Source organism: Spermophilus citellus (genome assembly GCF_964194105.1).
Source record: "Spermophilus citellus genome assembly, chromosome: X".
Classification (NCBI taxonomy): Eukaryota; Metazoa; Chordata; class Mammalia; order Rodentia; family Sciuridae; genus Spermophilus; species Spermophilus citellus.
Genome location: NC_138190.1, coordinates 45,024,074 through 45,147,826, shown reverse-complemented (window position 1 = coordinate 45,147,826; position 123,753 = coordinate 45,024,074). Strand labels below are relative to the sequence as shown.

At 44.4% G+C, this 123,753-nt stretch overlaps 1 protein-coding gene across 7 annotated transcripts; it reads left to right on the top strand.

The window, feature by feature from the left end:
* The first annotated feature begins 39,129 nt into the window (after window positions 1-39,129).
* Window positions 39,130-122,467, top strand: IQSEC2 (IQ motif and Sec7 domain ArfGEF 2). 7 transcript variants are annotated; one of them, XM_081276953.1, is made up of 16 exons: window positions 39,130-40,094; window positions 67,057-67,086; window positions 80,334-80,429; window positions 101,765-102,026; window positions 102,850-103,251; window positions 106,006-106,901; window positions 108,316-108,477; window positions 108,995-109,117; window positions 110,360-110,526; window positions 113,436-113,575; window positions 114,334-114,459; window positions 116,262-116,361; window positions 117,057-117,218; window positions 118,852-119,025; window positions 119,516-119,565; window positions 120,165-122,467. In XM_081276953.1, exons 1-16 carry the CDS (start codon window positions 39,388-39,390, stop codon window positions 121,128-121,130), a joined length of 4,563 nt encoding a protein of 1,520 aa, XP_081133079.1. In that variant the 5' UTR covers window positions 39,130-39,387; the 3' UTR covers window positions 121,131-122,467. The 7 variants fall into 7 exon arrangements, with proteins under 7 accessions (XP_081133079.1, XP_081133080.1, XP_081133083.1 ...); XM_081276954.1 differs by lacking the exon at window positions 80,334-80,429; XM_081276957.1 differs by lacking the exon at window positions 119,516-119,565 and having other exon boundaries at window positions 39,131-40,094; window positions 120,165-120,269.
* Window positions 122,468-123,753: the final 1,286 nt, after the last annotated feature.

Genomic DNA, 123,753 nt, shown 5'->3' with positions numbered 1-123,753 from the left:
CACTACAAAGCTAAGGAATATGCTATTATTACCTGGATTATTTTTTGAATTCTCTTTTGTTTTCCTGAATTTAATAATTGCCTGATTTTTTTTTACTTATGCCATGCCCAACCACAATTATTCCATTTGTTTCATCAGTTCATAAATATTTCCACATTTTTCATATTTTCACAAATATTCAAGCCTATCAACTCATTGATTAAAGAAATCAATAAAAAGCTGATTGATTTGGAACCCTATATAAGAAAACAGGGCTTTATCAAGTCCACTGTTATTCTTCCCTTTGTGGTAACTGGTGGAGACCTGAGCAATCTATTGGAGGACCTGTAAGTCAGAAAGTGGAGGACTTTGCTTTGAAACTGATTTCTTTGGAGAACACTCATATTTTGCTGGAGTATAGGTGCTTGGTTCTTGTAATTTCTACCCATGAATATGGGGAAGGCAAAGGAAAGGTGGGAAAGGTCAATGATTCCAATGTGCTTGTTTTCTCTCTCTCTCTCTCTCTCTGGTACTAGAGATGTACCCACCAAAATACATCCCAGACCTTTTTATTTTGAGACAGTCTTACTAAATTGTTGAGACTGGCCTCAAATTAGCGAACCTCCTGCCTTAGCCTCCCAAGTAAGTTGGTTTACAGGTGTGTGCCACTGCTTCTGGCTCCAACATGGACTTTAAATTAGCCCCTGCTTGGTGCTCCATGTCTTAATTCTACCATCAAGGTGCCTTTTCTGTACCTCTCCAGGGTTTGCAGGGTGGATCAGCTGCTGGGTGGCCCCCAGGTGTGGACTATGCCTTTTACTGCCCTGCTTTCTCAGTCACTGCCCCTCCAGCCCCTTTCTGCTGACCAGATCATTATCAAAATCTCTCCCATGGATGGGAACTCTTTGGAATTAGTTTATGCCCTTGATTCCTTTGCTCTTAATTTATGGAGTCTCAGGAATTAGAGGAGATAAATACATTCCACCTTCTTTTTCTTTCTTTTTTTTTTTTTTTTGTACCAGATATTGAACCCAGGGACACTTCACCACTGAGCTAAATCCCCAGTATTTTTATTTTGACTTATTTTGAGACAGGGTCTTACTAAATTGCTTAGGGCCTCACTAAATTGCTCAAACTTGTGAGTCTCCTGCCTTAACCTCCTGAGTCACTGGGATTACAGGCATGTGCCACCACACCTGGCTCTACCTTCTTGAATGGCAATTAGAATCTGAATTTTTAACTGCCTCCAGATTATTTGGATATACCAAATATGTAGACCAACATCTGTGAGCCATCAGCAATGGAAAAAGCATGGGTTTGGGAATCTTAGATTTGAGTTTGAATTCTGAGTCCCTGACATCCTCACATCCATGCACCTCAGTTTCCTCTCCATAACATAATGTCCTGGGTAGAATACAGTTCCAGATAGAATAATACAGTCTACCTGATAGAGTTTGGGGTAAAATTTCCTTAGGTACTATACATAAAGCATCCAGCACAGGGCTTGGCAGACAGTGGGTGTCAAAAAATAGGAGTGATCACTTTTTAATGGGAGCAAGTGAGAAATGTGATTGGAAAGAATTGAATCAGGTTTTAAGAGGGCCTGGAATGCCAGGACTTATTCTTGTAACACGGAGGAATCTTGGCAAGCTTGTCAGCAGGGGAGCAAATGGATCCTAAAGGATTTGGATTGTTTCCTCAGTCTGGTCAGGGGAGGGAGCAAGAAGCCCTTGGCCCAGCAGTTCTTGGGTTAAAATCTTCGTCTGCATCTGAGTTATTTGTAACCCGTTGTCATGGCAACAAGTTTGGCAAGAGAGCCAGTGCTGCAAGCTCCTGACAGTGGGGAGGGGAGGGCAGTGGGAGAAGACGGAAGATTTGGAAGGGGGTTCGTCTGTGACCAGCGCCTCACTTTCCTCTGATTTGCCTGAAGCTTTCAGCTGGAGATGAGGGTGAGCGTCCTCTAGGGAGAATCATTGGATGTTGGAGACTCTCCTTCCCAATCTCCTGACACTTCAGATGTGAAAATAGGCCAAGAGAGGTCCAGCAGCTGGCTCAAGGCCCCACAATAAGTCAGGGACTGAGACAGGACTAGACTTTTTGTTTTTGTTCTTTTTTATTCATTTTCTTTGGGAGGTGGGGAGTCTCACTACCCATGTTACTCAGGCTGGCCTTGAACTCCTGAGCTCAAGCAATCCTTCTGCCTAACCCTCATAAATAGCTGGGACTACAGGCACATGTCACTGTGCCTGGCAGCACTAGACTTTTTTTAAAAAAGGATTCAGGGTCATAGAATTGAAGCATAACACACTAGAGGAAGCCTCTGAAAACATTTAATCCATCTTCCCATGAACATGCATGCGTATGTCTTTTTGTTGTTCTTGTTCTTATAGGAAACCTGGGACCCAGAGTGGTTTAGAACTGACTTAGCGTCACATGGCATTTTTTAAATAGAAAGATCCTTATTATTTTAATTTTTTCATATTTTTAATGGGTGCATTATAGTTGTATTCACACAACAATTTTGATGCTGCCTTGAAATCAGAACCCAGAGGCCTCTGGCTTCCCAGGCCTGAGTACTTCCTGAGGAAAAAGCAGTCTGAGATTCACAGTTCAGAGAAGTCCCTCTCTGTTGACTGCAAGACGTGGCATCTTTGAGTAAGATTGATTTCACTGCATCGGCCTCTGACATCCCCAAATCCAACACACATGTGTTTGGGTCACATTTTCCCTGCATACAGACACACACTCCCTTCATCTTGCATGTGTATCCTCCTGCCTGTGGCAACACTATTGCACAAGTCGCAGCCCAGAGCCACCCCTATCATGTCCCAAGCACACCTGCCACTTGCCTTCTTCTCTAAATCACCCATAGGGCTGAGCATTCTCTTATGTAAGTCAATTCTCACAATTATCATTTTCTTTCTCCCAATTTAGCATATGGAAACCTAAAGGACCAGGGAAAGATAACATGACTGGCCCAAAGTCACATAGTATTAGCCTGAATCCCTCCTTCTCCCAAAAGATGTTTCTGCCCATTCTATCCCACACTGATTTCTCAGTCCTCAGAGTTCCTCTGGCACTTGTCTTTGTCTTACTCACCCCCTTAAACTTGTGCAATACACTTCCTCTGTGTTCTCTGTCTTATGTGCAAAATGAACTCCTGCCTCCTTATAGCCAATCTCTCACCAAGTTCATTTGATTTTCTTCTTTCTGTCAAATCTATCTTCCTTCCTCATCCTCCGTTACCACCCTGCTCCAGCCTCAACCTCCATTGATGATGAATGACCCCAAATCACACTCCTTATCTTCTAAACCAGCCATCTTCAAATATGTTGCACACCTGCAGTGAGAGGGCATCAACCCCAAAGCCAACACATTCTTCCCTCTTATGACACTAAAGGTTTAACTCCTTCTTTGGCCCCTGCCTAACTTTTCTTTTCTTTTTTTTTTTCCCCAAGACCTAATTATTTCAAGATACTTTATTTTCAAAACAGGTCACAACTTTAAGCTTTTGGCCGATTCTGCCACTGTACAAGCTACAAATGCTTGCTGGGCAGCTGAGGGGGCACTCTTTAGTAGCTTGTTTGAAAAGTGAATAAAAATCCATATAAAACAAATATTCAAATAGTTTCCATAGGAACACAGATAAGTGTGACCCCATCTTCTAGTCGTCCATATTGCTGCATCTGTGCCAACCCTACTCTTACAAAGACATTTCAAAACTAGCAGTAATTAAGTTAAATGGTCCCCCCAGATCCCTTAACTTAAGCTAAATCTGTAGTGAACAGCTACAGAGCGGCATCTACACGTTGATACTAGTGGAGGCGCATGCCCTGCCTAACTTTTCAAACCTCAGCTCTTGCCACTCGACCTCACACAATATACTCTGACCACTGAACCAACTATAAGTGCTTCCTAGAATGGCTGGGGTTTTCACTTTTCTGGGTATTTCTGCAATGTCTTCTGAATAAAAGTATCTTAACACTGGCTCCCCCAACCCAATGAACTCAGCTGTTCAACCTCGACTTCATCCTTGCAGCCCACCTTGATTCCCAAGTTAGACCTAATTCTGTCCTCTGGGCACCCACACCTCCTAAAGTTTGCCTTTGTCCCTGCACCATGTGGACCTGATGCCTGGGGTACTCTGTCCTATCAGATTGGAAGCTCCTTAAGGGCAGGGACTTTGTCTCTAGCAAAACCCAGCAGCATAGCCCATCCCAGATGAAAGGTTCGTAAAAATTCATTGAATAAATCTAGGTGCATGAGTAGGTGATTAATGAATGAAATTGGGGTTCAGGCCCATGCCTCTAACCCCAACAACTCGGGAAGCTGAGACAGGAAAATAGCAAGTTTGAGGAAATTTAGCAAGACCCTGTATCAAACTGAAAATTCAAAAGGGCTGGGGGGATGTAGCTCAGTGGTAGAGCACCCCTGTACAGAGAGGGGAGAGGGGGCAAAAAGAAATTTGGGTTGCGTTCTGTGATTGAACATTCTTGCCCCAAAAAGGCATGAAAGACATCACTTGTTGCCTGACATCTCCCCTCTGCCCAGAGGCATGGTTTATAGGGAGGAGTCATGACTTGAATCAGCTGATGCAGGGTATGGCTGCCCAGCAGTCCAAATCAGCCAGGTTGTGACCAATGATGCTGCGAGGTGGGGAGGGATGGAAAATAAAGGGATGTACTGTGTTATGTGCTATTATTTTGCCTCCTCTTGTAGGTAAGGAAACAGGCACAGGATGACTTGCCAAAACCATACAGGTGTGGTGAAACTCCAACACTGATCCCAGTGACTCAAGAGGCTAAGACAGGAGGATCTCAAGTTTGAGGCCAGCTTGAGCAACTTAGCAATACTGTCTCAAAATAAAAAATAAAATTAAGGTCTGTGGATGTAGCTCAATGTTAAAGCACCCCTGGCTTCCATCCTCGATATTGCAAAGAAAAAAAAAAAAACAGGGAAAACGGAAACTTGAATGAGCTAACGATGATATGTCTGAGCCATGGAGCATGAATAACTTCACCCTCTGCCCAGAAATCCCAAAATGACTAAATAACCCCCCATCTCCCCCAAATTAATACATGTTCATTGATGAAAACATCCTGCCATTCAAACACAACCACTGTTAGCATCTTGGTGTATTTAGCCTGTATTGTAATCTTAAAAAATATTTCTGATCATGCTGTATGTTCTTTTTTAAAAAAATATTTTTTAGTTGTTGATAAACCTTTATTTTATTTATTTATATGTGGTGCTTAGAATCAAACCCAGTGCCTCACACATGCCAGGCAAGTGTCCTACCACTGAGCCTCAGCCCCAGCCCCCATCATGCTGTATATTATACTGTATACTGCCATTTTCACATAGACATTTCCCATTAAAATTATTTGTAACCACCATTTAAATGGCTGCAAAATATTCCATTGAGTAGATATGCCATTTTGGCATTTTTGTTTTGGTAATTCTTTTCTCTATAATTTTTTTTGGAGGGGCCAGGTTTTGGGTTGGATATTCTGTGTCTTATTTTGGGTACCAGCATAAAGAAAGAGAGATTGTTTGAAAGAAATTAAGAAAAGCAAGGTAGGCTTTTGGAAAGCAGTAGTATTTGAGGGGAACTTGGAATACAGAATACATATGCAGGATAAAACCTTCAAATGATACAAAAAGATATGCAGTGAAGAATAAGTGTTGTATCCCTTACCCTTGGTTCCCTAGTTCTCCAGTGGCCTTTGTGTGGATTTTCTGAGCCTGTATGTGCCTGGGTATTCTAGGGGAACTGTTTTCAGGACTCCCCATTGGATACCAAAACTCACAGACACACAATTCCTTATATAAAATGGTATACTATTTCATATAACCTACACACATCCTCCTGTTTACTTTAAATCATCTCTAGATTACTTACAATACTTAATACAATGTAAATACTATGTAAATAGCTATTATATTGTATCATTTAGGGAATAATGTCAAGGAAAAAAAGTCTGCACATATTCAGTAAAGACACAATTTTTAACTTTTTTTCCCCAATTCTCAATTGTCCAAATCTGCAGATGTGGAAACCACAGATGTGAGGGACAATTGTAATTACAGATTATGTGAATTAGGATGTGGACTAGTGTGGGGAGTGTGTAGCTGTGATTTTTGTTCTTTTAAATATGTTTATTGAGATATAATTCATCCGCTTGTAAAATATAATAGCTTTTGGTATATCCATAGAGTTGTGCAATCATTACCACCATCAATTTTAGAATATTTTCTTTTACCCCAAAGAAAGCTTACACCCCTTAGCTGTTGCCCATCAGTGTCCCCACTCCATACCCAGACACCTAATCTACTTTCTGTATCTATAGATTTGCAAATTCTTAACATTTCACATGAATGGAATCATAAAAATGTGTCCTCTGTGACTGACTTCTTACTTACCATAATGTTTTCAACAAACATCCATGTTGCAACATATAGCAGTACTTTATGCCTTTTTAGAAATGCATATAGAGCTTTTGCTACTATGGTCATTTTGATAATGTTAATTCTGCCTATGCAAGAGCAAGACAGATCTTTCTATCTTCTAAGGTCTTCTTTGATTTTTCTCTTTAGGGTTCTGTAGTTTTCATTGTATAGATCTTTCACCTCTTTCGCTAAGTTGATTCCCCATTTTTTTTAAGGCTATTGTAAATGGGGTAGTTTTCCTCATTTCCCTCTCAGAGGATTTGTCATTGATATACAGAAATGCCTTTGATTTATGGGTGTTGATTTTATATCCTGCTACTTTGCTAAATTCATTTACTAGTTCTAGAAGTTTTCTGGTGGAGCTTTTTGGGTCTTCTAGGTATAGAATCATATCGTCAGCAAATAGTGCTAGTTTAAGTCCTTCTTTTCCTATATGTATCCCTTTAAATTCTTTTGTCTGTCTAATTTCTCTGGCCAGTGTTTCAAGAACAATGTTAAATAGAAGTGGTGAAAGAGGGCATCCCTGTCTTGTTCCAGTTTTTAGAGGGAATGCCTTTGATTTTTCTCCATTTAGAATGATGTTGGCCTGGGGCCTTTACAATGTTGAGATATGTTCCTGTTATCCCTAGTTTTTCTAGAGTTTTGAACATGAAGTTGTGCTGTATTTTTTAAAATGCTTTTTCTGCATATATTGAGATGATCATATGGAAATTCCTTGGAAAACTGGGAATGGAACCACCATTTGATCCAGCTATCCCTCTCCTCGGTCTATACCCAAAGGACTTTAAAACAGCATATTACAGGAACACAGCCACATCAATATTTATAGCAGCACAATTCACAATAGCTAAACTGTGGAACCAAGCTAGATGCCCTTCAGTAGATGAATGAATTTTAAAGATGTGGTATATATACACAATGGAATATTACTCAACAATAAAAGAGAATAAAATCATGACATTGCAGGTAAATGGATGGAGTTGGAGAAGATAATGCTAAGTAAAGTTAGCCAATCCCCCCAAAACAAATGTCGAATGTTTTCTCTGATATAAGGTGACTGACCCATAATGGGGTAGGGAGGGCAAGCATGGGAGGAATAGACAACCCTAGATAGGGCAGAGGGGTGGGAGAGGAGGGAGGGGGTAGAGGGTTAGCAATGATGGTGGAATATGATGAACATCACTATCCAAAGTATAGTGATGTATGAAGACATGAATTGGTGTGAACATACTTTATATTCAGAGATGAAAAATTGTGCTCTATATGAGTAATAAGAATTGTAATGCATTCCACTTTAATGTATTTAAAAAATAAAATCAATTAAAAAATGACACCAAGGGGCTGGGGATGTGGCTCAAGCGGTAGCGCGCTCGCCTCGCATGCGTGCGGCCCGGGTTCGATCCTCAGCACCACATACCAACAAAGATGTTGTGTCCGCCGAGAACTAAAAAATAAATATTAAAAAAAAATTCTCTCTCACTCTCCTCTCTCACTCTCTCTTAAAAAAAATGACACCAAAAAAAGAAATACGTATAGACCTATTAACAATTTTAGATTTACCAAAAAAAATTGGGTGGAACGTATAGAGAGGTCCCATATACTCCTGACCCTATGCTACTTCCCTCTATTATTAACATCTTACATTAGTGAAGTACACTTATTATAGCAGATTGGTGTGTTTGCATTCTTTTGCTATGACAAAATACCTGAGAAAATAAAATTAGAAGGGGAAAGATTTATTTTGGCTCATAGTTTTTTAGAGGTTTCAATCCATGGTCATTTGGCCCCATCACTCTGAGCTTTTGGTGAGGCAGAACATCATGGTGGGGAGTGGGTGGTGGAGCAGGGTAGCTCAACTCACAGTGGCCAGGAAACTTAATGGGAAGGGGTGAGCTACAAGATATAGTTTTCAAGGACCAGTTGAGGACCAAACTTTCAACATGTAAGCCTTTGGGAGAACATTTCAGATCCAAACTTAACATTGAACCAGTATTAATTCATTGTTATTAACTAAAGTCCATAACTTGCATTAGGGTTTGTTCTTACTATGGTACATTCTATGAGTTGCTTTTCTTTTTCTTTTTTTTTCTTTTTGTTTTTCTGAGACAGAGTCTCACTATCTATGTTGCCCAGGCTGGTCTCAAACTTCTGGGCTCAAATGATCTTTCCACCTCAGGCTCCCAAGTAGCTAGGATTATAGGCACAAACCACCACACATGGCTTATTCTATAGTTTTTTTTTTCTTTTTTCTTTTTTGGTACCATGGATTGAACCCAGGAGTGCTTAACCACTGAGACACATGCCCAGACCTTTATATATTTTATTTAGAGACAGAGTCTCTATAAGTTGCTTAGGGCCTTGCTAAGTTGCCAAGGCTGGCTTTAAACTCACAATCCTCCTGCCTCAGCCTCCCTATAGAATGACATTGAACCATTCTATACTTTTTGACAAGTGTATAATTATGTATTTGCCATTATAGAATCAAACACAGTAGTTTCACTGCCCTAAAAAAAATCTTCTGTACTCCACTCAAGCCCCTGGTAACCACTGATCTTTTCCATCTTCATAGATCTGCCTTTTCTAGAATGTCATAAAGTTGGAACCATATGTTACTTAGGCTTCCTTCACTTAGCAATACATATTTAAGGTTTGTCCATGGCTTAATCACTTATTGCTTTTCATTGCGGAGTAATATTTCATCGTATAGATATACCATAGTATGTTTATTCACTCATCCACTAAAGGACATCTTGGTTTTCTCGAAGTCTTGGAAATCATGAAAAAAAAAAATAATCTGCTCTAAACAGTTGTGTGCAGGTTTTTGTATGGAAATTAGTTTTCAACTCATTTGGATACATATCAAGTACAACTTCTGGATCATATGGTAAGAGGATGTTTATATTTTAAGAAACTGCCAAATGGTATTCCAACATGGTTGTTCCATTTTGCATTCCCATGAGCAGTGAGTAAGAATTCCTGTTGTTCCACATTCTCATCAGCATTTGCTGTTGTCAATATCTTGGAATTTAGTCATTCTAATAGGTGTTTAGTGGTATCTCATTGTTGTTTTAATTTAAAATGCCCTAGTGACGCCTGACATTGAACAACTTTTTCTATGCTTCTTTACTATGGATATTCTTTGGTGAGGTTCCTGTTCAGATCTTTTACCCATTTTTAAATTGGATTGTTTGCTTTCTTATTGTTGAGTTTTAAGAGTGTTTTGTTGGCTGGGTATGTAGCTCTGTGGTAGAGTGCATGCTGAGCATGCATAAGGCCCTAGTTTCAGTTCAAAGTGAGAGAGAGAGAGAGAGAGAGAGAGAGAGAGAGAGAGAGAGAGAGAGATTGATTTTCATATGTTTTGAATGCCAGTCCTGTATGAATATGTTTTGCAAATATTTTCCCCCATTGTGTAGCTTGTATTTTTATTCTCTTAAAAATATCTTCAGCAGAACAGTTTTTAATTTTAATGAAACCCAACTTATTTTTTTCTTCCATCAATTGTGCTTTTGGTATTGTATCTTAAAAGTCATTGCCAAAGCCAGGGTCACCTGGAATTTTTGCTGTTATCTTTTAGGAGTTTTATAGTTTTCATTTTAGGCTTATGATCCATTTTGAATTAATATTTGTGAATAATATAAGGTCTGTGTATAGATGAATGTTTTTGCATATGGATGTCCAGTTGTTCCAGCAACATTTGGTAAAAAAAAAAAAAAAAACAACACCAACTATCCTTTCTCCATTTAATTGCCTTTGCTCCTTTGTCAAAGATCAGTTGGTTGTATTTTGTATCTATTTCTGGGTTTTCCATTCTGTTCCATTGATATATTTGTTTATTCTTTTTTATACCTTTATTTTATTTATTTATTTTTATGTGGTGCTGAGGATCAGACCCAGGACCTCTCACATGTCAGACAAGCACTCTTACCGCTGAGCCATAACCCCAGCCCCTTTTTTATTCTTGATTATTATAGTTTTATAGTAAGTCTTAGTGTCAGGCAGTGCCAGTCCTCTGACTTTATCTCCTTCAATATTATGTTGGTTATTCTAGGTCCTTTATCTTTACAGGTAAACTTCAGAACAAATTTGTTGATGTCCAAGAAATAACTTACTGAGGTTTTCTTTGGGATTGAGTTGAGTCTCTAGATCAAGCTGGGAAGAACTGATGTCCTGATATTATTGATTGTTCCTAGGCATATACATGGAATATTTCTTCATTTATTTATATTTTCCTTGATTTCTTTCATCAAAGATTTGTTGTTTTCCTTGTATAGATCTTGTACATATTTTGTTAGATTTGAACCAAGTATATAATTTTTTGATGCTAATTTACATGATAGTGTATTTTTTTTAAAGAGAGAGTGAGAGAGGGGAGAGAGAGAGAGAGAGAGAATTTTTAATATTTATTTTTTAGTTCTCGGCGGACACAACATCATTGTTGGTATGTGGTGCTGAGGATCGAACCCGGGCCGCACGCATGCGAGGCGAGCGCGCTACCGCTTGAGCCACATCCCCAGCCCGATAGTGTATTTTTTATTTCAAACCCAGCTATTCATTCCTGGCAGATAAGAAAGAAGTTGGATTTTATATATTAACCTTGTATAATGTAAACTTGCCATAATTGCTTATTAGTTAAATTCTTTGGAATTTTCAACATAGACAATCCTGTCATCTGCAAACAGAGATATTTGATTCCTTCCATTTCAATATGTATACCTTTTATTTCCTTTTCTTGTTTTACTGCATTAGCTATGGGTTCCAGTATGTTGTTAAATAGGAGTGATGAGAGTGGACATCCTTGCTTTTTTTCCTGATCTTGGTGGAGTAATTCTAGTTTCTCACCAATAAATATGATGGTAGCTGTACGGTTTTTGTAGATGTTATTTAGCTGTGTTCTTTTAATTAGGATTTTTCTTTAAAAATCTTTGTTTTGACAATTTCAGACTTACAGAAAATTTCCAAGAATAGTACAAAGAATTGCTATATACTGTTCACCTCAATTCCTCAAATGTTAACATTTTACCATATTTGTTTACCCTACTCTATTTCTTCTTCTGTCTGAATTGATAGTTGTAGACATGATGTCTTTTATTACTAAATACTCCTTAAACAAGGAGTTGTCTTACATAAACACAAAGCAATTATCAAAAATTGTGAAATTTGGGATGAGGTTGTGGCTCAGTGGTAGTGTGCTTGCCTAGCATGCATGAGGCACTGGGTTCGATTCTCAGTAACACATACAAACAAATAAAATAAAGGTCCATCAACAACTAATTTTTTTTTAATTGTGAAATTCACATTGATGCAATACTATTATATATGTAATCTACAGATCTTACTAACAACTTACTAATTTTTCCTCAATGATGTCCTTTATAGCAAAATAATTCTATGAGCCAGTGCATGGTGGCACACACCTGTAATTCCAGTGACTCAGGAGACTGAGGCAGGAGGATCAAGAGTTCAAAGCCATCCTCAGCAACTTAGTGAGGCCCTAAACAACTTAGCAAGACCCTGACTCAAAATAAAACATGAAAAGGGCTGGGAATGTGGCTCAGTGTTTGAGCGTCCCTGGGTTCAATCCCTGTTACTAATACTACTACTACTAATAATAACTTTTATCTGAATAATATGCATTTGGTTGTTATGTCTTTTTAGTATCCTTCAGTATAGAAGAGTTCCTCAGTCTTTCTTTGCTTTTCAAAACACTGACATTTTTTTAAATAATATTTTTTTAAAGAGAGAGTGAGAGAGGAGAGAGAGTGAGAGAGAGAGAGAGAGAGAATTTTTAATATTTATTTTTTAGTTCTCGGCGGACACAACATCTTTGTTGGTATGTGGTGCTGAGGATCCAACCCGGGCCGCACGCATGCGAGGCGAGCACGCTACCACTTGAGCCACATCCCCAGCCCAAAACACTGACATTTTTGAAGAGTGCAGGCTAGTTATTTTTAGACTGTCCCTCAATTTGAGTCTAGTGTTTCCTCATAATTAGATTTGGGTTATGCATTTTGGTAAACATCACAGAAGTGGTGCTGTGTCCTTTTTGATACATGATATCAGGATGCATATAATGTCTGTTTGTCCCATTAATGATCATGCTAGCTTTGATTATTTGGTTAAGGTAGTGTCCACCAGGTTACTCCTCTGTAAATTACCATAACTAATAAATATCTTATGGAAAGATGCATTATGCTTATGTAAATATACTGTTATTCAAACTTGAACCCACCAATTTTTTCATGTAGAAAGAAAGAATCTACATGTATTAGTTGGTTTTCTAGTGTAAAGGAGAATTTTCTCTTGCACTTATTTATATCTTCATGGACTCGTGGTTGTCTCTTTTTATTGTGGGGTATAACATATTAATATAGTTCCTTATTTTATTTGACCAGTAGAAAGCCTTCTGTATTAGTTGGAGTTATCAGATAAACAAAGTGTGTGTGTGTGTGTGTGTGTGTGTGTGTGTGTGTATCTAGATAGATAAATAGATTGATTGATGGATTTATGATTTATTAGATTGGCTCACATGACACACAGTGACTAAAATGCTTCACAATGACCATCTGCAAGCTAGAGAGCTGGAAGCCTCAAAACTAGAGGCCAATGATGTAGTTCTCCACCCCCAGCCCAAGGCTAGAGACCCAAGAGACAACCAGAGGGCTGCTGGTGCAAGTGTCAGAGTCCAAAAGCCTGGAGTCCAAAGAACCTGGAGTCTGATGTACAAGGGCTGCAGCAACAGAAAACACACCCACTCCAGAAGGAAAATCTAGAACAGTATCTGGTCACATTCATTGTGATTCTTCCCCAATAGGTTTACTGACCTACATGCCAATCTTTTCTGGAAACACCCTCACAGACACATCAAGAAGTAATGATTTGGGGTTGGGGCTGTGGCTCAGTGGTAGAGTGCTCACCTAGCATGTGTGAGGCTCTGGGTTTGATCCTTAGCACCATATGAGATAAATAAATAAAATAAAGGTATTGTGTCCAATTACAACTAAAAAATAAACATTTATAAAAAGAAGTAATGATTTATTAATTCTTTAAGCATCTCTCAATCCAGTCAGGTTGACAACCATATTTAACCATAATTCCCTCTAAACTGGCTTCTTTGTCCTTGTGGCCATTGTGACTCCATTTTTCTTTAACTTCCTTGTTTTCTGACAATACAAGATGCTTCGGCCCTCTTGTCTTTTCCCTGCCCTAGCCCAGGTTATTTTTAGTAAACAATAGTATTTAGAAACCAAAATTTGAGTACTAGTGTTATTGTTGAATTTTAATAGTTTGCTTTTTTTAATTCAGAAAGAAAGCTGAACCTATACTACTGACAATCAAATGTTCTTTATTGGAAGTGTTTGCAGATGGGCAATGGCTGCCTGTAAAAGTTATTAACTTTATTTTTTAGTATTGGGGATGGAAACCAGGGCCTCACACGTGCTAGGCAAATGCTGTACCATTGGAGCCACATCCCCAACCTGAAATTTATTAGGGGTTAATGTGTTCTGAAAGCAAGTTGCACCTTGGGATGTGGTAACACAGAGGTTAGAGGAAAGAAGCAGAATTGGAGGTGATTGGCAGTGAGGTTGGGCTAGACCTGTTGAAAGGCTAATAACAGCTAATACTTTGCATTTACTGACAACTTACTGTGTGCCAGACAGTGTGTTGGGAGCTTTACAAACCTTTTCCCTGATCCCTACAATAATTCTGAAATATGGAATGAGGTTTACTGACCGGCTAGTAATAGGTGAGAAAAGGTAAGAACCCAGAGAGTGGGGAAGATGGTGGGGGAGACCATTGAACAGGAAAAACATATCTCTGAGTTTTAGAGCAGGTACTCTGCTGTATTAGCTAGGACTATGAAGATTGCAGCTCTCATCCTATCTCTGACGCCCACAAGTTGTGAGATCTGGTGTGGCCATTGTAGCCTCTTTGAAACTTAATTTCATTGCCTGGCTACCTTAAAGGGTTGTTAAGAGAAGCAAATTAAATATGACTCCAAAATTCTGAATTGCTACACAAACAGAAGTGGTTACTATTTACCTGGCCTTAAGAGCCTGAAGTCTCCTCTTCTGCCAGAGACATAATTCTCTTGGAAATACAATTGATTTAGGTTATAGAAAAAGAGCTGTACCCTTTCTTTTGCCCATATGCCATGGGATTTCTAGGATATTCCTTTGGCAAATTTTGATGCCACAAAACCTACCATAACTTACATTTCTTGGTAATGTGGCAGGCAGCCTTTAGGATGACTCCCAGTGATGTTTGGTAGTCACACCCTTGTATAATGCCTTCTCCTTCAGTGTCAGCTAACCTAGAGACTTGTTTCCTCCTGCTAGAATGTGACTTCTTTCTTGCTAAACTACATTTTTTTTCTCTTGTTGGGTGTGTGTGTGTGTGTGTGTGTGTGTGTGTGTGTGTTACTAAAGATTAAACCCAGGGCCTTTTACATGCTAGGCAACTGTTCTACCACTGAGCTACACCCCTATCCCCTTGTTGGCTTTGACAATGTGAGTCTTCATGTTTGTTAAGTCCATGTGTCAAAGAACTAAAGACCAACATCCAACAACCAACTGAGTTTCTCAGTCCAACAGTCTTTGAAAAACTGAAAGTCTGACCTTGGAAGTGGGCCCTGTCAAACTCTTGAAGCCTTTTTATGAGACCCCACCCCTGACTAACATTCCTGACCCATAGAAACTATAAGATAAATGTTTTAAGCCACTAAATTTGTGGTCATTTGTAACTAAAAAATAAATAACCAATATAGTAACCATATTTTTGTGGGGGCACAGGGGATTGAAACCAGGTATGCTTTGCCACTGAGCTATATCCCTGGTCATTTTTTTTTTATTTTTTTATTTTGAGACAGGATCTTACTAAGTTGCTGAGAGTCTTGCTAAGTTGCCAAGGATGACCTTGAATTTGCATTCCTCCTGCCTCAGCCTCCAGAGTCCCTGGAATTATAGGCATATGCCACCATGTCTAGCTCAAATAATTTTTAATTGAAATTACATTTAAATTGTATCCCTTTATAATAATAAGAATCCATAAATAACCAGGAAAATTATGAAAATGAGTTATGAGTAATAACCAGTCTTAACACTTACTGAAGGACATTGTGAGGCTATAGGAATTAAAACACCATGGTACTGGTTCAAAACTAATAACTAGATCAATGGAACACAGTAGAATGTTCAGCAAAAAAATTAGGTCCATAGAGAATAAAGGGTATCGAAGATGATATTTCAATTTATTGGTGAAAAGATTGTGCAATAAATGGCACTTGGATAATTGTCTTGTAGTTTGGCAAAAATAAAGTTGCATCATTTTTTCATTGCTCACACTAAATTGAATTATAGGTGTTTCAAAAAATATATTTAAAAAACAGTCATACTTTATAATCACCAAAACAATGGAAAACCCAAATGTCCTTCAGCAGGTAAATGGGTAAACTATGGTACAGCCCCACACTGGAGGACTACTCAGCAATAAACGTAATGGACTCTTGATACAGGCAACAACTGGGACAAATCTCAGAATCATTATGCTGAGTAAATGAGGCCACACAAAAAAGAGCACATAATGTATGATTCCATTTTTATATTGTTCAAGAGAAGATAAAACTAAATGAAACTCTAAAACTGATAGAAGTCAGAACAATGGCACTTTTTGGAGCAGCTGATGTTGAAGGGTCATTAGAATGATGGAAATGTTCTATATCTTGATAGAGATGTGGGTGACATGGGTTCATGCTTTTGTCAAAACTGATTGAACTTTTCACTTAAGATCTGAGCATTTCATTGTATGTAAATTATACCCCAATAAAAACTATTATTACTATTATTAGTTAAAATATCACTCAAAGTTTTAGAAGAAAGTGTGAATACATATTTTTGTAGAGGAAGACCTTTTCTGTATGACTCAAAACCCAGAAACTATGAAGGAAAGGATGATGTTTTCATCTTATTTCATTTTGTTGTTTATTTTATTTTATTTTGGTACTAGGGATTGAACCCAGGGGCACTTTACTACTGAGCTACAGTCCCAGCCCTTTTTATGTTTTGAAACAGGGTCTTGCTAAGTTGCTCAGGGCCTCACTAAGTTGTTGAGGCTGACCTCAAACTTGTGATCCTCTGCCTCAACCTCTTGAGTCACTGGGATTACAGATGTGTGCCACCATGTCCAACTTTGTTTTATTATTTTAATTTATTGAATAGGTAATGTATTTATATGTTATAGTAGGCTAAATAATGATCTCCCAAAGATGTCTGCATCCTAAACCCCTGACCTGCAGTTATTACCTTAAATGGTGTTTTAGTTTGTTCAACTGCTGTAACAAAATACCTCAGACTGAATAATTTATAAACAACAGAATTTATTGCTCACAAGTCTGGAGGAGGAGTCTAAGATCAAGGCACTGGCAAATTCAGTGTCTGGTGAGGGACTGTTCCTCATAGCTGGCACATTCTTGCTGCATCTTCATATGATTGATGGACAAAAAGGGGCTAACAAGCTCCCTTAGGCCTCTTTTATAAGGGCACTAATCCCATTCATGAGGGTGGAGGCTCCCCAAGGCCCTATCTCTTAATACCATCATCTTGAGGGTTATTTTTCAACACATAAATTTTGGTGCAACATGTACATAACACATGGCAAAACACATGAACTTTCAGATCATAACATATGGCAAAAGGAACTTTGTGGATGTGATCAAGTTAAGGACCTTGAGATAGGGATGTTAATTTGGATCATTTGGGTGGGATTAATCTAATCACAAGGGTCCTTGAAAGTGAAAAGAAGGAGGAGAGTCAGAAAAGGAGGTGTGACAATAGATGCAGAGATGAGAGAGCAAGAGTGTGTGTGTGTGTGTGTGTGTGTGTGTGAGAGAGAGAGAGAGAGAGAGAGAGAGAGAGAGAGAGAGAGAGAGAGAGAAAGAGAGATTTGAAGATGGGATCATAAACCAAGGAATGCAGGTGGCCTCTAAAAGCAGGAAAAGGTAAAGAAATGAATTCTCCCCTAGAGCTTACAGATGGAACATGCCCTTTGCTTTTAGCCTTATAAGACCCATTTTAGACTCCTGACCTCTTAGAACTGTAAGATAGAAATTTGTATGTATGGGGGTGTTGTGGTACTGGGGATTAAACCTGGGACCTTGTACATGCAAAGTAAGTGACATCCCACTGAACTATATGCCCAACCTAACTTATATTATTATTATTTTTTAATTTTTAGTATTGGTTGTTCAAAACATTACATAATTATTGACATATCATATTTCATACATTTGATTCAAGTGGGTTATGAACTCCCATTTTTTTTTAAGAGAGAGTGAGAGAGGGAGAGAGAGAGAGAATTTTTTAATATTTATTTTTTAGTTATCGGCAGACACAACATCTTTGTTTTGTATGCGGTGCTGAGGATCGAACCCAGGCCGCAGGCATGCCAGGCGAGCGCGCTACCGCTTGAGCCACATCCCCAGCCCATGAACTCCCATTTTTACCCCATATACAGATTGCAGAATCACATCGGTTACACATCCACTGTTTTACTTATTGCCATACTAGTGTCTGATGTGTTCTTCTGCCTTTCCTATTCTCTAACTTATATTATTTTAATCCTGTTTTTTGGTCATTTGTTTTAGCAGCAATGGGAAACTAATGCAAAAAGTTCAAAGATCAAAACCATAAGAAATGTATACTTAGAATTAAAAAGTGTATCCTGAGAATTATTGTCTGCACATTGTCCCCATCTGTTCCCCTTAACTCTTATAGAGATAAGCATTTTATTTACTTTTTGCCTGTTTTTCCATTGTTTATTTATGCAAATATGAATATTCCCATTCTCTTTTTCTTAAGCAAAGAGTATTACTGTTTTCTGTTCTTCATTTTTTTCCCAATTAATAATATAAAGCAGATGCATTCATCTGTATAAATTTTAAGCTTCTGTTGGTGAATAATATTATAAATAAAGTCAAAGTATACAATTGGAAAAATATTTGTATGCAACCCACAGTAAAAATGAAAATCTGATTGTTCATTGATAGGGACTTTCTCAAGTAAATTAAATGTCACATTCATGAAATAATGTCAAATATATAATATTAAGTGAAGAAGGCATTGGCAAAACAGTATGAATAATATGAGCCTTTTGTTTATGAAAAACTACTACTATTAACCTAGAAAAATATATAAAGACTATATCGTAAACTATTAATAATAGTTATATTGGGGTGTGGGATTATGAAGGACTTTTCATTTTCTTCATTAATGTTTATGCAATGTTCAAATTTTTGACATATATCACTTTCACTATCAGAAAAAATTGAAGATATATATTCTAAAATATCTTCATCCCCATATCCCTTATTAGTCACAGTTCTTGATTGCAAATAGTGCATTGTGTCAGCAATGACTCTGGTTAATTGTATCGGAAAATGAAATCATTGTAATTAGAAGGTATGGCAGAATCATTTACAATTTACTGAATTTCCCAATAGTAGAATTAGGTGAACCCATGTAACTAGCTCTAGCCAGTGGACTGGTGTTCCATCCTCCCATTCTCTTTCTCTACTGTGGCAATCATGGAGACTAGATGACACAGCCACAAGATGGTATGTTCTATCAGCCTGGATTCCTGAGTTACCACTTGGAAGGAATATTTTCTGAAAAGCTGCTATACCTACAGTAGATTTTGCATAAAGTAGGAAATAAAACTTATATGAGTCAAGTAGTTGATATTCTTTAAGTTGTCAAAGAAATCCAATCTATCCTAATAGAAAAGGATGTAAGGTCATTCATGGGATCCATGAGAGATCTGGAGAACCAGGCAGGGTCATAAATCAGGGGTGGCATGACAGCTCAGGTTTTGCTACAGGAATGGTCTGATAGGATAATCCTTTTGCTCTCACTGTTAACTGAACACTTGCCTGTACATCCCTGGACCCTACTCTCCCTTAACACTATTACTTACTATTTGATTCTTGATTGTGCAGTAACTACCTTGAAAAATCACTAAATAAACCTGCACACTTTTGTGTCATTCCCTCAATATCAAAGTTCCATGCAGGATCATGTGAGTCCCAATGCCAATGAATCATCTACCAGGGGAGAGTGAGAAGAAATATGTGTCCTTCTCCCAGGTTTCAGTAGTGCATGGTAGGGTCCTGTCTCTAAACCTGTCTTGTATGTCTCCCAAATAGAGTGTTTGAATGCTGAACAGCCAAATTACTAATGTTCACTCTAGTGTCTCCTTCACTGACCAATATTTTACCCCTTGACTTAAATGAAACTTACCTCTCCCCTGAAAAGAGTAAATCTAAGCTGACATTCTCTAGCCAATAATATCCTCAATTCACGGGCCTTGTTCCTCCATCACAGCCCCAAACCTAGATGAATACAACTCTTCACCCTTCCCTGTGTCAATCCTGAACTCATACAATTGCTCAGATGGGAGCCACTAAAAATTCATAGTAACCTCTGCTTGGTTCTTCAAATTGCCATGACAGCTTTGCTAAGTCCCCATTTCCTCAGCCTGTTACATCTCCCTTTGATTTTCCCCCTCACCTCATATCCTGCTGCAAGTAGAAGACCTCAGACGGCAGTATCTTCACTTTCTTATACTGTGAAGTGCACACAAACTCATAAGCATCCAACTTGTCCTCTCCTCACTCTTCTCTCCTAAGCCAGTAGAAGAGGTGTCCTTTTTCCTGATGACTAATCCTTCCACTGGTGCTCTGTATCCCATTCCCCCCTACCTCCTCAGTGACATTGGTCTAAAAGTTTCCTCTCACCCTCATTTATCTCCAGTCTCTCCCCCTTTACTGACCCAGGCTTTAATGTTTGAGTCTCTTGCATCTTTAAAAAAAACCCACATTTCCCTGTTTATGACGTCAAAAATAATGTATTATTGGTGGGCTGGGGATGTGGCTCAAGCGGTAGCGCGCTCGCCTGGCATGCATGCGGCCCGGGTTCGATCCTCAGCACCACATACCAACAAAGATGTTGTGTCCGCCGAGAACTAACTAAATAAATAAATATTAAAAATTCTCTCTCTCCTCTCTCACTCTCTCTTAAAAAAATAATGTATTAGTTAAAAATAATTTTACCAAGGAGATTCAAGACTTATACACTGAAAAATATAAAACATTACAGAAAGAAATTAAAGAAGACCTAAGTAAATGAAAAGACATCCCACATTCATGGATTGGAAGATTTAACATTATTAAGATGGTAATACTACTCAGAAGGATCTACAGATTGAGTGCAATCCATATCAAAATCCCAATGGCCTTTTTTTTCAGTAATGGAAAAGCTAAACTAAAGTAAATATGGAATTGCAAGAGACACCAAGTGGTCAAAACAATCTTGAAAAGGAAAACAAACAAACAAAAAATAGTTGGAGGATTCACACTTCCCAGATTCAAATTTACTGCAAAGCAACAGTAATGAAAAAAAAAAAGGTGTGGAATTGGCACATGTATAGACCTATAAATCAATGCAATGTAACTGAGAGTCCAGAAATAAACCAATACATCTTGATTTTCAGCAGGTTTGCCAACACCATTCAATAGAGAAAGAATAGTCTCTTTAATAATAGTACTAGGACAAGTAGATAACATGTAAAAGAATGCAGTTGAGCTTGGTGCATTGGTGCATGCCTATAATACCATCTACACAGAAAGCTGATACAAGATTGCAAGTTTGCAGCCTGGGCAGCTTAGCAAGATCCTGTCACAAAATAAAAAATAAAATGGAATTGGGATGTAGTTAAGTAATGAAGCACCCCTGGGTTCAATCCCTAGTGCTGATAAAAAAAGAAGATTTCTATTTCATACCATATTCAAGATTAACCTGAAATAGATCAAAAGACTAAATACAAGAGCTAAAACAATAAAAGTCTTAGAAGAAGAAAACATAGGGGTAAATTTTTATGACTGTGGATTTGGCAGTGGATTCTTACATATGACATCAAAAGCACAATCAACAAAAAGAAAAAAGAAAGAAATTGGATTTGGCGTCTAGGGATGTGACACAGTGGTACAATATCTGTCTAGCATGTGCAAGACCCTGTTTTTAATCCCTAGCACTGCCAAGAAAGAGAAATTGTATCTCATCAAAAATTTTTAAAACTTTTGCATATATAAGGACACCATCAAGAAAGTGAAATGACAACCTATATAGTAAGGGAAAACATTTGCAAATCATATATCTAATGAGAGACTTATATCCAGAATAGATAAAGAACTCTTACAACTCAGCAACAAAAAGACAAACAACTCCACTGAAAAATGGGCAAAAGGCATGAATAGGAAAGAAAGATATAGAAATGGCCATGAAACACATAAAAAGATATTAAGAATCTTTAGCCATTAGGTACATGCAGATCAAAATCACTTCACATTCACTTGGGTGGCTATAGTTCTTGTTTAAAAAAACTACTTTTTAGTTGTAGGTGGTCACAATATATTTATATCAGTTTTATGTGGTGCTGAGGATTGAACCCAAGGCCTCACATGTGCTAGGCAAGCACTCTACCACTGAGCTACAACTCCAGCTCTATAATGCATTTTTTAAAGGAAAAGTAATGAGTGTTAGCAATTGGAACTTTGTAACATTGCTGGTGTGAGTGTAAAATGGTGAAGCCACTGTGGAAAACAGTTTGGCATTTCTTTGAAAAAGGTAAACATAGAATTACTATATGACCCAGCAATTACACATATAGGAATATACTTAAAAAATGGAGACAAGTATTCAAATATATGCACACAGTGTTCATAACAGTACTATTCACAATAACCAAAATTAGAGGAACTCAAATGTTTGTCAACTAATAAATGGATAAATAAAATGTGGTATATTCATACAATGGAATAGTATTCAGCCATAAAAGGGAATGAACTCCTGATACATACTGTATTGTAGATGGACCTTGAAAGTATAATGCTAAGTGAAAGAAGCCAGACATAACAAGCCACATGATTGCACTTATATGAAATATCCAGAAAAGGTAAATGGATATAGACAGAAAGCAGATTAGTGGCTGCTAAAGGCTGGGATTATGTAGGGAAGAGAAGTGACTACTTAATGGGCATGGGGTTTCCTTTTAGTGTAATGACAATATTTTGGAACTAGATAGAGATGATGGTTGCACATTATATGTGTACTATATGCCACTGAATTGTACAGTTTAATTTTTCATGAATTTTATCTCAGCTATAAAAACCATGGTCTCCATTTCTTGACAAGTTAAACATAAATTTACCATGTGACCCAGTAATTCCACTCAATATCTATCCAAAAGAGATGAATACATATGTATGTACAAAAAAATGTACTCAGATGTTCATAGATAGCAGTATTACTCATAATAGCCAAAAGGTGTAAAAAACCCAAATGTCCACCAACTGGTGAACACAAACAAAACATGGCATATGCATACTATTTGGCAATAAAAAGCAACAATACATGCTATAGTATATAAGAACCTCAAAAACATTTTGCTTAAAGATGCCAGGCATGTGCGCTCAAAGGTGTGCATGCAACACACACATATGCATCACATTCTATGATTTCATTTATATGAATTTTTCTAAAAATACAAATCTATAGAGACAAAATGTAGATTACTGGTTGCCTGGGGGTAAGCATGGGGCTAGGGAGTAACTACACATGGACATGAGTGATTTTGGGGGCAGATGTAAATGTTCTAAAAGTGGCTTGGGGCTGGGTGTTGTGGTGTGCACCTGAAGTCCAAGCTATTAGCAAGGCGGAGGCAAGGGGAACAATTGAACCTAAGGATTTTAGGGCCAACTTGGGTAACAAAATGAAACCCTGTGTCTTTAAAAAAAACAACAACAACAACAACAGTGGGGAGGTTGTCGTGATGATTGTACAACTCTGTAAATATGTTAAAATTCATTGAATCGTACACTTAAAATGACTGAAGTTTATGCTATATAATTATACATTGGTAAAGCTAATTTTATAAAAACAACAACAAAAACATTGCCTCATGGCTCATTGCTCTCTAGCTTTTGCTTGATTTCTCTCTTTTCTGTCACAAAGAGCTTGACAATGTTGTTTGCACTTCTGTCCATGCTTCCTCACCTCTCCTTCACTTTTTCATCTTCTCCTGTCACCCCCTTAACCCATCATATTTCGACTTCCACTCCTTACTTTCTAACCCATTGTAATTTACCATCCACTCCTGCTACTCCATGGAAACTGCTTTCTGCAATAGTACAAGTGGTCTTGTTGCTAAATCTGGTGGATGGTTTTCAGGCCTTGTTTTGTGTCATGTTTGGCACTGTGGACCACTTTCTCCACTTGGTACATAATTTGCCCTTGGCAATTATATTCACACTCTTAGATTTACTCTTTGCTCATTGATCCTTACTTCTCAGATACTTTTATGGGATGCTCTTCCTCTGCCCTTTTCTTAAATGTTTTTGTTTATTAAGGCTATGTTCAAGCCCTTTTTGCTTCTCATACTCATGGAAATAAAGGCCAACCATATGAGCAAAGCCAAGCCTAATTTCTTTAAAGCTTGCTATAGCAAGGAAACCAGCCACCATCACTTGTATTTTGGCAGAGACTCAAAGGAGGCAGAGTGGTGGGAAAGCTTTAGTGGGACAGCTTCAGGTATGCCCTGTTTGGAGATTATTTGTCAGTTAAGTAGAAGAAGGGCATCTTGTGTAATTTGTGAGGAGGGCATATTTGTCTTTCTTGGTCCTAAGTTGGAAACAGGGGCAAAAGTTCCAGAAGCTGTTATTCATCAAGTCCTGGTCATTTGGGATTGATTGTTTCAGATGTTACTAATTAGCTTCTTGAGTCAGCACTAGAGGTAGCAATCTGACTTCCTGCAAGTCTCATGTATAATAGGCTGGTTTGCTGGCCTGCTTATCATGGATAAAGGGTAGAATTCCCGGACAGGTTGCTGCAAGTTGTGGGTCAGAATTCTATATATGGTGTGGCCATTTTTCTTTTGTATATTTAGTCTCTCACTCTCTACAGTTTGGATGGGCTATCTCATCCATTCTATGTATATAGTAACCGTCTAAATGCTGACAGCTCCCAACTCTACAGCTCCAGCATACATTTCTTTCCTGAGCACAAGATCCATGTATCCAACTGCTTCCTGTGTATTGCTCTCTAGCTTTTGCCTGATTTTTCCCACTGAACATCCCACAGATGCTTAAAGCTCAGCAGGTCCTTCAGTATTTTCCCCCCAGAAATTTATTTCTCTTTGGGTGTTCTTCTCAGTTAATGGTTCTGTCATTCACCCAGCAACCTTAGCCATAAACCAGGCTTCCTTTTGACTCACTGAATACAATCCATTTGCTGATCATGTTTATTTTTTTAAATTTCCTAAATATTATCTAATTCAGAGATTCTATACAGAGTTCATGGACCCTGGAAGCTTTCAGAGCATACAGAATATACTGAATTGTAGGCAAAATTGGGTATATGTGTATTAGCACTTTTCTGGGGAAATGAAAGCCAAGTCTTCATCACATTCTCAGACAGGTCTGTGACTCAACAAAAAGTTAAGAACCATTTCTCTAAATCCATCCATTTTTCTTCATCCACCCTCCCACACTGACCAGATGTAGTCACTACATGGACTATTTCTTCCTATAGCAGCCTCTCTGCTCTCTTAGAACTGCAATTCAGGAAGAAATTTGCTGAGGCCATGGACCAAAGCTAGCAGTGGTATGTGTATTCTGCCCCAGGGGGCTCTGCTGTGCCATTTTGTCCTGTTCCCTTCTCCATTTTCTACCAACAGATCATGTGTTCTATTTTCCTTTCCCTCTCCTCTCCCCCCTCTCTTCATCTTCTCTTCTCTTTCATTCATTTTCTTTCCTTTCCTCTTTCCCTTACTCAACATCTCTGTTATGCTTCATTTATGCACTAATTATAGGGTAATCAGATTGTTGATACACAAAGCTTGAAGCCTCTTAAAACCAAGACTTAAGGCAGCACTCATCCTACTAATTGGCTCTCATTTACAGTGTCCCCAACACCCTCCCTGTAGAAGATGAAAGGAGAGTGAGGGGCCTGAACTTGGAGGTGTGGTGTCAGTAAGTAGGGAGACCCAGTCTCAAGAAAGCTGTAGTAGGTTAGGACACATATATGGAGCAGGTCAAAGATCCACTAATCTTTGATTGAAACTTAAAGTTTGAAAGAAATTTCTAATTTTCTAGACTGATCTTCCTCCCATCTCTTACAGTCCTTTGTTGCTTTATTGTCCACAACTCATATTTCCAACAAGTTCTATTGTTTTTTTTCTCAAAATATATTCTATTCTGTCCTATCGACAATGTGAACATTCTTTAACATCACACTCCTTTATGTTTTGTGGCTTTATGGAACCATACTTGACTTGAAATCAGGTACCTTGAATCCTCCAATTTCGTTCTCCAGTGTTGTTTTGCTTGTTAGGTCTTTTGCCTTACGTATAAACTTTAGAATCATATTGTCTATGTCCAAAATATGGCTTTCTGAGAATTTGATTGAAATATGTTGAATCTATAAATTGGGAAGGATTGATATCCTAATAATATCAGGTTTTCTTCTATGAACATGGAATATCTCTCTATTTAGATCTTATTTGATTTTATCAGTTTTTTTTTGTTTTATACCCTCAGATATTATACATATTTTGTTATATTTGTAACTAAGTATTTCATTGCTGCTATTTAAAAGTCTTTCTTAAACTTTTAAGATTCTGTCTATTGCCAATATACAGGAAAACAAATTGATTTTTGTATGTTTACCTTATATTCTGTGACATTGCTGTACTTACCTATTAGTTCCAGGAGATTTGATTTTGTTTTGCTGTAGATTGTTTTGAATTTTCTTTTTTTAAATATTTTTTTTAGTTTTAGGTGGACACAATATCTTTATTTCATTTTTTATGTGGTGCTGAGAATCGAACCCAGTGCCTCACTCATGCTAGCTAGGTGAGTGTGCTACCACTTGAGCCACATCCCCAGCCCTTGAATTTTCTATAATTGCATTGTTCAGGTAAAAATATATTCCAAATTTGCCCACTTATCTTTCTCTGTCATCACTATTCTAGCCCAAGCTATCATGGTCTCCAATTTGGACTGCCTAACTAGTTTTTTACCTAGTCTCCTAGCTGCTCTCCCTGTCTCCAGTTTTGCTCCCACTGTAATCCATTTTCATACATCAGAGTAAGCTTTGAAGAACATAACTCAGATCATGTCACTCCCAGCTCAAAACTCTCAGATGGTTTTCATTGTACCTGAAATAAACATCTTTACAGCTTTACACAGTCTTATTCCAAAACTTCTTTCCTATCACATCTAGAACTAGTCTTTCCTTTTGCTTCTCCAGTTGGATTTCTTTCTGAAGTCCCTTGAATACACTCAGTTCCTTCCCACCCGACGGCCTTTGTCCTTGTGTCTCACTCTGCCTGGGATGCCATGCCTGTGGATCTTTATGAAATGATTGCCTTCTTATCATTAAAGCTTACCTCAACTTTCATAACTGTGAAGATTCCTTCCCTGACTAATGTATTTAATCTTGTTTCCAAGCTCACTTTGTACTATTAAATATTCATTCTCATAACACTTTTGACTTTTTGAAATTATTAATCATGTATTTGTATGATTGTTTGTGTTTGTCATCCTCCCTCGAAAATGTGAACTCCTTGGGGCTGGGGGTGTGGCTCAAGTGGTAGCGCGCTTGCCTAGCATGCATGAGGCACTAAGTTCGATTCTCAGCACCACATAAAAATAAAATAAAGATATTGTGTCCACCTAAAACTAAAAAAAAAAATATTTTTTTAAAAATGTGAACTCCAGAAGAGCAGGAACTCTCTTTTTTTTTTCCTTCAGAGGAAAAAAAGTAACATTTATTCCTAACCTCATCACTTAGAGACAACAGTTTGAACAACTCAAGGTTTATCTGTTATGTAGTTTCCACAAATTTAGACCAAACTGTAAACACTGTTTTTTAACCCATTTTTTCACCCATTTTTCATTTGCCCATATATCTAGATTTATTATCAGTCTTCTATAATATCGCTTCAGATGGTTACAAAGCATTACACCATATATAGAAACTACAAAGTATTTAACTGGTCCCTTATTGGTAAATAATCAATTGCCAAGCATAAATTTTCTTTACCACTAAATGGCCAGCACCTGGAACAGTGACTGGACCCTAAGTTTTTAATGAATGGCTGCATTTGGGCTTGAACATTCACAGTAACTTGGAGCTGACTACTTTGGTCCATGAGGAAGCCAATGGCTCTTTGGGTAGTTTTGTGTGATAGAAATTTTACCATTCTTTTGAGATAATGCTGAATTCTTGACCATATAAGCAGAAGGGGAAAATGTATAATCATTAGAAAAGATGATGAGGAAGCATTTGATGAAACTTAGCCAGTATTCACGATGAAGTTCTTAGCATACTAGGAGTAAGAGGAAACTTCCTTAACCTGATAAAGAATATCCTCCAAAATCCTACAACAAACACTATACATAGTGGTAAAATATTGCAATTCTTTCTCTTTTACCGAAACAAGATGCCCATGTCATCTCTTTTGTTTGGTATTGAACTGGAGATCCTGCACAGTAAGACAAGGAGATGAAATAACAGAAATAAACATTTGGAAAGAAGAAACAAAACTGTCATTTAAATCTACTTTCTTATCTTTCACTCACTCCTCCTCCTTCTGTTTTCTGGAGGCCCACAGAACAAAGCTGTCCCCTTTTCTGCATAATAGTCCCAGTTCTACTCCCCTCTTTGGGCCTTAATCACCTCCTCTGAAAAAGGAAATTTGTGGTTCTATCTTCTTGTGCTTCTTTGAGTTCATAGTCTCCTTCCTACAGGCTAAACATTTCCATTTTCCTCAATGGTTCCTAATAGGGATGATTTCCAGATCCTTCCTTTCCTAGCAACACTCTCAATTTTAGTTTTTTTTTTTTTTGTTGTTGTTGTTGTTGTTGATGTTGTTGTTTTTCAGTAATATGGTGCCCCGAACTGGGGCAGAAGGTGATGACAGGCAAGGGCTCAGAATGGTGGAAGTGGAGGGAATTCGACTGAAAATAGAACTTAAAAATAATGGAGAGAGGAGGCAGAGGAGGAGAGCTGGAATGAGGGAGAAGAAGCCGGGAACAACATCTGAGGAAAAAGTGGCCTGGCTGGTGAGCTTGTGAGAGGTGCCCCATCTCCCTGACTTATTTCCCTGGAAGGGAAGAAAGGTCTCCTGCATGGTTTGTGGGTACAGTGATGGGTACAGAAACTGTGGCAGGCCACAAGCATTTGGTGCTTTGCCAGTCCGCCCTTCCAGTTTTCTTGCCCCTGGTCTTCAGGACCCTCCCTCTCATAGGTGGAGTAGGGGTAGAGGCAGGGGACATTGACAAAAGTCAGATCAGGATGGGAAGCGAAGCTGAACAGATCCAGGTCCCTGTCCAGGAGGCAGGAGCAGCCGCCACAGTGGGAGGGAGCAGCAAGCCAACAGCTGAGTGAGACAAGGCCTGGGTTATTTTTTTTCCAGTTTGTTGGCATGTGGGTGGATTTTTCTCCTTTTTCTTCTCTCCTGCTCTCTGCCGTTTCCACAGAGATGTGGGAGTTTGCAAATTTGTCTCAGTGGAGGGGAGAGGCAAGAGCTGATTTGGGGGGTCCTTGTCAGGGACCAGGGGAGCAGAGAAGGACACTGCTATTTTGGCAGCAGGGAAACTAGGACCCATTTCCCTGGGGCAAGGAAGGCATTCATATTCTGCCTTTCCTCTAGCAGCTACAGGTTTGCCTTCTCACCTCCTCTGGCTCTTGGCTCTCAAATCCATCCCACCTGGTGATTGCATAGGCTTCACTTCACTTCTCTTCTCGCTCTGCAGTGCCAGATGCCCTTTTCTCAAGGCTCTGGACAAACTAGGGGCACACTTGAAACTCTCCTAAGCAAAGGCTGCTCTCCTTCCCAGTATCTCTGGTGATGGGGGTTGGGGAGGCCGGGGAGCATCTTTTTTTCCCCAATATACATTTTTTAAAAAAGTTTTGTAGTTGTAGATGGACAGCATGCCTTTATTTTATTTATTTATTTTTATGTGGTGCTGAGGATTGAATGCAGTGCTTCGCACGTGCAAGGCAAGCACTCTGCCACTGAGCTACAGCCCCAGCTCCCCCATACACATTTAAATGATTAAAAAAAAAAGGTACCTGGTCGGTTGTGGTGGCACACGTCTTCTTAGAAGGCTAAGGCAGGAAGATTGCAAGTTCGAAGGCAGCCTGGGCAACTTAGTGTGACCCTGTCTCAAAACAAACAAACAAACAAACAAACAAAAGGGTCTGGAATTGCAGCTCAGTGCTAGAGGAACTCAGGTTCAATCAATCCCTAGTACCCAAAAGAAACAAACAAAAACCAAAAGCAGTACCTGTAGCACATACTAAGTGCCAAATAAGTCTTTCAAGCTTTCAGAGGGGAAAGCTTTCCGAAAGGCTGAAGAGGTGTGTAGTTTAGGGACTGGCTTCTGGAGGATGTGAGACCTCAACAAACTGACAAAGGAGCTGAGAACATGCCAGGTAGGGGCAAGGATCACCAGCCTGTGGGTCCAGACACCTAGATGCTGATACTGGTTCTGCCATTCATTGGTAATTTGATGCTGAACAAGGAAGTTCTTTCCCTTCTCTTGAGGTTTGTTTCCTTGTCTGGAAAATGGGTCGGATCTCTAAAGCTCTATGGATCTATACAAATTTAATGCTGATTCCCAGTCTTGGGAGTTATGAGCCATCTAATGTGATGATGTTTATGCAGAATGCATTGCACACCATCAAGGGGGTAGGATGACCAACTGTCCCGGTTTGCCTAGGACTCAGAGGTTTTCTGGGATGTAAAAACAATGTACTAAAACAATCCTGGGCAAACTGGGACAGTTGGTCACCCTAACAAGGACTACATTCACTAATAATAATAATTATTATTATTATTATCATCATTATTATTATCATCATCTCTATTACCACTAGAGGGCAACACTCGCTCATGCCTGGGAGTAGGTCTTACCCCACCCAAAAGGTACAGAATGACGGGTGATTCCAGGACCAATGGATCCTCCCAGTCTTTCTCCTGGAGAGAGAATGCTGAGGAAGACAGAGATCTGAATCCCAGGAGCTTCCTTTCAGCTCTGCCAGCCCCCTGTGATCTGACTGCCAATTGTGCCTGAATCCCGACCGGCACACAGGTGCCGGGTCTGTCCCACTGTGGCAGAACAGCCTGCTTCTCAGGGAACTGGGGAAATAGAGAGATGCTGACAATTAGCTTTGGTTTGTCTGAACACAGGGACACTTTCACCTGGTTGTGAGTTCTCCCTATGCCTTGGCTGACTGGCAACATACACATTCCGCAAGAGCAGCTCCATTGATCCAAGAGCTGGCTTCCTCCTTCCGAAAGAATTGATTTCTGTATTACCTTCTACCTCTTATCCCACTGAATTGTAGTTATGATTTATCTATCTATATACCCCATTAAGTTGTTGATTCAGGCATTCAACAAACACAAATTGCTTATTGCTTACCTACCACGTATCAGGCTTTTTGCCAGACTTGTGTACAGTGGGGAACACAACAGACAGAATATCTGCCCTTGAAGAACTAACAGTCCAATGAGGGAGGCAGGAGGTAAACAAACAAAGAACTGCACGAATCAATATGTAATTACAAACTTGCTAAGTTCTGGGAAGGAGAGGACTTACTGAGCATGTGTCAGAGGGATCTGTGTAGTCTGGGAGTGAGAGAAGTTTCAGCTGATGAACTGACATTTGAACTGAGATCTGAAGGATAAACAGGCCAAGGCAGCAGGGCGAGCTTTCCCTGACAAAAGAACAGCAGGTGTGCAGAGTCTGAGCCTAGATGGGGTGTGGTGGGGGGGATGAATGTTTGCTCCTTGAGGGCAGGCGGCAGCCTCTTTCTTGTTCATCTATTGCTGTGGCTCCAGGCCTGTGACACAGAGTTGTGAAAAAAAATGTTTCTGTTATGGAAAGCATCATAGATTGGGTGTCAAAAGGCCTAGCTTCGGGCTGGGGATGTGGCTCAAGCGGTAGCGCGCCTGCCTGGCATGCGTGCAACCCGGTTCGATCCTCAGCACCACATACCAACAAAGATGTTGTGTCCGCCGAGAAGTAAAAAATAAATATTAAAAATTCTCTCTCTCTCTCTCTCTCTCTCTCTCTCTCTCTCTCTCTCTCTCTCTCTCTCTCTCCTCTCTCACTCTCTCTAAAAAAAAAAAATTAAAAAAAAAAAAAAGGCCTAGCTTCAAGTACCAACCCTTCTGGGCAATTTGATTCAATTCAGTTTCTTCTTACTATGTACCCCACTAGGTGCCAGGAGGCAGGGTCAAGCCCATTTAGGGAACTGAAAAGTAAACAAAATTGTCTCTGCCTTTAAGCAGCTCATGGTGAGGTAAAGTAGCCAACAGGTAGACTGGTCTCTCTGAACCTCTTTTTTTTTTCAGGCTCTAAAACGAGGGGTTTGGATTACATACTCTTTAAGGTCCCTTTCAGCTCTGATGGTCTTGACCTGTTCTTCTTTGAATAACAGCCAGTAAGATTGTGGTGGGGAGAAATAGAACAGACTTTTCGATTTCTCATGCCCTTATAGGAGTCACGTGGGATAGGGCTGGAGCAGTGCAGGCTTGGTTCTGTTTATGGACCAACCATTTTTCCATTTATGAGTGTCTCTGGAGTAGTCAAGGCTCACTGCTTTTGGCTGGAATGTTCCAGCATTTGATAAATCTTTTTCTTTCCTGTTCCCCCTCCACACTTCCCCGCTCCCATCCAGTTTTCTTTTCTACATCCAGGACTGTGTTTTCAATATATCGGTACTGAGAAGAGTCTTTAAAAATTAACCCCTCCAACCAGTTTTTCCATTCCCTATGCAACAGATCCTCCAAATGAAGCCACACAGCCACTATTTGGAGACCTCCACTGATATGCTCTGTTCACTAAACTTCGCCTATGATAGTTTTCTTCCCTGGGATCTGTCGCCCTGTAATTTTCACCCATTGCTTCTGGCTGTGCCCTTTGGAGCTAAGCAGAATAATTCCACTGCATTGCCCCCCCCCCCACAGCTTATTGGATATTTGAAGACAGTAATCATGTCCTCATAAGCCTGTCCTCCTCTAGGCCAAATATCATCTGTTCCTTCAAATGTTCTTCATTGTTTCAAATCCCTTTAGCATCTGTAAATATAGTTTAGTTTATGTAAGATTTATATCTCGCCTACTTTAAAGAGGATATTAGGCGACTCGTCAGTTTATAACACGAAAGACAGACAATTAGGGATAAAATGTGGAAGAAAACAGAACAGAGACCATGTAAAGGAAATACAAATAGATGTTGCCAGGTACCTAAAATGAACTGGATTATAATTGGACTCTGAATTTGGCTCAAAGTTTTATGGCAGCTAGGACAAAATTGGAAACACGTTGGGTTATGTGGTTTTGTGTTCTGACAGGATCAAGCTTACAAATCATCTTCAGAGAGAAAATTTCTCCTAAAACAAAACTCCAGATTAACCTATTAGGATTGCTTTCTGTGCAGCTGTTGGAGGCTGACAGGTACTTTGGTTACATCTCATACCATCCCCCACTAGGGGGAAGGGGCCTGGAAGGATAATTAATTAATTAGCCAAATGCTGTCTCAGTTTTAAGCACCGCTGTCTCTGCCGGAATCCCCGAGAGAAGTGTGTCTTCTTTTTTCCTTCTATGTTCCTCAAAGATAGTCACTTTTCTACCTTTCTGCCCTCTAAAATCTACAATCTTAAGGCTCTTTGGAACACCAGACTCCGGAAATAGCCCATGAGAAGACCTGTATCCTGGTGGTACTGACCATAGCAATTAAGTGCTGATCACTTCTCTCTGGCTCTCAGTGTTCTCAACTGGAAAATGAGTTTATCTCTGAGATCCCTTCGGCTCTGATATTATTTCTAAACCCTCTAGGGTAAAGACTGGTGGGATTTTTTTTTCCTTAGGGTGCTGAGAAGCAAACCCAGGGCCTCACACATTGCTAAGCACATGCTCTACTGAGATTCACCACCTGAGTTTTGTTTTTAATTTCAATTTTCCCATCTCGTGCTTGGCAGCTAACAAGTATAGGAGAAGGTCTGCTCATAGATAGAACTGTGAGAATCCAGTAGGCAAACCCAATTTGAACAGATGCCACCGTTGGATCTGAGGAAAATGTTTCATGGCTCTTGGTATCCTGACGAATTCTTGTTGACTGGATACTGGCAGTGGTGAGATGTGGATTTTAGGGCTCTTTCCTACTCTAGCTTCACATTCCTTGGCAGAACTGGTCCCAGGGTAAGGGGAATTTGAGCAATCACACTGAAGACTAAGGCTCTGGGAAATGACTATGGGAGGCAGCAGACAGGAAAGGAAGGTAGTGCTATAGTTTCTGCTGAGCAACCACAATGAACCAATACTAAAGTCATTCTGTGGTGTGAAATATTCAGTGCACACAATATACCTGTGGGCACCTCCCCACCTGCTATGTCACTCCTTTGCTTAAAAATCTTCTGTGACTTTTCATTGCCTATGAGAAAAGATTTCCCTTCAAGTTACAATAGGAACCCAGAACACAATCATATATGATATATGCTTGTGGCTCTCTGCTGGGAGACTGGGAGCTCCCTGAGGGGCTAGGCTATGTACTTGATTCACCCAGGGCTCTCCTTCATCGTTCACTTGTCTTTCTCTTTATCTATCTATCTCCCTCCCTCCCTCCCTCCCTTTCTCTCTCTCTCTCTCTCTCTCTCTCTCTCTCTCTCTCTCTCTCTCTCTTTTTTCTTCCTTTCTTCCTCTCTCTCTCCCTCTCTCTTTTTTTTCTTTTCTTTCCTTCTTTCTCTCTCTATTTCTTTCTTGGGATTGAACTCAGGGGCACTTGCCCACTGAACCACATCCCCAGCCCTATTTTGTATTTTTTTAGGGACAGGGTCTCACTGAGTTGCTTAGTGGCTTGCCATTGCTGAGGCTGGCTTTGAACTCACAATCCTCCTGCCTCAGCCTCTTGAGCCACTGGGATTACAGGTGAACCATGCCTGGCTACCTTGTCTTTCTTTTGAGCACTATCACCATCTGTATTAGTCTTCTAGGGCTGTCATAACAAAGTATCACAAACTGGGTGCTGCCAACAAAAATCAATTGCAGGTCATGGTGGCACATAACCCCCCAGAGGTTCTGGGGGCTGAGAAGGAAGATCACAAGTTGAAGGCCAGCCTCAGCAACTTAATGAAGCCCTAAGCAACTTAGCGAGATCCTGTCTCAAAAAATTTTTAAAAGAACTGAGGATGTGGCTCAGTGTTTAAGTGCCCCTGTGTTCAATCCTTGGTACCAAAGAAAAAAGGAAGGAAGGAAGGAAGGACAGAAGGAAGGAGGGAAGATAGATATGATTCTCTCATAGTCCTAAGGAATAGGAGTCTAAAATCAAGATGTCACCTGGGCCATGCTTCCTCTGCAGCCTCGAGGGAAGAATTCTTCTTTGCCTCATCCATCTTCTGGTGGCTGCTGTAATTCTTGGCGTTGCTTGTCTTATTACTCCACTTTCTGCCTCCATCTTCACATGGCATTCCTCTCACACATGTGTTTCCATGTCCAACATTCCCTCCTCTTTGAGGACAACAGTCATTGGATTAGGACCCACACTAATCCAGTATGACCTCAACTTGATTATATCTGCAAAGACTCTTATTTCCAAATAAGGTCATACTCTGAGGTTTTTTTTTTTTTTTTTTTTTTTTTTTTTAGTGGATACAGATTTTGGAGGGACACTGTTCCTTGTCTTTCTCCCCTTTAGAATGTCAGCCCTATAAGGCTAGGGATTGTTTGGTTTGTTGCTATACCCTCATTATTTAGAGAAATGCCTAACAGATAGTGGATACTCAATAAATATTTTGTGAATGAAGTTTAGTACCCATCTGCCTCCATTCCCAGAGGGAATCTGAATGATTAGAAGCAGGGATGAGGTCAAGAATGCAAGAACAGGAATAATGCTTTGCAAATGTTTGCTGGATGAATATAAATATTGACTGTCTATACTACTTTAACATTTACAGAGTACCTATTTTGTACAAGTTACCAGGAGAAGATACAAAGAAGTGAGAAAGAAGCAGACAAATATCCTGATTATACCTCCATGTGACAGTAGGCAACACCCTCAAACTAAGTGATTAAGTGATTTCATATATGTAAAATACTTAGCATAGGGCCTGGCACATGGTAACCACCATAGAAGTGCTAGCTATTATTATCATAGTAGTTGTTATGTGCTAGCTCTCTGCAAAGTGTTAAAAAAAACAGCTTTATTGAGATATACTTCATGTGCCACAAAATCCACCCTTTAGAGGATATGAGTCAGTAGTTTATAGTGTATTAGCATGGTTGTGCAACCACTACCATAGTCTAATCTTAGAACATTTTCACCCCTCTCCAAAAAAGCCCCATACCGATTAGCAGTCAGCCCCAGCCCCACTACTCATGCCCTAGCCCTTGACAACCATTACTCTAATCTCTATACCTATAATTTATTTATTCTGGAATTTCATATAAAAGGAATCATACAATATGTGGCCTTTTGTAACTAGCTTCTCTCCTTAACATGTTGTCAAGATTTATCATATTTTAGCATGTATTGGTACTTCATTCCTTTTTTAAATTTTTTTAGTTGTAGGTGAACACAATATATTTCATTTAATTATTTTTATGTGGTGCTGAGGATCTAACCAAGTGCCTCACAAATGCAAGGCAAGTGCTCTACCAATGAGCTACAACCCCAGCCCCTTCATTCCTTTTTAATGACTGGATAATATTCCATTGTGTGGCCATACCACATTTTGCATATCCATTCATCAGTTGAACATTGGTTGTTTCAACCTTTTGACTATCACTTTTATTATTATTCATAAAGTTGCTATGAACACTCATGTACAAATTTTTGTGTCGATGTATATTTTCATTTCTCTTGGAGAGATGCCTAGGAGTGGAATTGCTGGGTCATATGTGTAACTCTATGTTTAACATTTTGAGGAACTGCCAAACTGCTTTGCAAAGTGACTGTACCGTTTTTACATTCCTGCCTGTAACAAATGAGGATTCCTATTTCTCCACATGCTTGCTAACACTTCCCATTGTCTATCCTTTCAGTTTTAGCTATCACAGTCCATATGAAATGGAATCTCATTTTATGTGTTTAAGGAATTTATGTTTATTTTCCATTAACCTTGTGTCCATTTTCTGTTCAAGAGCCTGCAGAAGGACACCATTAGACCACTCAGTGGTTGTTCCTATCCAGTCAGGGGTCTGAGAAGTGGGAGCTGCAGCCCAGTCTTCCTTCAGTGGCAGGCTGAGCACACCAAGCTATTGGAGAGAACTACTGAATAGGCACAGAGGGACTTGCATGCCTTCAGACCAGTCTGCACCTTGGGTTGAATAGCAGGAAACTCAGCAGCTGGAGAAGTTCATTGACCCTGAACTTCCTGCCTTGGTCTTTGCCTTTTCAGCAGCAGCCTGCTTTTCTTTTTCAATTTCCTCATGATCTCTGTAGAAGTAGAGATCAGGCATGACCTCCTATGAGTATTCACAGGAGCTGGTGTCACACATGCACAGAACTTCCCAGGCCAATATCCACCACATTGGACCCACTGAGTGAGCCCCCTTGCAGTGCTGGGTGGCAAAGTCCATGTAGCACAGGGGAGAATCTGTGTTACATGGAGCCATGATAAGCAGGTTATCATAGGACTCTGTGAGAGGCTAGTAGTCAGCCCTGGGATCAGTGAGCACCAGCAGATGTGGCTCCCAGAAGGCTGCCTGAATCTGTTGAGTAAAAGTTCCAGAAGCCAAGTGCCCACCAATAGGAGTGGTGCCAATGGAAGTAGCAAGCTTCAATGCAGCCCATTGGCCAGTGTTTCTAGAGAAGAAAACACTGACATCAATTAAGTTTTCAGTAGTAACAATGGCAGAAGCTTCTCCCAGCTCCTTTTTTGATTTATGATGTAGATGTGGTCATTTTTCCTTTTGTAGATATATTGTTCCATGTGGAACGAAGTGAGTTACTGATGCAAGAAGCTCAAGGACATCCTCTTCCTCATGTGTAGGACATGAAGAGCTTTGGATATTGGGAAAGTTTCCCTTTAAGTTACAACAGGAACCCAGAACACTGCCTTATGGATATCATAGAAAGCTCATTGTGCTTTTGATTTGCATTTGCCTGATGAATAATAATGCTGAGCATCTTTTCATGTACTTATCGCCTATTTGTATATCTTCTTTGGAGAAATGTCTGTTCAAATTCTTTTGCCCATTTTTAAAAATTGGGTTGGCTTTTGTTGTAAGAGTTCTTTACATAGTTTACATACAAGTCCCTTATCAGATATATGATTTGCAAATAATTTCTCTCATTCTTTTCTGTGCAAGTTGTTTTTGAATGTGTTTTTTTTTTCTAAGACCACCTCTGCGAATTAAGTGTTTTGATAGGGAAATGGGAATTCAGAGAGGAAAAGATGGAATTTAAATCCAGTTTTGTCTAACTATAAAACTCATGTTTTCCCCTCTTATCTCAATGTCCTCACAAAGATAAATCAAGACATGTTTAAGGCTGTAAGGAGCTCAGTCTGGAAGAAGATATAAAGCCAAATTCCATTTGTCCCAAAAATGCCACAAGAGAGGGGCAGAGGAAGTGTAGTGGGAAGTCAAATGGTGGGGGGACTTCTTACTGGGGTAATAAGAGTTGGCTTCAGTAAAGTGGCATTTGAGTTAATTCTCGAAGGATGGGAGAATGGGATGGGTACAGTTTCATTGGATGGAGATGATGGAATGAATGAGGAGAGCATTTCCAAAGGAGAGCAGGAAAAGAGGGTTGAATGAATGGAGCTTTGATCCCAAGTTTAGCTTTGATGGGGAGTCCCAGGGCTTGTTGGAATGGAAAACCCTGGGACTTCCTTGGTTGAAGCCCCAGGGACTGGCTAAGATCTAGTTGGCTAGGACAGGGAATCTGGGCACTGGCTTAGATGGAATGTTTAGGGGCTGGCTGGAGTCAGGGGATGCCTGGGATGTGTGTGTGTATAGTTGGAGTTCCAGGTGTTTCCTGGGACTGAGGAAGCTTCATACTGACTGGGCTGGAGGGACATGGGCTGACTGGGATAGGAGGAGGGTCCAGACTAGGACTGGAGACCCAGAGACTATCCATGGTGGGGGCTGGACAGAGGTCTCCGGAGATAGGAGGTCCAGAGGTTGTCTAGGATGGGGTATCTGACATTGCTTCGGGCTGGCAGACCTACAGTACGGGAGAGAATCCCGTCGGTTGTCTGGACTTGGGGACTGCCTGGGATGGGTGTTTTCAGAATGGCTTGGATGAAGACCCTGGGCCTGGCGAACCCCAGAGAGATGTTGGAACCTGGTTATAAGGAGAGATTCTTTAGGCTGCATTTGTGAAGTGAGGACCCTGGGACTGGTGGGTGGAATGAAGAGCTCTCCTGCAGGATGTGATGGGGCTGGCCCCGGCCGGGCGCCGGTGCCTTGGGGCTGGTCCAGCTGCGGGTGCGGGTGGCGGCTGCAGGTGGGGCGCGCGGGGGCGGGCCGGGCGAGCAGGGTGGGGGCAGGGGCGGGGGGCGGGCCGGCGGCCGGGGCGGTCCCGCGCGGCCGCGCTGCGCAGTGACTCCGCAGCGGGCGGAGCGCCGTGGGCCGCGTCCTCCCGAGCCGTGGCGGTGGCGGTGGCGGCGGCGGTGGCGGCGGCGGCGGCGGCAGCGGCAGCCTCAGCTCCTGCTCCCCGTGCCGCCGGCCCCAGCGCTGTCTCCCGGGCCCCCCCGGGCCCCCGGGCCCTCAAGCCCGGTGCGCGCCCTCGCGTCCCGCCGGCCCCCTCCCCCGGCTGGGCCCGGGGGAGGGTGGCGCCGTGAGCGAGCGGGGACTGGGCTCTCCTGCCCCTTCCCCTGCCCCTGGGCCGCCAGGATGGAGGCGGGGTCGGGGCCCCCCGGCGGCCCGGGATCCGAGAGCCCCAATCGGGCGGTGGAGTACCTGCTGGAGCTGAACAACATCATAGAAAGCCAGCAGCAGCTGCTGGAGACCCAGCGGCGGCGCATCGAAGAGCTGGAGGGCCAGCTGGACCAGCTCACCCAGGAGAACCGCGACCTGAGGGAGGAGAGCCAGCTGCACCGCGGGGAGCTGCACCGGGACCCCCACAGCGCGCGGGACAGCCCCGGCCGAGAGAGCCAGTACCAGAACCTGCGCGAGACCCAGTTCCACCACCGCGAGCTGCGGGAGAGTCAGTTCCACCAGGCGGCTCGGGACGTGGGCTACCCGAACCGGGACGGCGCCTACCAGAACCGGGAGGCTGTGTATCGGGACAAGGAGCGGGACGCCTCCTATCCGCTCCAGGACACTACCGGTTACACAGCCCGTGAGCGCGACGTGGCCCAGTGCCACCTGCACCACGAGAACCCAGCCCTGGGTCGCGAGCGTGGCGGGCGGGAGGCCGGGCCAGCGCACCCGGGCCGCGAAAAGGAAGCCGGCTATTCCGCCACGGTGGGCGTGGGGCCGCGGCCACCGCGGGAGCGGGGCCAGCTGAGCCGTGGCGTATCAAGGAGCTCCAGCCCTGGCGCTGGCGGAGGCCACAGCACCAGTACCAGCACCAGCCCGGCTACAACCCTCCAGAGAAAGTAAGGAATGTGTTTGTACCCCCACTTCCCGCTCTTCCCCTGTTAGCTCCCTCTCCAACTTGTCCGGCTGATAAAGTAAGAAGCTGTGTCTGATTCCATGTCCTCTTCTCCTGTCCCAACCGGGTGAAGCCAGGTTCTCCTCGTCCAGCCAACACCCTTTCCCTGGCCAGGGCACATTGGGTTGGCCAGATGAGTGCAGGCATCTCTCTTCTCCCAGTACCGCTGCCAGTGAGGGACTAGAGCAGTCATCACCGCCCCCCCTCCACTTCTTCAACCCGTAGCTGCATCCTTGCCAGAGGATGGGTTTTCATTTATTTATTTATTTTGGCTGTGCTGCTTGGGGTTTTTATTGTCAGTGATGGTGTCAACTCAGAGCCTCGAGGGAGAGGAACCCCCTTCTTTTCTTTTTCTTTTTCTTTTTTCTTTTTTCTTTTTTTTTCCTTTTTTCGCCTGATCTTGTCTCCCCTGTTGGTCTCTGGCATCCGCTCCATCCTTTCCCAGAGAGGCAGGTGGGGACCAGAATGGCTGCTGGAAGCTGAGACATCCCTCTGAGGGGAACTGCAGCACATCCTGGCCAGGGGGGGAGCAAAGATGGGGGAGCAAAGATGGAGGCCAGGCCCTTGGCTAGTTCCTCAAAGTCCACCCCCTCTCCACCCTTCAAGAAAAACAACACCCATTTAAAGAGCCCTACCAGGAAGGGAAGCCTACAGATTTCCCCTCTGTTGGATCGGCTCCAGTTCCTGTGCTGGGGTCTGTGTGTCTATTTGGGACACCTTGGCAATATCTTCTGGGTTGGTGGGACATGGGCTGGGTCCACTTTTTCCATGTAGATCTCATCGTTTGCTGGTTGGGATAAACATATCAGGCTGAGAGTCAAGGGCATGCAGGCTCAGGGGGATGCCCTAAAGTCTCCCTTATTGCTTTTCTGCTGTATTGGAAAGAATACTGAATTGGGAGTTAGGAGACCTGAGTTACCCTTCCAGCTCTGCTATAGCTGTCTATAGATTGGCTTTGTGACCTTGACTGAGTCCCTTCTTCTCTCAGTTCATCAATTCCCCTATGTCTTTTTTAAAGGTGAGGTCTGCTGTGGATGCTTTTTAAGGACCCCTCCAGCTTAGATTCCATGGTTCTCTGACTAATCCAGCCACACTACAGAGCAAGCCTGAAGTCCTCTAGCGAATGGACAGGCTTCCCCCTCCTCTCACTGCTCAGCTGGTCCTACCATGTGCCACAACCAGTGGAGTGTCTCTTGGAGGCTGGGCTGGGGGTGGGGAAGCCTTCTGCCTCAGGAAATCTGCTGGGAGACAGCTCTCTGCAACTCCCCCGTGGTGAGGCAGCAGGCTGGGGTGCTGGGTTGAGATGGCTGGGCCCCAGGAGCAGCAGCTGCAGCGTGAGGGCTCGGCTGGGCTCCACTGCAGCGCACCCTCAGCTGAGTCTTGGTGTAGACTGCTCCAGGGTAGTCTGGGGGCCAGGGGAATAGGCTTGCCTGCCCAGGCAGAGCTACTGGGAGCCCAGTTGCAGAGGACTGACCATGTACACCATGGGGCACCACACTGGAAGAGAGATGCAGGGAGATCAGGGCCTGTTTAGGAGAGGGCTATGGTTGGGTGGGGGCATTGTGGTCCTGGAATCTGACTGCAGAAGACTTTTCTAGAGGGGGCAGGCTTGTGACAGAGGGAGCAGCTTCATTATGTATGGTTCCAGGGAGCAGAAGCAGGAACAGTGGGGACATTTGAGATAAAATCAGGAAGAACTTTACAACCTGGCCACTGGTGATGCAGTAGATTGCCTCAAGGCGTGGGGGTGGCAGCTGGCTGTACATGTCCAGCAGAGGCCTGGTGGGGATCCAGGAGAGCTGGAGAAAGTATAAGACCCAAATGGGGTATAAAGCCCAGTGAAATGATCTGGGTCTTCCTCAATTCCAGTATTCCATTGCCCTCACATTCTCTATCCTGCAGACACAGGTCTGAATCTCTTGGTTGGCTGGAAGCCCATTTGCTCTTGTGGCATCCTTGAGGGCTTGCCTCTTGTTCCATCTTTTTGTGTACCTTCCAGGTCACTCATTGCATATCCTTGTTTCACATTTCCTACTGGATTAATAAAGGGATTTAGATCATACTTTGAATTTCTCTCCTAACCACATATTAACTATTCACGCATCCTTGATTACCTCTTTTAGTCTTCACAACAAGTTTTGTGCAGTGATTATTAGCAATTCCATTTTAGAGATGGCAAAACTGAGGCTGCAATGTGAAGGAACCTTGTTCAAGGTTATGCTACTAGTTGCTAATGGAGCTGGGACTAGAACCCAAGTGTGTCTGTCTCCAAGGCACATTATTTGTTCATGAGTGTTCTCCAACCCCTGGGAGTGTCTTGGCCTTGGGTCCTGGACAGGTAGATACTGAACTGGGAGAGGCTAAAAGAGCCTTAGGTATCTGCAAGGTTTGAGTTGGAGGAGATGAGTCTGGGATGAGTGGGGGAGTTGACAGGGAGGAAGGAATATTGTTTCCCTCTTCTACTCTCCTCCCAGCAAGGCATTAGGAGTACCTGGCAGTGCAGTAGCCATTGGTGCCACTGCTGCTGCTGTTAAGTGACTCCCCTGCTAGGCCTTTTTGGGTTTGTAAGGAGTGGGTGAGAAGGCTGCTGCTGGAAGCGCGGGCAGGCAGGGTGGGAGTTCAGCAGCAGAGGCTGCAGCATTGGGGGAGGACAGGCAGAGCTGGGCGCTCCTGGTCCCCGGGCTCCCTCTGCTGGATGAAGAGGGGAGAACGGGGCCTTGGGCCAAGCTGCAGCTTGTTGGGGGCCACTCTGCCTAGGGATTTTCTTTAGCCCTCCCAATGACCCTGGGCATTTGTCACCGCAATCCACATGTTATAGCAGAAGAAACTGAGGGCTTCGAGAAGCAAAGCCCACTGAGGTCATGCTACTAATAAGACAGACTCCCGATCCTGTGGACTTTCATTTCCCTGCATTGGACATCAGCTGTCATTCCCGTCACCATCCATATCAGCCATCCAGGACTCCCACATCCTCCCACACTGTCACTTCTGGACAGGTTCCAGGATGCCAGTATCCCTTCTGCTGTGCTCTGGGTGTGGCCTTCCTAGTGCAGTATAGAGCTAGATGAGTCCCTGCATCCTTCTGGTCTCTGGTCCTCTGTTTGTGAGGGTTTTGTTGATTTGTCTAGTAGTTGTTGGTCTTAACTAATGCTCAGATCTTTTTACCTGGAATTGTCACCCCCACTCCACCATCCTGCCACTATCAGAGAAGAGCTCAGCTTTCCTTGTTGATCTGGCCTGGCCCCCTGCAGTTCTGGCACCTGGAATGATTTACAGGAATGCTCAGGGCCCCTTCTGAGGGGGCCACTGTGGAGTACCCCACGCTGAAGAGAGCTGTGTTTCCCACGCTTTTTGCATGGGCCCAGCTCTGGCTCTGCTGTAGGTGGCGGTAGGCTGTAGCTGGTATGGTGGTAACTCTCCATCCTCTTGTCCCCACCCACCTCACAAGCTGGCTCACATTTGGGGACAGCAGCCGGAGGGACCAACCTGGTGTTCTTGACAGCCAGGGCAATGCGTGGTCTACTGTTTGGCTGCCAGGCTGTCCTCCGCAGGCAGTGGGGTGCTGGTGTGCTCCCTGCAGGGACTGAGGCAACTGAGAGGAAGCAAGGGAGAGAGACAGCCCAAGGAGAGGCTCTGGAGAAGCCTGTCTCCTTTGGGGTCTTGGGTTCTTTTCTCAGGGGGGCTTCTCCCACCCCCTAACAGGGAAAACCATTTATATCCCCCCCACACACTGTGTTATGAGCATCATGCTCGTGTGGGAGGAAATGATAATGTTGAGTTTAATGAGAATTAGAGGAGTCTTGCTTTTCTGTCTAGATCTGGGGCAAGAATGGAGTTGTCATCCACAAATATTTCTTGGCTGTATGCACAGAACAGGAGGGGCCACCAGGCTGAGCAAAAACCACCATGCTTATGGCGCTTGAAGAGCCCCTCTCTCATTGGCCAGGGAAACAAGTCTGCAGGCCCAGTTCATGCCATAGAGATGGGGCTCAGGACCAAATGAGTAGCAAAGGTGGTGAGGAATGGAATTTCTCAAAGATGGAGGAATCAGGGAAGGCCAAGCCAAGGACCTAGGCAGTGGGGAAAGGGGCTCTGAAGAAGGGTGGGTGGTACCTGGTATCCGACGGGGGGGGGGGATTGTGAGGAAGACACCAGACTCAGGCTTGCCACCTGCTTTCTACCTTTTCTTCCTCTGTTATCCTGCCTACCATGGCCTCTGGGTTTGCTGGGAGCATAGTAAATGCCTGGAGCATGGCGAAGAGGCCACACAGGTACTGAATGAGTCTCAGCCTTCTGTATGACAGGTACTATACTATGTGGTTTTATATAATAATAGCTAACATTTTCTACTGTACTTACTGTGTGCCAGGTCCTGTTTGTTTTAAACACTTTCCATGTAGTAATTTATTTTGTCTTCATGTCAAACCTTTCATGTAGAAATTGTTATTAACTCCATTTTACAGATGAGAAAACTGAGGCTCAGAAAGGTTGGCTGGCATACCCAAGATCAGTTAATAAATAAGTGACAGAACTGTGAAGGAGCTAAATGGGAGCCTGAAGGAGCCCAGGTGGTGGGGATCCAGGGTTCATGGAGTTCTTACCCATAAGGCAGTACTACTTCTTGTCTTATTTTCACATAGAATCCCTGTCAGGTGGATGCTATCAGCCTCATTTTTCAGATGAGGAAGTGAGGATCAGATGGGGGCAGTGACCTGCCGGAGGTTGCACAGCTGGATAGGGCCTGGAACTGTCAGGTTCCCATTTCTGTAGAATACTTTTCCCCTCCTGCAGGTTGGGTTTAAGGACATCAGATCCACTCCAAATGAGGCTCTGGTTTTCCCCTACAGAGTACCCAGGACTACTGCTTGAAGCAAGGCAAGTTCCCACTCATAATCACCTCCTCATCTTTGCCATAGTGTTCCTCTCTCTCTCTCTCTCTCTCTCTCTCTCTCTCTCTCTCTCTCTCTCTCTCTCTCGTTGTCAATGTGTCTTTATTTTATTTATTTATATGTGGTGCTGAGAATTGAACCCAGTGCCTCACACATGCTAGGCAAGTGCTCTACCACTGAGCCACAACCCCAGCCCCTGCCATAATCTCTTAATAGATCTTGCTCTGGCTTCAATATTTCCACTCTCTGGCCTGCAAATTCCTTCACCTGTAGTCCATGGTCTTCTTAGGGATCTGACCCCAACTTCCATTTCTCATCTTTTTTGTAGTCTCTTTCTGACAGAATATGCTCCAGCCACCCTGGCTGGTGTGCCCTGTCATTAGCCCACCCAGGCCTTTTGATAGCCTTTGGATCTTGGATTATGCTATTCCCTTCTCTCAGACTGCTCTGTCTGGTTCCTGAACTGAACTTAGCTGTCACCTCTCCCATGTTTATTTGATAGTCCCTAAGGATGTTCAGTTTATCCCCAACAGTTTTAAGGAACAGTCTGCCCCTTTTTATACCTTAATGGTTGTTTACATCTTGTGTCTCCTCCAGTAGACTGAGAGCGTCCCAAAGGATTCATATTTAACTGACATATATTGAGTGTATATTGTGTGTCATATGTATGTTGTATGTATTAGGTACTGGGGGCATGAGTGAAGGAATGAAAAAGCTTGGAAATACACAGCACAGCATAGAACATAGTAGCTGTTCAATCAAAGCTGACTAGACAAATGAATGACTCATTAAGTCCTGGTGAACTAATGCCAAGGGTACCTCATTTTTTTCTCTCTTCTGGAACTCCCTTTGAGAGAAATGACAACTTCAGAATTATACTGGCTTTTTGGTGTTTTTTCCTCATGCACTCTGAAGTCATCTGGCCTTTGTTCTCTCTGCTTCTCATACCCACCAGTCTCCCAATTCATAGAGTGACAGAGAAGCAGAGTTGGATGAGCCTTTAGTGACATACAGGCCAATATGCTCATTGTTATCTCTCTCTACCATGCTATGGCTGTGTCTTGCCATGGTCTTGACTTTTGATGTAAAATCTTCTTTTCTGAATAGAGGATAGAGGCTCACCTAGGACCTGTGTGCAGTCACCCAGCCCAATGAGAAGTTGCTAATTTATACATCATATTTATTTTTCTTGCAGTGCTAGGGATTGAACCCAGGGCCTTACGCAAGCTAGGCAAGTGCTCTATCATTGAATTACCAGTGTGCCCCCCACCCCCATATCTGTTGAATCTTTTTAAAAATTTTATTTATTTTTTAGTACTGGGTATATTAAACCCAGGGGTGCTTAACCACTGAGCCACATCCCCAGCCCTTTTTACTTTTTAATTTAGAAACAGGATCTTGCTTAGTTGCTCAGGGCCTCGCTAAGTGGCTGAGGCTGGCTTTGAACTTGAGATCCTCCTGCTTCAGCCTCCTGAGTTGCTGAGATTACAGGCATGTGCTACCGTGCCTGGCTCCATTGAATCTTTACCAAGCTCAGGTCCTGGGCTAGCCACAGTGTCTTGGGGTGGGAATAAGACCTGAACCCTCTGGCTCATTTCCTGCTGTACTCCCTGGAAGGATAATAAACATTGGTCATGGGGAAGAGTGATGAATAAATGACTTATTTCCTCCCTTGGGGGAACTTTTTAGGGCAAGATGATTTGCTGGCAACCCTAACTTCACCGTGGTATTTAGTCTGTCTCCAAGCATCCAAGCTCCAAGCATCCAAGTTGAAAGCATTTACATGGGGCAATTCATTCCCAAGTGCTTAATACTTAAGCTCCCTGGAATCTTAGTGTTCAGATAAAGTGTGGTGCCCTGGAGGGAGGACTTCTTGTGACTCTAGGCATCACATCACTTTCGGAACCTCACTTTTTTCCAGTAGGAAACAAAGATTCTAGTGTATTTTTTTGATATGTAATATTAATGTTGCCCCTACCCACCACCATAAAAATGTATCAGAAACTTTCCTGGCTGCTTCTCATACTTGTCAGGGTCCTGATCAGTCTGGAAAGCTGAAGGCTGAGGATAGAAAAATATTAGATGGAGCTGCCCTGCCCCCTAGAGGCGGAGCATAGCAAATAAAACAACAACAAGAAGACCTCCGCATCACATCCTTTTCAAAACAAAGATGACAAGCCAGAGCTACACAGCCCATCACAATTGTTTGTGTAACATCTGAGCTGTAAATTTATCGCTCCTATCACATAAGAGGTACCATTTCACTAATACCACGTGCATTTCCTTGGAGCTATATGTTTTTTTTTTAAAAAACGGAACAGTTTATTATTAATTGACAGTAATTATATTGGAGCTATGGGTTTTTTTTTTTTCTTTTTTGGTACTGGGGATTGAACCCAGGGGTGCTCTATCACTGAACTACATCCACAGCCCTTTTATTTTATTTTATTTTGAGATAAATTATCTAGCCTGTCCTCAAACTTGTGATCTTTCTGCCTCAGCCTCCCAAGTCACTGGAATTACAGGTGTGCACCACCACGTCCAGTGGAGCTATGGGATTTTTATACCTTTTGAAAGGGGTAATATGACTACTTGTGTAGGCCTTATGATTTTTTAATGGATCCTAGGATACAGTGTACCATACTTATCTGGATCAAAGCAATGCTTTTCTCACTTTAGAATTATTGTCATTATATCTGTATGAAAAGTACTAACTTTTACTTACCCCAAATTTCCTTATAAAACAGGGAGGCATCTCACACAACTGCATGTCTGATATGCTAGCCACTTCACAAACAATCCATCTCATCATGGTTATTTTTTTCCCCTAGTACTGGGGATTGAACCCAGGGGTCCTTTATCACTGAACTACATCGCCAGCCCTTTTATTTTAATTCTTATTTTGAGACAGCATATATACTAAGTTATAGAGGCTGACATAAAACTTGTGATCCTCCTTCCTTAGCCTCCCAATTCCCTAAGATTACAGGTGTATGCTACTGTGCCTGGTTTCATCATTATTGTCAGAATTAAATAAGATGACATAGTTGAAGTGCTCAGCACATAGTATGTGTTTCCTCAGCATTAAGCATTATTATTAATGGTAACTTCACAAAGCTCTGTGTAAAGGGAGGGCAGAAAGGACAAGCCAAGTGGGAGCTCACCACATTTCTGAGAAAGAGGTCAGTGCAGTGAGTATCATGCTGTGTCTTGTACCCTCGCAGGCAGAGAGTTCTGTGATTTGTATTATATAGTTCCTGGCCTCAGAGCACTCATTGTTGGGTGGAGAAGATGGTTGTGGAAACACAATTGCAATGTGGAGTGCAGTATGCTATGCTTGGGGAACTCAGGGGGCCAAAGTTGCCCATAGGAAGGACATCTACCCAGATTGTGAGGGGAAGGTTTCTTGGAGCTAAGGATCAGAGGATAACTACAAATTGGCTAGGTGAAGAGATACAGTGTGCTGGGGTCAAAAGGGAGGGTGAATGCTGGGCACTGTAGGTGGCATATGCCTGTAATAACAGTGGCTTGGGAGGCTGAGGCAGGAGGATTGCAAGTTTAAGGCCAGTCTGGGCAACATAATGAGACCCTGTCTCAAGATGAAATAAAAAGGGCTTGGATGTAGCTCAGTGGTAGAGTACCCCTGGGTTCAATCCCCAGTGCCTGAAAAAAAAAAAAAGGAAAGAAAAAGGGGAGAGAGGTAAGGTAAATTTATAGGGTATGTATTGGAGGAAGAAGCACTTTTGTCTGTTTAGTACAAATTTGAGAAGCACCTGGGAGGCAGGTGGGGTTGGAGAGGAGCCTGGAGAGCTGGCCAGCCTGGATCACGAGGATCCTTGAAGAACAGCATCAGGAGGTTTATGCTGTTGGAAACCGGAAGCCAGCATGGGGATTTAAGCTGGAAGGAGGTATATCCATTGTACATGACAGGGAGGGGGCACATGGATAGTCATGTTTTGAAGAGATTGCCCATGGAGGGCAGATTGGAAGAAAAATTGGAGGACATGCAGTGAGGAGGCTGGTGCAACAGTCTAGATGAGACATGAGAGACAATAAGACGCTTGGCAGTGGCAGTACAGATCACCATGGGGGAAGACGGATGATGGCAACATACTGACAAGTGCTGTGATGGAGGGAAGCACAGGCCACTGCAGGTGCTCAGAGGAGCATCAGGGTTATAATGATACCAGCATCGGAGTCAAGAAACTTCAAGGTGGAAGGGTCCTGAAAAATCCTACAGCTCAAGGCATTCGTTTTTACAGGTGAGAAGACTGAGGCCCGGGGAGAGAAAGCACTTGTGTAAGGCCGTACAAGGTGTGAGAGCTCTGAATGGAAGAATTGCTCTAGTACTAATGCCAGTATTCAAAGCATCTTTCCTTAAATGTGCTATTTCCTGCCTTGAAATCTTATGAAGGTGTCGGGGATCATTATTTTTGTGTTGTACACGTGACAAAACCAGAACTCCAACAAGGTTGGGTGACTTGTTGGAAAGGAGGTGATGAAGGGAAGGCATTGCATAAAGGGGCTCTAGCTTAGATGGCACACAGACCCTTTTCTCTGTTCTGTATCTTTAGAAATCACAGCTGCTGGATTCAGAGCTAGGGCATGAACCCAGGGTTCTCTTGTCCCACCCAGCCCAGGCCTGGCCTTCTTTCTGCTGATTTCTCCCTTAGGTAGCTCATTTAGATGTAACTGAGGCAACTCAGGGGCAATTTCTAGACCCAGACCCAAGCTTGTCCCCCTCTTTCTGTTTTCATAAAGGAAGAGAGACTGCATGGATTATTAGTGTGTCCCCATAGCCTTGGGCAGGGAATCTCTGGCCTAGCTGTCTTTGTTTTGGGGCCCTGTGGTATGATGCACAAATAATGAGCTTTTTACACAGACTTGGATTTAATCTAGATTCTACCCCAATCTGCTGCATGCCCTCAGCAAAATCATTTTACCTTTTCTGAGTTTTTGTTTTCTCATCTATAAAATGGGATAACAATGCCCATCTCTTAAGATGAACCAAAACAATTTGAATGGCATTCCCTGTTATTTACACGTGTTTAATAAATATCTGTTTTCCTTCTCTTACATGAAATCTCTCATGGACAATGACTTGAAGAATCCAGTGTGAGGCAAAGTTTCCTTCCTCTGAAACCTGGTTTATTTCCTCTTTCCTAATATGAGGCTGTCACATTTCATTGTATCTTGCTTTTTGCCTCTACCACCAGTTAATTTGAAGTACAGCTCTAGCATCTTTGTTGATCTCTGTTTCTGAGATCTTATTTTGTAGTTCATTTCTACATTCTGTCCTTATGTGTGTTCTTGGAGTGAGCAACTTCAAATCCTTTGTGACTCAAGCAGGTATAAATAACTAATAGGTGTAAATAGTTGAATGAATGGAAGGCTGAAGAGGTTGGATTGGGGATGGTGAGATTTAAAGAGGACCAGAGGGTGGTGCAGGCTGTGTCAGCTGAGGAGGTACCTCCATGGATGGTTGTAGGAGCTAAAGAAGTCGTTATCAGTGGGTCATCCCTTACCTACCTCTCTTGCTTCTGCTTTAAAAAGAAGCAAAGCTTGGAGAACAGGACCTCTGGTCGTCCAGAATCATCCCCTTTATATTTCTTATGTATAGTGTAGGATACTTGTTTTTTCTTAAAGTACCACATAGGTACTTTTTTAAAAATTATTTTTTAGTTGTAATTGGACACAATACCTTTATTTTATTTATTTTTATGTGGTGCTGAGGATTGAATCCAGGGCCTCACATGTGCTAGGTGAGCACTCTACCACTGAGCCACAACCACAGCCCCCCCGAAAGGACTTGTTTTTAGAAATTAAATAAAATCACTGCACTAGTCTCAGCTACTTGGAAGGTTGAAGCAGGATGATCACTTGAGCCCACACATTCAAGAGCAGCATAGATAACATAATAAGACCTCATTTCTGTCTGTCTGTCTCTGTCTGTCTGTCTCTCTCTCTGTCTCACACACATACACACAGACACACAGACACACACACACAAGGTGTCACATGCCTATAATCGTAGTGTTTTGAGAGGCTGAGGTAGGAGAATCACAAGTTTGAGGCCAGTTTAGTGAGGCCCTAAGTAACTTAACTCAGTGAGACCCTCTCTCAAAAAACAAAAAGGGCTGGGGATATGGCTCAGTGGTTAAGCAACCCTGGGTTCAATCCCTGGTACTAAAAAAAAAAAAAAAAAAGCAACACATATGCATAATTTTTTTAAAATGCATTTTTATTTTTAATTGACACATGGTAGTTGTATGTATATATGGGCACAGTATACATGTATACAATATTTAATGATCAGATGAGGTTAATTAGTACATCTATCACTTCAAACATTTATGATTTGTTTGTGTGGGGAACATTCAAACTCTTTTCTACTAATCTGAAATGTTCCATTAATTGTTGTCAACCATAGTTATCCTTCTGCCTATAGAACATTAGAACTTAGGCCTCATATCCACCTGCATCTTTATACCCATTAATCATTCTCTCTCTATTCCCCTCTCCTCTGGTGCCCTCCCCAGTGTCTGCAACCATTATTCTGTCCTTTACTTCTGTGAGATCAATTTTTTTTATTTTGGTTTTTCTTTCTTTTATTATTATTGTTGGGGGTGTACTGGGTGTTGAACCCAGGGATGCTGTACCACTGAACCACATCCCCAATCCTTTTTATTTTTTTTATTTGAAACAATGTCTTACTAAGTTGCTAAAAGTCTTGCTGAGTTGCTAAGGCTGACTTTGAATGTGGAATCCTCCTGCCTCACTCAGCCTCCTGAGTCACCGGGAGGCAACTCAGGTGGTGTGGTGCCTAGTAAGATCAACTTTTTAGCTTCCACATGTAAGTGAGAGCATCATACATACACAATTTTAAAAAGGCAAATAGTAAGGACTTGTACAGTTAAAAATAAAACCTTCTTGGGGATGGGAATGTGGCAGGAGGATCACTTGTCTGAGTTTGATTCCCATCACTACAAAACAAAACAAAACAAAACAAAACACCTAAAGTCTACCCGCCTCCCACTTCCTAGCCTCAAGATGTAACTACTTTTATCATTTTGTTTTTCTGGTGATAACTTCATATCTCTAAATAACGTGCTTCAACAGTTATTTCTTCATTTATCAGCTTTGAACATTATCTCTTGACCTCTTGCTTCTGTGACAAATGATAATTTAGCTTGTTTGCAACACTTGCTCTTTCTCTCCCCCATCTCAAATTTCTATTATTATGTTACTATTTGGTATCCTCTCTTGGTTACCTTTGTAACTTTATTAGATAGTATTTTAAACTGTGATTTCCTATTCCTACAATTTTCTGGGTTTACGTAATATTTCTTGATCAGTTGCTTTGCAAGACAGATATTATTGTTCCATCCTTTCCTTCACCGTTCCTCCCTTTATTTTATTTATTTATTTTTTGTACTGGGGATTGAACTCAGGGCCTAGCATATGCTAAGCAAGTGCTCTACCACTGAGCTACATCCCTAGCCCTTTGTTTTATTTTAAGACAGGGCCTCACTAAATTGAGTACATTATCATTCTTTGCTATAAAAATAATCAGGTCTTCATTGCTTTATCTAGAGAGACTAATTATAAGGATTGACCACCAATACAATATGTTTATGTAGTTATGACTATGTCACTATTATTCAGTGTAGGGCCAAATAGTGTACTATAATTGTACCTCATTTCCCATAGTTCTGCTGTCATAATATCTGTACTACTAGGAACATCAAGATGAAGTGACGTTTCCTTTCTTACATTCTAACAATTGATGAAAATTGCATCACCTTTTACTTTATTTGAACCAGGACTTTCTTTCCTTTTCTTTCTGCCTTTTTATTTATTTAATTTACTTACTATCTTCCTGTTTGTGGAGTTTATTGAAATCATGGGATAATCATAGCACATCTTTTGGGAATATCATTTTACTTAGAGATTTTTAGGAGAGGAATTTGTAACATTTCATTCTAAAATATAATATGCATGCAGAAAAGTGCTCATATCATAAATGGTATGACTGTTTTACAAAGGACATGGTCAGTTTTTATAGACCAAACACTGATTTATCCAGCACTCAGATGAGGTCTTTTTTTCCACATACTTGGTACTCAGGGAGCCCTTTCAATTTGAAGGCCTTGTCTCTTCTTACATTATATCTTTGATAATTATTCCCCTTCATTTTTTCTGTTTTCTGTTTCTGGAATGTCTGTTATTTGATGTTGGACATCCTGGATTGGTTCTCTAGGCTGTTTATCTTTTCTCTCCTATTTTCTATTTTATAGCTTATAAATGAGTTAGTAGAAAGTCTCATTGACCCATCTATACCCAGGCTCACTTCTCTACTTGCTGGTTTTATTTTGGTGGGCCAACAGGGAGTTGGTTGTCATCATGGGTGCTCCCCAAATACCAGAATGATAAGCACTCTATTTGGAGGCCACCTTAATTCATCCCATAATTTAATTTCTTCAGCAAGGAGACCTCTGATATTTTGCCTAGGGGCAAATATTGAGTGGCCTAGGTCTTGGGTCTGGTGATTGGGGTAGCAGGGAAGGGAGGATTTATATACCCACCTTCAGTTTATCCCCTGTCTTGAGCCTCATGATCATTTCTACTCTCCCTACTACCTACCATTGCCAAGTCTGGAGTTTCTCTTGGCCTCTGCTGGCCTGACTGGCTCCCTCTTCAACTGTAACCCCCTACATGGTGTCCTTGGCTCTCCTTCAACTGCAGGTAATCTTTTGTTTATTTTTTTGCTCCCAGAAATTTGTTGAAATCTCTCATCTTACTGATACCACTCTCTGCGATTCTCTTCCCTGATATGAGTTCATACCTTGTTTTATTGCTTCACTTTCATTTTGGTGAGGCACTGGGAGAGAAAGGAGATAAACATTTTTGCTATTGAGGTATAAACTTAGGCTAAAGCTACTTTTAAAAACATTTGTTTTGCTCTCTCTCAGATTGAAGCTGAAAACTACTAGTAAACCCCCCTACCCCATAGCCGAACTTGGAATGGCCTCATTTGGGCCTTGTACTGCTACTGGCCCCAACCCCTGTCATGAGCTTCCTTTAGCAGCCCTGGAGCATCCCTTTCCTCAGCCTCTGCTTCCTAGACTATGCAGTCAAGGGAGCCTCAGCTGAGGATTTCACATCTGGGCTCTGCCCCCAGTCCTCCTACTGCCTTGGGCCAGCCCCTCTGACCTCTCTGGGTGCCCTGTCTGTGACTCAAGAGGCTCTTGGTCTTCTATGAGCTGGGCTTTTCCAGAATTGGCTGGGTGCTTGGAAAGCAGCCCAGCCTCTTTGCTCAGGCAGTGGGAGCAGGTGGGCTAGAGATGGGCCCCCGAGCACACAAGAGGGGGTTTGGAGGCTGAACTGAGACTTCTGCAACAGCCGGCTGCTCTAGCTGCTCCCTCTTCCACCCACTCTCTTTCCCATCATGGCTGAACCTCCAGCCCTCTGCTGGAGGCAGAGGGAGGAAAGAAGGGAGGGCTGGAGAGCCAGTTCCATTTTCCTTTGCTTTTTTTTCCCCTCTCTCTCTCTCCCCCATCCTGCCCTCCCTCTCTCTCTCTTTCTTCATCTCTCTCCCTCCCTCATCACGGTGTTGATCTGATCTGGGCTGTAATACCTGTGCCTACTCCTACCTTCCTTCTTGGGCTCTCCCCCTTTCCATCCTTGACTGATCGTCTTTTCTAGAAGCACTCCCTGAATGTGAATGTTCTTGGTGTGGAGGGCCCTAGGCCGTGCTATGTGGAGGAGAGACAGGAGACTGGTGAGGAAGAAAGGCCAAGCTTACAGGCTGGTATGGGAGATGAAGCCCTGTTTGGCTCTGGTATGACAGAAGGAAGCAGCAGCTGTAGCAGTTAAAAGCACCGGTTTTGGAGTCAGAAAAACCCATATTTGAATCTCAACTCCACTGCTTATTAACTGTGTGACTCTGGGTAAATCACAGTATTTCTCTGAACCTGTTTCCATATCCATACAAGGAGACAAAGAATGACTACCTTCCATACAGTCCTGGACCATTGTAGATGCAAAATAAGTAGTAACTTTATTATTACATGGATTTTTTTTTTTTTTTTTGGTACTGGGGATTAAACCCAGGGGTGCTTAACCACTGAGCCACATCCCCAACCCTTATGTTTTTTTATCTTTTGAGACGGGGACTTGCTAAATTACTTAGGGCCTCACCGAGTTGCTGAGGCTGGCCTTGAACTCGTGATCCTCCTGCCTCATTATCTTAAGTAGCTGGAATTATAGGCGTATACCACTGTACCTCACTCTGTACCTGTTTTTTCTTTTTCTATGTTTTGTGTTGCTGGAAACTGAACCCAGTACCTGGTGCATGCTAGGCAAGCTCTACCACTGAGTTATATCCCCAACTCCCCGCCCCCCTTTTTTGTGGTGCTGGGGATTGGACCCAGGGCCTTGTGCATGTGAGTTCAACCCTTTTTATTTTATTTTAAGACAGCGTCCTGGTAAGTTGCTGAGGTTGGCATTGAACTTTTGATCCTCCTACCTCAGCCTCCCAAATAGGTGGAATTATAGCATCATCGCATCCAGTAGGAATCTGCTTCTTATTGCCATTTCTAGTTCCAATTCTTGGCTCAAATGGGCCCCTGAGAAAGGAGTCTTCCTCTCCACCTGAATCAATTTTCTAAAGGCTTTTCTTTTACTTTTCACATCGTCTTGTGTAGTACTTGAACTCAGGACACATATTTACCTCTCCTTAGTGCTTTTTTATTTCCTTGCTGTCACAAGTAGGCCTTCATACCACTTGTGGTCTAGGGGAGCTCTTGCATGTTCCTTTGGTTAAGGCTGTAGCCCCACTCATCTTTCTAGCCATTCTGTTTCCTTCCTAACCCTGCACTCAATTTGTATTGAAATATCTAGAGTTCTCTAAGCATTTAGGCTTCTTTATGTTTCTCTGCCTTTATTCTGGCTGTTCCCATGGCTAAATGCCTTTTCCCCCTTTTCTACACTGCAGACAGCCACTCAACTTTTGAAGAGCACCTTCTGTGTTCCTCACATTGTTCCAGGCACTTGGAAATAGTGAACAAATCAGATAAAAACCTCTATCCTGTGAAATTGAAATTCTAGTGTGTGTATGTTGGGTTAGGGATGGAAAACAAACAAGCAGTTATGTATGTCAAATGGTGGTGTCATGGACAAAAGCAAAACTAGGCAGGGGGGTGGGGTGTACAGAAGGCCTGGTCAACTCAACCATAGCTAATATTTGCACAACCATTTGTGGTAGGGGGAATACTGGGGATTGAATACAGGAGTGCCCTACCACTTAGCTACATCTGCAGTCCTTTTTATTTTTTTTTATTTTGAGACAAGGTCTTGCTAAGTTGCCCAGGCTGGCCTAGAACTTGCAATTCTTCTGCCTCAGCCTCCTGAGAGGCTGGGATTATAGGTGTGTGCCATCATGCCTGACTGCATGATCATTATTAAGCAACCTTTTCCTCATTTAAGCATTTCCAATGTTATCACATATTTTTATAATCATATGGTATTCAATGACCCTAGGTTAGTAATATTTTTAGCTCCATTATATTGATAAGATACTGAGACTTAGAGATGTAAATCTCATAGCCAGGAGGGGTAGATTGGTATTTAAACCCTGAACTGAAGCCTCTGCTCCCAACCATTGTCATTCACCAAGCCTCACTACAACTCTCTAAAGTCAGAATTATATAATATTCCTTTTATAGTTGGGAAAACTGAGTTCAGAGAGGGGAATGGATTTACCCATGGTTGCACAGCCAGTGAATGAATTTGAACCCAAATCTATCCAACACTCAAGGCTATGCCCTTCTGCAAACCTTGAGGTTTGCAGGTCTCTCTGGGCTTATCCACCTTTATATTTGCAGGCTCTATCTAGGCAAGCTACCATTTAAAGCCCTTGGTTATCCCCCTTCTCTTTGCACTAGTGGTTCATATGTAGCCTTCAGATACTCACAGCCTGTCTGTCTCCCCTTCTCCTTTGGCCACCCCTTGGGCCTAGCAGAGGGACCTGGATAATAAGACCACATAATTTCTGAAAGTAAGTTCAAGAAATCTGGGCAGGGAATTCTGGGGTCCTGGGTACCTTGGAGTGTGATCTAGAAGGGATAGGCCAAAGATCCCAATGGACATGGCTCCTTGACCCCACAGATACTTTGATTTATGGGGAGGGGCCCCTAAAGAGTGGGGCCCAGTGTAGGGGCCTCTGTTTCTCACTATAGCCTATGATATTGAGGCTTGTAATAGACTGGGCTCCAAGATCCTCCTCCTCTGGTTTCCTGAGCTAGCTCCTGCCTTGCAGTGAAGGGAGTATCTGTGGGGGTGTGCTATGGAACTAGGCCTTCAAGATCTTTGGCTACTCAGGAATGCTTCCTTCACAGTAAGCCCTGGATATGCACATAGGTTTTTAGGGCATTCTTTTTTTTAAAAAAAATATTTTTTAGTTGTCAATGGACCTTTATTTTATTTATTTATATGTGGTGCTGGGGATCAAACCCAGTGCCTCACACATTGCTAGGCAAGTGCTCTACCACTGAGTCAACAACCCCAGCCCCTTAGGGTATTCTTTGTAGTATTTTGTTCAGAGTACTCTCAGGATACTTATCTTCATTTCTTAGTACCTTTGAACAAATTGTATATTTAATGTGTTCTTCCATTAGAAAATTTAGAAAACCTTGGAAAAGTAGAGGAGAAAAGCATTATGCATAATTACAACATAGAGAGGCAGCCACTCTGAACATTTTGTGTATTTCCCTCATTCTTTGCATTTTTTCATGTATTTGAAATGATTTTGCACATATGATATTTTTCTTGTTTTTCTCATTTGCACATTTTCCTATGTAATTGCATATTCTTCCTCACCGTCATTTTTAGTATTGCAGATATGCTATGATGTACTTAAGTATCCTCTGCATGTAGGACATAAAAGTGGGACCCATTTTTTCATTGATTTAAGTTATGCCACAGTGGGCTTCCTCATACATACAGCTTTAAGGGAACTTACAGCTTTTAAAGAACTGACCTTATATAGGAACAATTGTATCCAGCTTATTTCCCTTTGTAGATGGACCCTGTTAGGGTCTGATCCATTCTTATAGTATTTCATTCATTCATTCATTGTATCTAACATGTTCACCTTGTATATCTGTAAACCCAACCCTGAGAGCTGGAGTTATGAGCAGGAATGAGATACAGCCCTGGACTGCCAAGAATTCCCAGTCTGCTGGGAGAGTTGGGCATGAAAATGGACAATTTTGGAACAATTTGATCCTGGTTGAGATGAGGCAAGAATAGTCTACTGTGGGAGAAAAGAGGAGGGGCTCTTAACCCATCCTGAGGACATGAACATAAGCTTCCTGGAGGAGGTGGTGCCTTTGTGAGTCATAGAGGATGAATAGGAGTTGGCTGGAATAAGAAAAGAAGCTTCCAATTAAACACAAGTTGAGCTAGGTATGGTGGCACACACCTGTAATCCCAGCTACTCAGGAGGCTGAGACAGGAAGATCACAAGTTTGAGGCCAGCCTGGGCAACTTAGCAAGATCCTGTCTCAAAAAAAAAAAATCAAAAGGACTGAGGATGTGGCTCAGTGGTAAAGTGTCCCCTGGATTCAATCCCCAGTACCACGAAAACAAAACAAAATAACCTTATTTGTTTTGATTGCTTTTCCAAGTCCCACCAAAATATGAGTAAAGGAGTAAAACAGAAACATGTAAGGTTTTGGATGCTGACCAGAAGTAAACTATTTCACAAGGAGGACCTAGCAATGCTCAGAATTCAGAGGTACTATACACTTCAGAAGGCAGAGTGAGGTACGGACCCAAGAATAGAGGAATGTAGGCAGTCTGTTCCTCCTGGCTCTTCCCCAATCCCATCCAGTCAGGGACTCCCTCCACCTGCAGCCCCATTCCTGCAGATGGAGGTTGATTCTCTGGAGAAATTGAAGTTAAGAAGCTTTGGGCTTGAGGACAACAGGCACAGTGAAAGATGGAGTAAAACAGGACTGCAAGCAAAGGGGTTTGCAACCTGAAATGATAAGGCCCCAACCTCTTTCCATTCCCCCATTTTCAGGACACCAAAGTCAGGAGCACACAAGAGATCAAAGGATTATTCTCTAGGGAAACTGAAAGACCCCAGAAAAAAGGCCTCTAAGAGATGACATTTGGGAGTCTCCCAACAACAACAACAAAGACAGGCCTTCAGCTCAGTAACCCCCTAGTGAAGCTCACTTTTTAGCAAGTTCCACCTGCACCCAAAGCTGCTACACAGCTTGTAGTGCTCTGGGAACTGATAGCCAAGGATCATCAACCAGAGATCCTTAAGTTATGTATATTTTATGTAAACTAAACCTTAATACGATTGATGTGGGTTTTTTTTTAATTTTATTTTTTTGCAGTACTGGGGATTGAACCTAGGGGTGCTTACCACTGAGCCATATCCAAAGCCCCCCCACACACACTTTTTTTTTAAAGTTTATTTATTTATTTTTTTAAAATCTAGCAGTCCTTTCTTTTTGAGAGAGAGGATTTTTTAAATATTTATTTTCTAGTTATTGGTGGACACAACATCTTTCTATGTGGTGCTGAGGATCGAACCCGGGCTGCACGCATGCCAGGCAAGCGTGTTACGGCTTGAGCCACATCCCCAGCCCCCCCCCCTTTTTTTTAAATTTTGAGACAGAGTCTCACTAAATTGCTTAGGGCCTCTCTAATTTGCTGAGGTTGGCCTTGAACTTGCAATCCTCCTGCCTCAGTCTCCTAAGTCACTGAGATTACAGGCATGTTCTACCACTCCTGGCTACAAGTGATATTTAGAAAACACTTCAAATTCTAGGCAGCCAGAGATTATCAGATAGTCCAAAGCCATTTAGGAAGACCATCAACCTGAAGAACAGATGGAATTACCAAACAAACGGAAGTAAGGAACTGGAAGGGATTGAGGTAATAAAGGAAGGAGAAGAAACCTGGGAAATTAAAAACAGAGCCAAAATAAAAAATAAATCAGTAGAATCAGAAAGTAAAAGGTAAGGAGATATCCTAGGAAGCAGAATAACAAGATAAAGAGAAAGACAACACAAGAGAAAACAGTTGAGAAAATTTGAGGATCAATTAAGGAACTCTACCACCTAGCGATAGTAGTTCCAGAAATAGAAAATGGAGGAACAGGAGGAAGAAAATTTTCAAACACATAATACAAGAATTTTGCTTAGAACTGAAGGAATGAAAACTCCTGCCAGGTACCCAGCAAGATAGATAATACAAAGGCCCATGCCAAGATATGCCACTGTGACATTCTGATACATGGATTTTTTTTTTTTTTTTTTTGTACTGGGGATTGGTCCCAGAGGTGCTTTACCACAGAGCTACATCCCCAACGATTTTTTATTTTGAGACAGGGTCTTGCAAAGTTGCTTAAGGCCTCGCTAAGTTGATGAGGCTGGCCTCAAACATGCGCTCCTCTGTCTTAGCCTCCTGAGTCACTGGGAATACAGGTGTGGGCCACCATGCCCAGCAGAATACCAGGGATGAAAGAGAAGATCCTAAAATCTTCTAGAGAAAAATAACTGCATCACATACAAAGGATCAAGAAAAAATAATGTTGGATTTCTCAACAGCAGTGCTGGAAGCTAGGAGATGATGGAGCAGTTTTTTGCAATATTATGAGGGAAAAGAATTTCCAACTAGAAGTCTATACTCAGTTGAATTATGAATCAGGAGTGAGGGAATGATAGAGACATTTTCACACATGGAAGGTCTAAATATTTTATGTCCTATGCCTCCTTTCTTAAGAAACTTTGGAGAAAGTCCTCCAGCAAGATGTGGACATAAACTCAGGGAAAAAAAGTCACAGAAACTAGAAAACAAGAAGTAAAACATAGAAGAGAGGTGAAAGGAATTCCCAGATGATGGAGGAGAATGTCTTAGGGTAAGACCTGGTTAGACCTGAAGAGCGGCCATTTTTTTTTAGTTGTAAATTGGCACAATTCCTTTATATATTTATTTTTATGTGGTGCTGAGGATTGAACCCAGTGCCTCATACATGTTATGCAAGCACTCTCCCACTGAGCCACAACCCCAGCCCCCCCCTCCCCCCGAGCAGCCAGTTTTGAGCACAGCAGAAGGATTGATATCTCTAAGGGGAAAAATATGAACTAATGGATTACTTGATGTATCACAACATATTTTTTTAATTTATTTTTAGTTGTAGTTGGACACAATACCTTTATTTTGTTTATTTGTTTTTATGTGGTGCTGAGGATCGAACCCAGGGCCTTGCACATGTGAAGCAAGTGCTCTACCACTGAGCCATAAACCCAGCCCCATGTCACAACATATTGAAAAGAGAATTGCCTTTCTGACAGAATCTGGGGAGCAGTTGATCATTTGATAAAGAGAACTAAGCAAACAACAACAACAAAAAAGTGATCATTAACAGGGAGAATAAAAGATTACCGTCCCCAATACCACAAAAAGTAAAGATTGTATGGGAAAGGAAATACAATTATATATGATATGATTTATCCATTACAAGTTGACCATTCCTAATCCAAAAATCTGAAATCCAAAATGCCCCCAAATTCCCATCTTTGAGCAGTGACATGATGCCATAAGTGGGAAATTTCACTCCATGAAACTTTGTTTCATGCAGAAATTAGTTAAAATTTGTGTGAATTATCTTGCATCTGTTCATAAGGCGTTTATAAAACATAAATGAATTTCATGTTTAGACTTTGGTCCTATCCCCAAGATACCTCATTAACTATATGCAGTTATTCCCAAATCAGGAAAAATCAGAAATCTGAAACACTTCTGGTCTTAAGCTTTTTGGATAAGGTATACTCAACCTGTGTTAGTATCTATGCAGACATTATAATGTAAACCACCAACATTGATTTAATTCAGACTTTGTGATGTAAGTCTAATGGTGGAATGAGGGGAGGGCACATGTGTACCTGCATGACAACTGGAATGAATGAAAATGGTCACCATTCTGTAATGCATATAAAACAGCATTTAAAGACTCATGGTGGTGGTAGTATGCATGAGAAGGTTCTAATGTTGTACTGCACAGTAGGAATTCAGGACATAATTTAGAAAACTGAAAAAAATATTAGGAAATAAATTGGCATGTGTGTTCTTTAGAAATGAGGGGGTAAATACTGAAAAAGCAGTGAAAAGAATTGGAAAGGGATCCATCGCCTTTGAGAGTGGCCACTGGGAGTGAGGAAGGATATAGCAGGGAATTGTGTTTTTCCTTATAATCCTGCAGTGCTATGTGACTTGAAATTCTATAGACATGTATTACTTTGGTAAAAAAAAATAAAATTAAACAAGCATGTATGAATGTGTAACAGTTAATTCCACTATTATGTTTCAAAAAACATGAAAATTAAAAAAAAATAAAATTAGAAAAGGACACACAAGGTCTGGGGGATAGTTCAGTGCCTAGTATGTTCAAGGCTCTGGGTTTGACTCCCAGTATTATAAAATAAATAAAAATAAAAAAGAAAGAAACAAAGAAAAAAGGACACACAAGCCAGTCATGGTGGCATGTGTGCTTGGAGTTGCAGCTATTAGGAAGGCTGAGGCAGGAGGATCACTTGAATCCAGGAGTTAAAGGCTGGCCTGGGAAACATAGTGAGAGCCCATCTGAAAAACAAAACAAAACAAAAGACATTTAAGATAAGGCCAAAAATGAATTAGTGATATGAACACATATTTTAGGAATATGAAAAGTAATTTAGAAAAAAAATTACTTAAAAAGTTAAGATCCTTTACAATATGATTTTTAAAACCATGTTCATGTATTACTTCAATACAATTAAAAATCATTTAAAAACAAAGAAAAATTTAAAAAATTAAATAAAGAGGGTCAAGTGTGTTCCAGATAGCAAATACTAGGTGTGCTCAAAAGGCAGGGGGAGGGTAGAGTGAGAGATTTAAGAGTTTTATTGAGGCAGAGCTTGATCTCTGTGTGTTTGAAGAAGTTATTGAATGTTCAAAGCAGGAGAAGCACATCAACTGATTTGTGCTTTAGAATGTTCCTTTCTCTCAGTCCTGATGAAAAAGGAGTTGTTCATGGAAGACACATGCAGTCAGCTTGGGAAGGAAGATGCCTGGCTACTGAGGGCTGGTTGTCAGCTTTTGGAGAGAACTGCATGATCCCTGGGCCAGGGTACCTCTTTTCTCAGGACACTCTTGGGAAGATCTTTGTTCACAGTTGCCCTTCAAGTGTGTGTGTGTGTGTGTGTGTGTGTGTGTGTGTGTGTGTGTGATGCTGTCTCACGCGCGTGCGCGCGCGCTCTCTCTCTCTCTCTCTCTCTCTTTCAGTACTGTGATTGAACTCAGGGCTTCATGCATACCAGGCATGTGGTCTATCTCTGAGTCACATCCCCAGGCTGTTTTCATTGACGTCCAACCTCTTTTCTGTTGGACACACAATCTGTGTGTGTGTGTGCGCACGCGCGCGCACGCACATGTGTGTTAGCAATCAAACACAGGGCCTTGCACTCATGAGGCAAGTGCTTTCCCACTGAATCACACCCTCATCCCTGGACACATGATCTTTTAGACACATTACTCAAATCCTGGCTTGAAGACATCTGTCTCATTTGGGTGCCTCTGCATATCTTGTTTCTGATGCTGTTGTTTTGTTTAATTAGTTTAGCTTTCAGAAGACAACTTTGTATCTAATTCCAGGTTCTTGGGGAGAGGTACCATGTTGTTCACCCAGTTGTTGTTTATACTTGATTTAGAGAATCAAAACTGGAGGCAGGGAATCTAGTCTGCAGGCAAGGACAGAAACTCCAGTGTGGCATCCTGAGAGCCTCTAGCCTTTTCAGCTGTTCTGCATTGTCATCTCTGTAAGTTCCCTAAAAATTCAGGAACTGTTGAGATTCTGCCATTTATTCTCCCATCTTCAGATTGCCTCTCAGACCTGGAAGCCATAACATCAAAATTCTTGGGCAGAATACATGCCCAAGTTTTTGGCTCAGAAAGTACAGTTACTATACCCAATGGCCTCAATAAATTACTGTTTATTGAACATCACTACTGAGCATGGGAATGATAAATCCAAATCATGAGAATCTTGGGGTCTTAAGTGGCCTTTTATTAGAAGGCTTTGGGGATCAGCAGGAGAAATTGATTTCTTCTACTTACATGGATAACAAAAGGGGATTTGGTCCCTAGGTCTTTGCATTTCTATATGTGGACAGCTGAATCTAGTTGATAAAAGAGATAAACCCGGGGTTCTGAAAAAACTAAATTTTAAAGTCTGAAGGTTACTTGTAACTTAACTAACATGGCCCTATCATTTTGTAGATGAGGAACCAAGGTTCAGAGAGAATTGATTTGCCCAAGTCTACGCTGTCAGTTAGCGAGTGAGCCATAAATCAAACCCAACTTCTTTCTACCAGTCTATTCTGCCTTCCAGAATAGTGGCCCAGCTTCATGAAGTAGAAGGAAGATTGATCATTTGGCAGGGCATTGGCCCATGAAGAGGGGTAGGATAGCACTGCATTGATGATTGTTGTCTATTTGTAACATACTAAATGCATAAAGAACGATAGACCCCTCAGGTGAGCTGTATCCCTACATTGAGAGTCATATGGTGCTGTCGTCTTCTCAAACTAATAAGAATCAAACTGCAGTAAGAATTGGCTAATTCACACTGCATTGTGGCCTGGAGCTCTTTCTCTTCTTCACTATCATCTTGAGAACTGTAACTGTAACTCCCAATACTTTGGGAGCAGAGGTATATATCTGAGAATCTCTCAGAAGAATGAATGATGGAGAGGAAGGGTCTGTCAATACCTCTGGCTTGATACTGGGGAACGAAGTGGTATTGAGCTACTGGTACAGTGAAATGTGGTAAGAGCCTGAGCTTTTGGGTTCACTACAAGCTCCTCTAGTTGTGTGACCTTGGGCAAGTCACTTCAGCATCTCTGAGTCTCAGTTTCATCATCTTAAAATTGGAAGATTAATCCTGACTTTGTATATCAAAGGAAATAATTTATGAAAAGAGCCTAACACTGTACCTGGTAAATTGTAAGTGCTCAATGATTGTTTGTGATGATGAAGAAGGTGATTATATACATTGCTTAATCCCTAAAATGAATGTGGGCAAGTGGTCAGTCCATGAGCTTCTTGATGAGTTGTCTTTCCAGGTTAGGGCCTAGTAGATTAAATAAATGTGTGCTGGGTTTGGGGGTAAATGGGTAGTGAAGAGATCAGCCTATCTAGAGCAGAGGGTTAGTGTTAGGGACAGAAGTTGAAAGGCTCAGCCTCTATTCTGTGGGCAATTGGGAAGTCATTGAAGGGCCCCTCAGACTTGGTACCTGAGAATAATTGGGCCAGGCCTCAGAAGCAATCTTGCTACTACAGAGTGAGATAGAAAGTTTTAATAAAAAGGTATTCCATGGCTCTGCTCCTATGTTCCTTTGGGGGCTTAAATGATTAAAAGTTGGTGTCACTGTTATCAGATGAGCATGCACTTGTGCCAGATGCTGTTAAGCCTCAAAGCCACTCCATAAAGGGAGGGATTCTCACCATTGCCCCCACACCCACCCCTTTTACAAGTGAAAAAACTGAGGCTTCATGTAGTGAGGTGACTTCCCCAGGATTATATGGCTGGGAAACAGTCAAACTGGAAGTGCTGTACTCACCTGACACCCTGATGCTTACCTGCCCCACCTCACTCACAGGGCCTCCATTCACCCTTTCAACAGATGCTCTCTCTCAAGCTCCATCTCCCTCCCTGTGTGTCCTTTTGTCCTTTGGCACTCAGCATAGTTAAAGATGGGACTTCCTGCCACTAGTCATAACTTGGCTCTCTCAGCTGAGGAAAGAGCCTATAATGTGTTTACCTCTGTGTTCTTTTACAGCCCAGCCTAGGAGAGGGCAGGAGGCCTGGGGTAGGGGGAGGATGAAGACTACCAGGGGGAAGAGGAAGACAAGTTCCCAGACTGTCTCATTTCCATGGTCCCTGGCCCTCCTCCCCTTTCCTACCCCCAGTTTACCAGCTCCTCTTCCCTAATCTCCCTTACACAGTACATGTCCACACACAGACACACACAAGTACATGAAGAGTCGAACACACACGGGTACCATCTCTCTCTCTCTTCCACACAGACACACACATGCACACAACACACACACACAAACACACACACTCATACATTCCTTTCAGGGAGGAGTAGCTGGAGGGGAGGGGAGTGGTTCACATTTCACTCATTTCCTTGCTTCCCTCAGAGCTGTCCCCCCCTCCATTCTCTTCTGTTGTGCTCCCTTTGTCTCTGAGGGGCCTCACAATGAAGAAGGCAGACCAGTGTAGTAGAAAGGAACCCAGAAGCTGACTCATTTACCCCCTTGGCTCCATTCTCTTCATCCGGAAAATAAGCAGGTTGGGCCAGGCAATTGGCAAAGCCTCTTCTGTGTTGTTAATAATACCTGGCATTTGTCTACTGGGTTCCAAAGGGCTTAATCATCCCAACAGCTCTGCAAGGATCGACCTCATGTTACAAATGGGGAGACTGAGGCTCAGACTCAGAGAGGTGAAGTGACCTGCCAGGTCAAGGGGCTGGTAAGTGGTAGAGCCAATATCTGAGCCTAGGTCTCTATGTTTAAAGCTCAGGCTTTGCCCCTGCCCACAGCTGCTGGCTGCTTATTAGGCCACTCCAGAGAAAATCACATTCCTCACCATGACCCATTAGGCCCCACTGCTGTTGATTTATGGGTACCTCTTTGATCTCACCTCTGACCACCCTTCCCTTGCTCACTCCACCCCAGCCTGTCTTCCTCCATGTTCCTCCAACTGGCTAGGCACTCGCCATCTCAACCATCTCACAGCCTTTGCACCTGCTATTCTCTCTGCATGAATGGAATACCCTTTATCTCATTTCCATCAACATGCATTAGGCCTCAAGGGCACTACATAGGGCAGGGGAAGAAAGTAGAAAGCACATGTTGACTGTGTTTTTTTTTTCTTTGTTTCCCTTTCAGATCTGATGGTGAGAATTCCAGAACTGTCAGGTCAGTACCTCCTTTCTTTAGTAGTAGTTGGGAAATTGGGCCGGGCATGGGGTGGGAGCCTCTAATTTCTTACTTTGGGATCCATGGGCAGGGGTAGGGACCAACTCCAGGGTTCTTTCCCCATTAATATTAGGGGTGGGTGTGGAGCAGAGTGGAGTGGGAGGGCAGGGTGAATGTGGCAGGTCTTGGGAGGGGGTTGTAGACTGTTCTTCAGTTTTTCTGACCCTAGCTAACTCAGGGGCTTGGCTGAACACTTCAGGGGCTCATAGGAGCTGGCCAGATATGAAAGCCGATCTCCGGAGAGATCAGCTCTGGACCTGGGACCTTTACCACCTTCTCCTCTCAGGAAAAGAGGGTATGATGAATGTAGGGCTTACCTAATTTAGTGTTCTTGTTCCTACCCTGAACTATGTCAGCCCTTAGTAGTGGGATTTAGGTGGACTTTGGATATGACACATCCTAGACATTAGAAAAACATATCATTGTGACAAGTAAACTTTTTTTTTTCTTGGTTAAAACGTTTATAAGATTCAGTAAGTTTTAAAGGTAGAATCAATTGCCACTTGAGTAGGCAGGAGGAAAATTGGGGTAGAGGCAAGGGCTCTTTGTGTATTCCCCAGGCTTCAACCATCAGAAACCTCATGAAGGCAAAAGTGTCAAATATAAGGATTATTTTGGGAATGATGGGGGGCTCAGGGTAGGGCCCAATCAGTCTTAGCTTCCAGGCTATGGACTATGGGATGGGCCTCTGAGATGAGATGGGTCCAGGCAGCCAGAGGCACAGGATGGGGACAGTTAGTCCCAGCCAGGGCTACCACTAGCATATATAGCACCTTTGTGAAGAATAGAAAAAAGGTGTCCCTTTCAGGAGCATCCCTTCTGATCGGGATCAATTGGAAAAAATGTTCCTTTACCTCTGAGCCATCTCACCAGGCTTCCCAGCTTCGTGAGCATAGCAAAGGTTAGATGTCAGCCCCCACTCATGCCCTCTTGGCTGTTACCCCTTGTGTAGGGCACAGTTTGCCCAGCCATATGCAGCAGTGCAGGTCCTGTCATCCAGACAGTGGATATGGGCCGGAGGAAGAGGATGCCAGCACACAGACAGAGATATAAGACACCTATCCTAGCGTCCCAGGCAGGGGGTCTGTGTTGAACACGTTGGGCCAAGGTCAGAGCCGTGGGATAGACACACAGTGAGGTCAGCGTGAAATCAGGGGGAACATGATGGACACAGTCAGCCCTGGTGTCCAGGAAAGGGGTATATGATGAGCTATAATTAGTCCCAGCATGCAGCCAAGGAGCATGGCATAGGCACAGCTTGTTCTAGCACTTAGGAAGGCACTTGTCTGGAAAAGGACATGGATCTCACCATCCCATTATGGATTTGGGAAAAGGTAACCTGAACTGACCTTGAGCCCAGGGCTCCTAATGATGTGCCTGCTACTTGTTGAGGAATCAGCTTCAGGGTGCCTCTGGTTCTTACCTCTTCCTGCCAGGGGAGTTTCTGAGATCTATAGCTTAGGGTATTTAATAATAATCATAATTATAAGTCATGTGATGACTTATTTTGGGCCTTTACGACTTACAGAAGTTGTCATGGACTTTCTTTTGTTTGATCCTCCCAGTGACACTGTAGGTGGAACCTGGGCTGACCTTATCATCAGTGTTTTACAGTTGAAGAAACTAAGGCTCAGGATGGTTATGGATTTTGCCTACAGTCACACAACTAATATGTGGCTGAACCAGGATTCAAACCCAGGTCTGCCTGGCATCAAGCCCACAGCCCTGCCCACACCATCACCGTGGGAGCTCTCAACAGCCTTACAGATAATAATAATCATCCTCATCCTCATGCTAATATTAGTAATCATAGCAATTATCATTGATTCCTCACACACTAAGAACTCTGAATATGATCTTATTTAGTGCTCACAGCAGCCCTATTAGGCATGGATTCTGATTCCTGATTTACTGATGAGGAAAAGGAGGTTGTGAGAAGGTTAATGCCTTGCCCAAGGAAAGAAGAGTAATGGGCAGGATGGCATTTCTCTGATTCAAACCTTGGCTTTCTGGCTCTAAAGCCAGTGTTGATTTTTCTTATACTTGCTTCTTGGGCATCCATCCTGGGTGCTTGGTCAAGGAGGCTATAGAGGCTTTGGGGACTCAGCAGGTAGGGAAGTAAGGGTCAAACCTGGGCCACAGGAAGGACTGAAACAATAACATTATGGGGCAAGATCTTGCAAACATGGTGGAAAGATTCTTTACCTGGGAACCAGGACTGGACAGGACCTTCTAAGGATGCTCTCAGGCCCCATGTGTAAATTCCTGAGTTCACCACAGTTAGGGGTCAGGGAGGTCTTCTGGAGATATATATATATATATATATATATATATATATATATATATATATATATATATACACACACACATACACACACACACACACACACACTCTCCTGGAAATGGAATTAGTGTGCATAGGAAAGCAAGGTGTATGTTTAAGGACAGGGAGCAGTCATTTAGGCTGAAACAGAAGATTTGGGCAGGAAAAAAATTAAAGTTCAGAACTGTGGTCAAGGATGGGTCACAGATACTTTCTATCATCAGGGGCGAGCTGAGAAAGGTTGGGGAGAGGTTAAGCTCTGTAGCATAAAAAAAAGGCAGAAACTTTGGATCCAGGCAGAGGGCTCCATTTTTGGCTAGGTTGCTTTCTAGTTGTGTGATTGGACAAACCTGTTTGTCCCTTAGAACTCATTTCCTCATCCAATAAGTATGTGTGTGTGTGTGTGTGTGCATGTGTGTGTGTACACACAGAGAAGGGTTAGAAGAAACACCAAGGAAGCGAGACATGATGGCATCTGTAATTTGGAAAGTTGAGTAAGGAGGATCACATATTCAAGGCCAGCCTGAGCAACTTAGCAAGCCCCTCAGCAATTTAGTGAGACTCTTTCTCAAAATAAAAATCACAAGGGGATGTAGCTCAACGGTAAAGCACCCCTGAGTTCAATCCCCAATACCAACAAAACAAAAACAAAGAAAAAGAAAAAGTAAAAGAAACACCGGAGAGAGGGGCTAGGGCTCTGCTGTTGTGAAACCTGCACAGCAAGGAGTGAGCAGGATAGGTGGACTGCAAACCACCTAAGGCAGGGCCCAGGCCTGAGGGCTTCTAAGTATTGGGTGCCAGAGGAAGTGTAGAGTCTAATTAGAGCTGAACAGCTGGTGATGGGGGAGGGCAGTGGGCAGAGTTAGGTGCTTGGACTTCCCATAGATTCTAGAATAGTTGTCAGACATAAAGGCACCTTAAGCCAAAGTCTAGAGAAGAACTGGCCCTGGCTCAGAATCACAAAGCCTGCTTCCTAGCTTTGTGCTCTTTGAAGGCACTTAACTTCTCTGGTCCTTAGTTTCTCTTTGGTAAAATGGGAATGGTAATTCTGACTTCTCTGAGTTGATGAGAGAACTTAAAGCAGTGCTCAGCATAAAACAGTGGCTCAAGGAATTGCAGTGCCCTCTGTCCTTCCCTAATCCAATCCATTGTTTTATGTTGTAGAGTCAAGCGGAAAAAATATGGGGAAGTGCAGAACTTGAAAACAGACAGGGAAGGAGGGGCTTGATTGATCCCTTCACCAAAGATGAGGGAGCCCAGTAGCCCAGTTCCAGCAGCTCCACTGGCAGGCAGTGAGGGGTCAGGCTGGAACTGGTGGTGGGGGGACCAGGCTGGGGTTGCTAGGCATGCGAGGATGAGAGCCGGAGGAGGTGGCCTGTTGCTAGGGAAGGAGGGAGGGGGTGGGGGAGCCACTGACACCCGCAGAGCCAGGGACGTCCCCATGGCAACTGGAGCCGCTGCAGTAGGGAGGAGAAGTGGGAGGAGGAGCCACTGCTGGCTCTATTCCCAGAGGAGGCCTCCCACTCTGGGCCTCAGTGCCCCCATCTGTCCGACCAGAGTTTGGATTAGATAATCTGGAAGATTCTTCCTTGTTTTGACCTCCTGGCAATCAGAGATGGCCTAGCCTTTATGGCCCTTCCATGGCTTTCCCCATTCACATGTCTAACATACCACCAGTCCCCAGAGTCACCCCAGCTGTGTCCAATTCTTCCCTCCCATGCTGCTGCCTGTTCAACTCAGCCCAGCTGCCCACCCTGCCCAAGCTCTCTCTATTCCTACTGCTTCGTTTGCCTGGAACCTTGTCACTTATTGCTTGCTGAATGGCTGTTGAGGTGTGTACAGGGTTGGGGGGAAAACTTCTGTACTGCTTGCTCTGGAAATCCTGCCCTGACTGCCATTACCTACCCTGACCACTTCTTCTCTCCTGGGCTTCTCTGGCCTCATAGGTCTGAGTCCCTCCTATTAGCCTTAGGAATTACTGCTGTAATTTATTGAGCAGCTTCTGAATTGGGCTCCACACAGTACACTTGACAGACTCAGCTCTTTCCAGTAAATTTATGGTGACATATTGTGAATCTCCATTTTACATATGAGACAATATTCTGAGAGCTTATGGGACTTGCTGGAGGTCCCACAGGTACTGTCTGGTAGAGCCAAGTATGGAATGTGGCTTTGTATAATTGCTGCTACCTCAGGCTTGAGGTGGGGATAATCAGCAGCTGCAGAGCTTATTGAGTGATGGCTAAAGCTACTGTACATCAGGTACCATGCTGGGCACTTTACCTGCAGTCTCTCTTCTTCACAACAATCCTATAGGGCATATGATGTTGTCATTTTACAGATGAGCAAACTAAGGCTTAGAAAATGAAAATAATTTATCCCATGGTAGAATTAAGGTAGGAATCCAAACCATCAGATTTATGATCACCACACTACCCTGGAGTTGACTCAGTTATGTTCCCGAGGCATAAACAGAACATTCCCTATGTAGCAAGCCTGTGTTGGGCAATCCACAGGGGGAATGGAAGCAGGCAACCATGGTCCCTGCCCACAGGGAGCTCCCAGTCTGGGGTTGCTACAGACAGATGAGCCAGCTCTGAAAAGTTCATATGGGAGTGTGCTGATGAGGTGTACAGCCAAAGTGTAAGGACAAGAATCTGGAAGGGTCAAGCTGGATTCTGACAGTGTGATGGAGAAGGCAAGAAGTGGGGTGAGCTGGGGAAATTTTCCCAAAGCAGGTACCTTTCCAGGAAGCTTCAGAGGGGTGAGAAGGAGCAAAAGGTTCTTCTTCTCCTCCCTTTCCTCTTTGTGTTCTCCTGCCCCCGCCTGGCCCAGCCCCAGGAAGTGGGTGACCCCTAAGCTGGCTGAGTGCCTGGTTGGCACCAAAATAAACTTGCCTTCCCTCTCTTCCCCTCCCCTTGCCTCTGTCCCCTCTGTCCTGGCTTTAATTAGCAGCCCTGGGGATGAGTCACTTGGCAGCTGGGGAGGGAGGCTGTGCAGAGCCCAGTCAAGCTTCAACTCCTGCCCTGAGCCTTACGGGCAGTGCCACTGTGTTCATGTGTGTGGGTGTGCATCGCTGCATGTCAGAGAGGCTCTGTGTCAGTACGGCTGTGAAAAGTCAGGGCAATGTCGCATGCTGGCGTGTGGCCATGCACATCAGGGTATCTGCATACAAACATATCTGGTGGTTGCTGTATTTGTTTTGGCATGTGACTGAAAGTTAGTGTGTGACTGTGTGGCCATAGTATGTGGCTGTGGCAGCAAGTGTCAGGAAATGCGGGAGCTTTTGAATGAACAAACACAAATACCATATAATTGCATTTGCCCCTCCCAACATAAGTGTTCTATATGGGTTTTTGCTTATGCAAGCCCAGCACTTATATTCCCAATTTTCACTTGTCTTAGTCTGGGTACATTTTGCTGCAGGGAACAGAAGCCCACTCAAACTAGCTCAAGAATAAAGAGGGGCACTGTTGTGAGGCTACATCTCATAGAATCTAAGAACAGTAAATGAAGTACTGCCAGGTCTCTTGCCAGCTGGAAATGAGACCTGAATGTCAAGGACCAAGATTGCACTCTTACTCTCTGCATCTCCTGAGCCCATATCGTGTGTGTGTGTGTGTGTGTCTCACACACACAGCTTACCTAGTCCCTGTCATTTCCTTTTCATTTCTCTCTCTGTACTGGCTTCCTCTGCTATCACATGACTAACGTGGCTGCCAACTTGGAAGTTATGTGACCTTCCAGCTTCAGAGTCTACCCCATCTGACTGCACTGAGTTCATCCAACCAGTTGTAATATAAGGCAACAAGAGGCTATATGTCAGACTTGATTCTCTTTGAAGTGGGTGAGGGTAGAGAGGTAAAATACTCACTATTTAGTCAGGTGCACTGGTACACACCAGTAATCCCAGCTACTTACGAGGTTGAGGCAGAAGGATCGCAAGTTGAAGGCCAGCCTCAGCAATTTAGCAAGATCCTGTCTCAAAATAAAAAGGGCTGGGGACATAGCTTAGTGGTAGGATATGTCAGGCCTTTGGTTCCATCCCTGCTACTGCCACATATACATAAAAAATACTTAGCACTTAGTGTTTCTTCTCCAGTGAGTACAGTTTTTCTGTGTACACAAGTAAAGTCAGAGCCTGGGGAGGGGTATCCTGTTCAGAGGCCCAAAGTTGTAAGATTGCTCATCCACCAAAGTTTTAGTTCCTAATTTTTTGCAAAGATAACCTCAGCTCATTTTGTTTTCAAGTTCTTGAATTGCTTTCAAGTGCTCTTGCGTCAAAATACGCGGTTTTAGCTAAAACTGTCTTCTTTTTACTTTTTTGTGTATTCTGGGAGTTAAACCCTAGGGCCTTGTGCATGCTAAACATATGCTCCACCATTGAGCTACCCTGTCCTCTTATTTTATGTCAAAGTAACTTTTAAATACACAGTGAATATTATCATTGCTCCTAGTTTGTGGTGATTTTTATAGCCTCAGAACAACTGGCATAATGCTACTGATGGTAGCTGCTACCAAGATCTTGATTGCTTCAGGAATTTTTCTGTTTTATTAGTGCAGTCACTGAATTTATAATTATTTGTAGTATATAATTACAAGCACATATTATCAATATTATCAGCTTGACGCTTCAGCTTATTTTTCCATTAATACAAACCCTGCAGTTTTTACATTAATTACAGAGGGAATTAATGACCCCTTAGACAAGTTTTCACCTATGAGTAAAGAGTTAGGAACCAGCTGTGCTACTAATAACTGGTCTCCAGACGCAAGGGCGATGCCCACAGCTCCGTCCTCACATCCTCTGACTGAGTCTAAGAGTCTTCCCACTACCTCCTTGGGGGCCTTCTGTTTCTGGCCTGGCACATAATAAATTGCTGTTGTTATTTTAATAAAAATGACCAATTTATTATTACTGTTAAAGCCATCTTCTGTATATAAATGGTAAAACTAAGTGGGAGAAATTATCCCAGGCTCAGGGCAGAGTCTCTTTCAACTCCTCCTCCTCTTTTATTTTTATTGTGCCAAATATGAATAATCACTTTGATTCAGAAAATATCTACTATATTTCAGGCACTGTTAGGGAACACTTGACACACATTATCTTTAATCCTGTGGTTACCCTGCCAAGTAGGGGTGATTTACAGGTAGGGAAATGGATGCCTAGAGAGGTAAAGTGACTTCCCTGAAGTCATCCATTCATCTCTCCATTCATTTATTCCTTCATTCAAGCATGATTTATTGAGTACCTACAAAGTGCCAGTTGATATGATGGGATTAGTAGGATAGTGAATAATAAATAGAGTGATGGACCCTGCTCTGATGGAGCACATAGTCTGGTCAGGAAACAGACAATTATCCACAATTATAGGGGAAGTATAGGGTGTCATGGGTGTACTATGGAAGTGTGTCCAACCCAGCCTGAGGGTCAGGGAAGCTTCTCCAAGCTGACATCCAAGCTTTGACTTGGAGGATGAGTAGAAGTTAGCCAGGGGATGGTGTGGCATGAGGCAAGGCAAAGTGGATGGCGTTGCAGGCCAGAACTGGAAGGAGTGTTTGGCACCTGCATTTATGAGGAACTAAATATGTGTAGTGAGATGGGGCTGTCATGAGAAAGAGTCTAGAAAAAGGACAGAAGGTACATTGGGAGGCTGGAACTGGGACCTCAGTCAGTTAGGCCTGGAGCCAGTGAGCTGCAGGATGCAGTGGCAGAGTTTCCATATTTCTTGGTGCCTGGAGACACTGTCAGCGTGCCTGGCCCCAGGGTGCCTCTTGGGTGGGCTTGGTAAGCGTCAGTACTGGAGTCCAGGGTTCTCAGTGCCCTCTAGTGTCCATCTACCCATCCTGCACTCTCCACTTAATGTGTATTGTCTGTCTCCCATATGTACATGTGACTGGGTGCCCTATGCTGGGTGCTGGGAACACTAAGGGGACATGCCCCTGTCCTCATAGAACTCCCAGCTGAGAAGAAGCAACAAGTATATGAACAGAAAGTGTCAAGAGAAGCTGGCCTAAAGAAGAGCAGGATGGAAGGACACCAGGGAATGACCCACCCTGCCTGGGGTGGGGTCAGGGCAGCCCAGAAGGTACAACCTGTAGCTGACTTTGAAGAATAAAGGGGGACTAGCCAGGTGAGGAGGTGGCTGTAGGGGCCTGGAGGGCAAGCACAGTTGAAAGTGAGGCATGGAGCAGCATGTGGCTGAGAATTGCAAGCACTTCTGTCTGGGAGGAGCACAGGCTGAAGATAGGGGGAAGGCTGCGACTACCTGGAGGTGGGAGATAAGAGCTAGCTCACAGAAGGTTCTAGGATGCCTGCCACTGGGTCATTCATTAGGCACTTAGTGCATGGAATCTTATGAGATGCTTCACAAGCTGGACATAGTGGTGCACACCTGTAATCCCAGAGACTCTGAAGGCTGAGGCAAGAGGATGGCAAGTTCGAGACTACCCTGGCCAACTTAGCCAGACCCAGTATCCAGATAAAAAATAAAAAAGGGCTGGGGATGTAGCTCAATGGTAGGGTACCGCTGGATTTAATTCCCAGTACCTCAAAAAATAAATCAAATAAAAATAAAAAAATAAAAAAAAGATCCTTTGGGATCACAAATGTCTCTGAGGATCAAATGAAAGATAGAGACTGATATTTTCTCCTCAAAGAATAATATTTTTAATACAATTCCAGGGGTATCAGAGATACTCCTTTCCATGCCTATCTGTGAACCACAGGCTTCCAGAATGCTCTTAGTATAAATAAGGAAACCCTTAGTATGGCCTCCAAGGCTCTGCATGATCTGGCCCCACCTACATCTTCAGTCTCACCTTGTCCCCTTTGGATTCCCCACTCAGCCACATAGGCTTCTTTGCGGTTCCTGGATGTGGCACCTCAGATCATTTGCCTAGGTCTTTTCCTCTACCTGGAATGCTCTTCCCTTGCTACTGTCACTTTTTGCTTAGTTTAATTTTATTAGTTGGTGAATATCTGTTTCCTCTCACATGGATGGAAGTTTCATCAGAGCAGGACATTGTGTACCCTTAGTTAGTGCTAGATGGCACAGTGCTTGGTCCATGGTATCTATTGAATAAAGAAAATGAAGGTTCCACCCATGCCCCTGTGACTGGGTCAAACTCCTTATCCTCAATTCCTTTTTCCCTTCAGCCTCCTGGGGCGTCATCCCATGAGTCTACAAAACAGGCCCAGATATATTCAAATTCCAAAAGTGACTCCAGATTAAGGTGTCTTTTCCTAGAATTCTTCCCCCATCCCTAAAACAAACAGGCTACTCATGGTTCTCCCCATATCCCTGGGAAAGGAGTCAAACTCTTGGGTTCAACTTGAGACTCTTAGTGATGTACGTATTTCATCTCACTGAATCCTAATAAGAACCCATATGTTAAGAATTGCCATTCCTCTTCTACAGATGAACAAACTGAGCCTCAGAGGGGCTACCCAGCTAAAAAGTTGTAGAGCATGTTGATGTTTTGTCTTACCAGAGAGAGGAAGGGGCTTGCCAGAGGTCACACTGCATCAGTCTTAGAGGCAGGACTAGAATTCCTGTTTCTTAACTCCTGTCAAGCCAAGAGGAAAGTCTGGGACAGAGGTAAAGCCTGTAAGGTGATAACTGCAAATGGGCTCAAGGTGAGCTGCTGTGTGAGAGCTAGAAAAATTGCTCTAAGAGAGAACACAAAGCAGAGGCTGAGGCCAGAGCCCTGAGGGCTGGGCTCTAGAGGGTAGGCAGAGGGAGAGGAGGCCACAAAGGGCCCACAGATGCCAACCTTGCGGTGGTCCGGAGGGCCTCTCTCTCTCAGCAGCTTTGGCTTTCTGGAGAGGAAGCAGCTGCCTCGGCAGGGAGGCAGGAAGGCTGGCCTGTTGCCTGTCAGCTCCTATTTCTTCTAGATCACTGACCCTCTGGCCCCTCCCAGGGCCACCTTCTGCTCAAAACAGCCACGGGCCTGGGCTCTGAGGCCATGAAAGGACAGGAGAGCTCTGAGCTGTATCTGTGGTCCTCTTCAGGAGCCTCACCTTCTTCAGACCCCAATGGTTCTCTCCCTTACCCAGTGCCACCTATATGGAGGAGAGAGATTAGTGGTGGGTAGGAAAGGAACCAGGGCACCTGGATCCTAGTGAGGCTGGCCCTATGAACTTCAGTGAGACTCTGCTCCTCTATAGGCCTCAGTTGCCCATCTGTAGAATTAGGCTGGGCAACTTCCTTAGAGGAACAGACTCTTGATTGTGAATGGTGTGTCTTCTGATTTGTACTTTTCTCTTTAGGGAACATTTCTCTAGGCCATTCTAGAGAACAACACAAGAAAAAGAGTTTATTACAGTGGTAAGGAATATTGGCCAGGGCCCCATCTTGATATTCCAAATGGGTGATTTGAATTTTACTTGATGTGGAGTATCCCAGAATACCTCCTAAATATAGTCTCTTTAACCATGCTAAAAATTAGGATGTTTGTGAAAAGCTTCTATTGAAAGATTTCTGTATTCACAGTGAAACAGCCAAGGGGACATATTCCAGATTTGGGAGTGGCCAAGCTAGGTCCTGATCTTGTGGTTCTGCCACTGGTACTGAACCTCTCTCCATCTCTGCTTTGTCTACAGAAGAGACCTAGTGACACAAACTTCTCAGGGTGCTCTGGGAAATTCCAGTGGAGGTGCACATAGGGGGCCCAGCTGAGGTTTGTTTTGCCATAAGAAGTAACGAGCTCTCCAAGCTGCTTCCTCTTAGGAGGAGTTCCCAGCTCTCCTGGGGGAGCAGTGAAGGAGCAAAGTTTCCAGTTGCAGCCTGGCCTGCAGCCCAGCAGGCCTGGCCCCGCCTCCTTGGTTCCTCCTTCTAGGGAAGGGCTGGGGAGGAGGGGGTGGTGACACGGTGGAGGCACTGGCGGGCCAGGGGGGCCTGCCCTTGGGACAGGTCCAGACCCATGGAGCCCCCCGGGAGGAGCAGCAGGTAGGAACCTGGGTCCCATAGCCTGACCCCCTTTCTCCCTGCCCAGGCCCAAACCCAGTCCCTGGGCTGCTGATTCAGCAGCCTCCTAGCTTCCTGGTTCCTGGCTCCTTTCTTGGACTCTTGGAGGCCTTTGGCTCGGGGGAGGGAACCCGCTGGAGCAGGCATGGGCATCTGGGTGCCCAGCTCTGTAAGGCCCTTGGAGCCCCAAGCAACACAGTCTGTGGCCTGGGAGGGGTGCGCTTGGTGGCTGCCCTGGCATGCTGGCCTGGCAGGCACAGCACTGCAGGGTTTCAGCCGCTCCAGCTGCTGAGATCCTCTGATACCAATATTCCAGCAGCCTAAGGATCTCCGAGTCTCAGATTCAGTAAGATATCAAGTCAAAGATTTGGGGTGGTGGCTGGCACAGAGATGGTACTTAAGAGACAGTCACTCTGATGATGATGATCATGATCCTGATTATTCCACAGCCTCAGATAAGAAGTCTCAGATTCAAAGATTCTCTGTAAGGTTCTAAGATTTGGGCATCTTCAAATTCACAGCAAGTGAGAGAGTGGGCAGCTGGCCTGACCTGCAGCCCCATCTCCTAACTTTTTACTTGGGCTCTTGAATGGCCAGGCCCCGACTACAACCTGCTCTTAGGGAATTGGGGAGGGGGGCACTGATTGACTCTGGCCAACTGGTGTGACCCCAGCATATGCTGGGTAGGGCAGGGACCAGGCCCTTAGCCTTACTCCTTATTGTCCTTCTTCCTCCCCCTTGCCATTCTCTGGACTTTAATCTTGGGAAGAAGTAGGAGGTAGAGGGGCCTTTGGACTCTGCACTGAGGGGTGGGGGTACAGCAGCTGGGGGGGTGGCATGTGGGCCCTGCCTTGGGGTGGGGGGCTCAGCACTGACCTTGGAAGCACATACTCCTGCTTGGAACCTCTCTGTCCTCTGCCTTGCTTGGGCTCTACCCGCCTACTCAGCCCCTAGTCCTAGTCCTATCCTGTCACCAAGACCACCGAGACCTTGTCAGCCTCCTCTGCCCTCACCCATCCTCTGCTCTGGCATTCTCTGTCACTCCCTGTCTTCTCTCTGTGTCTTTTGTCTCACCCTTTCTCTGTCTTCCTCTTTCTCCTTTTCTGTCTCTTTCAGTTTCTCTCTGTCTCTCTCCCTCTGCTCCTTCAGTGTTTCCTCCTTCTCTCACCCCCACCTGGGTTCTTCCCCCTCTTTGGGACCAGAGCCTCTCCTTTCTCCATCCTCCCCTCCCTTCCTGTGAGGGGTCTTCTATAAGGGGAGCCCCCCATATAACTTTTCCCTTTCTTTCATCCCCCCTTCCTCCTCCCCTCCTCCCAACCCACGTGGCGTCTGATGTGAGGAGGGCTCCTTTCCCCCTTCCCTGCTGTGGTGTCCCAGCGTCTCTCAGTGGCCCAGGTTCCCACGGAGTCACCTGGAACACAGGAGGCCCAGCCAGCTCTTTCGTCTCTACTGCCCCCTGTTGTCGTTGTGTTCTGTTTGTGGTTCGAGTGCCGTCCTCTCTTTCTTGACTTTGTGGTTTTTTTCTTTTTTCTTCCTTCCTTCCTTCCTTCCTTCCTTCCTTCCTTCCTTCCTCCCTCCCTCCCTTCCTTCCCTCCCTCCCTCCCTCCCTCCCTTCCTTCCCTCCCTCCCTCCCTCCCTCCCTTCCCTCCCTTTCCCTTCCTCCTTCTTCCTTCTCTTCCTTCTTCCCTCCCTCCCTCCTTCCCTGTCTTATCTTCCTTCCTTTTCCCCCTCCCCTCCTCTTCCATTCCCCATCCTCCATTCCTCCCAGCCTTCCCTTTTCCGTCCCCCACTCACTCTTGCCTCCTTGTTCCCATTGCCCATCCTGCCTTCCCCTCCCTCCCTGTCTTTCTCTCTCTCCGTCTCTCTTTCTCTCTCTGTCTCTTACTGTCTCTCAGGTCCACAGCGTCTCATACTCTACACCAGTATTGCTGTCCTACTCAGGTCCTTGACTCCATGAAGCTTACCCCCTCAGGCAGGCTGGCAGAGAGCAGGTAAGAGCTAGACCCATCCCTCTCCCACTCCCTCACCCTCCCAGACCAATATGCAATATCATTGCCAGACCCTTCCCCATGCCCCTTAGCCCCTGGTGTGACTGTGGAATGGGTGTCTGAATGTCTGAGTAGAGTACCTGAGAGATCAGGTTAGCAGATCAAAGAGGACATGTAGAATTTATTTCTAGTTTATCCTTTTTAAAAGAAATCCTTCCCTAGAGATCTGCCCCAAATGGCAAAAGTGGTTCATTTCAGAATTTGTGACACCTGAGCTGTTCTGAAGTATGAATAGGAGTTTGCCAGTTAGGTAGACTTGGGTGTTTAGGCTCAGGGAAGAATCTACCCACACATTTGGAGGACATTGTTTCCAAGTTAATTAGAAAACATGCTTTATGTTTTCTAATTAGAATTCAACAAAAGGAAACATTAACGACGATATCAAAAACACTAGACCCTTCCCCCATTTGAAAGTTTAAAATACTTGCATTAAAGAGGAAATTAAGAATGGAACTTATAGACTATTTAGAAGAAATGTCATCAGTGAGAGTATCATATACCAAAACCAATGGGATATGACCATAGGGATTCCAGAGGAAAATTTATAGCCTTCAATGCTTTTATTAGTGAACAAGGCAGAGTAAATTAAATGAACTAATTATTCCACCAGGAAGCTAGAAAAAGAACAACCAAAAGAAAACAGAACAAAGTAATTACTGTAGATAAAGCCCAAAATTAATGAAATAAGAAAAAAAGATTTGATAAAGTAATAGGTAGCTTTTGAAAAGAACAGCAAACTAGGTAGACCATCCTTTAACAGATACGACTGAGAATAAGGCAAGAACAATAATAAAATAAGGTATGAGGGAGGGGATTTAATCATGGATTCTGAGGCGATGAAAAAAATATAAGAAAATGCTTCGTGTGCTTTTATACCAATAATCATGAAAATTTAAATGAAGTTTGTTGTTTTCTAGGAAAATGGAAATTACCAAAATGACCTAAGGAGGGACAGAAAACCCAAATAGAATGGAAAAGGATAGAATAAATTAAAAAGTTGGTCAGTTTTCTCCTTGGAAATTGTACCAGGTCCAGTTGATATTTTAGTAGTCCTAGTATGATGGAAGTTCAATTGAGTCTGGAAAGGTCAGATAACAGGAAAACATGGACAGCTTTTCAGTTCATTCTCTAAGGCCAGCCTGGGCAACATAGTGGGATCTCATCTCAAAAATAAAATGGGGCTGGGGGTGTAGCCCTGGGTTCAGTTCCCAGCACTGCAAAAACAAATACATACATACATACATATATACATACATACAAAACATAACACACATTAAAAAAAACATTATAAAAGAGGCTAGTAACTAGAAAGGTTTAAACAAAAAAAACCCCCAAACTATAGCCTAATCTCACACATTAAAAAAAACAACATTATAAAAGAGGCTAGTAACTAGAAAGGTTTAAACAAAAAAAAAAAAAACCCAAACTATAGCCTAATCTCACACATTAATAGAGCAACAAATATCTTAAATGAAAGATTAGCAAATGGAATCCATTAGGGTATTAAAAAAATATAGCTTGACAAATGAAGGTTTTCCAGGAGTACAGGGATTGTTCAAAATTAGGAACTCTTATTGTAATTTATTACATTAAGAGATTAAAGAGAAAAGATCATATAATCACCTTCATAAATACTGAGAAATGATCTTATAAAATTACACATCTATTCTCTTGCTACAATGGACTCGTTTGTTACACAGCAATAAATAACTAAAAGAAGTAAACTAGGAATCAATGAAAACTTCCTTAATTTGGTAAAGAATTTTTATCAGAAACCAAAGACAATTGTCAAATATAACAGTGAAACAGTAGATACATTTCCACTAAAATTTAGGAATAAAATAAGAATGATTACTATCACTGTTCTTTTATAAATAAATAATGTTTTTTTGGTGGGGAACAAGGGAGAGTACTGGGATTGAACCCAGCGGTGCTTTACCACTAAGCTATATCCCCAGTTCTTTTTTTTTTTTTTTTTTTTTTTTTTTTTTTTTGAGACGGGGTCTTTCTACATTGCTGAGGCTGGCCTTAGCATTGCAATCCTCCTACCTCAGCCTCCCAAGTCTCTGGGATTACAGATGTGTGCCACTGTGCCCTGCTGCTATCACTATTTTTTTAACTAATAATTTTTATGGAGGCTTTAATCAATGGGATTTTAAAAACATGTAAGTATCCTAAATATTAGAAAGAGTCACCAATTTTGAAAATGACATGATTGTCTACTTAGATGATCAAAGAGAATAAAATGGAAATTTATTAAAACTAAATAATAAAATTCAATGCAATGGATAGAAACCCCAAACCATTAACTTCTCCTAATACTAACAATAACTAGTTAGAAGACATAATAGAAAAAAATCCTGCTCATGGTACCAAAAATTCTAAAATTCTATAACATTCCTGGGAATTTTCAAAAGTGGAAAATATTTCTCTGTAGAAAACTATAAAATTTCAATGAAGACTGTAAGAAGACTTAAGTACATCAAGGACACATCCAATTCCTGGATGGGAAGGCTCAATATGGTAAAAAAATGACATTTCCCCCCAATTTGATTGAAAGATTCAGTGCATTTCTCATTAAAATTTCAATGGTATTTTCTTTGTGAATTGGGCAATTGGATTTTAAAGGTCATTTGGAAAAATAAATACTCATGAAGTACTAAGAAAAATTTGAGAAAAAAAGAGTAATGAGTGGGAATGCCTTGTTAGCTACAAAAACTTACAATAGAACTTATAAATGTTATATCCTCACAGAAATAGGATATATAAATGAAAAAATGAAGAACTTTTAAACAAATCTATATGTTGACATGAGAAATTAATTTATGATAGAGAAGACACTCAAATCAGTGGGGAGTTATTAATCAGGATGTGACTATTGGCTCCCTCTTTGGGAAAAAATTAAGTTAAATCCTCACTTCATGTAAAAGCAATACAAAGAATACAACTCTAAAAGTACTAGAGAAAATCTGGAATATTTTTATAGTATAGGGTGGAGAAGGCCTTTCAGAGCATGACTTTGAAACCCAGAAGCCAAGCCAGCCACTGTGGTATGCTGTAGGTGGTATGTAGTAGGTCCCAGCTACTCAGGAGGCTAAGGCAGGAGGGTTGCATGAGTCCAGCCTGAACAATATAGGAAAACCTCTATCTCAAACAAACAAACAACAACAATATGACTAAAACAATAATGAAGTACCATTCTTAGGTACCAAAATGAAAAAGACTGGAAGGCTTGGGGGGAAATAGGATTTCTCAGATACCTTGACTGAAATACAAATTGGCACGGATTTTTTATTGGGCTAATTTGCCAGTTGCCACACAAATCTTAAACATGCCTATTTTTCTAAGTTCAGAACCATATTTAGATTTTCTTGTAAAAATCAACTTTTTTTCTACTACTTGCCAGAGGTCTTTTCTAAAACATCCCAATCCAACTGCAAACACAAGCATATGAATATGTATATACCTATGTTTTAGTGGTACCAGGGATTGAACCCAGGGCCTTGCATATGATAGGCAAGTGCTCTACCTCTGAGCTATGTTCCTAGCCCTGTGCAACTCTGTATCACATACCCTTGTAGAATGTCATTCTCAACCAACTCTTTTATTTTTATTTATTTATTTTTGGTACTGGAGATCAAACTCATAGCCTCATGCATGCATGTAGGCTACCACTGAGCTACATTCCTAGCCCATCAACCCAACTTTTTCTTTTTCTTTCTTTCTTTCTTTTTCTTTTTTTTTTTTTTTTAAATTTAGAGATAGAGACTCATTGAGTTGCTTAGTGCCTCACTTTTTGCTGAGGCTGGCTTTGAACTCGCGATCCTCCTGTCTTGGCCTCCCAATCTGCTGGGATTACAGGCGTGCACCACCACGCCTGGATCAACCCACCTTTTAATTAAAAGGTTGCATGATGTATGCTTCTCAAAATAAAGACAGGATTGCAAGAGTAGGAATAATCTTTAATTTTAGCCAATCTATAAAAATGTTAAAAGCAATGGAAATAATTTTATCGGCTCTTTTTAAAAAAATGTTCATTCCTTTGGCCCTGTAGTTGAACTTCTAGAAATCTATCCTTTAATAGTACTTCCAGATATATACAAAGATGTCAGTACAACTTGCTTGTGATAGTGAAAAAGGAGAACAATCTCAATGTCCATCAGTATGGAATAGCTTTTAGCTGATGATACACACACACTATTAGCAGATTGAAAGTAAAACATAAATATCTGTACACAGTTATGGAAAGACCTCCAAGACTTATTGTTAAATGGAAAAATCAAATTGCAGAACAGGGTCATAGTATGATACTAGTTTTGCAATGAAAAGAACCCCCCTCCATAATGACAATGAAAACATGTTATACAAACTCTTTTATCATTTCAAAATTCCTGGTTTTTTTTCCCCTTGGTCCCATTTCCTTGCTAACTCATTTTCCTCCTCCTTTATACCTTTTCCCAGATCTTTCTTTTTCTTTTAATTAGTAACTCATTTGTTCAGCAAGTATTTTCTCTTGCCTGCTTTAGGTTAGGCCTTGTGCTGAATTTTGGTAGGATATTGGAATTAATTGTGTCTGGTCCTACTGACAGGGAGCTCAAATCCGGAAAGGAAGAAAGACACATAGACAGTGACAGCATAATGTGGTTTGGGATAGGACAGGATTAAGCTCAGAAGGCTGCCAGAAGAGGGGCACTTAACCCCATCTGGGAGTTGGGGAAGGCTTCCTATAGGAAGGGGCATTTGTACTGAGTCTCAAAAGAGTAATAGCTTTCTTTCTTCCCCTGCTTCTGCCAGAAATGGTCTTGTCTAATCTTTGACTCTTTGCAAGCAGGATGACCTCATGGGGGAAACAATTTAGTCAATACCTTTATTCAAGTCCAAATTCTTCTACTTACCAACTCTGTGAGTGGGCAAGTAATTTAGCCTCTGAGCCTTTGTTTCCTCTTCTGTGTAATGGGGCTAATGCCTGCTTACGTCTCAGGACTGTTTTTAGGATTGGAGATGACATATGTAAAACTCCTGGAGTTATTGTCAACTCTGGAAGAGCAGATACTACCCATGTCTTATTTTCCTCCTAGCCAAACATGTAGCACTGGATTAGATCTAAAAGCTTTACATGTCTAAGGATGATCCTAGAATAAAGGATGGGCCTGGCCATAGCAGGGCTCTGTGATAAGACCAAGAGTAGTACATGGGGTTGTCAGGGTTGCATTATAAGAAGAGAGAGTCAAGTGCTTGGTCTTGGTGTGAATAATATAGGAGGCAAAATAAGAATAGATGGGCTTGGGCAGGATGGTGCATGCTTATAATCCCAGGTACTCAGGAGGTTAAGGCAGAATTGCAAGTTTGAGGCCAATCTGGGCAACTTAGTGAAACCCCATTTCAAAATAAAAAATAAACATAGGCTAGGGATATAGCTCAGTGGTAGAGTGCCCATGGGCTCAAACCTCAGTACTGAAAAAAAAAAAAAAAAGAGAGTAAGTGGTCTTAGGAAACAGAGTCTAGGTCAGGAGTTCTGGCTCTAGCACTTGGTCCTCTTCTGCTGCTGCTTCTGCCATCTCCTAATCTCACAGCCCAGAGAAGTGAGGCATAGTGGACCACCATTTACCATGCTATACCCGGCAATTTCCATCCCAACTCTGTCACTCATGAGTTGAGTAACCCTGAACAACCCACTTCACACATCTCTGAGCCTACTTCCTTATCTGCTAAAAAAGGACAGAATACTACTAACATTATGGGGTTCATTTACTGAGGAGTAGATGAGATGATTCAGATAAATCCATTCAGAATTCATCTCACTAAGTGTTGTTATTAGTATTTATAGCAGTAGACACTTAATGATGGACAGCTGCATCCAGGGCCTATTTTGGGAAATGGTTCTTGTCCTCTGTGGGTCCTCAGTCAGATAGGGAGACTGAGAAGGACTGTGGCAGAGGAGAACACTGTGTGTGTGTGTGTGGGGGGGGATGGTAGCCTAGATGAAAGGATCTGGACCAATCTAGGGCGAGTGCAGATCAACTCAGCCTAAGTCTTAAAGGATAAGTAAGAGTTAGCCAGGGACAGAAGGGTGACATGTGGAAGAGCATTCTAGGCAGAAAGAATAGCATATGTGAAAGAACCTAGATATTATTTATTATTATTATTTTGTGGTGCTGGGTATGGAACCCAGGTCGTTGCACATGTTCAGCAAGCACTCTACCACTGAACTACACCCAGAGCCTGAGCTAAAAGTTTCTTTACCTGGAACATATGAGTCCCAGATGGGCTTTGGGAGGCCTATGAACCTCCTGAAATTGGATGCAAAGTGTTGCATGTGTTTAGCTATGTACATAGTTTTTGTAGGGGAGATAGTTCATGGCTTTCATGAAATACATAAAGGGATTTGTGTCCTTGCAAAAAGTTTGGGAACCAGTGTTGTTGGTGACAGTGTCATGTGAAAAAATTCTAAATAGGAGAGTAATTTGGTGAAAGTCATGTTTTAGACACATATTAGCAGTCAATATGAAAACTGGATTGTATGCATAGAGACCAGCTAGAAGGCCTAATTTGGGGTATTGGCGTAAAAGAGATGAAATTGAGCAGGGCTACTGTGTTGTATGACTCTGGTAAGCCCCATTCATAGAGAGGAATTTAAATTTTGAATTGTGGAATCCAAATCCTTTGACAATTATTAATGAATAATTGAATAATAATGAAGCTTCAATAGAAATGTCAGAGGATATAAACTGTTATGGATGTAGGAGGTGGAAAGGGAGGAGACAAGGATGAGTGGAGTTTAATAGAAGGCCATTAATAGAAGGCCAGAGTAAACAGTACAAGAAATGGGAACCTCTGTTAATGCACATCCAGCATTCAAAGTCCTTGGTCTCAGACATAATTACTAACTTCCATCCTACTCCTGGTTCTTGGGGATCCCAGGTCACCCTGGAAACACTTATTTTCCTGTGGATTTTGGAGAGTGATTAGTTTGTGAATCAGGTAGTTTCCTGAATAAAGTAACATTTGAACTAGTTGTTCAAGGTCCATAAAATTTTTGAGAAGCCAAGCATGGTGCCTTAGGAATCCCAGTGACTGGGGAGGCTGAGGCAGGAGGATCATGATTTCAAAGCCAGCCTCAGCAACTTAGTGAGGGCCTAAGCAACGTAGCAAGACCCTGTCTCTTAAGAAAATATTTATAAAAAAGGCTGATAATGTGGCTTAGAAGTTAGGTGCCCTTGGGTTCAATCCCCAGTACCAAAAAAAAAAAAAAAAAAGATTTTCAAGAGCTAAAGTTGGAAGATGAAGGATGCTCTGAGGGTCTACACAAAGCCTGGAGGTGAGAATGGATAAAGCAAAACATTAGAGGGGGCAGAGGTTAACATGCCTCAAGCAGCTGTCTGGGGAGTTCAGACTTGTTATTTTTTCCTTTGGGTAGACAGCTGGGGAGCCATGAGCAGTTCTTGAGTTGGAAAAGTGGTGTGAACAAATTAGCATTTTAGAAGGAAGGGAAACAAGGGAGGAGGCTGTTGCAGTAAACTAAGAAGCTAAGGAAGTCGCAGTGGGGATAGAACAGAGGAGAGGGACCAAGAGGTGATTGAACAGAAAACTGGAGTCAGAGACTGAGGAAATAATGGGGTTGGAGGGAGAGGTGGAGGTGGCTGAGTGTGGACTTGACAGTAAGTTGGAGTGTTCAGGCCTACCGATGGATTAATTCATTCATTGAGTATTTATTAAGAGCCAGCCACTGGGTTAGGTACTAGAGATAAATCAGAACAAAATGAGATGCTGGTCCTGATGGATCTTACAGTGGGTGAGACAAATAGTAAGTAAATACATAGAATGTGTCTGGTGTCCCTGAGTGCGATGAAGAAAAATAGTGAAGGGGTAGGGAATGTTGGGGTGTTTTCTTAAGAGGGAGGGTCCCTCTGATGAGATAGTATGTGAACAGAGACTTGAAGGAGGTAAGGGAGTAAGCCATGCACCTATCTGGGGAACAATGTTCCAGATAGAAGGAACATGAAGCCCAAAGTCCCTGAGGCAAGAATGTGCTTGGTACATTTGGAGAACAGAAGGGAGGCCAGTGTGACTGGATAAAGGTTGAACAAGGGGCCATAGGAGTAGAAAATGAGGTGACAGCAGCCACATTATGTACAGACATTTCGAACTATTTAGGAGGTACAATCAGCAGGATTTAGTGACTCACTTGCTAACGGAGCAGAAAGAATCTCAGGTGTGTTTTGGACTTGAGCGACTGGGTGTATGGCAATGCCTTTCACCTTAGTGAAATGCAGGAGGCCAGGTTTGCAGTGCTAAAGATGCTGAGTTAGAGGTACCTCTGAGATCTGAAGGCCCTGAGGGCCATCCTGGTCAAGCTGTCCAGCAAGCATTAGACTTGATGTGTCTGGATCCATGAGAGAGATCTGTGCTGGAAGGAGCCACACCTGAAGTTAAGAAATGTGACAGCATCAATAAAAGAAAGTGTGGAATAAAAGAGGACCAGAGCAGAACTGGGGGAGGGGTTCAGATGTGTAAGGAATGGGCACAGGAAGAGAGGTTGTCAGGCCGTGGTGGGGTGGGGGAATCAGAGAGGTAGGAGGAAAGCCAGCCAGGAGTGGGCTCACGGAAGCAGAGGAAGGAAGGGGCCATGCAGAGGAGGGCCTTGTTAAGAGTATCAAATGTTGCAGGGCGGGAGGAGTAAGTCGAGGGTGGAAGAAAGTCTATTGGCTTTAACTATCAGGAGGGCCTGGGAGACCTTCCTAAGAACAGCTTCTATGCAGTGGTGGGCGCATGAGGCAGATTGCAGTGGGTTGAAGAGTTTGTGGGAGGTACTGAAGCAGAGATGGCCAGTGTAGACAAATTTCTCAAGAAGCTTAACTGTGAAGAGGAGAGAGGGACAGAGGGGGATGTGGGGGCAGATAGAGGGTTTTTGTTCCCAGATGGGAGAGACTTGAGCTTCTATAAATGAGGATAGGAAGGAGGCAACAGAGGGGGAGAGGTTGAAAATACTGGAGGGAGAGGGGATGATTGTTGTGGAGGAGGTAACAGGGATGGGCTCCAGAGCCCAGGTGGAAAGACTGGCCTTAAATAGTATAAGGACCACTTCTTTCTCACAGAGAAGGGCAGCAGTGATGGTGGTGGGCATATAAGGGTGTTGAGGGAATTGGTGATCAAAATGATTCAGGAAAGTTCAAAGCAATTAACAGAATCGTGAACAAGAGCATGGATGCTGGAGCCAACAGGAAGCCCCATGAAACAGACTGGTGGTGTCAGGGAGGACTCTTGCAGGAAGCACCATGAACAGGGTCATGAAATTCAGACAGAATACCAGTAGGCAAAGATCTGTGCAAAAAAAAATCTTCAGAGGGGAAGAAACAGAATCAACAAAGGCATAGAGGCATGAAAAGGCTGAGTGTGCTGATGGAAGCTAGTTTGATAAAGATTGGCCATGAATGAGTAGGATAACAGTGATGCCACTGATAATGACAGTCATAAAAATAGTTACCACGTGTTGGCCAGGCAGGGTGGCACATGCCTATAATCCTAGCTACTCCAGAGGCTGAGGCAGGAGGATGGAAAGTTTGAGGAAACTTAGCAACACCTTGTCTCTTGTCTCAAATAAAAGACTGGGTATATGGCTCAGTGGTAGAGCACCATTGGGTTTAATACCCAGTACCACACACACAAAAAGTTAGTTATCATGTGTTAAACACCCAAATTACCCTGTGACAGGTACTTTATCATATTTGAATTCATTTAATCCCACCACGTCATGCAGGATAGATATTGCCTCATTTTGCAGATTAGGAAAATGAGTCCCAGGTTGATAAAGAAATGGACTCAAGGCCACCCAGCTAGTAGGTGGTGAGGCTGGTATTGAAACTCAGGTCTGCTGACTCCATCTGACAGGAAAGGCCAAGTGGGGCTGTATGATGGGGGAGCATTGAATGTCAACTTGAGGGGTCTGAACTTTATCCAGGAGGCAATGTGAAACCAAGATGGGTGCCTGAGCAGAAAAGATTGGTGCACAAAGGTAGACTTTAGGAAGGGGTACGTGGTCCAAGAAGTTAGAAGAAACAGGGATGCAGTTTCAGGGGAGGAGGTAGCAGGGTCCTGACCTAGATAAGTGGGAAGTAATCAGTGGGACTGGACTATCATTTGTTTCTCATGACAGCCTTGAGAGGTGTGGATTTTTCTTCTCATTTTATAGATGAGGAATGGGAGACTCAGATGCCCAGGACTTGAGTCCTGGTTCATGTGATCTTGCTGACTCAGTGAGTGTGTGGAACAATGTGTCACAGGGAGCTCTGAGTCCAAGAAGTGTGTGTGTGCCACATGTGTGCATGTGCTTGTCTGTCTATCCGATAGACAGCAGTGCCTTCCCCTGCCTGTCTGTTTTCCTCCCCATCTCTTCCTGATCCTCCTATTTCTGAGATTTTATACTTACTGTGTCCCCAGAGCTGAGTAGTCTGGGAATAGGGTATTTCTATTTCCTTGGCTACCCCCCAGAAGATCAGCCTTTTCATTGTCAAGGCGCCTGGTTCACCCCTGTCCTACTGTCTGTCCATCCACCCCATTAAACTGTAACCCAGCTCCAGTGACTATCACATGCAATCTGGCCTCTGGTACTGCTCAGCAGTACCCTGGGGACAGGCGCTGGTTCCTGCAATAACTCTTCTTCACTGCGGTGGCTGCTTCTGTGTGGGCAGATGGCTACCTTGAGAATTAAATTCCATTCACAAGCAGTTAACAATCCCCACTGTGTTCCCATTGCTATTGTTTGCCAGGCATTTGATGTATGTTCTAGACCTTGCAACAGTTCTGGGGGGGCATCATGAGCCCCATTTTATAGATGAGGAAACTGAGGCTCCAAGAGGGGCAATAACATGCCCAAGGACACATACCCTGAAAGCCAAGAGGCATTTGTAGAGCTGGGATCTGGACCCAGGTCTTTTTGCTTCCCAAACTGTGCCTTTCTGTTCTCCATTTCTAAGCATCTCCTATTTTCCTGACCCTGAGCCTTCGGGAAATACAAATCTTTGTCCTTCAAGGACTGGGTGGATTTCAAGACAGATTTGTCAAGTTTACCCAAAAGACCTAGTAGGATTGAGTCTGAGACCTGGAGTTCCAAGAACTCTAGGTTCAAATCCTGACTCTGTCACTTGCCCAGCAGTGTAACCTCAGATTATCTAACCTCTCTGAGCTTCAGTTCTCTCATCTCTAAAAGGCTGCTTTGCAGAGTTGTTGCAGGGGTTAAATGAGATGTATACAAAGTGCCAACGTAGAACAGGTTGCTGTTATTCACATTAAAATGAAGGTCGGGCAATTATCAGAGTCAGAAACGAAGTTTATATACTCTGGGGATATCTTAGGACTGAGTCCAGGCTGCGTAAGGGGGAGGGCTGTCCCAGGAGGGGCCCAGCAACAGGCTCCTTGGACACTGAGTTGGGTGTGGCCCTGGATAATCCATCACACTGGCCTCCCCATTCAGACCCCTATCTTAGCCCCACCTCGCAGTTCTGGCCCTTCATGTATCTCCCCTGCTCTGCAAACTAATGCCTCTGCCTCTCTCTGTCACCCGCCCGCCTGTGGCCTCTACCCTGCCCTTCCTGGCCCCAGGGAAGAGGAGGAGGAGGAGGAGACTGAGGAAGAGGAAGAGGAAGACGCTCACCAGTTCTGCTGTCCGGCCTCCGAGTGCAGTAGTCCCTCCTCTCGGTAACTGAGAGGACAAGGGCCATTTTCTATGCAGAAGCAAAAGCCTTAACCAGCCCCCCACCCAGCCTCTGTGGATCCCCCATGGGACCCTGTCCCCTGCTTCAGGAATCAAATGGGCTAGCATTGTGCCCCTTCTTCCCCTACTTCCTTCTTGGAACCCCCTCCCACTACTGTCTCCCATGGGCTCCAGCCCCAGAATTAAAAAGAGCTGGAGCCCTAGGTCTGACTAAAATGTGGGAGAAGCAAAGCTTGGAGCTTGGAGCTTGGAATCCCAACCCTCCCGCACATGCACTCCCACTTCCCAATTCCCAGGCACCCTGGAGCCTGCCACTCCTGGAGAGGTCTCCAAATGACATCCCAAGGACCTACCTCTGTCCTCTGTGAGCACAAACAGAGATGCAGGGTGCCTAGGGCTCAGAGGACCAGACGGGGACAGGACCCAGCCTGCCTAGATCCCTGTCATTCGTCCCCTTGCTGTGGCCATTGCTGCCTTTTCCTCCACTGCTTGAAGGCCTTGCCCCATGCCCCTTGCCACTCCCATAGTGCTCTGTAAATATGATCAGGAGGAAAAGGCCTTTCAGAGTGTGTGTTGCTGTGTACAAAGGAATTTCCATCAATAAAAGCTGATCTCTTCTCTCTGTCTGATGTATGTTCCACTCACCCTACTTCCCTGTCCCCATCCCCACCAGGGCCTTGCCTTCTTTCCTATCCAGGGCTGGGAACAGAGACTGGGAGACAGAGTAGGATTTGATTTGTGGTATTCTCAACACCCAAGAGGCACTCAATAAATAAATGTGCAAATGGCTCCCAACTTGGGCATGCCTATTGCCCCCTTCAGCCCATTAGCCTGTGGCTGTTATGAGCTGGTTAACCTCGGACATGTCCCTTGACCTCACTGAAACATAGTTTCCTATCTGAAAAATGGGGAGGGAGGCTGGACCAGAGGGTCTCCAAGAGCTCTTCCAGCTCTGACATTCTATGAATTTGAGATGCTCTGATTTTAAGAAACCGCACTATGTGCATTTAAGATATGATGATTCTGAGACACATTCCATATAATTCTGTGATCTCTATTTCTGTAATGCCATGATGTTTGGAGTCTTCAATCCTGTAATTTTAAGATTATATGATTCTACAATTTTAAACAAATCTGATAATGGGATTTTAATATTCTATGATGTTAAGATTACTTGATCCTATACTTTTAAGGTTTTGATTCTACAACTTTAGGGATCTCTGAATCCGAAAGGAAGCCATTTCGCCCACATTCAATGAGCGTAAATATTCTTTGCACCCAGCTTGAAGCAAAGACTCCTTAGATACTGTCAGCAACAGAGTGGATAGTGTGCTAAATTTATGTATTTATAGGCCCCTCACCTTTTATAATGTGTCTGTATTAGGAGCACAGCCAGGAGACCCCAAAGTGGGCTCACACCCTGAATTTCCCTCTCCAAGCCTTTGGTATCAGACAAATCTGAGTTTACCTTCTGGTTCTGCCATCTGTTATATTTGTAACCTTGAGCAAGTCTTCTTCTCCTTGAGCTTTATTTTCCTCCTGCGTGCAGTGAGAATCTATCTACCTCTCTGGTTTGTCATGACGCTTATTACCAAGAAAGAATGCAATGAGCCCAGCATAGGGGCTAGTACATGCTTGGGCAAGTGTGCCATGATTAGTGGTTCTTGTTTGGATTAAGGTCCAGGTGAGAGTTCCTTTCTTTCCTTCCTCCCTTAGCACCCCTGTTATGTAGAACCTGTAGTTTTTCCAGAACCTCACCTCATTTCCTCACTCACTGCTTCCCTCAGATACTCAACTCACCTATCCATTCACTCATTCATATTCTCATTTCTCACTTCCCTCTTTCTTCTTCCCTTCCTTCTTCCTTCCTTACTCTCCTAGAAGATATTGCTTGAGAACCAACTGGGTACAAGGCCCCAAGCTAAAGACTTTGAGAGATCAAGTAAGACAATGGCTGAGTCCTCCATGAGTTCTCCATCTCTCAGAGAGATGCTGAGGTGGGTAGAGAGGGGTAGCATCTAGGAGGGCTTGCTGGAGGCAGAAGGGTAAGAGTTGGGCCTTGAAGGCTCAGAAGGGTTTGACTAGGTGGCAAGGGAAGAGAAGGCTTTATCCAGGGGGCAAGGACCAGATGAGCAAAAGCCTGGTGGAGGGTTCCAGGGCCAGGTTGGGGAATGTAGAGTAGGTGAGTCTAGGTATCCTGTAGCAGGGAGATGGAGATCATTCTACCCTTCATTTGAGTGGAGATATAAGGAGGTGAGGGTGCTCAACTAAATGACGAGAGAGGGCAAATCAAGGTTGGATGGCCATCCTGAGAGCCACTGGAGTGGAGATTTTGGGTAGGCAATTGTACTGGCCAAATCAGGCAGGGGACCTATGCTGTGGGAAGGGGGCAGGTTTATAGCCATTATAAGAAAAATATGTCTCCATGTATCTGCACATCCATGCACATATCTTTGTGTGAGGCTGTGCAGGTCTCCCAGTAGCGAGAGATTGGGAGCTGCTGAGCATCTGATAGAATGTGATTATGTGAGGCTGGGTGTGAGGAATTCTGAGAATGTGAGGTCACTTGTGTGAGGTGGTGACTTTTGGTGCCTGGCAGTCTCTACTCATGTGTCTGGTAGATGTAATCACAAGGCTGGGTGTGGGTGGCATTTAAGCATGTGGGGCTATGACTTTTAGGTTGACAGTGTCAGGCAGGATGATCACACACATACAGACACACATGACTTCTACTTGTGGTCTTAGGGGACCAAGGTGGCTGCTGAGCAACAGATGTGTGCTAGTCCCTGGCCTGGGCATGGTAGGTCCATGAAGGTGAATCATACCAGGCCACTGCCCTTGGGAAATAGGCATGGGGGAGGGGAGCAGGGATGGTCACTTCAAGAGAGAATAACAAATTAGCTGGTAATAAGAACCACCATGAGCTGGTGGTGGCACATGCCTATAGTCCCAGCTACTTGGGAAGCTGATGGAGGATCACAAGTTCAAGGCCAGCTTGGGCAACTTAGTGAGACCCTGTCTCAAGAAAAAGGAAGGTCTGGAGGTATAGCTCAGTAGTAGAGTGCTTGCTAATCATGCACAAGGCCCTGGGTTCAATTCCAAACATTGCAAGAGAATAAATACAGCCACCATGATATGTGTGTGCACAAGACACAGAGTAGGCAGCAGCTGACCCTGTGTGATTCTGTGATGGGTAGGAATGAGTTGGAACTGACTTCACAGATGGACCTGCCTGCTCAGCATACAGCAAGGTGGAGATGAGCTCGCCCAAGCCTATCCAGTCCAGGGTGAAGAGGAGAGAGAGGATATTCTGGGTAGAAAAAACAAAACAAGTATATGAGCACAGGCATGGGAATGCAGATAAGCTTGCCATGTCTTGAAATTATAAGTGCCTGCTGCTGCCAACATTTTGGGTCAGGGTGGGAGGTGAGAGTTCTGAGGCTCCAAATGGGATGTTAGCCTAGAAGATGGGAGATTCTCATCCTGAGGGACACTGGGCAAGTCACTTTGACTGTCTGGGCCTCAACTTGGATTGTGGAATTGGATGGTTCATAGTCTACCCCAGCCCTGTAGATCTTCTACCCTTAGCCAGCCAAATCCATGAGTCACTACTCTTGAAATGAGGAACTTCTCCCAACTAACTTCAGTCTTTCATGCTTCTTCCTGGATGGCTCCCTCACTCACATACTCCACAAATATTTACCCAGTGTCTGGCCCCTTGCATGCCACTGTGGAAAGGCATGAGGAGGTGGAGAATGCAAGGACTTTAATTTGGAAAGACTGCACAGTGCCAGGGTGGGAAAAGCATGAGCTTTGTGTTCAGATACACTTTTTCTCCCCTTTTTTGCAGTGCTGAGGTTGGAACCCAGGAACATGTTAGGCAAGCACTGTAACACTGAGCTACACCACACCCCTGTGTGTTCAGATACACTTTTATTTGATTCCTGGCTCTACCACTGCTGAGCTCTGAGACTTTGGGCAAGTTACTTTATCTCTCCATGCCTCAGTTTCATCATATGTGTTATCTCCTTCAGGGAGAACAACCCAGACCTTGCATGCTAGCTATGCCTAGCAAAAAAGATGCACTCAATAAGTGACAACTATTATGTTTAGGGTGACAGAGAAGCAAAGCTAGATTCCAATCCAGGTCTGTGTGCTCCCAGAACCTGTGTTTGCCCACTGTCTACCCAATCAATCCCTTAGCTGGCCTCCTTCACCCCTGTCAGCTCCTGGGCCAAGTCAGGCTGGGCTGTGGGATTGGGCCACAGAAACAGCTTGCAGAAGACTCTTGGAGAAGAAAGAGATGACTGCTGTCCCTCCACCCCTCTGCCACCTGCCACTGGCTCTGGTCTCCTTGCCCAGTCTTGTTCCAGAGCCTAAAAGTCCCTGGACCTATCTAGGTGCTTTGACCTTCTCCTCTTGTTTTTCTTGTTTCTCACTTCCGGTCCCCTCCCTCCAGCCTAAGTTGTCATGGGGATAGTCCTGACATCCCTTACTTCCTCTTGCCCTCATCTTATGGTATCCATGGCAACAGCCCCCATTCATTTCCATGGCAACTGCATCCTGATCCCATCCCCTGCTGATTGCCTGGCTCCGGGCAGTGCCAATAAAGGGAAGGAGGGAGTAAAGACCTCCCATTTGGAGCAGCATCCGGGGAGGGTCAGTGCCCCACCCCCGCCAGGGGCAGGCCAGCCCCAAATCCCTAGGGATCTGTCCTATCCTGCTCAGCTTCTTCCCATCTTAAATCCTTGGCTCACAAGGTTCCCTAGCTCCTCATCTCTCCCAGCTGCTTGAAGACAAGGCCCAGTCTATAAGCATCCTCTCCCAGGAAGCCTTCAAGGCAGCAGGAGGGCTAGCAGAGGCTTGGGGGTCTGAACCTCCCCCACTTCTGCCACTTGCTAGCTATAAGACCTTTGGCAGTCACTTTCCCTCTTGGAGCCTTTTCTTCCTCTGTAAACTAGGATTCCTAATTCTTCCCTCACGTTTGCCATGCAGATTAAATAATATGTGGAAAATGCCTGACAAGGGGAAGGTGCACAGTAAGTGCGAGTTTATTTTTATTCTGCTCAGCCACCCCCAAGCAGAAGGGATCTCTCTCCTGCACTCCCCCAACACTTCCTCTGTTCTACAGCCCTGATAACTTTCCGCTTTGTACTGTGGTTATTTGTGTAACGTGGCTTATTTCCCCCTCTGCAGAGGATGCTCGTTTCCCCCACAGAACAGCCCAGCAGACAGTGTACATGGGCACATGTGTGTATGTGTGTGTGTGCCCACATGTGTGGTTGTGTCTGTATATGTGCATGTCTGCACATATTCATGTCTGTTTCCATGTGACTGTGGATGTGTGCTTTTGATTCTAGGTTTGTTAGCCTTTGGATGTATCTGGTTTTGTACCTGTGTGGGCATGTGTGCGAGTGTGTGTGTGTGTGTGTGTGTGTGTGTGTGTGTGTGTGTACATGTACAAGCTTAGCTCCTGGCTCAGGGGAGTCCAGAAAGAGAGGGGTCTCCCAGACCCTTTCTGAAGTACAGGAATCCAAAGAAGGAATTATATTTGCTTGAGCTCTGCACAGATGAGAAACTGAGGTATAGAGAGGGAAAGTGACATGCCCAGACTCACATAGCTGATAAGCTGGAAGCCAGGAATTGAAAGCAGGCCTATCTACCTGTCCTCCGTGTGTGTGTGTGTGTGTGTGTGTGTGTGTGTGTGTGAGAGAGAGAGAGAGAGAGAGAGAGAGAGAGAGAGAGAGAGAGATTTTCCATGTGATCAGCATGTACCTGAGTGTTTTGGGGGCTCTGACTTGCAGGATTCCACACCCCCAGCTCCAATTTCTTCAGCCATGTGTGTGATCTCAGAAGCAAGAACTCTCATTTTTTTGCCAGGCCCTCTTATGCCAAAGAGTGGAGAGCTGGGGGCAGCACAGAGCCAGGAGTGGGGAGAGGCAACAAGATGTCATAAAAAGAAAGCCTAGGCTCTGGGTTTGAATCCTGGCTTTCTCAGTTAATAGCTGTGTAACCTTGAGTAAGTTTACACCCCCTCTATGAGCCTCAGTGTCCTCATCTATAAAATTGGGCTAATGGTGCCTGCTTCAATAAGTTGGGAGGACTCGATGAGCTAATTAAGCCCTTGACCGAGGGATAGAGGTAACTACAGAGCCCTATAGCAGCACAGAGGAGGGGCCTGTAAACCAGCCTGTGTGAAAAAGGTAGACAGGCATGGAAGGACACACCTGAGCTAAAATTTGAAGGGTGAGCAGGAGGTAGCCAGGTTGGGGTAATAAGATAGGAGTCAGGTCAGGAGAGCCACCCATGGTCCTGTTGAGGAAACTGGAGGTTATCCTATGGAAGATGATTACTATAAAACTGAAGTTAAGTCACATCCCTCCTCTACTGATCTAAATCAGAGCAAAAGCCAGTCTCCTGTGGGCTCAATGTCCTTCATAATTTGCCCCCCATTACCTCTCTGACCTTACCTCCTCTCTGTCTTTCCTCATTCACTCTGTTGCAGCTATACCAGCCTCTTCACTGCTCCCCAGACAGTCCAGGCACAGTTCTATCTCAGGGCCTTTGCACTGGCTGTACCCTCTGTCTGTACTGCTTTTGCCTTAGCCACATAGCTCACTCCCTCACTTCCATCAGGGTTCTGCTTATATGCCATTTCCCCAAAAAGGCCTTCCCTGATCACCACATCTATAAAAGCACCTCATGCACTCTGCTTTATTTTCCTTCTTAGAGATTATCCCTACCTGAACTGATAGATTTATTTCTTTAATAGTCTGCTTTCCCCATTACAGTATTACCTCCCCAAGGGAACACTCTTGTGTGTCTTGCTCACTGCATAGAGGGTGCTTAGTAGTTTGTTGAGTGAATTATGGGGAGCTGTGGAAGAGTTTCCATGGGAGATCAAAATGGTCAGATTCATATTTTTGAAAGCTCTCTCTTGCCACAGTATGGAAAAGAGTTTGGAAGAGGAGATTGGAGGATGTGGTACAAGTTCAGGTGAGATTTTTATTAAGCAACCACCTGAGAACATTCACTGACTCCCTTATGCCAGAAGTGTTTCTTGAGCATCTACTCTGGGCCAGGCCCCATGATCTGTGTTAGCTAGGAGATTACCAAATTCTCTTCCTGTGCTGGGATTCTGGGAGCCATGCACACAAATAGCTGTCACGCTTTGCCAAAGCTAATCTGTGCCATAAAAAGAAGGACAGCCATGTGCTGTGTGTGGGAGCTCTGAACAGGATCAGCAATAATTTCTGGCTGGAGGCAGGATTCAGGAGGACTTCTTAGTGGTGGCATATGACCTGAATCTTGACGGAACCAGGATGTGGGGAATTTCTCAGATTGCACATGGCAGAGATGACAGGGATTGCATAGAAGGTGGAAGGTAGTATATGAGCAGTCTTGGAGGTGGGAGACTGAAGAGCATTGGGGAGAAACAGGATCTGGGCCAGGATGGATGAAATAGGGAGGGGGCTGGCAGCCAGCCCCACAGTGTGGCTTAATGTTTGACAGTGTGGGCTTTGGAATCAGTCTGCCTGGATTTCAATCCTGGCTGTATCATTGGCAGCTGTGTGACAGTGAATACGTTACTTAACCTCTTTGGGCCTGTCTCTTTATGTGTAAAATGAAGATAAATAACAATATCTACCTCATAGGGTTGTTTGGAAAAGTAACCAAATTATTGCATATGAAGTGGTAAGAATGTTAAGTGCTCTATAATCATTGTTGTATCTTGAAGAGGTCTTAAGTGTCAGAATAAGGAATTTGGGCTATCTCTTGTGGGCAATGGGAGCTATCTATGGATGGTTCATGAGTAGAAGAGACAGTTGATCAAAGCTGAACTCAAGCAGTGTGCTGGGAGGGGAGATGTTTGTGAGGTTGGTGGGCAGGTCCTGCAGTCCTAAGGGAAAGGAGTCTCTTGGATGATGAGGGTGGGCTGGTTTGGGTTTAACCCATGGATGGTGATGTCAACTCCCCCCCCTCCCCCCCCACCAGGAGAAAGAGAATTTGAGGTGGAGGGCATTCCCCGAGTCTGTTTCTGCTTTGTCCAGGGCAGTGTTGCAGATATAATACTTGGGAGGGTGGAGGATGAGCAGTGGGTGGGAGTTCCCACCAGGGCGGAGCCCAGCTCTGTGACCCAGGGCCCAGCCTTATAATTGCAGTCTCCCTACCACACCCAGCCCCCAGTCCCCAGCACAGTGTTCTGCTGGGAGGCTGGTGGGCCTGTTGCAGCTCAAGCTCCTGTGCTGGTAGAGAACTCCCCATCCCTATACCCCAGCTTGCCTCTCTGCCCTATACTCTAGCCTCTCCCAAGTAGGGGCTGAGGAATGGGCCCTTAACCTTTTTACTATCCAAGAACCCCCCAACCATGTGCCCCCAAACCAGACCATTCTCTGGGCCCAGGCCACATCCATTCCCCCCACAACCTCCTCCATTCCTCACTTGCCTGCTTTTCCCCTCCTGAGCCCTCGTTTTGGTTCTCCCCACCTCTGTGGCTCCTCACCATGCCGGCTCAGCTCAGGACTCCGGGGCTCTGTCGCCACCTGGGTTCCCTGGCAGCCTGGTTGCCATAGCACCGTGGGAGCAGGTCTGGCAGAACAACAGCTCTGGGTAACCCGGGTAGGCAAGACCCGGGGCCCAGCTTCTGCCACTCTTCGGCCTCGAGACCCCCTTTCCCTCCTCCCCAGCTGAGCAGAGGAGGCCATGAGAAGAAAGAGGAAGCTGCCCCGCAGGGCAGCTCTTTACCTGTGAGGATGTTGGATGGGAGGCGCCTCCCACTTTTGCTGAGCCCTCGCCCTCGCCCTGCCCTCGCAGCAGCAGCAGCAGTAGCAGCAGCAGCCCTGGAACCCTGGGAACTGGCCAGGCTGGGCCTCCAGGCTTCTAAGGGCAGGGGCGGGGCTGCAGGGGTAGGGCTGGGTGGGGGAGGGGAGAGTCTGGGTGGGCAGGGTACAGGGGTGGGCCTTGGGCACCAGGGAAAAGGGTTGGGAGGGGATGACACTCCATGGGAACTGGTCTGGTGTGGCGCTGAGGATGGCACTGGGAGGAAAATCACAGCTCACCAAGGGATGGAGCTGGGAGGGCAGAGGTCTGGGGAGGGGGAAACTAGCCCATGGGAGGAGAGGAGAGTTTGAGGCTGAAGCTATTAGGGGACTTTTTTCTTTTAGGACTATTAGAAGAAGAAAAAAGGGCTAGAGAGGAGGGGACTGGGAGGAGACTGGTGTGGGGATAAGGCTGTAAGGGATGAATAGGACTGGGGACAAGAGAGCCTTGAGGGAAAGGCATCAGAGAGGATGGAGCTACAGGGAGAGAGAGATCTAAGGGTTGGGGGCGGAAGAGGAATGAGGAAAGGACTGAGAGCTAGAGGGCTTGACGGGAAGGGACTGTGGGGGCAGAGTAAGAAGACAGCTTGAGGATTAGGACTCCCCTTTAAGTGTTGGGGTCCCTGTATCTATGAGGAAGCAGGGAGAATGGGATTGGGGGCAGGGATTTGGTTCACTCACTCTCAGTCTGGCCCAGCAGGCCAATCTCCTGTTCCCACATCCTGGCTCATCTTATCTCATCCCCACAGTGTGGAGGGTGATGCCCCTGGCAGTGACCTGAGCACAGCAGTTGATAGTCCTGGGAGCCAACCCCCCTACCGACTGAGCCAGATGCCCCCCACCAGCAGCCACATGGGGGGCCCCCCTGCTGGGGTGGGCCTTCCCTGGTCTCAGCGGGCACGCCTCCAGCCAGCCAGTGTGGCCCTGAGGAAGCAGGAGGAGGAGGAGATAAAGCGCTCCAAGGCCCTATCGGACAGCTATGAACTCTCCACAGACCTGCAGGACAAGAAGGTGCAGAAGATATGGCTCTCTGGTTGGGAATGGAAGTGGGGTACAAGAGAGAACTGAGGGAGGGGTCGGGATATGGAGCTTGAGGGTGGTATCCAGGGAGGGATGATAAAACCAGAATTGGAAAAGACTGGCTCCAGGACCCTTTACCCTCCTGAGGACTCACTCATTTACCACCCGTCTACTGAGTCTTGTATTCACTCAGAAAGCATTATTGAGCTCCCTGCCCAGGTCCTGGAGACCTGCCCCCAGTCTTCAAAATCATTCATTAGCACACACGTCCGTTGACAGTTTCACAGTATGATACAATATATTGTTTAGCTTTTTGTTTTGAAAAAGGGGAGGGAGAGGACAAAATACTACATATAGGAAAAAAGAAATCTGGAAGGGCATATCAAAATGTTAATTGTGGTTATGCCTAGGTGTTTGGACTTTAGGCAAACAAACCTACCTATCTCCCTTCCTCCTGACTTCTTTCCTCCCTGCCTGACTTCCTTTTTCTCTCTTTCCTTCTCTTCCTCTCAATTCTTTCTTCTTCCTTCTTTCTTGAAACTTCTTGCTCTTCATTTCCTTCCTTTCCTTTTTTGGTTTTTCTGATTTTTTTCCTGTCTTTGAATAATCAATGTATACTTCTTATAAATGAAAACAATAACAACAACATAGTCCAAGCCCATGTGGCCAGTACTGAAATTCAAGAGAATTAGATTGGCACATCTGAGCAACTGTCAACAGCTAGCTGTGACTCCAATGGGGATGTGCTTGAAGGCCCAGGGCATAAGCCTGTAGCGTCTTTCTGACCTTGTTCCTCTTGGCCTTCCCCTGTCAGGTGGAAATGCTGGAGAGGAAGTATGGGGGCTCCTTCCTGAGCCGCAGGGCTGCCAGGACCATCCAGACGGCCTTCCGCCAATACCGCATGAACAAGAACTTTGAGCGGCTACGCAGCTCAGCTTCAGAGAGCCGCATGTCCCGCCGCATCATCCTATCCAACATGCGGATGCAGTTCTCCTTTGAGGAGTATGAGAAGGCACAGAACCCAGCGTACTTCGAGGGCAAGCCTGCCTCGCTGGACGAGGGTGCCATGGCTGGTGCCCGGAGCCACCGTCTTGAACGGGGGCTCCCCTATGGAGGCTCTTGTGGTGGGGGCATTGATGGTGGTGGAAGCTCTGTCACCACATCTGGAGAGTTTTCTAATGACATCACAGAGCTCGAGGACTCCTTCTCCAAACAGGTCAGGAGCCCTGAAAAGGGCCTTTCTTCCCCATCCCCAGGCTCTGGCTGCTTCTACTGCTTTTTGCTCATATTCCCAATTGAAAGGAATTGCACTGCTGAGCATTTCATAGCAATAAATAGCTACAATCTGAGTTGGGACTGTGAAAGTGATGAGACAGAATTGGCGAGACAAAAAAAAAAATTACATTGCTAAAGCAAGCCAGTTAAAATATGGGTGTATAGGACAAATAATAAAATAAAAGTTATCACTATTTGGAACTTGATCTGCTATCATAAAAACTAGAAGGTAATGAGCTCTTACTGTGTGCCAGGCACCATGTATGCCTCCTAACAGACCTGTGAGATAGAGATTATTATCCCCATTTTTCAGAGGAGATTGAGGCTGAGACACTGGCCCTGGTACTTGTTCAGAAGGATCTCCCAATCTGGTGGGAAATAGCAGACATATGCATTCTACTATTTCCTGAAATAGAGTGTGCTCAAAGCCATGAGGAAGGATTCTATGAGGACCACAGAAAGCTTCTTGGAGAAAACAGCTTTGGAAATGGGCCTTACCAGACTGAGAAGATTTAGCAAGTTAGAGATAATTGAGGGGTGTTGCTTGCAGAAGCATTGCATCAGCAAAAACATGGAAAGATGAGAATGTAACTGGCACTGATGGGAGTGGGAGATCATTCTAGGCTTGGGGTGTGTCAGCATAGCTGCCCAGGTATGAATCTAGTTCTGCCATTTCTCAGCTGTGTTACATTAGGCAAACGGTTTAACCTCACTGATTTACTTATTTGTTTTGTGGTACAGGGGATTGAACTCAGGGGTACTTTACCACTAAACCACATCCCCAACCTTTTTTTTTTTTAATTTTGAGGTGGGGTCTCACTAAATTGCCCAGGCTGGCCTTGAACTTTCAATCCTCCTGCCTTAGCCTCCTGAGTTGCTTGGATTATAGGCATGCACTACCATATTCCAGTAAGCCTTCTTTTTAGAGTGGTTTTTATTTTATTTCAGGTTTTTTTTTTTTTTGCAATGTTTTGAAGATTCATTTCAAGCTGGGCACAGTGGTGCACTCCTGTAATCCTAGTAACTCAGGAGGCTGAGGCAGGAGGATTGCAAGTTCAAGGCCACCCTGGGCAATTTAATGAGACCCTGCCTCAGAATAAAAAAGGGTAGGGGATATACATAAGTGATGATTCCCACTAGCCTCCCCCCAAAAATGAAGATACATTTCAATTAAGTAACCCATATGGAAGCACCTAGTACATGGTAGCTGCTAAGTACATGTTAGGTTTCTTCCTAAACCAAGGAGGTGGAGTTGGGGATTAGCTCAATGGTAGACCATTTGCCTACCATACACAAGCCCCCAGCACCCTCTACCTCCCAAAAAGGAATACCAAACCAATGATGTACTTGTTAGAAATTGAATGAATGAAACTTTATGAGAGAAGAAATAACTCTGCTTTGTATTCTATGATCTGGTCTTGCCATCAGCCTTCCTTAGAGCTAGTAAAGAGGTGGAATAAAGTAGTATTGAAGCGAAGGTCTATATCATTCATCTACTCATTCATATGGAAAAGATTTAATTAAACATCTCTTCTGTGTCAAGCAATATATTGAACTGAGCTAAAAAGAGAAAAACCAGAACTGCACCCATCCCTCAAGGGAAGAATAGAGAATAAGGGATCACAGTCTGGTGAGAGAGATAGAGGAACAAGGCCTGGTCCCAGCTGTGGTGCTATACAAGTCTGATGGGGAAGTGTGTATCACTTATCTATTGCTACACAGCAAACTACTCCCAAATTTAATAGCTTAACACTGACCTTAGAGACTGTGCTTAAACAACAAACATAAATTATCTGAAGCCATTTCTTTTTGAGGGCCAGGAAGCTGGGAGGGGCTTGGCTGGATGGTTCTAGTTCAGGATCTCTCATGAAGCTGTGGTCAAGCTGTGTGGTAGGACTGCAATCTCTGAAGACTAGACTGGGACTGACAGGTCTACTGCTTTCAGGCTCACTTACTTGGCTGTTGGCAGGATTCAGTTCCTCACCACATGGTCCTCTCCCTGGGACTGTTCATGATGTAGCTCCTCCCAGGTGAGGGGTCTGAGAGACAGAGAGCGAATACAAGCCAGCAAGAGAGTGCTCAAGATGGAAGCCAGTCTTTTACAACCTAATACCAGAAGTCACATGCTTTCACTTCTACCATGTGTTGCTGGTTACACAGACCAACTGTGGTATAATGTGGTACCTGAGGGTGTGAATACCAGGAGTGGATATCTGTAAGGGCCAGTTTGGAAGCTGGATACCACAGGGAGGCAGAGTTCCCAGGTGTAGTCCAGATTCTTAAGGCTAAATTGAATGGGTTTCCTAAGAAAGAGCACTCTGGGAGCCCAGGATTTTGGTTTTCCCCAGGGGAATGGCAGAGGCAGGAATGTGGCTTGAATCAGGGAGGAGGTAGTATTTGGCTTGAGTCTGTATGGATACAAAGGAGATATTGGGGTGTCTGAGAAAGGACCTTTTGGTCATTAGCCTGAGCTCTTGTGAGCTCACAATGGCTCCCTGGGAGTTATTTTATAAACCATAAAGAACCTGCCAAGGGTTGGGGGAGGGGATTATACTTTCTTGACCTACCCACCAGGAAGATTCCCCCTCTTTTCCTCCCCTCCTTCCCTCCTTCCCTCCCTTCCACCATTCTTCCCTTCATCTTCCCCCCACAACCCTGTCCCTCCCTTTCCCTCCTCCCCTTCCCCTCTGTACAGGTAAAATCTCTGGCTGAATCCATCGACGAAGCCCTGAACTGCCACCCATCAGGGCCTATGTCAGAGGAGCCAGGGTCAGCCCAACTGGAGAAGCGGGAGTCAAAGGAACAGCAAGAGGACAGCTCAGCCACGTCCTTCAGTGACCTTCCCCTCTACCTGGATGACCCAGTTCCCCCACCATCCCCTGAGCGACTGCCCAGCACAGAGCCCCCACCCCAGGGCCGGCCTGAGTTCTGGGCACCAGCCCCCCTCCCTCCAGTTCCTCCACCAGTGCCACCAGGGACCCGGGAAGATGGTAGCCGTGAGGAAGGCACTCGCAGAGGTCCAGGGTGCTTGGAGTGCCGGGATTTCCGGCTGCGGGCTGCCCACCTTCCCTTGCTTACCATTGAGCCTCCTAGTGACAGCTCTGTGGACCTGAGTGACCGCTCAGATCGTGGCTCTGTCCACCGCCAGCTGGTATATGAGGCTGATGGCTGCAGCCCCCATGGGACCCTGAAGCACAAGGGGCCACCGGGCAGGGCCCCAATCCCGCACCGCCACTACCCAGCCCCTGAGGGCCCAGCCCCAGCCCCACCAGGGCCCTTGCCACCAGCCCCAAACAGTGGCACTGGGCCCAGTGGTGTGGCTGGGGGTCGGAGGTTGGGGAAATGTGAGGCAGCAGGCGAGAACTCTGATGGTGGAGATAATGAGAGCCTTGAGAGCTCCAGCAATTCCAATGAGACCATCAACTGCAGCTCTGGCTCCTCTTCTCGAGACAGTCTGAGGGAACCTCCGGCCACTGGTCTGTGCAAGCAGACTTACCAGCGGGAGACAAGGCACAGCTGGGACTCGCCAGCCTTCAACAACGACGTGGTACAGAGGCGGCATTACAGAATTGGCCTCAACCTTTTCAATAAGTATGTGCCCCCTGTTCTAGCCTCCTCACCCTGCTTACTCTGCCAGTGGGCACTTTGGTCCTTGGGATTGAGCTCCAAGCAGCAACCTTGGTTCTACTAGCCTCTCATTTGGTAGAATGGTGTTTTTTCCCAGCTGTTCAGGGAAGAGGATTGAAAACAGAGTGGCAGAGTAGAGACCCCCAGCACACCCGGGTTCAGGTCCTAGTGCTGCCACTGACTGGCTGTGTGATCTTGGATAGATGTTTTCCACTAAATGAATTCTGAGCCTTATTTCCCCACCTCCCCTTTTCAGAGAGGAAGCAGTCTGGGTTATAAAGAGCCCTAGTCTGGGAAACAGGAGACCAAGACCCTTTGTCTGCCTTTGGCCACTCACTATGTAGCCCTGGGCAAGGTGTGTTCCTTCCTTGGGCTTTGTTTTTTTCCATCTATCTATAAGCAGGGGGGTGTATTTGGGAGGTGTTGGGGGGACAGAGTGGTGTGCTAGACTACTCAGTGACCGTGACTGAGCTCTTTCTGGGTGCCTGGTCTCGTGCCAGGTGCTTAGGAGTGGGTTGGGAATGTGGCATTTGATGAGAAAATAATTCAAAAACATTAGCTGCAATTAGAAAATGTTAGCTGTAATAGAAGGCATTAGATGTAATGCCTCACATCTTCATAGTTTGTTAAACACTGCCACCTATATTTAATTCTCAGAGTAACTCAGCAAGTTGGGTAGTTATGTCCCTATTTTATAGACAAGGAATCAAGGCTTGCAGAACTAAAGAGGATTATTCACAGATATACAACTGGGAAGTGATAGATTTGAGACTCCTAGAATACCAATGTCTCCCAAATTTTAGCCTCCAGGAGAGCTAAGGTTCTAGGGCTCTGGATGTGGGATAGCTCCAACCCAGATTTTGGCCTGGCTCTCTAGAAACCTAAGGAGCACTTTGCCTGTAGAAATACTAAGGCTGGGTAATACCTACCAGGATGAGATATGGGACATGGAACAAAGTGACCCCTTCACTTCTTCTCAAACCTGAGGATGTGTGACTCAGAGAGACCACCTTGTCCTCTTCTCAGGCCTTTTCTCAGGACTCCTGGTACCTGCTAGAAATATCAAAGCTCCTGGCATAAAGCTGGCTCTCATTAGATACTGATTTTCTTCCAACTGTGGTGTCATTCCAGTGAAGGAGGAAGTTGGGGTGAGGAGACCTTGGAATTTTGAAGCTCTGTGAAATGAGCAAGTGGTTTCCTCTCTTTTAGGCTTTAATTTTCTTATCTGTACCATGAAGGGATTGGACCATATTATAGATTTGATATCCTTGGTCCACTGAAGCCGTTGTTAGTTGGGCCCCAAATTAGTTCTAGAAATGGGACAGAGGACAAAGTTCTAGAATGACTGTCATCTCATCCACCTCCTCTCTTTCTACAGGAAGCCAGAGAAAGGTATCCAGTATTTAATCGAGCGGGGCTTCCTGTCAGACACACCAGTGGGAGTGGCTCACTTCATCCTGGAGCGGAAAGGCCTGAGTCGGCAGATGATAGGGGAATTCCTAGGGAACCGGCAGAAGCAGTTCAACAGAGACGTGTTGGAGTGAGGACCCCAGCATGGGGCAGGCGGGCTTGGGATTCCCAGGAAAGGAAGCTAGCAGGGAAGAAGGGGACAGCTCCTCCTTGTTGATCAGATAAACTTTTCAAAACAGGACGAATATATCTTCCTGCTCCCTTGTACTTCTGCCACAAAGGAATCTGATCTATCTTGATCTTACTTGGAAAGTCTACTGAGTGACCCTGGGCAGGGCATGCTCATCCTATGTCCTGCTTTGGGCCTCAGTTTTCCCATCTCTGGAATGAGTGGATTGATGGATAGGATCCCTAGTGACCACCTGTCCTGCCTTGTTTTTCTGGGATGAATTTATTTTACACATTCTGCCCTTAAATGTTCAGCCCACAGGTCTTGATTTTAGAAATCTATTGGTGGGGATGTTAGTCCATTTGAGCAGGTCAGGGTGGATCAGAAGGGTTTGTATGCGTGTGTGTGTGTGTGTGTGTGTGTGTGTGTGTGTGTGTGGAAGAATTGAGAGTGCTGCATTCCCTTCTTTGTTCCTCAGCTGTGTTGTGGATGAGATGGATTTTTCTTCCATGGATCTGGATGACGCGCTCCGGAAGTTCCAATCCCATATCCGGGTTCAGGGTGAGGCCCAGAAAGTGGAGCGACTCATCGAAGCTTTTAGGTATGCCAGCTTTCCTCTCCTGAAGCTGTCCCTCTCCACTTTGGGGACCCATGTAGTGTATGTCTACAAGTCACTTCTCTGAGCCTCATACTTTTCTCACCATAAAACAGAAACAATAAAACCTGTCTTCCAAAGCAGTTGTGCAGATCAGAGGTAGTACATATAAAGTATCTAGATCAGCATCTGTAACGTGGGCATTTAATAACAATACCAGAAATAAAAACTAACATTAATGGGGTTGGAGATGTACCTCAGTGGTAGAGCACTTGTCTAGCATGCACAAGGCCCTGGGTCCCATTCCCAGCTCAGCCAAAAAAATTAAAAAGCTAACATTCATGGAAGACATCCTAGGTATCAGGCACCAAACTGGACACTCTACATGATTATTTCATTAAATACTTAAAAACCACTCTATGGGTAGGTGCTTCTATTATTCTGATTTTGCAGATTATAAATTAACTTGCCCAGGACAGTAAGGAGTGGAACCAGGATTTGAACTTAAGTATGTCTGACTGCACAGTCCATCCATGCCCTTAACCATTATACGGTACTATAAATGCTTTAAGGATCAGACAGGTGTGGGTCTGAAACCTGCTCCATTCCTTTGAAGTATTTAGAGGAGAAACAGAGGAGTTGCTGAGAACTTGTTTCCCATATGGGAGAAGGATTTGCTTTGAAGTCAGAAAGATATGGCTTTACCATTTACCAGCTGTATTACCTTGGGCAATTTACCTCACCACTTGGAACCTGAGAGAGAGAGAGAAAGTGAGAAAGAGAGAGGTAGGCTGAGGCAGGAGGATCGTAAGTTCAAAACCAGCCTCAGCAACTTAGAGAGACCATAAGTAATTTAGCAAGAACCTGTATCCAAATCAAAAATAAAAAGGGGTGGGGATGTGGCTCAGTGGTTAAATGCCCCTTGGTTCAATCCCTGATACCAAAAAAAGAAACAAAAAAGAAAAAGAAAAATCGAGAAAGAGAGGGGAAGAAGGAGAAAAATAGCTACTTTACAGGATTGTGAAAAGATTACATGAGACAATAAACAATACATAAAATGGGAAAGCTCCAAAAAGATAGTGAGTGTTGTTTTTACATGTTAGTCTTGGGAGATCTGAAATGGACAGACCCAGAAGGCTAAGGAAGTATTTCTTGGAGAAAAGTGTTGGTTCTGCCAGCCTGGGCAAATGGTGGGTAGGTAGAGATTGCTGGTGCCTGAGTTTGGACTTGACCCCTCCTGCCCTACAGCCAGAGGTACTGTGTCTGTAACCCAGCCCTCGTGCGCCAGTTCCGGAACCCAGACACCATCTTCATCCTTGCTTTTGCCATCATCCTCCTCAATACCGACATGTACAGTCCTAGCGTCAAGGCTGAGCGGAAGATGAAACTAGATGACTTCATCAAGAACTTGAGAGGTGACCAGACTTATCATCAGCTTTTCCTACTCTTTGCCTGTGAAAGGAAAGTGGGTGGGGTGTGAGGTGGGGGAAGGATGAGGGAGATCCCAACTGTTTTTAGAAATTAACCTGTGTGGTGTTTCACTTTCTGTCAAGGCTGAATATCTCCAGGGCATTCACTTTTAAATTCACTCAGAGTCATTTTTAAAAGGGCTGGGGATGTAGTGCTTGCCTAGAATGCATGAGGCTCTGGGTTCCATCCTCAGCAACACATACACACACACACAAAAAAATGTTATTTGCCCATATACTCATCCACACACTGAATATTTATTGAACATCTTATGTGTACCAGGCTTCTAGGTCCTAGCGTTATAGCACTGAATATGATAGATAAAAGTCCTGGCTCTTACATTATTTCACCCAGTCATTCACTTATCCATTCTTTGCTCTCTCCTTCCTTCTCTTCCTTATATATACCCATAAAGACTCATTTATTTTACGTACCCTTTCCTGCACTCACATATTCATTTAATCACTCAGCCACTAGTCAGTTGATTCTTAATGTGTGCCAGGCCCTATGATGGGTGCCAAGGACAATGGAGGAGAGTCTGCCATAGTCCCTGCTCTGAGAGAGCTCCCCATGTGTGGAAGAGACTGACTTGTAGTGCTCAGATAACCAACATAAGACAGATACTGAATAGTGATATTAGAAAAGCCAAAATCCAGTCAGACCTCGAAACAGCTCCGGAGAGCCTACCTCCAACTGGCTTCCTGGAGGATTTTATTTTAAGTTGAGCCCTAAAGGCATGGATAAGGAGACAGAATAGATATAGGGGAGGATAACTAGTGGGAAGAACAAGGAAGGCACAGTGGGAGAAAAATGTAAAGTTGTTTAGAGAACAATGGAAATGGGGTAGATGATAGGTTGAGAAGGTCAGATGGAGCTACTACCTGAGGGCATTGAATGCCAGATGAAAGGTGTCACTTTGACTTGTTATTCTTGGTTTATTGTATTGATGTCAAGCCCTGCCTCTCACCAAAGAGCAGCCTGCTAAAAATGGAAACAGAAATGAAAGAAGAAAATAGAGTTGGGGGTGGGGGGAGCCAAAATCAAGACAAAGTTGCTGAGCATCAGGGTCTATACAGTTAGTAGGCTTTAAACTCTCTGACAGCTAAAGTGAAAAAGGCAATACGGTGAAGAGTATTCCTTTAAGCCAAGTACCATGGTGCATGCCTGTAATCCTAGTGATTCTGGAGGCTAAGGCAGGAGGATCTTAAGTTCAAGGCCAGCCCCAGCAGCTTATCGAGACCCTGTCTAAAAAAAAAAAAAAAAAATTGAAAAGAGATGGGGATGGATGGTAAAGCGCCCCTGGATTCAATCCCTAGTACTAAAAAAAAAAAAAAAATGTTCCTTTAGCACCTGTCCCAGGAGTAGGCGTGGCATTTCCAAAGGAGACATCATTTCCTCTAGCAGAAGGTTTAGAAAGAAGTGAGTGGGTTTCACTGAGCAGACAATCAGGAGGGGAGAAGGATGGTAGACTTAGGAGGAGGGAGTTAGATCAGAGGCCATCTGGAGCTGTCTATGAAAATCCTGCCATTATTCATTCATCTATTCCCTACCCCCCATATGTATGTACAGTCAGCCCTCCATATATGCGGGTTCAACATTTGTGAATTCAACCAACTACAGATCAAAAATATTTGAAAAAAGTTGCATCTGTACTGAACATGTATAGAGTTTTTTCTTGTCATGATTCCCTAAACAATACAGTATAAAAACTATTTACATAGCATTTATATTGTAGTAAGTGTAAATAATCTAGAGGTGATTTTACATATGCTGGAGGATGTGTGTAGGTTATATGCAAATACAGTGCCATTTTATATAAGAGACATGGACATCCTCAGATTTGGGTATTGATAGAACCAATCTCCCTTGCATATAGAAGGACAAATGTGATTCTGGAGGCTATGTGGGAAGGGGGTGTCTGTGTGTATTTCCCCTCCAGTTATTGAATAAATAAAGCAAACAAATGAAAGTAATACATGCTCACTTTAGAAACTCTGGGAGCCTGGGAATATAGCTCAGTGGTATAGCATGTACTTAGTATGTATGAGCTCTAGTTCGATACTGAGTACTGCCAAAACAATTTTTTTTGAAAATATAGAAAATGTCTTTTTATGGTCTCAAATTCTGTCATTAGAGCATCCATGTTTAATATTTTGGTATATTTTTTTCTATGCATATGTAACTTTCTATATAGTTAAGTTCATGTTATACATGCAATTTATTATCTTACTCTTTTCACTTAACTTGCTACAAGAATTTCCCCATGCTACTGAAATGTTTTTGTAAATGTCAAGTTTTTAACATCTGTATATTATCTTATTAAATGGATATACAAACCTTTACTTAACTGTTTCTCTCATGTTAGAACTTAGGTTGTTTCGGAGTTTCCCAATAAGTAGCATTTTGTGAACATTCTTGGACATATATCTTGCATGTTATTTCTGAGTAATTTCTCAGGGCAGATTCCTAGAAGAGGAATCACTGGCTCTGGATATTTAGGCTTTTGCCAAACTACCTTCCATAATAGTCATGTTACTATACATGCCCAGTTCTCTACACTGGATATTATTTTTGCTAATTTAGAAGGCAAAAAAAATACTATATGATTGTCTTAATTATAGTGTGTTCTGGGCTGTTTAGATAAAGTCCCTACCCTAGGGAAGAAAGCAATTTGCTGGTTTATTGAAGGGCAGCTTCCCTGCCCCAATCCTGGTCAAGGAATCACGGGTACCCAATTAACCCTTGGCCCTAACTATTATCATGGTCTGTATGTAGGTGTGGGATATTGTGGAAAACCCCTACCAATCACTCCCTACATTTATGTGACATATCCTGGGGTTACTCCCCTATTCAGGGGTTGACAATGGTGAAGACATCCCCCGAGACCTCCTGGTGGGCATCTACCAGCGCATCCAGGGACGTGAACTACGGACCAATGATGACCATGTGTCCCAGGTGCAGGCCGTGGAGCGCATGATTGTTGGCAAGAAACCGGTAAGTGCCCCAGGAGGCTGCAGAGGACCAGGGTTCTGGTCTTTCTCTACCACTATGTGGTAAGTCACTGTCCCTTATGAGCCCAAGGTTCCCTTCACCTACAAAATGGAGTGAGTGATAATGCATTCCTTGGGGTGGGGACAGTGTTGCAGATGGTGCAAGGCCCATAGCGGTTGCTATATAAATATTAGCATCCTTCCCACCTCTGGATTTGCTTGCCCACTCCAAGTAAGGAGCCAAGCTAATATTAGCTGAGAGGCAGAGCAAGAATACACTTTGGTCAACAAACATTTATGAATGCCTTTCCACTGAGCTCAGCATTTCACAGGCCCCTGGAGACAAATGTAGGAATCAGATATGGTCTCTGTCCTTAGGGGCACTCAGAGACCAATGGGGTTTCCAGACAGACATTTATAATACTTCCACCTTATGGTCTAGTTTAGGGGAGTAAAAAGGAAGGAGAGGCCATTTTCAGCATGGGTAAATTAAGGAAACCTTAGAAGGGAAAACTTTGGAATTGGAATTCGAAAGAGGGGTGGAATGTGGCCATGTGGAGCTGGACAGATAAGGCATTACAGACAGAGGGTGCTACAGGGAACAAAGCAAGGTGTCAGAAAAGCTGGAGCTTTATAGTCTTTGTGTCAGAGTGGCACATATTTATCAGAGGTACAATTCCTCTTGCGATTGAATGTTAAAGTGCTGGGACTCTGAAGTTGATGGGCTGGCCTTGCTGACACTATTTCTCCATGCCTGTCCAGGTCCTGTCTCTTCCTCACCGTCGACTGGTTTGCTGCTGCCAGCTCTACGAGGTGCCAGATCCAAACCGCCCCCAGAGGCTAGGGCTGCATCAGCGGGAGGTCTTCCTCTTCAATGATCTCCTAGTGGTATGGGCACGGTGCTGAAGGAGATGGGAGGGAGTTGGTCAGCTTGGCTACTGGATCTGTGTAAACCTTGTTGACATTGGTGTGTGGAGCATGGCGGGTGAGGTGCTCTACTGTGCCTCTGCTTCTCCCATTTGTAGGTTGCCACAGCCACAAAGAGGCAGAAAATGGTTGACATACAAATTTGCAATATGGAAAGTGGTAGGAGAGATGTCCCTGTTCATCTTAATAGCCAGGAGGGTTGTGTGAAAAGAGGTGAACTGTGACCCTGGAATCAGTCTGAAACCTTCCAGTGGTCCTGATTGTAGAAGGTATTCTTGAAACCAAGCTCATCACCAGTACAGAGGTGTTTGTCTTTTAGGGATGGGACTTTCAAGTTCTTCTGGTAAAAACCAATTTTGTAGATGGCCTTTATGACTGCAGGGACAGAAACATACCCTCCTCCAAGGCATCCAATTGTCTTATCAGACAGTTCTGATGGTTAGAATCTGTTTCCCTGTGGGTTTCCTCCAAGGATCTTCACTTGATCTTTGGGATAACAAAAAGACATTGCTAAATATCTTCTGGGTGAAAAAAAACCCCAGTTAAGAATCACTGCTTCAGACAAATATCTTCAATGCCCCCTCTGAGCCTGTTTCCTGATGTGTGAAATGGAGCTAACCTGTACATCCTAGGGTTGTCATGAAGATGAAAAAGAGGTCATAGCCAGGAGTGGTGGTACTCCCAGAAACTTGGGAGGCTGAGGCAGGAGGATCACAAGTTCATGGCCAACCTGGTCAACTGAGACACCATCTCAAAAAATAAAAAGGGCCAGGGATGTAGCTCAGTGGTAGAGTGCCCCTGGGTTCAATCCCCAGTACTGAAAAAAAAAGTCATATGTGTATGTGGAATGGTGTTACCCTGAGGTGGGCCTGACCCACACAAGTGCTAAGTCAGTTTTAGATGCCCCTCGTGTGCTGACATCTGTGTCTAGCCCTATGCTGGGCACTGGGTATGTGAGATGAATCAGACTCAGTCCCTGTTCTCAGGAAGCTCACAGTCCCAAGGACTTAAAAAAGTACTTTGAATCACTGTGAGCTGTAATCATCCTGAAATCAAAACAGTTATTTTTTAAGAGCCACTTGCAGGAGCTGGGGCTGAAACCCAGTGATTCAGTGCCTAGCATGTGTAAGGCCCTGAGTTAGTTTCCTAGAACCACAAAAAAAAAAAGGCACTAGAAGATTCCCTGAGCTCATGTTAGTGGAAAGTCCAGAGTGCCTAAGTACTTAGTAAAGCTCTTAGGTTGTTGAGAAAAAGACTTGTTAACTCTATAAATAGGCAGAGCAGAGAGTGCCATTCTGTGCTGGCTGTGGAGGGTGAGGACCAGGTGGGTGAGAGAACTTGAAAACCAGATTCCTGTCCTCCAGGCCAGTAGTGGGCAATTATATACTCAAAGGACTACCATAGAGCTCTAGATGGGAAAAGCACTGATCTGGCACTCTGGTGGAAACTCAGAAAAGGGAAATGAAAATCCATGTGGGGCGTTAGGATGGGCTTCCTAGAGGGAGCAGCATTCAGTCAGTTCCTGTAAAAATTGTAAATACTTGTGTGCCTTGTCATGACATCAAGAATTTGGATAGAAAAATCCCATCTTTCCTGTTCTGTTCCTCAAGCTTCAGTTCTCCCCAACTTGTGGGTATATGTGTTTGTGTGTTTATGTCTCTTAGTGGGGGGTGGGAAGGGAGGGTGATTACTAGAATTAGGTGCCATGTGGAAATTCCCCGCCCCAAACCCTGCCTCTTGTCTTTTTCCCACCCCTGCCAAAGGTCACCAAAATTTTCCAGAAGAAGAAGATCTTGGTGACATACAGCTTCCGTCAGTCCTTTCCCCTGGTGGAAATGCACATGCAGCTCTTCCAGAATTCATGTGAGTCCCTTCTTGGACCCCAGCATCTTGAGTCTATCCCATGGCCGCCATGCTCATCCTTCATCCATACCAGCCTTCAGGTTTTGGAGTCCTTTACAAATGGGTTAAGTTCTCCAAAGCACCTACCTGGTCCTGGGATGAAGAGCAGGCCAAGGTGGAGTGTGACTCAAGTCTGGCCCCTAGGGATCAGGGAAGCACAGTGTGTGTGTGTTCCCTGGTGGGGTGAAGAGATGGTGATCATGCTGTACTCTGAAGGACTGAACCAGGAGGAGCATGGTTGGGTGGCATTCAGGACAGCAAAATCATTGTGAGTAGAGGCAGAGGTATAAAGGAAAGGGTTTTTAGAAAGCAGTGCAGAATTGGGTTTGCCTTTACATCCTGGAGTATAATGAGTAAGAGGGCCACAACTATCAGGAGTTCGGGGGCAAAGGGGAACCACTAAAGACACTGGAGCAGAGAAAGAGACACATCAGAGTTGGGCATTAGAGAAATCATTTCCAAGCCAGGTTTGGTGGTATAGTCTCATCATTGGGAGGCCAAGACCAGAGTTTAAGACCAACCTGGGTAACATAATGAGACTCTGTCTTGAAAAAAAAAAAAAAAACGGAGAGAGAGAACTCATTTCCCATCTAAGCCACCTTGCTTTAGTTCTGCAGAGGCACCCAATTTTTCCTGTCCCCTCCCTTTACCCACAGATTACCAGTTTGGAATCAAGTTGCTGTCTGCAGTACCTGGTGGGGAGCGAAAAGTCCTTATCATCTTCAATGCCCCTAGCCTCCAAGACCGACTGCGCTTCACATCTGACCTGCGGGAGTCCATTGCTGAGGTGCAGGAGATGGAGAAGTACCGTGTGGAGTGTGAGTAACCCAGCCATGTGTCCTTCCCCCACTTTTGACATAGTGCCCTGCAGACATCAAGAATCCCATCTTCAGAGAATCTCAGAGTTGAGGGTTGGCTTGCATAACTTTCCTATCCTTATTCCAGGAACCCTTCATTCTCTGCTTGAATACCTTCAGTGACAAGGAGATCATTACCTCCCAACCTCAGATTAGTATTCCAGGCCCTAAGAGCCAATGCCCTGGCCCCCACATCTATTCTCCAATTGGGAGCTAATTCTTCCTTCTATTAAAAGGCATCATGGAGAAGAATCAGGGTATAGGAGGTAGATCTGTAGTTTCAGATCCTAGATATATGATTTATTATCTGGATAAACTAGAGCAAATCACTTAACCCCCTGAGCCCCAGTTTCTTCCTACATGAAATTGGGATGACCAGAAATCTCCTCCACAGAATTGAAGAGATGAAATGAAACAAGGCAGCCAAAGAGTCCCAATATATCCTAGGCGTTCAACAAATATCATTCCCTATCTCACCCTCTCCCTCCCTCTTCCCACATATCAATTCCTGAGCTGAGTCTCAGCAACTTGTTCTCCCAGCCCTAGGGGGGCTACACCAAATCATCTTGAATCATATACAATGGAAAACAAAAGTGATTACATCTCATTTCCCCCAATGTCCTCCAAGTTTTTTCTTCTCCAGGCTAAGCAGTCACAGTTAAGTAACATGGTATTAAGGAGAGAGGCAGGCACACAGAGAGAGACAGAGGCGGCGGACAGCTCCTTGGTGAGGCCTTCACAGTTCCAGGGTCTACTCTACTCAGCAAGGCAGGGTTAGAAGTTTCAGTTCACCAAATCCCCAGAGACCCTCAGGAAATGCAGAGCAAGACATTAGCATATCAAGATGAGGGGAGGATAATTAGACTAGAGTTTCTATGACTTGCTTAAAGAATTGGGGGTATAAGGAAGCCAGGAAAGCCCAAGCTCTGGAATCAGGAAGACCTGCTTCCAGAATGTTGGCTCCACCATTTCCAGCTATATGACCCTGGGCAAGCTCTATGACTTCTCGGATTCTCAGTTTCTTCCTCTGCACAATGTGGATGATGCTAATAATGTGGATTGAGAGGGATCAAGTATGTGTAGCACCCACCATACTGCCTGGCACATAATAGAGGATTCGATTCCTGTCAGTTTCCTGCTCCTGCCCTTCCAGGAGCTCCTCTGCCCTGGAGCAAGGTATCTGAGAACTGAGTGAGCTCTGGAAAGATTGTCCTTCTCCATAAGCTAGAAGGGTCTTCTTGTCCTTACTGTGAACCATCTGCCTTGAAGTTCTTTTTTGAACTTCAGGGGTGTTTGGGGAGACCTGACTGCTAGACAGTAAGAAAGGGGAGGAGTACAAAGGGCAAAAGGAGGGAAAAAGGAGCAGGTAGGACAGGTACTGAGAGGAAAGAACTAGCAGGAGGAAGTGGTGCAGGACAGGGTCTGGGCACCAAGGTGGCTTCAGAGACAGAGCTGCAGTTTGGGGGGAAATAAGTGCTGGCTGTCCAGGGGGCAAAACAAGAGGTCTGGGAGCCTGTGGAGGGCTGGGGCCAGTCATGTGGGTTCCCACTCCCATTCCTGATCTTTGCACCCTGTCTCTTCCACTGTCACCCAGCGGAGCTGGAGAAGCAGAAAGGTATGATGCGGCCTAACGCCTCACAGCCTGGAGGGGCCAAGGACTCAGTGAATGGGACGCTGGCCCGCAGTAGCCTAGAGGACACTTATGGGGCAGGCGATGGGCTCAAACGGGGCGCACTCAGCAGTTCTCTGCGAGACCTCTCTGATGCAGGTAAGTCTTCTGGGCCCTGCCCTGGCTGGGGAGACATGGGACCGGGTGTCCTCTTTGCCTCCTGTCACTGGCCGCCAGCCTTCCCTCCACCTGCTACACACGCACGCACCCTGCCTTCACCCAGAGCCCTGGGCACTGTGCCACAGGGGGCCTGGTAGCCAGGTCAGAACAGGTGGAGCCCAGGGTTTGGGCCAGGGAGTGTGAAGTGGGGCCACGGGCTCAGCCCCTCTCTCTCGCTGCTCCTCCTCTCCTCCTCTTTTCCCTCTTCTGTCTCTCCTGTACCGCCTCTCCTCCTTCTCCATCTTTTCCTCCTCTTTCTCTTCCTTCTCCACCTCTCCTCCTCCCCACCTCCCCCTCTTCAATGGGGGAAAGGGATCATGGGGTGTCTGTCCCCGGGAGGGGCCCAGGCCTGGTGCCCAGCTCTGGAGCCCAGCAGGGTGGGGAGGGGGGGTTGCTGCTCTGACGCTGGGCTCCTTGCTTGTGGGTGCAGGGAAGCGGGGGCGGCGTAACAGCGTGGGATCGCTGGACAGCACCATCGAAGTAAGTGCCAGCTCCTGCCCCACTCGTCCTCTGCATGAGCCCTGCCCCGGCCATGGAGCCCCAGAGGAGGAGGGGACCTGTTGCTTCCCCCTCTTCCCTGCTGGGAACCGTGTGGCTGCCTCTCCCAGCCTACCATTCTCTCCATCTGTCCTCAACTCTGTCTGTCCTCACTCTGCCTGTCTCTCAGTCTGTCTTCCACTCTCCCGTGCCCCCTCTCAACCCCAGGGCCAACTCCGAGTAGGGATGCCCTTGGACTTGGGCCTCAAGAAGCTCTTACCTCCAAGTCCTGCTCTTTGACCCTGAGCGAGTCACTCTGCTCTCTGGTCCTAACATTTTCCTGGCCTACAAAATGGGTGTGAGGAGGAGGTCCTACTAATTCTTCCTATGCCTGCTGAGGTTCATCCGAAATAGTGGATGTGACAGCAGAGCTTTGCCAGCTGGGGAGCTCCATGTACAAGTACAGGACTGCTGTTTGGTTTTCATCATCACTTGGGGGTCCCTGTCTCCCCAGCTCCAACCCTCAGGGACAGGGGTGGTGTTTAGGGTTGCGGGTCTAGGATGTCTAGACTGGCCTGACTTCCCCCCCTCCCCGCTTCCAGGGGTCTGTTATTAGCAGTCCACGCCCTCACCAGAGGATGCCACCTCCGCCCCCACCCCCGCCGCCAGAGGAGTACAAGAGCCAGAGGCCAGTCTCCAACTCCTCATCCTTCCTGGGCTCCCTATTTGGAAGCAAGCGGGGCAAGGGGCCCTTCCAGATGCCACCACCGCCAACAGGCCAGGCCTCTGCCTCCTCTTCATCTGCTTCCTCTACCCACCACCATCACCACCACCACCACCATGGTCACAGCCACGGTGGCCTGGGGGTGCTACCTGATGGGCAGTCCAAGCTCCAAGCCCTGCATGCCCAATATTGCCAAGGACCGGGTCCTGCCCCACCACCCTACCTCCCACCCCAGCAGCCCCCTCTGCCCCCACCTCCACAGCAGCCCCCACCCCTGCCCCAACTGGGCTCCATTCCACCACCACCCGCCTCAGCCCCACCTGTGGGGCCACATCGCCACTTCCATGCCCATGGCCCTGTCCCAGGGCCTCAGCACTATACCTTGGGCCGGCCAGGCAGAGCTCCCAGACGAGGGACTGGAGGACACCCTCAGTTTGCTCCACATGGCCGCCACCCCCTGCACCAGCCCACATCCCCATTGCCCCTGTACAGTCCTGCCCCCCAGCACCCTCCTGCCCACAAACAGGGCCCCAAACACTTCATCTTCAGTCACCACCCACAGATGATGCCAGCAGCAGGCGCAGCCGGAGGCCCTGGATCCCGGCCACCCGGGGGCTCCTACTCCCACCCCCACCACCCCCAGTCACCCTTGTCACCACACTCACCCATCCCACCCCACCCCTCCTACCCGCCCCTCCCTCCACCCTCACCACACACCCCGCACTCACCTCTGCCTCCCACCTCCCCTCATGGCCCGCTGCACGCCTCTGGGCCCCCTGGCACTGCCAACCCACCCAGTGCAAACCCCAAGGCCAAGCCAAGCCGGATCAGCACCGTGGTCTGATGAATGGAGCAAGTGAGCTAGGAAACAGGAAGGTCTGGGGGAATTCACAGGAGAGGGACCTTGCCCTTCTCTCCCTCCTCAGTTTTTTTCAAAATATATATACACATAGCAATGTCCTCCTCTCCACTTCCTCCCTGCCTTGGGGCCCCTCCTCCAAGCCCCTGCAGTTGCCACGGGGTTTCCTTCCAGATTAAAAGACCTTTACCACTTGCAGCCTGGACTCAGGGCACTCCAGAGCTGGGGAGTGGTGGGGGTCTTTCAGAGATCCTCGTCCTCTTTCACCTGTCTTCCTTTCCCCACCTTTTCCCTGGAGGTCTGGCTCGGTGGCCTCAGACCTCCGGGCCAATGTGAACCCCCTCACAGCTCTGGCTGGTGGAAAAGGGCAGCTGTCGGAGCTGTGGGGGTGAAGGCTTCCCCAGAGCTCCTCTGGCCATGTGGAGCTGGGAGAGAGCTTTGTAGAGTTGTGGCCAAACCTCAGCTGGCTCGGCCCTCTCTCTGACCTCAGGGCCTGGCCACACACCTCCATGTGTCTTTCTGCCTGCTGGAGGACACAGACTGTCAATGCACTAGGTGGGTGGGACCCCGCTTGGGCTGGCCCCCATGTGGGGCAGTGCTTCCTCTCTTGAGCCAGTCTATGCCCTCTCTCCAATAAGCCCCAGCCCAGACCTCTTTGACTTCAGGAACTTGCCTCGCCCTGCAATGTTCTTATCCTGATCAAAGTCCAGACAGGTTTAGGGGGGGCTCAGGTCTGGGATGAGAAGGGCACTGCCCTCCCTCACCCATATTGCATGCCCCCCCATTCCCTTCCACCTCTCCCAGCAACAACCGAAGACAATGCACTTTATAGATATCACCCAAACACACCTCTCTGGGGCAGGGCACCCAGCATCAGCCCTGGGGAGAAGCTCCCAGAGGGCCATCCTGAGCCCAAGATGTCTTTCCTGAGGCAGAGATTGAAGCCATCAGAGCCGGGGCTGGGAGCCAGAATGCCTGAGTCCTTCTGTCCGTCAAAATCTCTGCTGCCTCTCCAGCCCTTTTGCAGCCCTGTTTATTTATTATAAATATATTTTTTACAAGCCCCAGCTCCTCTTCTTGCCCCGCACATTCAGCTCCTTTCTCAGTTCCTGCCTTCCTCTCCCCTCTCCACTATGGGCTGCAGTACAGACAGACAGATGGACCCTGGCGTATGGAAGGCCAGGGACCCTGGGGCTTGGGGGCCGGGGAGGGTGGTGGTGGGAGGGGCTGTATGGAGAGGAGCTGGGGTTCAGGCATTGTCTTTTTTTCCTCCTTGTATATAAGAATGTATATTTGATGCCTCATAAAAGAACTTGTGCTCACCTCCCGCCTCTGCCTCCTACTTATGTCCCCTATCCCCACTGTGGAGCCCATGGAGAAAGAGGCCTTAGCCTGGGGAGGTGATGCGCTAATGGTAGAAGTTCAGGTGGGCGAGATGCTTTGGTTTGTTAGGAGGTGGAACAAGAAAGGTTTCCCTGTCTTATTTCATACATAGTCTATGTGACAAGAGTGGCAACAGTGTGGGCTCTGGAGTTGATCCAGTTCATATCCTGGGGTTTTCATTTCCTAGGCATGTGAACTTCGGGTGTCACCCTTTCTGAGCCTCAGTTTCCTGAATTTGCAACTTGGGGTGATCAGCCCTTGCCACATGGATTGTGATGATGACATGAGCTAACAAGTGTCAAGCAACAAGGATGGAGAGGTGTTCAGCAAATTAGTTCCCTTATTTTCCTTTGGCAGGTTGGATACTTCCATGGTTTTATGGCCTCTATTTCTGTGGCTTTGCCTTGGAGCCCCCACTCTGCATGCAATGGCTGGTCACATTTCTGTCCTTAAGGGTGGGAGTGTGACTTGGGCCAGGAAGACACAGGGCTAGATACATTATAAGAGCTCTTTGTATATATTTAGGTTGTTAGATAACAAATAACTGGACTGCCTTTCATTTACAGAGGAGGGGACAATCCACACAAAGTCAGGATGTGGTTTCCTGACTTCTAGCCCATGCCCCTTTCCAGTGCCCCAAGCTGCTTCCCTATGAAACAAACCTCTTTCTAGCTGATGATTGGCTTTTGACTTAGCAGAGGAGGGATGGAGAAGAGCATCCTGACCCTCTTGATTAGGGTCAGCAGGGTCCCCAGAAACAGCATTCAGTTAATATTTCTGCTGCATTCTGAGAATCTGGAATGGCCTCTAAGAAGGAATAGTTTGGATGGCCCCACTCTTTAGCAACTTGGACCAGTGTCTTGGTTTTCTTCCTCATTCACATTTAAAGGCATCCTAGGGAAGACAACTACAAAAGCAGCAGCTGAGACTATCTAAGCATTTGATGTCTCCTTGAAAACCAGACCAGAGCGTTTTAAGAATTTAGGTACAAAAAGTCCCCAATCAAATTCAATCAGCATTTTTGTTTCTTCTCTGGTAATCCAAGATGGACTACCTTTGGTTGTTCCCCTTTTTCCCACCTTCAGCTTGAGGCTGGTTGCATCTTCCTAGAGCTCAGCCTTTAGCACTCAGATCCTGCCTCAGTGACTTGACTATGCTGCCCTTGGTGAGTCATCCAGCCCTTCAGAGCCTGTTTTTTCACCTGTAAGGAGGAGGTAACAATCAT

Coding starts and splice junctions, on each gene's coding strand:
- IQSEC2 (XM_081276953.1), top strand. CDS start 39,388: ATGGAGGCGGGGTCGGGGCCCCCCGGCGGCCCGGGATCCGAGAGCCCC. Junction 40,095..67,056: donor GCTACAACCCTCCAGAGAAA/GTAAGGAATGTG, acceptor TTTCCCTTTCAG/ATCTGATGGTGAGAATTCCA. Junction 110,527..113,435: donor CTTCATCAAGAACTTGAGAG/GTGACCAGACTT, acceptor TCCCCTATTCAG/GGGTTGACAATGGTGAAGAC.